The following is a 144,179-nucleotide window of genomic DNA, read 5'->3' as shown; positions in this document are numbered from 1 at the left end:
TATTCATTGCTCCATTTAGAATCTAAAATCCACAGTACTGCAGTTATATTTACGACTGGGGAAAAAATAGTAGTTTTAACGAAAAATCAGTTTTCGACAAAATTAATTTTGTTATTTGCGATCGAAGTTCAAATTATGACGCTGCCATAGTATATAAATATAAATATTACTTAAATCTTTTGAAGTTTAGAAATTAACCCAGTGACACATATATATGAGATAAACTTGAAATCTACAAAATCTACTTAAGTACAGCAGAGAGCTAGACCCGTTTTAGATTCTGAGAGGAGCGAGGAATGTATTGAATTTACTTATACAATGATGTGTGTTTTTTTTTTGTATTTTTTTTTTTTTTTTGTGTCTGTCATAACGTTTTAGAGCAGTAAAAGTGCTTTGATTCTCGACTTCAGTACCTCATTCGATCAAAAAGTAAATCTAGTTGGCACTTTGGGAGGGTCAAAAGTAAAAAATTCCTAATATTTTTCTTCGTAATAATTATTGGGATAAACAAGCTAAAAATTAAAGGAAAAAACGGGGATTTTTACGCACAATCAATTTTCGAAAAAATCTATTTTGGTTTTTGGGTTTTGTCTTTTGATGTAACTTTGAAAAAAAATGACCATCGATACATGAAATTTTCACCGAATATTTATGTAAGTATTTTATATCCACCATAAAATGTTTAAAAAATGTCGACATAAATTGAACTATTTATAGTCATATGCAATTTTCGATTATTATTAGTTTTTATTTAAATTAATATTGATAAAAATGTATTTGTTGGGTAGAAAAACTTGAAAATTTATTAAAAGGCTTCTTACATATTGTTACAATATCAGTTGGAAAATAAAAGAAATATATAGTCACAATTTTTTTTTTATAATCATTCAAAGTTTGAATTTTGATTAAATACGTTAAAATCACAAAAATTCACAAAATTATTTTAAGCTAGAAATTCATAAAAAAATTTATTTTCAAATCTAAGATAAGAAAATTTAATTCAAGATTGCTTACAAGTTCGTCAACCTTTGTCATAAAATATATATTTACCAAAAAGTCAAATTAAGTTTGATGAGCGTTTGAAATTTAAATTGTTCAACATTGTATTTTCACTATGGATTTCTCATTTAGCAACTTTCTTATGGTGTAACTCTAAAACAAATGACCGCAGATACTTGAAAATTTTCACTGAATATTTATATAGGTATTTTATATATTTGATAAGATTTTCAAAATATGTTGATTAGTTTTGATCTGTTTATTGACATTTTAATTTTTCAACTTTTTTAGTTTTTTTTTTTTTTTCTATTAATGTAAATAAAATTTTAGTAGTTAGATCAAAAAGCTTCAAAATATAATATAAGGCTTCCAGCCTATTGTTTCAATAGCAGTTAAAAAATATTAAACTAACATAGGCACAATTTTTTTTATAAGCATTTAAAGTTCAAATTTTTACTGAATACGTGAAAATTACGGCAATTTTCAAATATTCATAAAAATGTTTCTTTATAAATCTAAGATTTGAAAATTTAATTCAAGATTCTTTATAAGTTTGTTTACCTTTATCAAAAAAAAATCCAAAAATTGTTCAAAAATATTCGGACTATGATAAATTATAATAGTTAATAGTTATAATGTAAATTATTTAAGGTTTGTGGAATTGAAATTTGGGAGAAGTAACCTACCAGTATAGCTGTATAAATGTGTTACCACTGTTACCTACTTGTTTTAGTTATTCAGAATGAGTATCCAATGCTTAACAAAATTCAAAACCAGACAATGATTTTACAACAATAGAAAGCAATCAGAATACTTTATAAATTGTAAATTATAATAATAATTACTAATTAAAATAACTATGAAATTGTATAGAATTTAGTAAATCGTGTAGGTATTATTAAAAATATGTTAAACCAATACTATGAAAATTTGTCGAGACCAATTCATATTTGACTGATCTGCGTTTAAAAGATCACCCTGTACATCGATTTTACCGAATATTTTAACAATAGTCCAAGGACATTTTCCAGATGTTCTCAAGATGCAGAGACACAATATGTATATTTATTATTTATAGACGCCAATTACGGCATGTAGGTTAAGTTATAACGAACATTGCACGGAAATCATTACGACGTTTCGATATCGTTAGAATCCCGAACTATTAATAATAATGAATTGTCAACTACTAACTAGAATAAATCAATGTAGACACGAGAAAATAATTTATAAACGTCTTTTTTTTACATTATCTAAAAGCACACAATATTCTGGTTAGTAGTTTCAGTATAGTTTCTGTGTTTTATCGATGATAATTAATGATTATAATTATGTGCATGTTCATTGTTCAACACTACAGTATTACTCTAATGGTAAGATTATTATGGTACAGTACTACAGTCTACGTTTGATTTTAAATGTGCTAACAATTCAGCAAAAAAACGACTTAACAAACATTCGAATAAAAACACAAATATATTAATTCATGTACCTATTCAAAAATGTATTTGTTTAAATAATACATCGAAAATGTGTTGTACAATGGGTAATTTGTTTTGGAAAATTATGTCTTTAAAATACTAAAATAATAGTATTGCCGTCGCAAATGTCTCCTCTTCAATTATTATCAAATGAGAAAATAATTTGTACTACAAATTTCACAATATAATTTTACCACAGTATGTACCTTTACCAATAAACCGGTTTTCATTACAGAAATATGTACTCCGCCACTTAAAAATGTTCTAAAAACTTAAGAAACTTCCATATTATAACAGCGATAATTATAGTTGAATTTTTCACGTAAAAAAACATCATTCACTTACGGGTCTAATCATTTTACAACAACAGAAAAAATGTCATTAAATCAAAATCTCAGCTCTAGTTATCGGTTATTTATGTGATTTATTTGTAGACATTTGTTATTATAATTATATTACCTACGTTAAAAAATATGCATTCAGCGTTATAACATTGAGACAATTTGGTTATAAATTATATAATTATAAAATAATAAGAATAAATATTGCACGTAAATATGATGATAATTGGTAACTGATATTATTGTACTGGTTACCATATTATGCTCAAATATTTTGTATTTAAATATTGTAATATAATTTTTAATGAAGATATATTAAGAGGACGTCGTAGTCGTACTATTATAATGTGCAGTTGTCTAACAGATATGTCTTCCACACACGTTACATAACAAAGCTAAGTACCGGATTCTAACTGCACCTCATTTATAGATTTGATATTTGAAAAAATTTACAAATCATTAAATTTCTATGGTAGAAAATGAACTATGGCTGAGCAAATAGTTTTTTTTTAAAGTTAATTTAAAATTCATATTACCAACTCTCTTTTGTAATAAACATGATATGACAAAAACTCTTGCGCAGGTAATACGACGTCCTCTTAAATTATACAATATGTTTATTATAATGGCATAATGTTTATAATTTATTTCAGAATATGATTTGAATAAAAAAAATTGTGTTATACGCTGAAGTTAAACTAAATGAAAACTTTGCATTGATTTGAGAGATCTTAACCAAATCTTTGTTTTTTTACTCTAATATTATTGCCTAACAGGCATCATCATCAATCAAAGGAAGGTTTTTTACTATGTGCAGAATAAAAATGCTTGAATGAGATAATATTTGTATTGAAAATGAAATTACATTAAAATATAAATATGCAAAAAAAACGGCAATTTCGTTTTAATAACTTACCAGAAATTTTGTAGAAATATTAGTTTTCTTTTTAATAGGAAAACTTTTATCTTGTAAATATTATTAAAATAAAAATTCACAAACAGCTAAGAGTGGAAGAATATTATAATTAAAAATATGCATTAGTGTTACCTATCCGCTTACATAATTTTCGCTCTTTATGACTGCTCACTGAAAATAAAAATATTAACATATTATGCAGGTATAATGTAACTAATTAGTAAAACAAATTAAACAGACAAATTAATAAATTAGGTCTATGTAAGATTTATTCATTAATAGAGAAATGTTTAGCCTCTAATTCATATCTTCAATGGTTCACTAATTCTTGTTGATCATGAAATAAATAACATAATTTACATATAATAATAATAAAAATCGATAAATTTGTACTTAAAAAATTTAAAAAAAAAACTGTCTTATGCAACTATAGAATTTGACAATAATTACAGAGATAATTATTTGGATTTTTCTGGTAATGCACGCATCACATAATTTATTGTACCTATAACCTTAACCTGTGACAAAGAAATATTTTTTTTTAGTATCCCGGAGTACAATGTTTGAATTCTCTACAATATTATACATTTATGCCTACATTACTATTTATATTTCTAAAAATAGTATGTATAATAACAATAGCTATATACAATTAATATAATTATATGAGATTAGTAATAATATTATGTCAAAATAACTTCATTTCATATTAACTTGCAGGATAACTTAGTATGGTCAACTTAAATCTTGTATCTAACTAATTGTTGTACACTATCTTTGTATCTTCTACACATCCATTGGATTTCGAAGAAATCAAAAACTGTAAATATTATTAACTGCCTGTTATGATGATTATAAAATATTATGAAAATAAATTTTAAATGTTTAACTATAGGTAGGTAGTCACTAGTCGACTGGTCTATAATGACACTGTTTATTATACGCCAACTAGACAATTTTTAGATTTTATTTTTTTTTCTGCAAAGACGCCCGCGCGCACAGAATTCTGCTCGGTACATGCAAAATTTATATTTTGCATGGTAAGATGTATGGAGAGCAGCGATGGTGGGCTTCACCCGCCCTCCTTTCCTATTCCTTGACCACAGCGGTCGTCGGATTTTATAAACTCAACAGACAAGAAAATCCACATTTTCAATACAATACATAATATAATTTGCAGGACTTAAATCGAAATGAAATTGTTTGATTTTAATTTCAATTTCACTTATTGATAATAGTTTTTTTTTCTAATTTAAAATAATATACTATTATATTATTATAATTTAGTGAATTTCTTTTTATCGTTTACAGCATCATAAAAAAAGAAATTCAAATTCAACCGATGTATCTTAGATCAATAAAAGAAAAAAATATAAATAATAAATGTATTTTCCAGAATTATTTTAAGGCATAGACATTAATAATTAGTCCTTTTATTCATTACTCTCGAACAAAATCCGAAGGAGGGGTATATCACTCTTATTATTATTATTATTATTGAATCAATGCAGTATGACAATAAAAAAATAATTCTTTTAATAATGAGTATGTAGGTATGTACCATAATGTATTTAACCATGATAACTGCAGTTTATCGTGTACCAAGGTCGAGCGAAAACAATTAAGTATAATATAGTTTAGATTTTTTTGTTTTTAACAGCACCGTATGCACGGCTGCGAAGATGATAATAACAATAATATTCACATCGATGTAATTATTAATAATAATTATGAAAATATGTGTGCATCGTAAACACTAAACAGCTATAATAGTGAGCTGCGTTTGAATACTGTCATTAAATCACAGACTGTATTATATAATTTTAAATAGGTTACCTATTACACTAGCGCGCTGGTGCCCGCGGTTCTAAGATTAAATTTTCATACGGGTAACCATGCACATATTTTACAATTAGGTCTTAAAAGTGAATAACTCCACCCCTCCCCACCCATCCACTCTATGTATTTTTTATTTAAATATTTATGCTAAAAATCAAAATATTAGCAGTGATCATATATTATTTAATTTTCCAATAAGTGGCAAATATTGGTACCTTTCCCGTCATTATATTTCTGTAAGGTAGAATCCTAGAACCACTACTACTACTGTACACGCACTAGATAAGGAATATTCATCGTGGGATGAAACGAATTTCGTTTCACCATTTTCTCAGTTGGCAAATTGACACGGATGTAAATAATATGTATTTTTGAAACTACAAAAATAGTTTACAATATTTTATTGTCCACGAAAATTTTTTCAACCCAAAAACACATTGGGGACGAGATTAAATTATTTTATTTTCGTTTTATTACGAGTCCGCTAACTCTAGCAGCTGGTATATAGTGTAGAAATAAGTGAATTAATAGATTAATTTTAAAAAAACGCAAAATAACCGCTCTGCTGTGCACTCGATGTCAATAAATTGTCGAGTTCACTTCGACTTGTTCAGTAGGTCACCACGAATGAATGTGTTAAATTTGAATTCAAAGATACATCATTTAATATAACGATGAAAAATATATTTATAGAAATGATAATAAAAGAGATAATTCACGTATATATTTTATATGTCTACATATAACTACTTTTAACTTTTACCTCCGAAGTATAAGCGTAAATTATAGACCCCATTTACTACTAGAAACTCGATATCCAACGAATTTTGCTAGGTACTAGAAAATTTGTTATCAGACGAATAAAAATATAACATAGTTGCAACAATAATAAATTATAAATTCGCTTACAATCTAAAATATGGTTCAGAAATTGGTATTGATTTGTTGTGGTTATAGTTTCTGTATAAATACTTCTGGTGAAAACTCCTACCTATTCAAATCTAATGCATAATATTGTGCGAATCTGTAAAGGAAAGTACGTTTTAATTTTCCAGAGAGGTATATATCCACCTTACTAAATAACGTTTAACTACAATTTATAACGCGTACAGAATAATTATAGATTTCCTTTTATGTTTTAAAATTTTTTCCATAAAAGGTCACAAAACTTTGCATTCACTGGCTATTATATTACTTTGTTGGACCATCAAAGTATAATATTATTTTATGCGAAGGGATGCAGACTTTATGTATAAAGGTTTAAGTCACGTAAACATATACAAGGTGTACGGAATGATCAAACAAATTAAATCGCTTTTGTTTTAACTAATATATAAAAATGACTTTTATATCATTGTCTAATAGCATATTATGGATGAAAAATTATATTTATACCTATTTGTGTGATGTTCTTATCACTTATTTACTACCTATTTGTAATGTCCACATTCATATATTTTCGATTTTATACATTGAAACAGAAAATATTTTTCTGAGTATTTCTATACACAAGATAATCAAATTTATTTTCTGAAGAGTAGCTAATTAATAATTATTAATAATTAATAATTAGTAATTATTGCAGCGTTTGAAACCTATCGCATTAAAAATGTTATTAATTTAATGATTGGATGATTGGACTTATTTCGTTTTATTGAGTACATGCTGTAATTGCTAAAAAAATTCTTTAAAACACGCAGCTGAAATGATTAAGGTAAAAATCGAGTGAAGAGGTTATTTAAAATTTAAACTTATCAAAAATGTACCAATAAAATTTGATAATATGTTTAAAAAAATATATTAAAAATTGACAAATGTCAAATTTGTGCTAAAGAATTCATTTTATGTTAAAAATAATGAAATACTTAGAAATAATATGCAAAATTAAACTGTATTTAATTTAGACAACTGTTGCATAAAAGATGATATGTGTATCTTATTTCGAATATTCCTCAACCTCCACAGAGAAACATGTAAATTCAAGAATCATTTCGATCACTAGTTATTTCCTAGATAGTAAATATAATATAATTATGTTTAAAGTTTACAAGAGCGGAGTAGAGTGGCACGCGCAAAGGTCAACGCAAAATCTTAATCCACTACTCCACTAATTGTCTTAGCCTTAAATATTTAAAAGTCATAACTAATCAACGACCAATAATCTTTAGGAAAAATATTCTGTTTCGGAATTTGAAATCAAAATCGTATAGCCATGCGTTATTGCATTTCGATCCAAAAAAGTGTGTACAACTTATAAAACGAAAACGGTGATAAATAAAAATTCGTAAAAAACTTTTTTCTGCAATGACATTATAATATAATCTTGTGAAAATAATATCCTTAAAAATGTTAAAAAATTTCGAGAAATAATGAGTGTATACTGTATATAATATATATCATACAGAAATGAATCATCTTATATACGTATTATTATTTTATATATGTTCTGCTCATTATATATTATATATATATATACCAAAATGGAGAATGTAGAGGCCTGAGTAGTCCTTATTGTTGTTGAAAAATGTGCACATGCCATCACATGTCGTTGAAAAGTTTAAGTACATTTATATAACTGCACCCTAAGCGTTGTATAATAATATCGAAATACGCAAACATAATACTAGGTATGTAAAGGTAATGGATAAGTAGGTAATATAATATATTGTAGGTATGTATATTATTATAGTGTATTATATTCTATTATTATAATATTTCCATTATTATTACATCAATATAGAGATAAATTATCGTTTTATCTGTCGTTAATTGCAATTTCGAAGGTTATAAGTTGAAATTTGAAATTTGATTCTAAATAATTATACAATATAATATACCCGAATTAAATCGAATTTTGTGATATTTACAAATTTGACGGAGCTTGAATAATTAAAGTATAAGAATATAATGTTATTTATACTTTTTTTTGTGTGCAGATATTTTAAAGTCATCGCAATAGTTTATTATAGTCAGAATGTAATTGGGGCTTTTAGTAATAATCTTTTGTTTGCAAAAACCTAAGATCTACAAATCATAACAGTAAAAGCTGATTATTAATTCATAACAGGCAATTAATATAATTTTAATCTAATAATTAAAAAATTAAAATCATTTTTTATATCATTTTATAGGTACCTATTACATTTAATTAAATAATACATTAATTGTTTGTTAACATATACTTTTTTGTTTTAAAATTATGATACTAAATTATTAAAACGAATTACCGATATTTATTCAAGCTTATATAATTAAAAGTTTACAACAAATTGTAATTTTTCAGCCTCCATTGAGTATGAATAGTAAATCTTTTAACTAAACCTAGTAAGACTTAGCTTATCATTAATTTGTGATCGGGTTTCACAGTTTGGTAATAACATGCTATATAATATTTAAAGTGCTTCTGTTTAAAAAAAAAAAAAAAACATCGTAGCACATCAATTACGATAAAAGAGATAATAGAACAAATTAAATAAAATATAATAATTATGAACTTCAAACTATATTCTGCAGTAGAATAAATAATTTGTATAGATATCTACTGAGAATACATAGATAAAAAAAAAAGAATAAAGAAAAGATAAATGTATGAAAATGTTTATATTGCCTAATTAAAGCTAGATATTCATAATTGTGATATATTAAATTAGACATTAAATAATAATGACAGAGAGGATGACGATAATTCAACAAGAGAATATGTGGTAGGGGAGGAATGAAAAAAGTAAGGGAGTCTGAAGAGAGGGAGGTCGATAAGCAGTAGTATGTGCAGGAGGTTTTATCGTGTTGCCTCCGTTTACTCCAGACAGCCTTGCACAAGGGGGATGATTTGAGACAAAGTAAATAAAAACGAGAAGGGAGCAGGTTATAGCCGAGCCGCAAACTTGAAGACGCGACAATATAGTGCGTCGATGAAAGGGAAGTGCAATAAACTGTGGATGTGTGGTAATGGTATTGAACATAATATATATAGTAGGTAGGTATATCGTGGTGCCATGTGCGAATTGTAGCAGCGATGGCGGTGGGGAAAAAATCTAATTTGGCTTGCCAAGCTTTCCAATGTATAATATTCTTATGAGTAGGAAGGCGAGTTATATATATAATATAATACCTATGATATTTATATTGTTTAGTATTGCTTTTTATCGAAAATGATTTATTTTTTTTGTTTTACCTTCTTGATTAGTTTACTTATACTATAGTATAATTATAAAAAAGAAATATTCAAAATTCACAACGGTATAAATTCGATAAAGGTTCATCGAAATCCGAGGAATGAGTGGACGACGGTAAAAAATAATATAAACTCCATCAAATATGTAACTGAATTTTTTTGTTCAAAATTATGTACACCGCAAAATATATATAACCTACGAGATGAATATAGACTCTATATGATCAATAATAAAGATACGTCACATGCGAATATCAACCACGTACGATGATAAAGGAACCTGCTTGCACCTATATGGTACGTGCGTCAATATTGCAACATATTGAAATATTGAAACTGCACCTCCTACGTGAATTGGTACGAATAGAAAAGAAAGTTTTCTCAGATTTGTCTAATCTACCAGAAATCCTGACAATAAAGAATTTACACTCTTCCATTCCATGAACAAAAAAAATAAATAAATAAAAAGAATTTATTCGAATAATGTTTTCAAAAATATATGTACACGCATAATATGCATATCGTAACTTTTCCAAGTCGAAGCTACAAGTAATAATAAAAATAATTTCGATTTATAAGTTTAGAATACTTTATACCCCCGTTATAACCGTTTGTCTTTTTTAATTGTAGATTTTAGTTTATTATGGAAATTATTTGGTTTGTTGCGTAGTTGTATTACATTATAATACACTTAGAAACCGCGCGGGCGTTTAGCACACTCGCAGAGTATGAGCTTTCCCAAACTTGTTTTTCTTTCACTGACAAACAATAAATTTGTACAAGACATTCGAGACATTATGCTAATGCGCGTCGAGTGTGACGAAAATTACCTCGTACAAGGTGACGCGTCGAATAGATTTTATGTGTGACGTGTGAGATATATTTCCTAAAAAATATGCTCGGCGTATATCGTGTGTATATAAGCACAATATTATTATGACCACGAAGGTTTAAAACGACGGCGTTTCAAATCGAACTGACTACGTGATAATTAAAATATTATCTACATTGTTGTTTTTATAATTCTATTCTTTATACCTATTGGAAAAACTAAAAGTAGTTAGTAACAACTAAATACAATACTGTTATTTTACTCTAAAGTATATGACTTTTATTATTGTGTTAAATTCTGAACGGTGTGATAAATAAATTGCAGGTTTTACCATTATATAATATCTTGTCTGAAGACAGTAAAGTATATATTATACTGAAAATATACTTAAATCTTAAGCTTTTAAAGTAAAAAGTGTAATCTAGTTAGTACTTTGGAAGGTTAAAACTAAAAATTCCATTTTAAAATAGATATTTAAATAATTCAGTTAAAAAGTATTAAAATATTTATTTAAATACGTTTTTTTATAGGTATTAGGTATATTATAGCTAATAAGCTATAATAACTATATTTATAGTATTTAAATACAGATACAAATAGGTACGTACAAAAAATGTCGATTGTCTACATTTTTATAAAAAAAACATATTTTTCCAGTAATATGTTTGAAATGTTTGTCAAATATATTTTACCATTATCACCGATAGTAAATTTAAATAATCGTTCGTCGTTGTTTTGTCGGCAATAAGTAATTTTTGGAAAACATCAAACTAATTTAACTATTGTTTAAAAGAATTTTGTGTTTTATGTTTTTATCTAAAGCTTTTCAAATATTTATCAAGTACCTACGTATAAAGATTTTATATAAGTTATAAGTTGTTCTTCATAAATTTAAAAAACAGAGTCTTACATAAATTTTTTATGATCGTTTGAAATTCAAATTATGTAATAACTTTAATAATCACTTGTAAAATAACGAGTTTTGTTATTTTGCTGTTTGTAGGTAATTCAAAAAATATTATTCGCTGGAATATACCACTTGTCGCCATGTTGTTTATTATTATTAACATTTAACACCATAAACATTGAATCACATATTTTCATGACCATACATTTTTAGTGCATAATTTAATATACCGGTTCACAGTGCTAAAGTAATAATTTAAGTTCAAATTTATATGTTTCTGCATATTATACCTATATTCGTCAAGTTTATGAACTATGCAGCAAGTTTGTTATCTAAGGAAGTGTATGGTTAACGTGACCATACGTCCCGCTTTCGAGATAAGTGTCCCGCTGTCCCCAAAGAACCTAAAAATGTCCCGTTTTAAGAATAGTCGATATGTGGTAGGTATTAATTATTGATCACAAATCACAATCAAACATTTATACTGTATCTAGGGGCGTCATTTCAGATTTTTTTTCGGGTGTGCGAAGTTTCAAGCAGGCCATTTTGAAATTTCATCAAGCCATATAAAAATAGATATACATAAGTATATGTATATTATCCTGCATTCAATTATTTCCATACATTATAGACCGGTTATTACAATTTGATTTTAATCATATAAATAATTGTGCATTCGTGGCTCGTGCATTATTTTTGGCTTCAGCAAGGCGCAGGCCAATTGTAACATTTTAAAAGTAAGGGGTGCAACCACACACCCTGCCACCCACCAAATGACTCCCCTTACTGTATCTATACAATTAACAGTATATGACGTATACCTACATATTTTATATAAACTGTGAAACACTAAAATCCATAATTGTTGGAGGCTATTATGATTAATATAATATTCGCATTTTTCATATAAACAATTAATGTTTTTTATTCAATAAAATATTGTTATTTTACGCAAAATTATATGGTTTTCTTATTAAAATGTACAGGTGTCCCGCTTTGAAGGAAAAAAATTATGGTCACGTTATGTATGGTGTACAATATAGCACCTATTTATTGTAAAACGACTTCTGCTTTGACCTATCAAAAATACAGTATAAGCGATCTTTTACGTTTAATGCATATTATGCGCCAAGTGTTTTTTATTTATTTTTATACTTTTATAAAAAAAATTTGCTGTAGTCCAGCAATTGTCCAAATGCCAAAAGAAAATGTATAAAAGTGCTTATAAGTAACATATTCGAATATAAATATAATAGAAGAATAGAATAAATAATCATAAAAATGTAATCCATGTAAAATAGTTTTGTTTTTTAATAACGGCATCATACAGGGTACAAACTATACTCTTAATTTTAAAATCGTTAATTATTTTTTTTATCAAAAATTGAATACAAAATAAAATATAAAACTTAATGCCGCGCCCTAAATCCTCTATAATTTTTGTAATAGGTGATTTTACTCTAAGATTAATTATAAGTCGTAAAAACGATTTTAGATGAAAGTATTGTATGTATAATCTTTGTTGCGTATAGGTCATAGAGAGAAAACAAATATTGCACTGACTTCCTCTTAATTTGGTCATATATTATTTTCTATATAGGTCATTTTTTTGTCAGATAATATTTTGATATACTTACACATACGAGTAGTGTAATAAAGCCATAGTGCTATTTTTATTGTGTATGTTTATGTTTAAAAAATTGTAATTTTCATAATATTTCGATGTTGGTTGATTATTTTTACATATATTTACATTTTTAAGAGCATAATATGAAGTATAAAGAGAATAATTGCAGGTTTTTTTGTCCATAATATAAAATGTAATATAATTACGGTCGTATTTCGACTTTTCTTTTGCATTACACATATCCAAACACTATGAGGCGTCATTTCAAAATGTTTAATGGAATGAAAAAAATGTACATTATTAGCCAACCACGAAAAGAGTCAATCTCAAAATAAGTACTTTCTTCAGGTTTAAAAATTAATATTTAATATCACAAAATTTCAATACTTTATGATTTTTTCTTTTGAACTAGTGAAAAAAATAGGGATATAATGCTAATAGATTATTATATGTTTTCAATTAAAAGTGATTTAGGATAATGAAAATTCAGAAAGTCATTATTCGGGTACCTTGTATACTTAAAATCTTCAATAACAATATTTGTATACAACTTAGCAGAAATTAAATTTTTAAAAAAAGGCGGGTAAATCGTGGATGTCGTTATGCTGTACAGTAGGTTACAAGTGGGTTACTGTAATGGATTAAATTTGAATCCAATGATATTATATCATTGTTTACGAAAAACGATTCTGAGCGAAGACGGTTTATCTGTCTAGGATATATTATAGATTATTAAACATTTTCAAATCTTAGATTTAAAAAGAACATTTTTCATGAATCTCTAGTTTAAAATAATTTGCGAATTTTCGTAATTTTCGTGATTTTTACATATTATGTTGTCAAAATTCAAACTTTGAATGCTTGTAAAAAAAAATTGTGACTACGCATTTCTTTTATTTTTCAATTGCTATTGTAAAAATATTATAGGAGCCTTGTATTAAATTTTCAAATCTTAGATATAAAAGGATTTATGAATTTTCCTGATTTTTACGTATGTATTAAATTTTCAAATCTTAGATATAAAATGAAAATTGCTTATGAATTTCTAGCATAAAATAATTTACGAATTTTCATGATTTTTACGTATGTTGTAAAATTTAAAACTTTGAATGCTTGTAAAAAAAAAATTGTGACTATGAATTTATTTTATTTTTCAACTTCTATTGTTAAAATGTGTTAGAAACCTTGTATTAAATTTTTATGCTTTTCTACCGAACAAATAAATTTTTATCGATATTTATAGAAAAAAACTAAAAAAGTTGAAAAATTAAAATGTCAGTAAACAGCTCAAAACAAATCTAAATATTTTGAAAATTTTATCAAACATAGAAAATGCTTAGGTATATAAACATTCAGTGAAAATTTCAAGTATCTGCGGTCATTTGTCTTAGAGTTACACCAAAATAAGGAAATCGCTATAAGTGAAAATCCAATGTTGTAAAAATTTAAATTTCAAATGCTCATAAAAATTTAATTTGAATTTCCGGTGGACTTTTTATTTGTGATAAAGATTGAAATACTTTTAAGAAATCTTGTATTAAATTTTCAAATCTTAGATTTAAAAAGAACATTTTTTATGAATTTCTAGCTTAAAATAATTTGTGAATTTTCGTTATTTTTACGTATTTTGTCAAAATTCAAACTTTGAATGCTTATAAAAAAAAATTGTGACTATGAATTTCTTTTATTTTTCAACTGCTATAGTAACAATATGTTAAGAGCTTTGTATTAAATTTTCAAGCTTTTCAAGCTAACAAATACATTTTTTCGATATTAATTTTAAAAAAACTAATAATGATCGAACATTTCAAATGCCTATGAATAATTCAACTTATGTCGAAAAATTTTTAAAAATGCATGGTGGATAGAATATATTTATATAAACATTCGGTGAAAATTTCATGTATCTATGGTCATTTGTTTTAAAGTTACATCAAAAACAAAAATCAATTTTGTCGAAAATTATTTTTACCGTTTTTCCCTTAATTTTTAGTTTGTTTATCTTGATTATTTAGAAAAGTATTAAGAATTTTTCACTTTTGACTCCCCAAAGTACCAACTAGATTCACTTTCTGATCGAACGGGGTACTGAAGTCAAAAATCGAAGCACTTTTACCGCCCCAAAACGTGATGACAGATACAAAAAAAAACACACATCATGATAAAATCAATACATCCATCGTTCCGCTCAGAATCTAAAATGCGACTTTTATTAATTAAAAATGTCCAAAACCATAGAAATGTGATATTAATTGTATTAAAGAGCGTTTATAAATTTTAACAACAAATTTGTAACATATAGCGTAAGGGCTGGGATGCAAATGAACGCACTCTTCACTCTTGCATTCCGCAAATGACTCCACTACTATAGACAATTTATATTTAATAATAATAATAACGATTTACTCAATACCTTTTCTACATTATATTATTATAAATAACAATAGAATATTATTTTCAGTTCGGTATAGGGGCGCGTTTATCGATTGTATAACGCGCATAATATTATAATAATGCTCGTCGTATTATTATCGCCACAGTACAACTATATACTGGGTGATCCATTTAACACAACACAATCATTTTTTGAAAATATTTTTTACACGATTTAAGTCATTAAAAAAAAAATCAAAATATTATTTATTTTGTGTAGATATACCTTAGTTCGATACATAAAAATAGAATTTTGGACTTCCATAGTTTATGAGTTTGTATAATATATCTAAGTATTAAAAGCTTAGATGGTCGTGATGGTATAGAGTCGGAGTATGAGTTGCCGTAAAATATTGGTTGTAGACTCTGCACGTTAAGTTTTAAATATATAGATACTTGTATAGTAAGAGTTATAACTATAAATAAACTATTTTTGTCCGAAATTTGATTTTGACGGATCATGCGCTTCGAAATGAGAAACTAAAAACCTACGTTGATTCAACGTCGTTGAAGATTGTGGAACGATTAAGATAAACAATTTGTCGCAAATAAAATAATGAAATACTTTAAAAAAGCATTTAATGTTTTATTTATTAAATAAATTAATATTGTTTTTACGATATTCAAATCCATTTATTTCTCAATCCATATCCGGTAATCCCCAAAAGCGATTAAAAAGACAGAGAGATGTCGTGACCTGCTCACGTGAGTATATAATTCATTAGCTGTTATGAACAATTATGTAAAAAATAGAAGAAAAAAATGCAATCGCAAGTGCATGATAGTAAGCTGTGATGGGTATTCGATATTAATTATCTATTGACGAAGTCACTCATCCTGCACTGTGAGGTCTCTTCACTCTGTGTTTCCTGCGTGTATTTAAAAATTATCAATTGAGCTTATTGTTCGAAATTTTGTAACAGACTGCCTAGTAAAAAATGGTGCTGGAAAAAAATAATAATGTGTTTGCGTCTCGTCAAACGAATCACCCCGTATACAGCAGCAGTTAGGTAGGTATATCGTCGATGATCGGTACGAAAACGCGTCGCTCGTTTCATCGCGACCATCGTCAGAGCAGTCGACAGCGTTTACATGCAGCTGCGCGGCGGCGGCAGTGGCGGCGAATCTCCCCGCTCGGCAGGGTTCCCGCGACCATTGTCTCCGCCGTAGCGTTTATTGTCGCCGGCGCGATATACCGCGTCATCGATTAAATAATAAAACGTTATTATACTCAACGTCCATGATATTAAACATAGGTATATAGGCATGCTATGATATATATATATATATATATAAATATGTGGTAAATATAATTTAAAATCAATGTCGGGCACGATCGTTGTCATCATCGTCGGCGGACTCGAGCGGTCGTCCGTTACTATTAAATATTATTAATATGTAGAATAATCGGTAAAGCACGATCGAACGCACAATACAATAATTGAACATAATAATATGTAGGCTTTTTTGCAACACGATGATTGGGCATAGGATATTTTATGCGACTTCGTCACATTCACAGTATTGTCGAAATTTTGCAATTTATTATCTTCACGTATATTATCACACCAAATTTACTGATTAATTAATTTATTATAGATATATATTTTGTACCATCATTTTCACCAGAAACAATACGATTTGCTAAAATTAATAAAAAATAATAATGAGGCATTTAATATCGTATTTGTATAATGATACAAAATATCTGTATCTATGTTTGACATGGCAAAAATTATAAGTGAAATTTCCATTTACCAAATAATAATATATTAATAATCATTATATGAGAGACTTTTGACTCTTACCATAATATTTTAAATTATTGTAATCATTTAAATAAATATGTTTTGTATAATGTATTTTATGTTCAATATTGAAAATAACAACATTGCAGAGTTTTTTAGGCCCAGTCGTGTAAGTTTTCTTTTGTATTTCTATATTATCCTTTATGATACGCGCCGACAAATTTGTTCAATCGTGCCGTAAAAAAGGTGTGTTATGTTCAATTTCGTTGTAGTCAGAATAATAAAAGAATGAAAAAAACTTGCAGCAAAGGTGCAGTGCAGGACGAGTAAGTCGAATTGTCCGCTATAAGAAAATACGATTTCGGAATTAATATTATATACACCGTAAAAAAAGAATAGGGGAAAAACGATTCTTCACTGCAAGAATTTCTATTATATACATAGAAATAAAGTATGTATACATAGGCATTAACTAACCGCTTACAATAATTTGCGGAGTAGGTAAATTTCGCTCCAGAAAAAAAAGATCTGCGCAGTCATAATATTGTATTGGTATACTGCGTAAATTGCGACCACGAACATTAAACATTTTTTTTTAAATACCATGCAAAGTGACACAATATATTGGTTAAAAATATCAGGAAAAGAACAGTGTAGAATGATGGGAAAAGATACATAAATTATTATAAACAAGAAAAAATGAAAGCAAATAATAATTTACTTATAGACATTGTGCAGGAATTATTGTACATATAAACAAATTAACCATAAAATAAACCATTTACTTATAGTTACCTACTAATATTTAATTATATATTTTTTAATTGTAATTAACACAAACAGAAAAACCATATTTTCAGTCATAAGTCTGAAAACGTGAGGAAAATATTAATTTTTCAAAAAGTCCCTCGACGTAATTTACGTATAAAAACTATTTAGGCCGCTTTCATACTGCAAAATATATCCGAGACATAATGTACATAACAAATTAAAATTTGAACTCAATTTGCATTGACACACAATATATCAAAAATAAATTATTATATTCTGATTGGATAATAAATAATAATAAGTAAGTTAGGCTCGGATTTATATGCACTAATTAATCATGAAATATGTTCTTAAAAATATGAGTTTATAAAATATTGTGCACCAAAAATGGCTAAATATCAAATATGTTAAATTGATATGATACATTCTTTAATTATTCAATTATTGAATTTTATATACTATATATAAGTAATAACAATAAATTCCGAAGAAAATAGTATAAAAATCATAGTAAACCCATCATAATAAAAAGTTTAGTACTAAAAAGCTTTAGCAATAGTTCAGATTCTACATTTTCTATTCGGTTTCGAAACCTGAGTTTGCTTAATAAATAAGCAAGGGTGGAGAAGGCTTTTTCACACAAATAAATAAGTTATTATGTTGGGAATGGAATTATTGGAATCAAAACTTTCAGAGCTTTACTCGATAATTGTGGATAATCTTTTCGAACAAGCCACCAAACATTTTTTAAAAACTTTTGATAAATTTGTATTTTTAAGCTATTATTTTAGTTGATTCTATAAAAATGCTAAGATTTGGAAATGAATTGTACTTCTTTTTTGATAGGTGGGACTCCAGCACAGTTTTAACTTTTTATCGTAGCTTCAATCTTATCATCAACTTACTATGTAGAATCTACACTTAGTATCTCTAACATTGTAGAAACTTAATTGTATATAGAATTACATTATATATCTCGCCATCAGTGTAAAATAGTTAAGATAGATTTATCTCCTATAATGACTTATAAAGTTATGTTATTTATTATAAGATATATTTTATACGAAAAAATAAAAGTAAATAATCCATAAATGTATTGTAATAAAGCAATCGTGTCATGCATTGACATTCGTAAATATGTTATGTGTTTAAGCTGCCACGGACCCCTAGGGTGCCGCGGATCATAGGTTAAGAACCGCCACTCTAGAATGTGTCTGTCTAGGTATTTTGGTGGCTAATACTTTGCTTATTTTTAATGTTTTAAAAATAATTAGAAAAGTCCCCCGAATACTATAATAAGGTGACTGAATGTTTTCAAGGATCGGATCTTCCTTTCGAATTTTTTTTAAAACCAAAATATTTTCAGAGTATTGTTTCAGAAAAAATGGTATATTTTCGTTAAAATCTTGATGAAAATATCTTACTTCACGAAATTTATATTAGGTTTAAATATTTTTTGTTTGCTAAGCGATGTTAACAACAAACTAACCGTACCTATACCTGCCGTTCAATCTCTACATTGTGACAAATATACACCGAATAATCCATTTAACATAATAGATACTCATTATTTGAAAAAGTAGTCATTTTTTTTACATAATTTTTAGTCGTTGAAAAACAACTTTTTAAAATCCTTACTCTAAAGTATTGTATGTTTAGGAATGCTTTGATACATAAAAATTGAATTTCAGGCAAGTTGCGTTTGAGTTACAAATATTCAAATTTCTGATGGCTGAAATGGTTCTACAGGGGCACTTAGAAATATTTTGATCCACTTCCCACTCTTATAATTTTTAAATACGTATCGGTACCTAAATTATAATTAAAGACCGGTTCACGTGCAATAATTGTTAATTTTTATGACGTTTTCTAAGTCCTATATAGAAAATGAGCTACAAATCCAAATCAAGAGGTGCAGATTAATTTAAAGAACGTTTTATTTGCACGAAATTCCACTTTTTAGTTTTTTTGTAAAAATGTATTAATTAATATTTGTATACAAATATTTTTGCTTCATGATCTATTATATCAGTAAATTTAAAGAATTTGTGTTAATATAGAAAATGACGTTAGATCTGTCAAAAGAAATTAGATCTAGTTTGAGTACTATTATACTTATTATTATACTTGATAAATCATTTATTCGATCACATTTTTGTTCTAGTTGTTAAATTCAATTACAAAACTTAAAAATAAAATAATAATTTAAATTTAAATCATCAAATGGATGTAGTTGAAATATTGACAGAAAGACAGAAAATATAGAATGAAAATGAACAAAATTAATACTCTATGAAAAAATCAAATCAGCATATGATAAAAAATTCTGGAAACAATATTTTAAAACAATACAACGATTCAATAAATGAAAATGACGTAGATTTAAAAGAAGGTACTGCTATTATAAGCTGTTAAAACAATGCTCGATAACAATAGTGTAAATGTAGAACATGACGTGTTTGCACAATTAAAACGTATGTTAAGTGACAAAACACATAATTTTAGAGAAAAAACTTAAATATGTTCACGATAATACGACATTCTAATAAAATATTGTAGATAAGTTTAAATTTTGTATTTGTATGATATAATATTGAATAGCTAATGCCAACTAATAAATAATGATATTATAAAAAATAAATAGCAATAAAATTAAAAATACTTATTATATAAAAAGTTATTAATAAATTCCAACTACTTGTCTGAAATTTGGCTTTAATAGATTAAAATACTCGGGATTAAAAATTAAAAATGAGTGTTGTCATTCGTAAAAATAAAAATAAACTTTAATAGGTATGGTTAGGGCTGTTCGATTATTTTTTTTACCACTCGATTATTAATTTCACGTTTTAATCGATTACTTCGATTAATCGAAAATTAATTGTCATTCCAAAAATCGATTTTTAACGACAGATTAATCGATTTTTTTAATGACTAAATAATCGATTAATCGATTTTATTAATGTCTGATTAACCGATTAATCGATTAATCAATTTTTTTATTCACCGATTAATCGATTTTTTTAATGACTAATTAACCAATTTTTTTTATCATGGATAAATTGATTCCTTAACTTCTACACAATTTTAGACAAGATTTGCAGGATGACTATGACATATTGATGTAGATGTCCACTTACTTTTATAATATTATCCTTAATACATTCCGAATCGTTGAATTCAAAACTTCATATTAGTAATTAGTACAGATGTAAAATTTAAATATGTAATCAGGTAATCTATATTCTATATTATTAGTATGAATTGAGAACATATTTTAAGGATAATCTGAGTCTGAGAATATTTGTAAGTTAAACAAAGCATTTTACAGTGTATAAGAGTAAAATATATAAGAATAAACAATAACTATAACAATATAAATTATAAATTATAAATAATAATAAGTTGTGAATATTCATTGTTATCATGTAATAATTAAATAATGTATAATAATATAATTATTATTTATATTATATGTAACAGCCTCTTTTTTCCATTAAAAATCTAAAAAAATAATTTGCTTAGTACATAGGGTCTAGGCACTAGGCCCTAGGGACATCAATACATTCTGCTACTATGGCTATATTATGAGAATAATTATTAGGTACAGGAATAGCTTATCATAATAAATAAGACTGTTTTTTTTTTTCAGTCATTTTGACTTCTTTTAATTCATACATAGAAATATAGAATAGTAATAAAAAATTAAAATATAAAAATTATCTTTATAGTAATATAATAATAAATATTAATAATATTTAATATTAAATAAAAATAATTAAAACTTTCCCTTTAGTCTTTAGAGTGTAAACAAATAAATAACAATAATAATATTTTATAAATTAAAAGGAATTGGAACAAATTTTTTGTTCATCGATAAATATATGAGTTGAGAACAATGATCTTCAGTAAGTGATGCCCTCTGATCAGTAACTATGTTACCTGCACGGCTAAACACTCTCTCTGAGGCCACACTAGTGGCTTGTATACACATTAATTTATTTGCCATTACTTTCAAAAATGGAAACATTGTTCCATTTAGATGCCACCATGTAACTGGACTTTGTTCATAGTCAACTTTCGGTAGATTGAAATATCCATTTATCTCATTTTCTACTTTATCGCCAATAGATAGTTCCTGGATAGAAACAATACAAAACAGCACACATTGTAATAAATAATACATACATTATATTATTATAAAAGAATTTCCTTACCGTATAAGTAGATTCTGTCGATTGTACATCATAACTAGTATCAAAAATTGCAGAGAGCCCAGTTGATTTTAATTTTTTTGGTGGAGACTCTGAACTCAATTCTAATTTTGATACAGAATACTGCCATGTACTTATACATTCTTCTTTTAAAATTGCTTTGAATGATTCTAAATCAATTGAAGTATGTTCAATATCAATTCTGTCCAATTTGAATCGTGGATCCAAGGCAGTACACATTTTTAATGTAACATTATTCCCATAACGATTAGTGAAAACTGTCATCATTGTTTCTAGCATTTTTTTTTTCAAAACTAAGCAAACACTATTTTCTTCGGTAAGCACTTGTTCGTCAACTTCTAATATTTTTTTCAGGATCATGTTAACAACAGGTAATATAGCTGATGCTGTAACATAAGACTCGCCTGCTAAATTATCCGAAATTTTTCGAATTGGATCTAGTGTTGAAATTACTGTTTTGAGAATTTTGACTTGGTGTTCATCGATCATTCTATCTTTAAACACTCCTTTGTTGTACGTTCTTAAAAATGAAGCTAAAGGAAGTTCTTGGGATAAAACTACTTCTATGAGGTCCAATAAAGACCACCATCTAGTCTTTGAGTATGATGGAAACTTCACAGATTTTAGCCCATATCGATGTTGCTCTATAGCCATCTCCTTAACTGCCTTCCAGCTGTATGCGAAAATATTTTGTATTGCCCTAACTTTGGTAATGGAAACTTTAACTTCATCCAACTCAAATATTTTTTTGACCGCTGTGTTAAAACTGTGTCCAAAACAAGGAACATGTGGTATTTTTAGGTTGTCAACAGCTTTTAGTACATTTGCACCATAGTCTGTTGATATGGCGCCAATGCTAGCATCAACATCACAATTGTATTCTAACAATTGTAGCTGAATAGCACTTGCTAGATTGTCTCCCGTATGACTTTCAGATAGCTCTTGACAACCCAAACATATAGAAACTGTAACATAAAAGTAATGCATTAGCAATTAGTAAATTTTTAAATAATTTTAACTAAGAAATCTTTACTATTTACCTAGATTAAATTGTTTGTCCAAAAAATGGCAAGTCAATGCCAAAAAAGGCTTATTGGATACTGATGTCCAGCAATCTGTGGTTAATGACAAAAAAATAGTAGTTGATACTATATTTTGTACTATCAACTTTGTTTCTTGATAAAGATCAGGAATTCTTTTGTTGGTAAGGGTACTCCTACTAGGCAAACGGTAACTTGGATTTAAAGCACGAGTATAAGCCTTGAAACCTTCTTTTTCGACTAAATTATAGGGCATCATATCTACAGCAACAAAATATGCAAGAATTTTATCTAGCTTAAGTTTGTTGGACGGTGTCAAAGTAAATGATGTCATCACAGTCTGTTTTGTATGTAGTTTGGTTTTCTCTGTTGTAGTAGAACAATTACCAACTTCATTACAAACATTTACCAATGGTAATGAAAGTGATGAACATAAAGTTGATGTTGATGCATTTAAAATGTCAGTGTCTTGTGAAGTGGTCAAACTGAAAAGAAATATTAGTATTATAAAATATTGCAACTGTGAGGCTAAGAATGCTTAAATAAACTGCTTATAGGTAGTATGAAACAAATGTCTGTGTTAGAAATGTAATAGATTTAGTAAACATAATAAATAAATATAATTATATTATTTAATAACAAACTTTATAAACATAATATACAAATTAGTAATTACTAGGGCAGAGGACTTGTAGCATTTGCATATTAATTGTTTTGCTGCACAGTCACAAAAATAGCAGAGTATTAAACAAATACATTTCATACTTTCACAAAGCTGGTTTTAATATTGTATTGTGCATATAAATGCATATGTTGAGTTTTTTCAGTTTTTAGGGCATATTTCTTCCATTATATACTTTTAGATGCATATTTTAAATAATTTATCATATTATCAATATTTTTTCGTCGACGTTTTTATTTATTTGTTTATACAACCTCATTATATTACTCTAAATATATAAAATATTAAAATATATAGTATATAAATGACTAGTGTAGTCTTAAAAGTTATAATTTTTATTTGTTTTTATTAGAATATTATGATTTATGTTGTTATTTGGTTGGTAAAACTTTTAATAAATCTATATTAACTTAATTTAAATATGTGGTATTGAATATTGATAATGAATAGTAATTAACACTTCCATTTCAGTAAACTGATTAGAAACAGTTGTTACAACTTACAAGTGTATAAGTATAAGTTATACCATTAAATACATTACCTATTTTTTTCCTTTTGGAAATTTATCATTTTATCGACCAAATTTTGTTCACAATAATATTATCATAAGCATAAATAATAATTTTAATTAGGGCCCCTTCGTTAAAAGTGACACTGGGGCCTCAGTTAACCTAGTTGCGCCACTGTCCTCTGCCCTAGTAATTACTAATAAATAATTTTAAATGTTAAATAATATAAAATGTACATATTTGCTCTTTTTATTATATACCTATCAGATATCTATATTGTTACTCTTTTAATATAGTTTTAATAACATAAAATACATTTTCATTATTTTAATAATTTATTTGTATGTGTATTATTTATTACAATGTGTGCTGTAAGCTGTTTTGTATTCTTTCTATCTAGGAACAAAATACTTACTTGTCAAGCTCAAGCATGTCGGACGGTAGAAGTTCACAATTTTCAGTTCCTCGTTTTTGTTTATCAAGTTCATTATATTTTCCTTTGTGCGATTTTTTGATGTGGTTCCACAAATTTGTAGTGTTTGAACCCGAGTTTGAAAAACTTTTATAACACATATCACAAGTCGCCCTGTATCCACATTCAGATTTAGTGAAAACATTCCACACTAAACTCATCTTCGAAGGAAATCGAGAATAAAACAATAGTCAATAATGACTAAATGGCAAAAGTAGTAATATTTATCTTTTAACTCAATGCACGAATACCGGAATACGATTAAATATTAATACGATTTGCGAATGACAAAATCTTACAGTTATGGTTGGTTTCTTGTTAGCAGAATGCAGACGTAAGATAAGATAGACTGATAGACGCATAGCAGCCATATAAAAGTAAACACAAACACACAAAATGTAAAAAGTGCTAAAAATAGAAATTAATTCGAACCGTCAAAACACGATTAAAGATAAGATTATCTTTAATCGTGATTATAATAGGAAATTCGATTATTAGATTAATCGGAAATTCGATTATTTCGATTATTTGATTAATTGGAAATTCGATTATTTCGATTTTCGATTAATCGGAAATTCGATTATTTCGATTATTTGACGATTAATCGAATTTTATAAAAACCGTATAATAATCGATGGGAAAAAATAATAATCGTTATAATCGATTAATCGAAATAATCGAACAGCCCTAGGTATGGTAACAACGTGAATTTATTTGAAAAAAAATATTTTCAAAAACTTTTGTTTTTCGTGAAATTATATGCAGAGCGTGTCTAACGTTAAATTGTAAATCATCCAGGGGTATAATATTATATAGTTGTATACCGTATACCTGTACTGTGGTATAGACCGCATAGATACATCGTGCAAATGCTGGCGGGTACGTACCTATACTACCAATATATATGTAATTTAAACTGTGACGAGCGAAACGATTCGTTTCCGGGGCGTTCTGTCCGGTGTAAACACCCGCCGGAAAAAAGTAGCAGACGGTGGCGAGCACTTCTCCACTCATCCACTTCTCCGCCATCTCCATCATCACTACCTCCACACCAACGTTTCCGTATTAGGTGTGTTACTGACGACGACGGGTCTACGAAGGTATGACAACAATTCGTGCGGGTTAAACGAGTGGGTGGAGAAAAGAAAGCGACAGTACGCTTCGAAAAATCGGAAAATTGCGATATAGGTACCTACAAAATAACCGTTTGTATTTTTTTTTTACGTTGCCCACAGCTTCCCGATTAGCAAAGGTGCGCCGGGGCATGCCATTTAACCTGCAAAGGCAGCGTTCTTTTTTTTCCCCCCATACACCTATCCGCCGTCATTTTATAGTGATGTCAGACATTAGCCGTAGACCTATATAGATTGAGGCTTGAACAGTGCTTGTTTTGCAGGGAACGAATTATAAAAGAAATGCAAAAGTGTAAAAAAAAATGCACTTAGGTACTTGAATATTAATATTTTTTATATCGACAAGGATTTTTAGAGTTACGCATGAATATTTTTTTTAAATATGAGGGATTTCGCTGCTCCACCCTTCGAAAATATACAAACACTGCCCACGGGACACGGTTTAAATAATTATTGTTTACGAGTACGAAGTATTAGTATAAAATTATAATAATTATTATACTTATGCATACAACTCCATTAAATCAGTGAATATAAAGTACTGTGGATCGAGTATGTGTTATATTTATTTAACCTATAGTCTAAGATATGAATAAAATATATATAAAAATATAATCAACCATAATAATTATTTTGTGATAGTTCGCATATTATATAAACACAATATAACCTTACTCATTATACTAACACAATTATACACAACTATACTATATTATACTAATATGCAGAACGTTTTGCAACGATCGCGGCACATCAAACAAAAATTAAGAAATCTGTCTTCGATTATTTTATTACATTTTATTACACAAACATACAGTATAGGTATTATAAAAACCAAAATTTTGCTGGTCCGTCCATGCAGTCCAACGGACCCCCTAAAACACGCCACTGAAATAATTGGAACAAATAAAGGGCAGTAGTGACCACACTCATTTTTGTAAGGGAAGCCGACATTTTTACGACTTTTCCGCACCGCTAATAAGTAATAATATAACAATGAAAAAATGTTTTCACATATTTGACAACCAGACGATATTTATTAATTCGATAGACTTAAAAAGTAGGTTACCGATAAAAATTTGGCATTTCCATCCGATCGCAATAAATCGATATAAATATAATATATTTTATCGTTTTTGTTAAATTGGTTATCCGTCAAAAAACGTTTTATCTTAATGTGACTGAAAAATATATCTCCATTATATACAGATATATTTTACGTATTAGTACGCTGACAGACAACTTTGACATAAATGAATGCATATTAGGAGCAATAATAAGTTTTTTTGGAATTAGTCTATATAATTTTGAAAAGATCAAAAAAAAAATATTTATATAAGTACCTATGAATTGAAATTGACGATAAATGTTATTGTTTTAAAATTACCTTTATCTGCTATGTATACATGTGAAATATGTAAATTAAACATTAAATAAATACAATTCGAAGTTAAATAATGTTTTTTGCTACCCTCGGTCCGGTATATTTTGCAAATGAGAAGTTGGCAACCCTAGTCACATTAGCAGCGTTCGTGTTGTTATATATGGTGTGTATAGCATTATACTTCATCTCATCATAATGAAATAATACGCCGCTGTACCCAGTCACCCAGCCACCCACCGCCATTTTGATAGTGGTGTCGGCACCGCGAAGACGTCCCGATTTGAATTTTGGTTATACTGCAATAATTCAGTTTTCAGTCGAGCGTATTACACGAGTATACTCGGATACTCCTACTATATGGTTCTTCAGTCCGTGGTATATTTTATTATATATATATATATTTATATATTTTTCCGCCCAGAGTCTATATATAGTATATAAGACAAAGAAGCCAATTCAAAAGTGAATATTCAATATCGCGTATAGCGCGCAGTAGAATAATGGGATCTCATTTAATCGTGTCAATTTTTTCCACACGGTTCAGAAAGCGTCGTGTGCTCCCGCCGGGTGTCTATATACATGCAATAATATTATAGTCGTTGACAAAAAATCTGTTTTCACCCTGCACATGTGACCTACCCGTGCATAATATATGTGTAGGTGGTTATGCATGGCAAATCGAAAGATGTTTTCGATGTAAACTGTCCAAGCGAGAGTGTACAACGATATCCCGCCGAGTCATTATATTATAGTGATGGAGGCAGAAAAAAAATACTATAATAATGTATATATATATATATATACAGATAATCGGCGGGGGTCACTCGCCGCTCGTTTGGACGCAGTTTAAATCGAAAACATCCTTCGGCTTGTTATATATATATGCGCAATAATACACCACCTCGGGGATAGGTCACTGCATGCAGGGTAAAAAAGCAATTTTTTTGTCACCGCCTTTACATGTATACTATTTTATGGAGAAATACCCGGAGGGATCACTCGCACTGCTAGATCTACAGGGAGAATATTGTACTTCTATACTCGATAAATGTATATTATTAATTATAACGATGATAATGATGGTCAACCGTATAATATATGTATATACATAATATAACAACGCGGAAACGGTCTGAATAATTCGATTAATAAAATTGTATACACAACAGTATAATAGTATGAGCTCTACGATACATAAGTTGGACTTGATGGCATATTCTATTGTCCGCGGAGTTGCAGGAGAAATTAAATAATACCGATAAACCAATACGTTTCTCAGTGAATATGGTATTTAATCACTGCAGTTTTATAATATAATAAATACATATAATATAAAAGTATATATAATAATAGATACGCTTAAGACGTTCTAGAGAGCTGGTCCCTTAAAGAGCGTCTTAAGCGAGTTTTACTGTATATCAAATATAAGTCATGTAGGTATTATTATATTACACAGGGTGTCCCGCGAGGATTTACCCGTTGTGATATCTTACGAAATAATGGAAATATCAAAATTTTCGTTTTATAATAAGATTCATAAGGATATGAACTACAATAATTACTTCATTTTTAAATTTATTTTAATGTTTTTGTACAAAATTTAAGAAATATATTTTTTTTATTTAATTATTTCCAAAAAAATTAAAGATGGCCATTTTGTAGAGTTTATTTTTCTAAAAATATTGACGTTTCAAAATTTATTTTCATTAATTTCTTGATTTTTAATATTTTTTCTAGTTTTGAAGAAATAAAATATGATTATAAATTCATAACTATTAGAACACGGAAAATATTTGGCCGGCCGTATGGGAATGCGCGCGGCGCGGCGGGTCACATGTTTGATAACATTACGGTGTTAAATAATTCGCAATTTATCTCGAAACTAAAAAAAATATTAAAAATCAGGAAATTAATGAAATTAAAATTTTGAAACGTCTATATTTTCAGAAAAATAAACTCAACAAAATAGCTATCTTTAATTTTTTTTGAAATAATTAAATAAAAAAATATATTTTTTAACCTTTTTACCAAACCATTAAAATAAATTAAAATATGAAATAATTGTAGTTCTTATCCCTGTGAGTCTTATTACAAAACCAGAATTTCTATATCACCATTATTTCGGGAGATATCGCAATGGGTAAATCCTCACAGGACACCCTGTATTATAGCTTGTTTAGCTTATTACATGTTATAATTTTTTTTTTTTTTTTTTTTTTTTAATATGTGGGTGTGTATAGGCGTATATGACGTTTACACAGTATTACACTTTTGTCAATAATTTTTGACGAATCATCCACAGTGAACAAATTATGAGCCCTACACAAGTGTTCGTTCATCGTCCTATGTGGATGGTAACTTTTAATGTGTATATAGTATATAGGTATGTACTGTACGTACTGTGATTTCACTTCTAAAATGATCATCAAAAGTGAACCGTGTAAACCCGGTTTTACACTCGCTATTACAGTTAAAAATCAAAAAAAAAAATATAATACCTATATTATTATTAAAAAATCGTATACAAGACTATATAATTTATTATATTATATAAAACCATAAATCCCCTTCTGAGAAAACACTATATGTACATGATATGCACCTACACACGCGTATTATAATAATACACCACGTCGTGCGCACACTCGAAACGCTCTGAAACACTTTTCCCGCCGCTGCAGTCACAGCCTGCACCAATAACTACACGTCAAGTGCCTATAACCCTCATCGCTACAGACGTGTAGGCGCATATACGTACAGTGTATATTGGTTGTAAATAAGGGTGCGACGATTCCGGGAATAACACTGTTCGTTCCCGTACACCGTATACGTATATCAGGTCCCTCGCGAGGTTATTATATTCGTCGTTTCGTGTGCATATTATTATAATATTTGCACGCGGGCGGGCTGCTGCACATTGTACGTATATATATAGGTGGGCAATAATAATGCATTGCATAGCTGCTGCGCGTCGCGTTGTTGTTCGTGCACCCCGTTTTCGCTCGTTGCTCATAATACGCACAATACTGTATACTATTATTATTATTTGGTTTTATCGACCAATATATAATATGTCGTCTCGTTGGAGTGTAGTAACACGTATAAATGAATTATATTTATTCGTCATATTATTATCTCGTCACGACGAAACACCGTTTGAATTCGGCTGCAGGCTCTATATCGGACGTGATTTTCGAGTTACGGAGGTACCTATAATGTAGGTATAGGCTACGCCAGAAGTCATCAAATGACGGCGCGCGCGTTGGATGCCGCTTGTAGCCAGCAGACAAGAAAAATAAATATAAAAGCCGATAATATATTGTATGTGTTCTAATGTTGTAAACGTATCGTTTTTGATTATTGCAGGTTTCCACTGATTTTTAACGATTTTTATGGGCCACGAATTTCCAAATGTGTTATATGGCCTTTCAAACATAATAATTGGTATCCCCTCTGGGCCACGTTGATGGACAAATATATGAAAACAAAGCATCTTTTGATATAATTTATATTATATATATATGTTTATTAAATACATCAATTTTTACTTTTATATAATTTATATTATATATATATGTTTATTAGATACATCAATTTTTACTTTTAGATACTCATTATACGCATGATACTAAAATATTAATAATTTACTAGAAACTAAATACTGCATTTAAGATACACAATAATATATTATTTTTATTAAATATATAATATGTTCATACGAAAAATGGGCAAAGAACTTGAGAAATAAACGTTACTGCCTATATTTAGTCAGAAATGTGTAGGATTTTAGTACAGTATATACATATATATATTTATAGGCAATAAACTTAACAAAATACTAGGCATACCAATAAGCCTAATACCACCTGTCGCTCAGACATATAATAACCACAAGAGTAGGTACATAAAGAATGTAAAGACAAGCGAGTAGTGACGACGACCATTTTTTATCAGAAACTCGGATAACTAAAACAATTATACATCTATGTTACGTTTAAATCAGTTATAGGGACTGAAATAACATATTACTATAATACGGCATACGACATGCCATGACGAAATAGATAGGTATCATCACAGTTATAATCGTTTGTTCAATATGTGCATCAGTGCATCACTTTCACTTCCAGCACTTGTTGTAGTTTTCTAATTCTGATTGGTTGATTTTTGTCATATACATGTGAAGGTATATAGGTGAAGTAATGACATAGGATGCGACACCCATAATATCTAGTATAAGGAATGATTATTAATTCTTATAATATACTGTGATGATAAGACCTTTCTATTTTGTCATGCACGTACACCGCCATTATCTGTGTTCAATGATAATTGATATGGTTTTATTATTATTTCTCAAATGATTTGTGCTAAACATTTATACGCTGAATACACAACAATGTATATAGAAATATAATATAATAGAGATTATTTTTTTTATTTAAAAATAATAATAAATCAACGATCATTTTTATTTTATGTCTTTACACAAACAAACAAAAATAATAGATACCTACTGCAAGATACACAAAAAAGTGTTAAGATATAAGATAGAAATGTATCTAATATGTGTTCCTTATAAGATACTGCCTATTTGGCCATCACCAGGGCTCGGGACTTAAAGCATTTGTTTTTTGTTTATTTTTATGGATTGACTTAAAGTGTAGCATAATGGATGAGTATGTCATGTTATAATACGTTTAATTATGAAGTTTGAAAGTGCTTTTTTTCGCTTGTTACAGCGATTTTTCAAAAAAATGCTTATTTCCAGTTTTTCTGATTATTTTTGCTTTTTGACCAGTATTTCTACATTTTTATAATGTTTTCAACTATTATAAATATCGTTTACCTACCTACATTTCATTTTTCAGAAAACCCCTCGGAAAATCCATAACATCCTTAAAGTCTCGAAAGTGAATTTTAATTTATTTTATAATATAAAGATAAAGATTTATTTTTATTTTGTTTGATTTTTAGTTAGAATTTTTTAGTTTTTAGTTTTTTGATATTTTTGCAAAAATTTATGTTTCTTAAATGCTTATTTGAGTGCTTATAATGATGTTTTTAAGAGCCTTTTTAAGCGCCTATTTTAATGATTTTAAGTGCTATTAAGTCCCGAGCCCTGGCCATCACTATACTTAGCGTTGTATCTACTCAATTCGTTTGCAAGACAATTAATTGTTGTATTATATTTTATGTACACTGGTATGGTAAGTAGATATTTTAAACAAGATTCGTATACTTTATATAATATCATACTGCCACGAACAAAGGCAACATTTGAAGCCTCTGGAAGGGGGGGGGGGTGGTTGTTCCTCTGGCATTTTATAGCGGGGCAACGATATCGTTTGGCTCCATACAGTTTTGAGCTCTAATTCATTGAATATTGAACACATTATTTTTCTGCATAATACATTTTTGTGTAGGTAATAACTAATTACTATAACTTGTCATTTAAATATTTATGCTGTAATAACTGGTACACTTAATGTTATACTCATTAACGCATATATATAGTATCTATAACAAACTTGTTATATTTTCACTACCTAATTTAACAATTATTGTATACAAAATCTCAAGGACTGCTATATTATATATAACGTTAAGATTTAATATTGTATAGATTTGCTATTGGTAAATTTTTTTTTTTTGTGGGGGTTGGGGGTTTGAAGTATTCAAGGATATCACTTCCTTCCCATTGTTTATTTTTAAACACAATGGGTAACACAAATTTATCAGAAAAAAAAAACTCCAAGTTACTGCCATGGAGGACTGTCAATAACACTTGACGACAGGATTGACGATTGAAGATTGTGGACTTGCGTGTTTGTTTTACAATGCTGGTGTTTTTTTATGTCTGTGATTATTTTTTTTGTTAGAAGGGGAGTGATCCGATCGCTTACTCATGCTGACTCAATTCCGGCAGCAAATTCGATTTACCTATATGTGTTGCTCTTTGGAGAGATAAATACATTAAATATAAAATATGTTCGTAATAAATGCCAACTTATTTATAGTACCTATACCGAGGTAGTATTTAAGAGGAATAAAAATATTTTTTGTTAAATAATTAACTGCTGTAAGGCTTGAGCTAACATGCAGTTTTAAATAAAAATGCAATGTTTTTACTTATGCAAGATATTACGAGTACTCACCTACGCGTTTATCCGGTTTATCGTTTATGCAAAGTACACTTACATACACTTTTAAGGAATTTTTTGTGAATATATATTTATATGGGTTAAGTTGAGTGATTGTCATATTTTGTTGTATGCTTATAGATAATATTCTTGTTGATTGTAATTAGTTAATGCCCACCACTCGGACTGCGGTTAAAACAATGATTTTATATTTTTATGTAGGTATTATTAAAAAAAAATATGTTCAGCTTATGACCAGGTATGATTGCTAAATGATGATAAAGTAGTGTTGAACTTGTTGTTTTACGATAAGCAAGAATTGGCTGCGTACAGTGTAACACGTAATAATAACCACCATTCTCATTACTTTTCACAATATATATATTTTTTTATTGCCTCATTGGGATTTACGTTTGAAAATTCAATTACCTAATATTTTAATTATGAAAACGAAAATTTTCGATAATAACGATAAAATCTGATTAAATTATTCTCTGTTTTAAATTGTATTTATTCTTATACTATTTAAACTATTTTAAACTTTATATTTAAACGACGAATCCGGTAAAAACTAAAAAAATCCAATACCTACGTTTAATATGTATTTTAATTAAATTTTCATTTATTTTATTGAATATTCATAGTGGCAATATATACAACGTATACGAATACATTAGCGAATGGCAAATTTTTTTCACTTGCGCAAAATAATCAGGATATGTGCCATGTGCTGTTTTAAAAATATATCCTTAGTTCATCCTGGAAGCTTTGCAGTAGTTAAGTACAGTACACTATTGTTAAAGTATCTATTACGACACCGATGGCTTATAAATAAAAATATACGGATAGGACCAAGATAGGTATTACCGAAATTAAAATTATATTAATTAAGACGTTATAACCGCGCGTGATGTTTCCGTTTTACAAACGACCCATAACATGGCTAACTGTACGTTCACTATAATCTATTTTACTCGGTTATTTTTAATATATGAGCGAATAGTGTAATATTACTCAAGTCTAAAAGTATGAAAATTATCTAGGCCGTAGATTTTTTTTTTTTTAATTTTAACGCAAATTAATGAGTATTTTAAAATTGTAAATCGTAAATAAAATTATATATACTATTTAACATGATATTATTATTTATACTTTTTATATTTTTTCCCTATAAGACTAGACATGTTTATGGGATGGAAACCTTTTTTAGCGTTGAAATTTCAGTGCGGGGGTCCTTCACACACACAGACGCATATGTGATCTACATCGTACAATCTTCCAACTGCCCAATCATAATAGAGGGGTGATGAGAGTTTGCATTTTAAAATTATAAATTATAAATCGTTAATAAAATCATATTTTACACGATTTTTTCTACTAGACTAGACTCTATAGAAACCTCAGGCCTCAGTCTTTGTTAAGAAGATGATATCAATTATTTTCTGCGACGGTACTAAATTTAGGAGATTGTAAGTTTAAAAATTCCCACGGTTGTATATTTTTTTTGTGTGGAAATTTTAACGGAAACTAAGATTTAATTATTTGAAAAAAAAATGGAAGTCATCAGTATTATTTTTCACAAATTTAATTTGTATTTATCTGAATTTTTAAACATTCAGTTAAAACTATATTTGATTATACCTACGCAAATAGCATGTCACTAGTTTTTATTTTTATTTTATTTCAAAACCCTCATAGACAATAATTTTTATTGAGTTATTAAAAGTGGTTGATTTTTGGAATATAATCGTGTAGACACATTCGTTAAAATATTAATATGGTAAACTTGATGTTTAATTTTGATAAAGCCTATCTATTGTACTACATTTTATCAACCATACCCAATATTTCATGATGTCTATTTTAATTTTAATAATTTATGTTTTTTAAAAATATTTTCGATGATTATATTCGTTAATTATTAAGGGTGGAATTTATATGCTACCCTAAACTCTACGTTCAAGTGTTGTCGGAATCGGCGGCATTTCGCCTATAAGGCTATAAATTGCATAAAACCTGAACGATAAATTGAATTAGATACGTATAATAATGTTATAGTCGTGCACAAAGTACAACATGCGACGGAAGGATATTGAAACGAGCTGCGAAAATTTATAAAATAATTAAGCGAGAAAATGCGACGCCGATCATGACCGTGCACGCCGCCGCCGCTTTGGAGGGGAGGCGTCGAGCGCCGCGTGCGTGCAGGCGCGCTAGCGCGAACTTCCGCGCCCGTGCGCGGTCGCGGCGCGTGCGAGCGAGAAACAGATGGGCGGCGGAGCGAGGGGATCGGTGAGCGAGAGTGAGAGAGAGTGAACGGGAGACACGGCCTCGCGGTGTTCCTCAAACCGCGACTGTGTATGAATCGCGTGCGCCTCTTCTCGGCGATTATTACCGTTTTACTCTTTCGTCTATTTATTTACATTTTTTTTTTGTCTCTCCCAATAATTATCATTTCCCCCGCCGACAGACGTCCCGAATTTTACGCGATTCCGTGTGAGTAAGTTAGCCCCCCCCTCCTCCAATCGCACGGCGTTTACGACGTAGGTAAATACGCGTGGGAAAAAATTTGGGCACCCTCCCCGCCCCGCCCCGCTGCCGAAGCATTTTTTTTCCGATCGGTCGCCGCCGTGGCGCACCAGTACCACCGCACCGCCACCGCACACCGACGCGCGGCGTATGTGCGTAGTCGGCCGTCGTTCGCATCAGTACCGCAGTACACGCACACGCACACGCACTCGGCCCACTCGATGACCGCCGCGGACACCTCCACCGCCACCAGATACGGCACTACCGATATCCCCTCCACTCCCCACCAGACAACATCGTCGTGCCGACAACAACAACAACGACGACGACGCAGCGGCGGTACGTCATGTCCAGGCCGCACCGGCGCCCGTCTGCCGTGAGGGTTCGCGCGCAGTTTTTACGTCGGCCCGCGGCCGCCATGTGAGCGAAATATTTTCCTCCACGCACGCACACGCACAGGCACACTCACACACACACACATTGTTGTCGCCGCCGCCGCCGCACAATCGTCGTCGTCGTCGTCGTTTTTCGGTCGTCGCATTTCGTATCGCCGGTGCACACGACCACCGCCGCGCCGCCGATATCGTCGTTCGCCGTTCGCCGTTCGCTGTCGACGGGGCCGCTGTAGACCGAGGTAGGTTTTTATTACTATTATTATTAATTAATAATTATAATTATCTTTATTTATTTTAATTGTCGTTTTACCTCCGTGCACTCGATATTTATTACTTTATTTTTTTCGATTAGCATTTTCACATTTTTTTTTTCAAATATTATTTATAATATCCTAAAAATAGCAGGTAATTTATTCATTTTTTTTAAAAATATTTTTGTTAAATACTCTATTTTTTTTTTTTTTTTTGATCGAATCGAATTTTCAATATTTTTAGTCCGACCAGACGTTTTACCATTTTTTTTTCGCATTCTGTATTAATGATAAATTTATTTTCGTCGTCGAGTGCGCTCGTTTTCGCGCTGGTACGCGGCGCCGCCGTGCCGTGCGCATCCAGTATGTTAAAGTGCACCCAGTCATTGCAATAATAACAATAACAATCATTTGTAATTATTATCGTTATTACTGTCATCAGCCACTGCTGTCGGAGCGATTATGGTTGTTGTTATTAAATCGCGTAATTTAAAACATCACATCAACTTAAAATATTATGCTGACCAATCGCAACGCGTAAGTATCGACCGCGCGGGTCCAGCCGAACTACGATAGAAACCATTTCGCCAATCGGCTCGTTTCGCTTTCACCCCTAACACGACCGCCAGTTATTATAATAATATTATAATATTTTCTCGATGATTTAAATAACATTTTAGTTTTCCATTTCGTCGTCATCGTCGTCGGAGGGTTGTCGACGAACTGACGACGGTCTGTTTGTTTACAACAATAGTATTATTATTATTATTATTGTCGTTTTCACTTTTTCTTTCCCATCGGGTGGGGGCGGTGTATTACAGTAGCAACACACTTAAGGTATATAACAATATCTACACACACGTCCTTTCATCCCCGCCCGATGGAGGTCGTTTTCCTTATCAACGTTTGCTCTTCGCTGATTTACTGTCGTCGTCGGCGGATCAAAAAATATCCAAAATTCTATTACCTATTATTATACTTCATGAGAGTGACACTCCTATAAACGACGGTTTTTTATTTATTATAATAATATTATTATTTTCCATATAATTAATATTTGTCACAGTAAAATTCCTACTCATGGTCGAATGTTGCTTCGAATTTCCCATGGAATTTTCAGTTTAAAGCGCATAAATAGCTCACTTGGTTTTTCACTTTTTTAATCGTTCAAAAAAATATTTAATTTAATATTCACGTAAAACGTTGTAGGAGGTACCTACCAAATACCAAAGTCCCTGCTCATCGAGTTTTGCCGTACTAACATATTTTGTGTAAAAAATGTTTGTAGAAAAAATATCCTTTTAGAAATCAATAGAAATAAAGTTATTAATATCATTAATATCATATTAGGTACCTATAAATATTATGTTTTTTATTTGAATATTTAGGAAAGTGTCTTTAACTCGCATGTTTTAAATTTCAATAGGTATGTGTTGGAATGTTACAATTAAATATTATTTTTAGTGTATAGGTAATTTATAAATCGTTAAATAATAATGATTTAATTAGATATATTCATTGTAGGAGTTTTTTTTATACACTTATAATTAGGATTACTGCTAAAATATTTAATAAACCTTTTAATTTCACATTATGCTTTTAATAATTTAGAAATTGTATTTTAATTACATTTAGCACAATTTACTATTTTAACATTTTTAGGTTTTATGGATAATTTTATGTGGTTTTCAGTATTTTTATACTTACAACAGCTTAGACTTAAAGAAATACAAGTACAATTCTCAGTCCTTTCAGTCCCTAAACAAATGTTAAATTTTCAATTATTTTGACCTTTAAACTTATGATTTTCAAATCACTTAATTTAGATTTTTGATACCTTTAAATTAGTTTAACTAATCATTAATCAGTAATTTATATTTTATGTAATGACTATTTATTTTCAGATGAAAATAAGTCAATAATGGGCGGAATGGATACAGACCAATTATATTCCGTGCGCTGGAATGAATTCCACACAAGTATTATAACATCATTCAGACATTTACTCGATCAAGAAGATTTTATAGATGTTACTATCGCCTGTGATGGTCAATCATTTACTGCACATAAAGTTGTGCTCTCTGCATGTAGTCCTTACTTCAGATCTCTGCTCAAGGTATGATTTTGAAATTATATATATATTTTTAATACTTTAAGCAATAATACATTATGGATTCCTTAATATTTTAGGCAAATCCATGCCAACATCCGATTGTAATCCTTCGCGATGTTAAGAAACATGAAATGGAAGCATTATTAAGTTTCATGTACAATGGAGAAGTTCGGATTAATCAAGAACATTTACCAGAATTTTTAAAGACTGCTCGTAGCTTGCAAGTACGAGGTCTCGTTGATTTTACTAAAGAAAATCAACCGGTAAGTATTAAACTATCCACGGATGATCTTGTTGGTTGAAAATCGTTAACTGATATATTTTTATTTGATATATTAGTCTTCGTGGGGAAGTTCAAGCGTAGTTCCAGTTGATGTTATTGGAAAAAATAAAGCCAGTGATAATTTACCTAGCCCACCATATAAAAGACAACGTAACAATTCTGAACAGTTGACTACTCAACCACTGACTCCTAGTAGTAGTTATAATGCTGATAGAGATAAAGATACACCATCACTGCTCGTTCAAGCATTGGAATTGAATCAATCGCAGTCAAACCAGGTAATAAATAATACCTACTCAGCTATGTGTTTGAAATAAGTATATTATTTACTAATTCTTGCATGTATCTGAATTTAAAGAATAAAAATACAGTTGACTCATCAGTCACTGGTCATTCATCTGATGAAGAAGATAGCAATTCTGGAGATTCAGATGGCAGTCATACTGTTAATGACAATAGACGTTCAGATGGAAATCAACAAAACAATGACATTGCTAATCAACCACAAATATCTCAGGCCCAACATTCAAAACTAGAACCTGTGGATTTTTTATCAAGTAGTGGTAATAATCATGACCTACACAATACATCAATTTCGATTGAGCAACAGTCCAGGCATTCTTTTCCTACATCAATATCATCTGGAGTTTCAATTATAAGTAGCTTACAAGGTTTGTTTATTTTATAATTTTTTTACTATTGAATGAATATTAAATATACTAATTGTTTTAGGATTACCGGGTCTATTACCAGGTCCGTCAGGCATACACAACAATAGCCAAGAAAACAGCTACGGTGAGTGAATATTTATAATAAGCTTACTAACAAAAATTGCAATATGCTTTAAAAAGTCATTTGGATATACTTAATATTAGTTATTCCCAACAACCAAAAATAATATATCCATTACTTCACAAGAAAGGTTTGAATTAAAATCTAAAGTGTATGAATTATAAAAACTTAATTGTATTTTCATGTATGTCATGGAAAAAATATATACATTTACTGCCTGACATTCATGTTCTTTATTGTATGTATTGAAGATCTTAAATTGTTGAATGACATAGGTGCATATTATAAATGTTAAGTGTTTTAATTATTACACATTTGAAGGTATCATAAACATTATATTTTATATTATTATTCTGATATAGGTCATATAATATTTATAATCTCTGGTTACAGATAAATGTTTCTTTGCTGAATTTAAATTTATTGTATTCTGTAGGTATGTTACTTGAGAACTAACTCCTTTGTGTATTGACCGGAATATTATTGAACTATAAATAATTGAAAAAAGAATTATTTGCCTAGCACAAATTTGATTAGTTAGATTTTAGTTATTATATTATGGATATATTAACAAATAACTAACATGTTAATTTTATGCTTATGGCAAATTTTAAACTTCAAACAAAAATTATTCAATTTGTATTATGAATTAATTTTATTGAAACTTTCTAAGAATTTGTTTGATTGAGCTACTTTTTTATCATTTGGCAATTAAAATTATTAACTGTTTAAGTTCTATTTTTATTAGTTGAGTTTATTTTTCAATTGATGTTCCTTAAGAAATGAGGTATTTGATTCTGAATACTAATGTGGTAGGAGTATTGGATACTTGTTATGTACTTGGAGAATATATGTAGATTGTTTAAATTCTGTCCAACGATAGAAAGCGCTGTGGCTTGACTAAAATCAGTTCTTCGACACATTCCTGCTTGACACAAAGATGTCAGCTGGGGATGCACAGCATCTGATTATTTTCTCATTGGATAAGTATAGTTTTTATTCAAGGAAAAATAATTGTACAGTATTTTAAAAATAATTGAGATTTTGGATACATAAGAAATCAGAGAATCAATGATTCAAATAATATTGTGTGTGTTGCTATATATTATTTTGAGCAATCTCTTTAAATGTAAACATCTTGTTAAGTATTAAACCTACAATTTATTTTAATTCTCATCCATCTAAAGTTTTTTATTATACTTTTAAACATTAAATATTCATTTTTACTTGTTTTACAAATATAATATATATTAGGTATATTTAATTATTTATTTTACTAAAAATATATGTATACATTTATATGAAAACAAATATAAATTATTAAATCAAGATGCTAGGTGAAAAAGTGAATCTCTGTTCAATGAATCAATTCAAATTTTTGAAATATTAAGATTTAATTATTTAAGATATTGTCTTGTTACTATAACTTATGTGCAATGTAGACAATATCATTGGCCTAATTTAAAGTGCTTATAATTATAATAATTATTACTATTATTATTTATATTCATTTTCCAATGAAAATTTCTAGCAAATAAATAATTTTCATTTTTAAAACTATATGCATAACATTTAATTACTTGTTTGATTTCTCTTTATTTATTAAATAAAATATAACAGTTATTTAGCATTTTAATAATAGGATATCCAGCATAAAACGGATGTTACAATAAACTATTTTATTTTTTTAAATACTTCATCAAAAAAATACTTGTATGTTTCCATATTATACATTCTATAAAGTGAACACATTGTGTTCTCCTAATATTCCCTTTACATTGAAGTTTCAGTGTATTAATAATGATAATTTGTTTTTGAGGATCCTATGTATAAGTTATAATCAAATTAAAAATCAACTTGTGTTCATAATTTAATATTAGTTGATTCTGGTTACACATATATATGTGTATCACCAATAAGCTATTTGAGAAAAATTTTCCTCTTTGATGAATTACATTTATTTAAAAAGATAAAATTAACTTATACATCTTAGAGGTTTAAGAATAGTTTAAAATAGGACATAATAATAATAGTAAAAAAATAAAACATTACGTTGGCTAATCATAAAAAATAAAACAACATTTAATAATAGCTCTACTATGCACTGATGAATTATGAGTAATTTTACAATACTAAAAGAAGTATAATGTATAAATACATAAAGTGAATTGGCTTATTATTTTTAATTTATTAAAATATATTGGCTTCTCAGGATGATAATTTTTTTTATAAGACTTGTTAAGCCAAATATTTTATGTTTTGTTTTTTAATTTTAACTTTATCTATTACTTATTAATATCAGTTGTACATTGTAATGTATGTAATTAATTTTGAAAATATTCATTAAACATTTTTAATTGTGCATCGTAGAAATGTTTTTAGATAATGTTTGATTATATAAAACAATTTTTTCTAATACTTTTTTTTCTAATTAATATCGGTTAGTAGGAAAGTTATAACATTGATCTGAAATTGGTTCGTGCCCTATTGATTTAGTATTTAAATGTATTCTTAAAATAGATAACATTTAGTAATATATCTACAGCAACATCAGGTTATCTACCTGTAGGTTAATCCGAAATTAGCTAGTAACAAACTTCTAATAAATTGATTTTAAATCTATAGTAACTACCTATATATTTTACAAGTAATTGAAAATAAACCTCTTGAAACTAAAATGTGCAATAATATGTTTTATTTGTATTCTATTTATTGAAGATGGAATAATTTGATCACAATAATTTAAAGTTAAGATTATACATTATTTGTCGTTTTCTTTATACATATCTATTTCAATAATATATATGAGCCTATATATTATATATATATACTCTGTGTAAATTCAAACCATCAACATTTATTTCTTGACTGTAACAGAAAGAGTGTAATCAATATTTTTTTATTCCCATCTGGAATACATTTATGTTTATACCTACCGAATAAACTCGAAATTAATACTTTGATATTATTAATGACTGTTAAACATAATATTATACTATTTTATGTACGTTTGACTTTCAAATAAAACAATTTAAGACTAACGGAATACTAATCTCATTCACTGGGCTTTACTAAGTGTTTCTGCAACATTCATCAGAGTTGTTTACGACTAAATGTTTTGCTATAAAATGTTTTCGTCACTAAGACTTTAGATAAAAATAGTTAGTACTACATGCAGGCAACGTTTGTTGGTACACTTCAAAGAACTCAAAAATGTATATATCTTAAAGTTCGTGGCAATTTTCGTATATTATTTAAATAGTTTGTTTGAATATTTCTATATAACGTATTTCATACAGAATAATAATAATAATAGTACCAAATGTTTGAGCTATTATAAACGACACAAAATATTATTTTTATATACATATAATAAATGTGCTTACACTGAAATGAATAAGTTGAATTATGAATAATTTTTATAATTTATAATACCTATTACATTAATTTATTTTGAAATGATAATTATTGAAATTTTGTAACTTGTAAAGATCTGTTATATGATATTGTTGATTGTGTATTCGTGTGTTTCATTTTCGTTAGGTACCTAGTAAATTAGTATATTTCACGTTATTATGGATAAATTTCCATTTAATTTGCTCAAAATTAATAATTTATATTGTGTGTACAAATAATATAAAAAAATAAAATTGCTCGTCTTGAAAAGCACGGTGTATATTACACAATAATGATTAAAAAATAAAAATCCATTCAGTTATAAATTATTATTTAGTGTTAACTATCTGTTTAACAATTATTTGTATGTATAGTTTCTTGTGTTTGCGTTAGGTATTAAAATTGTTTAATTTGTGTATTGTATTAATTCACAGTTTCACAGTAGCGTTTTATTTTGAACAATTTAATGCGAACATTGATAAAATATTCTTGTATATTATGTTGATTATTTTACTGTCATTGAAAAACGTGTATTGTTTTATGTTTAACTACTATATGCATTTTAAATAAAATATTAGGTACATTAGTACATAGGTACTTATTACTTATAAATGAATACCATTATTGTAATTGAGGAAACTATATATTGTTGAATGTCATTCTTTTGAACTTTGATGTATACTTTACATGACGCTACACAGACATTTGATAATTCAGTTTTTAAGGGAGTCGTGACCATTTTTAATGAAACCCCTGCTAAAAAACTGAAGTATCGTAAAAAACATTCATATAAACACAGATAATATCTTTATTGTTCTTACCGTCAAGTTTAATAATAGTCTATTCACTCTAATTTTTAAACTGACGTAGCTAAACGTGATCTGCTTAGCGTAAATTTGTATATTACGCACTTCTAGACGAAGACAACAAATGTCCGTCTATCGTGCTCTTAATGTGAATTATTTCGCAAAAAATTAAAATTTGATATCTGAATAGTTTTATATTATACTCGTACTGTTGACATGGTTATATTTCTGTTGGAGTAGACACTTTTGGTGTTTAGTCTAATATATAATTTGGTCTAATTATCTGATAAATTCATCTTGGTTAAAAAGTAGGTATACAGATAATATTTCTCATTTAAATTTATTTATAAGGCATATTTTTATGTTCATACATCTAGAAATTTGGGTAATTACGTATGAATGAATTAAATGAAATGTATTCATTATTGAGCTACTCTTACGTTTTTAATTTTAAATAAAAATTTTTGTACTGCATTTTATAATTATTTTATTATGATTATGATAAAAATAAGTATTTTCTCAATTCATAACATACACACACACACACATATTTAATATACATTTATCAATATCGGTTGCTTATAAACAGTTATTTTTCGAATAAACATACGTTGAAATGGTACTTGACCAAGATTAAAATTAAAAATTAAAAGTTTTTTGTCATATTGTTTTAAATGGCTCTTGCAGCATTATTTTTAATGAATAATTCAATTATAAATTATTATATGATGCAACTAGAAAATAAACTAAAATACCATTGAAAATAACTTGGGGTCAATTTCTTTTCGTGCACTTGTATAATGTATTATGTTATGTATTTTACAAATTAACAAAAATCTGGTTGTTGATGAATTCCAGTCCCTTTAACGATTCTGCCACATTTTTGGGTTGCACATTTTAAAGAACCGTCCGGAACACATGTGCACGGCACATGGTGAGATCGTGCAATAAATTGTAAGGCATTGCTATATAAATATGGTTCATAATAAAATGACCTTAGTTTTTGGACTGTCTAATTATATGTTGGCACCGAAAAAACTAAAGACTACATAGTAATCATTCTTCATTATGTACAGTTGCAGTATACGTACTGTTGCAAATAAAATATTTATAATTTTTTAATTATGAATATATACACTAAGATAATTTTTAAATTTGTTTGATACCTACATAATTGTTGTTAATAAATTAAACAATTTAACAAAAATACATACTTTTAGTTTTAGTAATAAACCAATTATATATATGCACCTACTTAATTATTTCAAAATATAATGTAGGTAAATACGTACCTGGATACTTTAATTCAATTCTTATATTACATTTTAGACATAATAAGTTAAAAGTTAAACTATTGTTTTTATTTTATAAATCATAAATGGTGAACAATGTATTTGTTTAAAAGTTATTTCAATTAGTTTATATTATGTCATACCGAAAGTAAACGATAAATCAAATTTTAAAGGGTATCAAAAACAATTTTTGAGTTATCAATTTTTTTAAATTTCAAAAGAATAACGCAATATTATAATTCGATTTTTGTTTTCTAAAAAAATTATCAACCGTGTACCTACTGAAGTGCAACATTTCTTAGCGATTTATTTTTCCGATCACTTATTCATTTATAAATTAATGCGTCTATTTTTTACTTTAATTTGCTTTTAAACCTTAAATTTTAAATACTAGAACTAAATATTAGAAGTGTCATTATTCATTAAGTCTTAAATTAATAAGAGAGTAGAATTGCGTATGCAATAATGTGTTAAATAATGTTATTTAGCTTATGAAATTAAACGTTGAAAATTTAAACTGTCGTCGTGATTTAATGGTTTATAATTTTTGATTCAGAGGGAATTAAAATTTCACATACTAAAAAGTGTATTCAATTAAATATTACATCAAGTCATAAAATTGTATTAAATAATTGAGAGATACAATTTTTTTTTTTTTTTTGAGTTTCCGATTATTTCAAATTATTATTATAACGTTATAAAATATAATATATGTTTATATAATTTATGTCATACCTATACGGATTTATGAAAATTCAATTGTAGATATCTGTAAAATATATTGAATATTTTGTATAATGGATATAGGTAGTACCTACTTTTACTGTAACATAACTGTAATATAAGAAAATTGTAAAGAGCAAAAGGTTTTATTTAAAAGATAAATAACATAGTATTTACTTTTGAATGTAATTAAACTTTATAAATACCACTTTATTATTCCAAGTGTGTGTAAATATTAAAACAATTCAGAAATTCAATGTATATTACATTATTATAAAAAAGTTTTACTTAATTTTCGTAAGAACTGTGATTAATATAAAAGATATTTAAAGTATTTTTTCGAACAACGGAAAGAAATTCCAAGTAATTAATTAACTGATTAGTATAACGAGTAGAATTATATTTATTTCTTCAAAAGCTAATTTTTACTAACGATTAATGACTAATGATTAATTATAATTGAAAAATATATATAGTACGTTTAAAATATTTTGAATTTATTAGGAATGTAAATGTATTATGTACGAATATATATAATATATTGTACGTATTAAGGTAATAGATAGGTATAGTCTTTTAAATAAATTCTCGAGATAAATTATCACAAATATATTCTATTGGTGCAATTTGATCGCCGAGTAATGTACCTACTGATATATATATATATACAGCGGCGTAGATACGATTTTTTTCTGGGGAGGAGGTTTAAAATATATTTATGACACAAATTACAAGTTATTAGTTAAACTAAACGTCATTTTTATTTTGTTTTAAATTGGTATTAATTCCATCATCGAAAAATGCAAAAAAAAGATTACTTTAAAAATAATCAGTATCACAGAAGATAAAATACCAATATAAAAAGTTTTTTTGGGTGGTTGGGGGGGGGAAGGGGTGGTACCCCTCCCCCCGTAACTACACCACTGTATATATATTTTATATATATATATATAGAGAGAGAGTTTAGGTGTTGATGTGTAGTCAAAATGCACAATTTAGTTAATGAACCAAAGCTTGTTAATCTCTACCATGCAGAAAGCAGTGAGAATGGTGCCTGTAAATCGAAATATATTAGATGTGTGTGATACTTATGTGCCATTGAATTTAAAAATATACACTTAATACATTTGGATAAAAAGAAAATGGCTGTATTGAGATAATCAAAACAATGCTTTTTGCCAACATATACATATACATTATACAACTACGAATATGATTTCTTCCACATGCCTTAAATATTCTCCATAGTTAGTCGCGATAAATTTATGCTGGTTTAGTTTCATCCATTGGCTTGAAATTGAATCATATAACATTTAAATTTTAGTTAGTAACAGTTAGAAATTTTGTTTGATAAACTAAATCTTTTGAAGTCTAATAAGTTTTTTATAACATTTTGTGTAAAATATTAATAAAAATCCATAGTTGCGTATGATTTTTATGAATGAATAGAGGTGTACCTTATTCCTGATCATAATAATATTTTGTGAATGCTAAATTATATCATCATTATATATACGAATGAATAACATATTTAATCTTTCAATGTAAAGTTATAAATTATTAAGTATTGTTCTAGGGACCCATTTTGTAATAATTAACATCATACATGTGTATCTATAATAATGATATTATTAAATTGCTACCTATTAGTAATATTATAAATTATTTATATTTTTCCTCATCACTGAAATATTAGGTAAAACTAACTACAATTCCTACTTTATACTATGTATAAAGATTGAGAGCCACCATTTTTTCGTCTTCTTAACACATAAACAATTATATATTATAGATTATAGATTATAAATCATAGAGAATACACATAAATTGTCATTTGTTTGAATTTTTAAGGGGTCCAAAGTAAAGTGGTATATGGCCTTCAATTTTTATTTACATGGCCCACACATACAATTATTTTTGAACAAATAGATAGGTTTCATATATTTGTGGGGATATAGAAAATTGCGAGGGAACAATGTTTATCAGTTTATAGAAATGTTGCACATACAAAAATGATGACGTACCTACTAGAATATCACTAAAAAAAAAATATGTAAATAACAATTCAGTATGCTATTACTGGGTAAATATGTCTCAGAAAATCAGAATGATGCTGCAGTAAATAACCTCAATCCATTTTTCAAATTATGTGCTAAACCTTAAATTCAAAATACTCTGTATGTATAAATCTATTTTATAAAAAGGTAAAGCGCTAAACAATATAAAATCAAATCAAAAAAATGTACATCAATAATAATTTTAACCATTTTACCTGATACCTGATACCTGATAAAAATAAAATTTTAACTAGTACCTAAACAAATTTATGGTAATTAATAATAAACACATTTTACGTACACATATTAAAATTATCTACTTCTTGAGTTTTTGGCAATACATGGGGTTTGTATCACAATGGAAATACAAATTTTAAATGTCCATTAAATATTTATTTTTACATTTTCTATTAAAATTTTACAATTTTACAATTTAATAATTATTTTGATTTTTTTTCGAGCTATTTTAGAAATTTAATATGTACCTATACTCATAGCAGTTTAAAGTTTAAACGAGTATTAAAATCCTTAGAAATTTAGATGTACGTCTCCGCTCAGTATCTTTTATAATCGTAGGTAAACGATTATTTATCATTGATTAATGTATTTTGATTGTGCACGTTTTAATGGGACAATAGAACATACATTTTGGGTAAGATATATGAACGATTGCTCGTAAAACTTCATGCGATGTTGCCAAACTAGGCATAATTAAATTTAGTGGTAGTATAAAAAAAAAAATTGAAGGTAATTTAATTTTGCTTGATCTAAGAGTTTTTAATAATAATTTAGTCAAAATGCATACAGATTCAATGCAATTAAGAATAAAATAGACGAACAAATCATAAAATGCATATAAATGTGTAATTCAATTTTGTTAGTTTAGTAGCTAAACACATTTTTCTGGTGCATCTCCATTTCATCAAATTATATTTTCGTTTATTAATTCAACGATATTTAAATTCTTTTACCACGAGTAACGTTTTTTTTCTTTCGGATAAAATCACACGTACTTCGTTTACTGGTTCCATGATGATGAATGATATTATTACAGCAGATAGGTAACTCAACTACATACATATGAGTATTTGGTGGGAATTCAAAATTACGATAAAAGATGAGATAGTCAGATAAATACGACAATAATTATCTTAGAATATGTATCATCGAGTTATTAAATTTGGCAATATTGCACGATCGTGTAATCGTATTTAACACGCAGAATCGTAAACCAAAAGTGTACGCGCGCAATCGTATTCTACCCTCAATGATACACTCGAGGCTTTCAATACAGCAGAGCGACTTTCCCGGTATTTGTATTTAGTCATATAATTTTATTTGATAATTTTGGTATTTTAGAATTTTTTTACTTGTACTATTATTTGTATCGGGGATTTTTTTCGTGGCTGTTTATACAGACTGTCGTCTCACTATCCGTCTATTATTGACCTAGATTTGTAAAAACATAGGTTGATTATGTATGCATGTATTTATGTGTAATTAATTATCGATACAAATAGTTCCTTGAATAATTAATATTTAAATAAAAAATATATTAATTATATTATTTCCTATGTAGTAAACAGTTTTTAATATTATTGGTTTATTAAATTAAATTAATGATTTATTATGAACTTTCAAGTTTTATTACCTCAGCATAACCTTTGATTATAATATTGTATTACTTGAAAATAAATTATTTAATATCGTATAATTAAATTTTCAAAGGGAACTGTAAAACACTATTTTTGAAATATAGTTATGAAATATAAATATTAACTGAATAGTATTATAGAAATAATTATTTGCATTTAACTATAATAATAAATGAATGACAATAAACATTGAGCACATTATCAAGGAAATAAAAAATTGTATAGAATTTATAGTTAACGGAAAATACATAGGCATAACTATTGAAGATTATTCGTTTGAATAATTAAAGCGACTATAGTTTCAAAGTGTACCTACAATATAAATTTTTTATGAAAAATGAGATAGATTATGTTGTGTCATATAACATTTTTAACGCTTAATTCGAATAACAAACTATTGTCGAGCATTTTGCAAAATGGTCAATCTCCAGTGTATTTTTAAGCTTGAAAATTACAATCTCTATTGACAAGTATGTTTCATTCTATATGTTTTTTTCGTTTTCTGAAAATTAAGTGAACATGAATATTGTACACTTTTAAACTAGACCCCTCAATTACATGGGATTCATATCCTATATGTAGTATAATCTCTTCTGTTAAAATAGTTAATTATTTACAAATTAGCATAGTTTTACATTTATCCCTTTTCCGCCCTTAGCACCCCCTTATGGACGGGCGACTTTGGTGCCCACCTGCAGTCCTACTAACTACTTGGTATATACTCCTCTCCCGCCTTTTGCTTAAACTTTAAACGTATATATAATTGTTTGAATATTTGAGTGATTCAACTTTAAAAACATAAGTATATACAAATTTACTTTATAAATCGGACGTCTATATAGAAAAAAATTTTTATTTTTCTTACTTCGAAACCACAAAAATACTATAAATTAAATAAATACTTATATTTGTAAGATAAGTAATATTTGTCTAAAAATACTATATACTATAGAAAATAGACAGTATCATTGATACGGTGACAAAATCGGTACACGCGTGTGAGATATATTAGCCTTGAAGAGATATCAAAAAAATAATGTTATTTAAAAAAAAAAAAAAAAATGCTGTATGACACGTATATATGACACTAGACTGGTGGGGTTCCAGGGGATGGCGGTGGACCTACGATGGGATGTTACTTGAACGCCACCGAACCGAAGCCAGTGTGCACAGAATGCGGCCGGGTGTATAGCAGCGTGAGCAACTTGAAGCAGCACATAGCCAACGTCCACTCAGCCACTCCGCACTGGGAACCCTGCCCGGTGTGCGGTAAACACTTTAAGACCAGACAGTATCTGTTCAATCACCTGTTGCAAACCCACGGCATCCGGCAGCGGGGCAGCAGGATGCACATGCACTTGCCCTCAGGCGGCGGTGGTGTCGGGAGTGGTGGCGTCGGGGGTGGAAGCGGTCACCATCACCACCACAACCATCACCACCACCACCATCCTTCGCACCCATCGACGATCGCTTCGTCGTCGTCACCACTGCAGGCACACAGTCCGTCGGCCACCATTTCCTCGTGTTTTTCCAATGCCTCTAAACCGCTCATGTCACACCACGCTGACATCAAGCCCCTGTCGCACGCGTCCGTTGCCGCGGCCGCTGCAGCAGCAGCAGCCTCAGCCGCAGCCGCAGCCGCCTCTGCCGCCGCCGATCATAATGAACAGCGGCAGCAGCAGCAGCAGCAGCAGCAGCACCCCCCAAACAGTTTCGTACCACCCTTACCGTCGTCCTCGTCGGCATCCGTTTTAAACCGACTCAACAACCCCGATCTATCTTCCCAGTTCTACATGTTATCCAAATCGGCTGTTACCAGATAATATAATAGTATAATAGTTACCCGTTTCGTATATTAATTCTGTTAAAATAATAAATAATAATAATAATAGTATAGCTAAGTGTAGCCCACACTGTGTAGGCCTCGACGGCGGGCTTTCGATGGATATTATTATTATACGTGTAATATATTATGTTATACTGCTGTATACGCAGCATTTATATAGTGTGTGTATGTCGGACGACGGCGAGGTCATTGTTTATGACTTTTTTGTTTTTCTATTTTACTCGAGGTTTACTTTTATAATATTATTTTAATGATTTTTTTTCTAACCCGTCTTTCGTACTAGGCTAGGTTAGGTATATACCGCGTGTTTTATTTGGTTTGCACTCGAATCTGACGTTCAACAAACTGCGGTTCGTACCGCATAGTAGGTATATACGTAAATGCATATTATAGAATATCATAATGTTTGACATTGTTTTTATTCATTCGTATTTGCCGGAAAAACTCAAAGATGTGGGAGGGACATTGTGACGTCAACTCATCCAATTTTAGCAATAATTATTTCCTAAAATATTAATTTTTTTCAACGACTAAATAAGTGCCAATGTTGACAATTTTATAAATTAAAATTTTTTTTAAAATTATGCTGACGTTTGGAAATATCATATAATATACTTATCTAATTGTAGCATATTATATTAAGGTGTATACTATTATACTTTGCTCATCTTATTTTTGAACATGTACCCTAAAAATTACGAAATCAAAAAATGCGCATCACATGGTTATGATAATAATAATTGGTATTCACGGTGAACCACAATCAATAATTTTATAATACAAATAAATTATAAATCTAAACATTAAGCTTTTTTATAAAAGAAAATATGATTAATATTCTTCATGATTCGCCGTGTTCGTCATTAGTCATTACTTTGCCGTGTATACAAATGTGCTTATTACACAATATACATATAATATTAACATAAAAAATTATAACTAAATTCTCTTTATTCATCCTTATAACAAAATTAACTTAATATTCATTAATACAAATAAAACCTTATGTATTAATCTATCAATTTTATTTTAGTACCTATATATTTTTAGTTATTGATGAAACAGTTAAACACTGGCTACCTATACTTCCTTTTCATTCAATTAAATTGATTTTTTATATCTTCAGTGAAACAATCAACGCTTTTAAAATGACAGATAAAAAATAAAAATGATTTTCGTTAAATTATAAATTAAAACATATTTATATATATATATTATATTTATATTTTTACAATAAATATATAATAATATAATTTAATAAGGATTATTTGTATTTTATTACTATGTAAATACGACTGCGTAAATAATGTTTACTTTATATTACTATATCGTCATTTATCCTTAATTTGGTCCTTTGATTCTAGTCTTTAGTACTGTAGAAATAATTATTAAATATTAGTCGTATAATTAATATTTTAATAATTTAATTGATTATATTATTTAAAACTGTCTTCAGACAACGAAGTGCAGCTATAAAATGCATTATCATGTTTTATTACATATCTTACATTTATTTACGTTTAAAAAAATACCTACACATTTACCTTTCATGTTTTAACTATATTTTATTGGTTATTTTATTTTTAGTTTATAAAAAAGTTGCTTATTTGTTTGTTTCATGATGGAAAGTATTTTGGTAGGTAGTGGAATCTTTACAATTCTTATTAATTCATCATAAATTAATTGTACAATTGATAATAATCACCATTTTCAATAGAAGTAAAATTTATATTTATATCCAATAATATAATGTATTAATATTTTTCATTCATAGAATTTATCTCAAAACCAGTATTTACAAATTTTGATAATAGTGTTTTAATTATACACTATTTCATTGAAAAAATTAATTTTTATTTTCATAGATTACATTAACTACGTACCAAAATTACTTTACACTGTCAACTGTATTTACATTATTTTTATTTTTGTTGTTTTATTTAGATTTTTTGTTTAGTTTGTTAGTCATTATATATATTTTTTTTTTAAAGAGTAGTAATAATAACTATACCATTCATATATAAATTATATTAATTATATTATAATAAGTTAAATGCCTTATTTAGTCAATAAGATGCCAATCATAATACTTATTGTTTTTGTCTATTACCTATGTTAGTCAGGCATTTCAAAACACTAAAATATAATCAAAATGTCGGAAAATCGTTTTATTTATTTGTAATTTAGCTACTAAAACACAATTTAAGGAACTAAATTACAAATTTAGTATCGATAACGAGCTATGTTAGAACTTATTTAAATTTATTGCGTATAAAGTTGGTTAGCACTCGGCATATTTTGGCTGTTGAAAATAGAAATGTTTTCGTAAATAAAAATTTCAATTTCATAAAAATACATGCCATTATATAATTTGGAATATTTTATTTATCCGTTAAAATGTTTTAATTGCCTGATATTTAATTTGGTTTTACTGATATATACGATCAAATAATTAATTTGTACCTATGATAAAACATAACCGATTAAGGTCAGATTTTAAAGATATGGGTCATTTTCGGGTGCTATCTTTGTATAAAATTTAATATGCACTTTTATATAAACGAAGCAATACAGGTTGTTTTTTTTAATGTGGAATGGTTTGCTTCTTTTGAAATTAAACTTAGTGATCGATCTCAGTTATGTGATACCTATTACATGTTTGTTACTAAACACTATAAACAAAAAAAAAATATGGTATTGTTCCTTTCGAACTACTTGAAACTTACTTGGCTTATTAAATGTACCTATTATTTTTTTAAAGTAATATTTTCATTGTAAATATAAAAGATTTTTCTGGGAATACATATGTTTTTTTAATTTTAAAATAATTAAGCACGTTTCATTTCTCCGTTTTTGGCTACCGAATTCTTTGAATTTGTGACATACTAATACTAAACTATATAGATCCCTGTGTTTCAATTTAACACTTTTTATATCACGTGAAATTAATTTTAATCATCTGAAAGTCGTTATAGTAATAACATTCAAAAGCTTTATTATTATGGTTTCATTCATGGCTGGTTTTTTTCTTTTAAATTATTAAACACTGAAATTGCACGTAGTTCCTCCCTCAGTTGAAATTGAACAGTTTACTATGTTTTTGAAATAATAATTTAAAATATGTTATTGCGACAATCATTAAAATATTCGTTTGATTTTGATTTAGTCGTTTCTGTTTCAGTGTGCTTGTTGTGTAGATAACATACGTAATTATATAAACCTTTTCATATTATACCCATTTAAATTTGGTCGGACGGTTTCTGTATATTTGAAGATGGCGTTTTATCATTCATTCATATGCGTAGCGTTATGATTTATCTGAAGAGACTATATAGCCTATTATATGTTTCTGGTAAACAACATATATTCTAAAAATTTAACTAAAACAAATTTACGGGATGAGAACTAAACGAAAATCCTAGGGAGACTATAGAAATCCCCATTCTACGCCTATGTATTTATTTTTAACTTCTTGAATTGATTATTCATGAAACATAATAAAATATTTTAAGTAGTACATTTATGAATTGTACCCATAATAATATGTACATCAAACTCTTCATAACATTATTATGCTTACACTGAATTTCAGATTTATGTCTGTTTTTTTTTCGTTTCGTTTTGTTTTTATTTATATTTAATAGAAGACTGATCGAAAATAACACAGTTGTTTGTATAATATTTATCAATTAACTTCAAACCGTATATTGTTGCTTGTCATCAAAAAATATTACGATGATAAAACGATTCAAACTGTTTTTATTTGGTAATCGCTAACTAATATAATTCTCTACATACTGTATTGAACCCAACATTAAGAAAATAACAAACACTGTCCAAGTTACATCATTCAGTATTTTCATTGCGCATCCATCAGGGTTTTCAGTTTATTGTATATTTTGTAGGAAACAATCTATTTACTTTATCTTCGTATAAGTGTATGGGGCGGTTAAAACCATTTTTTAAAGGTAGGGGAACATGGGGCAAAGTGGGGACGCTAATGTTTGAAGGCCTGTAATTCACTTAAAAATCAATTTTTTCCTTTCAAATTTTGTTTACACAATGTTTATGTTGTTGTTATTGATTAAACATTTATTATGAAAATTTTTATTTTTATTTTTCGAAGTTGAAAAGGATGTAAAAAAAAGTACATTTTACCCCACTTTGCCCCATACCTGGGGCAAAGTGGGGACATAAAAAATAAATCATGTAAATTCTATATATTTTAATTAATTTGACAAACAAAACAAATTCTTTATAAAAAACAATAGTTAACTTGAATGTATAACTTAACATAAAAAATAATAACATAAATTGTAACTTTTTATTTTTTTACATAAACTTAAAATATTTTTAGGAACAAAAAGCTTTTCTGAATCCCATCTCTTTATTATTGTATGCCAATATTGCAGACTTCATAGATTCTTCAGACCAGGAATGTTGGTTGGTTTTTCTTTTATAATGCCTAACAGCCTAACCATTCTGAAAACGCATAATTTACATTTAAGAAAATAGATCAATGAATTAACTTACCTAGAACCTTTAATTTAATTCGATTCAAATATCTAAAGTCAAATATAGTATGCTAATCATAAAGCTCATAATATACACTTTTTAATAAAAAAAAATCATCTAAAACAAAGCACAAAATAATTTAATATGTCAATAACAAATTATACAATTTTATTATCAAGTAAATGATAACAGGCACATGAACAGTTTTTCATCGATTAATCGCAAAATAATCGATAATTAAGTTCAAAACTTTTATCACACAATCTCAGATGATCAAGGAAGCTATAAATTTAAAAATATTATCAAATTTAATCATTAAACAGATAGATATTACGATGTCCCCACTTTGCCCCGGTACCCCACTTTGCCCCATGTTCCCCTAAACAGTTTTATTTATATTCTATATTTCATCCTGCAGTTACAACCATCCATTTTGTAGATATGAAATCACTTTTAAAATCTTCATTATTATTGTCAATTTTTGTAGGAAACATTTGAACAATTAAAAAACCATTTTCTACAAGTCTCTTAGAAATCACACCAATGAATTTGAAGAATTTTTGAACATTATTGTAATCGAATCACGAGAATATTGATTTTTATTTTACCTCCAATTACCTACTTTTATTTTAAATTCATAAAAAACAAACCTTTATTTCCAACCGTCTTAAAAAATTTAAATATCGCTGTAAGCCAACTAATCATAAATGCCAAAACCCTATTTCGTATGCGTATTTTATAAAATATAGAGAAACATCAAAATATTATAATATAATGTACCTATATCAACATAATAACAAATATTTATTTTACGGTTTATTGTGCATCAAATATATTTTAATTTATACCTAACTCGTAAGTTGTAGAAATTGTATAGCAGACGTCTATCTATATAATATTAGTAATGGTTTATACGAGGTAAACATATTGCGCATTATTACTATGCATAGGTAGTATTTAACTATTTATGCGATTAGTTGATCATAATATATAAAATCATATTACTAGGTACCTATATCTTATTATTTCGTAACAGTTGTATTTTTTTTTTTACAATTATCGTGTACATCGTGTGTTATATAATAATATGTTGTTACTTGTATTAAGTACATATATATACATTTATGGTGAAATGTTCTGCTGTAATCTATACGGATACTATCGATTGTTTGTTAAAATATGGTATTTTGTAGAATCCTATGGATTTCTTTTTATTTTATATATTGAAAATATGAATATATATTACGAATAAAGTCAACATTTTACAAAAAACTATTTTTATTTATTAAAAAAAATTGCATTTGCATCCATCGCCGCATATTATTAATATCACATTTTCATGATCGGAGATAATTATGTATGTTGATTTCGTATTTAAGATAACTTACATCAGCGTTTCTCAACCAGGGGGTCGCGTAGGTCAAAAATAATAAAAAGCTGATTTACAAAATATACCTTTTTATTTAAATATTTAAGACTTTTTATTGTAAAAAAAATTAAAATAATAATTATAATTATAAAATTATCCCGATAAGGATATACATAAAAAATTAATAAACATAATAAAATAAGTAATTAGTGTGATCTTTGAATTTGTTTTACACTTAAAAGTTGCTTAATTTGTGGTTGGTAGCTGTAATGTTTTATCAGCTGATAATTCTATTAGATGGTTATGAGTTTCAACTGGTAATTTGGCAACTGCAACAATATTTTCATCAAATGGATTAAGAACCCATCTATTTGAGAAGTTAGGTTTGGAAATTTGGAAATTCTTAACGACCCGATACATAACGTTCAAAGCTTGAAGTTTGATAAGCTTAAGTTATTAGATATGGTACCTACCTATTTATAAATTGATATTTAAAATGTTATATTTCGTTTGGTTAATGATAGGATATTTTCACTGTTCAAATGTTTACCTAATATAGATGGAGGGGGGTCGTGAAGTGATTGACCATATTTTATACCTATTTTGGGGGTCGCGACACTAAAAAGGTTGAGAAACGATGACTTACATAATTACAAAAAAGGGCACCTGCAAGAGGAGGTGAGTAAAGACTAAGGACAGTATTTTTACTTATTCAGTGTTTTAGGTCAATGACCGCAATAGACTAAAAACTATAATATATTTCAGTGTAAACAACATGATACAATGCGTTACGCAATTATGCAATTATTCAATTTATGAATATTTTGTTTTGCATAAAAGTGTTGTGTTAAATTTAAGCATGATTACAAATGGTGAGAACTGATAGCGTTCCCTAAGTAGCGTATATAATATTAACGTAGTTAGGTATATAATATTATGGTTAAGTCATACCTACCTAAGCGAGCCATATGAATTTCAAATTATTTAAGTTATTTCTACTGGTTTATTTATATGAATCTAAAGTATAAAATAGTATATAATACTGTTATTATAGGCTTATTATTATATTTATTTATGTACTCGCTTATTCTTTGACCTGTATCTTTAAACGAGTACATTTTTCAGTCAGGAGATCGATCGAAATGACCCGAGTGAGGGCAACCGACCCAAGACCATGTCCCAAGTGCGGCAAGATCTATCGTTCGGCACACACACTCCGTACACATCTGGAGGACAAGCACACCGTGTGTTCTGGATATAGATGTGTTCTGTGCGGCACAGTGGCCAAATCGAGGAATTCGTTGCACTCACATATGTCACGTCAACACCGTGGTATAAGTACCAAGGACCTACCCGTGCAACCAATGCCGTCCAATTTTGATCCGGAACTGGCATCGAACCTGCTGCTGAAAGCCGGAGTCAAGGTATTTTAACTAATTATTACAATAAAATATGTTATTCGTTGTAGTTTTGAAGTGTGATTTTCTCGAAAACCGAATGGAAATTCGTAAAACCGTGAAAATCACTACAATTAGTGTTAACCGAAAATAAATCAGGTTCGAAAGATCGTATCATAATAATCATAACCATCCAAGTCCAGCCTATAGCCAGCTAAGATTTAAATGCCTTTTAAGTTAAACCTATTTCTTTAAAAAAAAAACTGTGACCATAATAATAATGATTTGAGAAAAATGTCTACCTGGACACCTTTTTTATGTTATTAAAAAAAAATGTATTAAGTATTTTAATAGCTCATGCGTTTAATAAAAATAAAAATGACACTCAGTGATGGTTTTTATCGATGAAAAATATCTTCAAGCTGTATTCTAAAATACAAACATTTTAAATTAATATTATGTTAAATTCTACATAATTTTTTTTCTCTGTATTTGTTCATTGAAACGACCTAAGGTCTTTGTCAATGCGTATCACAATAAGTGGGTAGTATAAGGAGATCATGTGAATATGTGATCTATTTATCTATGTATATATCACTATGTATATTATACTACCCCCTTCTCCAAGAGGAGACACATGTGCGGTCTTCACTCTCGGTGGAGTGGAACTTAATTCGAAACCAGATGACTCATTCGGCGACAGCACAAGAAATTGGTGATCGCGTTAAACCACGCAATTTTTTTTTTGCACTTTGCTATGAATCGAACTGATGACTCGCAGTCAATAGCGTGCAATGACCACTGCGCCACTCCGGCCTCCATTATACATAATACTTTAAAAATTATGATCATTACTTGACTAACAAGATGTTTTAAGATTTTATTTTACATTAGATACAATAATGCTTTGAAAATGAATAAAATGAAAAATATTATATTATTACAACGAAGATAAAATTTTAAAAATGTTTACCAAATTATAATATATAGCTTGCTTATTTAATAAAAATCTATCGCCCTATAATATATGACCTCTAGATCAAATGTATGTGTTATATACGATGATTAGTAGAAATGTCTACAGTGAAAAAATAAATAAAGAAAAAAAGGCATAAACAAACATTTTATATGCACTACGAAAATATTTGATTAGTTTGGTATTTACAAAAATAATGTGTGGTAACAGACAATCAACTATATAATATCGTGCAATGTAAAATGGTACATTACATTAAATTGTCTCGGATTGTATATACAGCATTTTTAGTTTAAATTCACTAACATTTTAACCATAAATTGTATTTATTATTCTAAGCTCACGTGCTATATATATATATATCCCAAAGTCCAGACAAACGATTTATATTTCAAGAAAATAATATTTTTAAATGAACAAAAATGTTTTAAGAATATTTGTTGAATAATATCAGTCGAATATTGTAATAACTAAGTTCTTCTTTTATTTTATAAAAGTAATGCTTAAAATGTTATAAATATAATTAACGAAAAATGTTCTTTGGAATCATTTGGTACTTCTCGCGCGCGGTAGGTAGGTATCAAATACATATTTTCAATTAGGTACCCATTTTTTGTTAAATGTTATTTAAAAATTATAACTATATAAATATTATTAATTTATTAATTTTAAACTTGCACAGAATTTTTGCAAAATAAAGTTATCTCAAGTATAGACGAAATGTTATTGGTATACAATATATTACATATTCTAGTGGAATTTTAATTTTAATATTATAGAAAATAAATAGATTTTTTTGATTTAATATTCAACATTATTACAATTGTAATATTCGCAATTTCATTGAGTGCTGCTGAAATTTTTATAACATTGTTGTTACGAGTTTGTTGTCTAGATAGGCGTACTAAGCACAATAGCTTTCGTGTCTCGGTATTGTATCTGTTTTATGTTGTAAGCGTTACAGGGACACTAATAAATAATAATAATAGTTATTATTTTATACGCGTTCATTGTTCGGTACAGAGAGGCCCCCTTGCACGCCGTTTTTGATCCTTACTGTTTTCGAAAAATTAAGGATGGGACACTCCTTTTTATTGCACATCCGGTTTAAACTATATACAATTTTAGGGAACGGAAACACGAGCGATGGATAAACTCTACCACGGGTCCATTTATTCGTTTCACGTACGGTATATCATTGTTTCAAAGGTTTTTTTTTATTGTTTTTACTATGACTGCTCTAAGCAATTATTACGTGCTATTATTAATTTGATCGGTTGCATCAAAAACGGCACACTTTATCGGATTATTGTCAAAAGTAAATACCGCGTACATTTTTGAATCTAATAACAGATCTAAAGATGTATTATATAAGCGTCGAAAACTTAAATCAAGTAATATATAAACAAATTTGGAAAAACACTAGTTGTTCCTTAAAATGATATATTAGAACTATTATAGAAGATAAAACTGTTAATTGTATTAACAGAGAAAATACAAAAAAGATTTTTTTCGTGACCAAAATATGATGTATAGGTAGTTAGGTAGACGCTGCTACCGCTAACACGACAAAACGAATGTTTTTTCCGTCTTTAAAATAAATTTCCCATTTTTGTTTAGATGTGTCCATTGTATGTTGTTAGTTTCATTATTACGGATAATTGTTGCAAAATTGTATTTTATTAGACACCTATACTCTAATACTTATAATACTTATAGGTATCATATAGTTAATACATAATAATTTTATAGTTTCAATATTATAGTGGTCTATATTACTCTATTATCAAAACTAAAAGTGTAAGATTAGCTAAGGTAATCTGGCATACATAAATAGGATTGATACTTAAATTTTGAATGACTAATAAAAAAAAAAAAAGATTAATATTACAATTTTAGATTGCATTTCATTTTAAATAGGTATCTATAAAAGTCATAACTTGGATTAATATTTTTATCTTTTAATTGATTGTCCAAATTACACCGCACAAATTGCAAGTTCATTGTCCGCGGTGTTTTTTGAACTAATAAGCCGTGTGTAGCCAAACCCACCAAATACATATTTTCAGAATTTTTATCCGCGATAACTGTTCAATAGTTATTATACGATTAGAGTCTCTAACCTATAATTTAGAGGTAAAAGTCAGCTTTATTGTATTAGAAAACACTGCATCACCTATTAATGTGTGTCCGATAATTTCAGGTGTCGCCGGCTGAACTACGGGCGAGGGCTTCGCCGACGGACGCGGTGACGACCAGTCACCGGCGCAGTGACGGCAAGCTGGACTTGCAGTCAGCCAACAGCAGCGTGTGCGGCGGTGACGATCCTGAGGACCTGACCGTGAACTCGTCGGGTCACCACCATCACAGCCACCACAATAACAACAATAACCATCACCACCAGCAGTACGGCAACAACAACAACAACAACAACAACAACCAACAGCGGTACAGCGACTCGCAACAACAGCAACTGTTGCAGCAGCAGCAGCACCTTCTCCACAACAGCGGCGGTGGCAAGTTTCCGACGGCCCTAGACTTGATCGACAATTACGCGCGTGCTGGAGGCGGTGGAGGCAGCGGCGGAGGCGCCCTATCGCCGTTCCTGCCGGCGTTCGCGGCTTGCGGCAAAGACCTGCCACCGGGCGACAGCAAGATCTCGCCGTACAACAACAAGGCGTTCCTGGACTCGTACCTCAAGGCGCTGGTCGAGACCAACCCGCCGCTGTTCTACGCGTCCAAGATCGCCGGCGACATGATCAAGCATGAGATCGCGCCCGACGACGCGGATTACTCGTCTGCGTCCGACGAGGACGACATTGACGAAGACGACATCGACGAGGACGTCGATGAGGACGTCGGTGACGAGGACGACGACGACCGCCGTCGTCCGCGCGGCCAAAGCGAAGGCAGCGCAGCCGCCGGTAGCGTCAACGACTCGCCGCTGCCTCTGCAGGCCGGCAAGAACTGATCGGGTACGACCGCCCCCCCCCCCCTACAATCTCGTGGCATCCACACCGCCGCCGTTCAACGGTGTGCGAGAGCGACGAAACAAAATTGTAAAAAAAATCAAAAAAAAAAAAAAATTATATAGGACTTAGGCCTTTTAGTTTCGAGTTGTATATTAAATAAACACGCGATTCGTCGTCTGCAATGCGAGAGAGACAGAGTGAGAGAGAGATAACGACAGGAGATAGTACGTATTTAAAATATTATTGTAATATTATTATAATTATTATTATTATTATTAATGCATAATATGATATAATAGCTATACAGTGTAGCTGCAGACTGTTAAGTCGTATGTATGATGAGTTCGCGGACGGAACTACCTGTACCGTAAGATCTAAAATTTATTTTTTTAAAGACATTGTGAATATATATTATACATACGTCATCGCAAATTCTCGGAGGACAATAATTTCTAATATTATTATACTTACTAAGCGAAAACTATCATGAAACACGGTATAACTTTTTTTGATTCAATGCCACACAAGACAACGTAGGTAGATCGATTTTCTGATCCGGTTTTTTTTTTTATTATTATTATTATTATTATTGATCTATTTTTTTTACGTTTTTATTTATTTACGACTAGTCATTAAATTGTTTAACAGTCCAAAATAACAGTTCAAACACGTTTGTTCCTAAATGTTTTTATCAGACTTTAAAAAAAAAAAAACTTTTTTCTTTTCGTTCGTGCCATAGTATATAATATACACCTATATATAATAGAATAATATTTACGAAACCTTTTACGGTTTGAACTCTCTCTAATATTATAGTATACCATATCATTCCTCTTCAACTACCTCAATCGTAGATATTAAAATGTGTTATTTTTGGTGACGCCAAATAATAAATCGATCATAACCTCTTATCGCAAGACTTGAATTTATTATTACATAAATATATTTTTTTTTTGGTTTTTAAATAACATGCCATATTAACTCGTTAGTTAAAAGTAGGTACCTCCTAATTATAAACCAGTATTAATAAAAACAAATTTAGTGATGCTGTAAACTTATAAAGTTTTTTGAAAAAAAGTAGCACCATTATTGAAAAAACTCATCCCCTATGAATTTTCATTTTTTGAAATTATTTATTAACTTATTTTTTTTTTCGTCTTATTAAACACAATTATTTCGTGTTGATCCTGTGTTTCAAGGATGCATTTCAATGATAAAAATTGCTAACAGTATAGCCTGATGACTTCCTCATTTCATATGTGTTCAACAACAATATAATAATATTTATATAAGATAAATGATTTCATTATGAGACTCGAAATATATACCTATGCAAACGCATCATCTTTAATTAAATAAAAAAATCGTATAATTTTATAATATTGTTCTATAGAACTTAAAATATTATGTTTTATATATACAACTTAAACAAACGATTAAATAATAATACATGTATATATTAATTTTTAATATATGCAAACAATTATAAGGCTCAATGTATATAATATCGTGTTTTATTGAATTATTATTTTTAATTATATTTTACACGTTTAAAAAAAAAAAAATAGAGTACAAATCAAAGTGCAAAATTAGTGTTAGTTTTTTTCAAGCGGTTAACAAACGATAGCCGAGTTTGAAATTAAATAAAAAATCTAAACTAATTGGGTTTCTTTTTACTACGTTATAAGTACAATTTAAATAATAATTAATAATCTTATCAAATATAGTCAATACAACTTAAAGTACAAACATAAATGTTATTTTTACTATTAAAATTATTTTAATGCGTGTTATTACTGTATACATAGTTTTTAAATGTTTTAAATAATGTATGTATCAGACATCTGAACAAAGATATTGTATTATTTTATTATTTCTTTATCTCCCTCAGTCAAACCCAAGTGCAATAATAATTTGACATAATAATATCTATATTATTTTATTGTTAACAAAAAAAAAAAAAAACAAATAAACAATTTTAAAGTTCAGCATCTTGGTTATATGAATGTTATATGTATTTCTGTATATCATTCATTTATTTTTATTTATTATTTATATTACTTTAATTTTAATTTTTTTTTTTTTTTTTTTTTTTGATTATTAATTGACACTAGTCACTGATTTCTTTCATGCCACTCATGACTCATCAAACAAAATAATAAAACAGCTTGTTGACCAATGAAGTAATATTATAAAATATTTACTTACAAACTTAAGTTATTAATATTATGTTTTTTTTTTTTTTTTTTTATTAAGGTCGTGGTCATTTTTCCTAATTAGACTGACGAAAGGAAAGACTGATGACACTTTATGTATTTTTTTATTTTTATGTCTTACATTGAAAAATCTGAAGTGCCTCGCATTATTAATTATGTTAGTAGATAGGTGGTTGGGCACAAACTGAACAAATTTTTCCATGTATACATAACCGTTTCTCATTATTATATTATATTTTTTTCATTTTAATTTACCTCAAAAATATACTATAAATAAAAGACTACCATAAATTAAAGCATATACAATTTATATATTTTAAAAACAATACGTCAAATAAGACTTATTATAAATTAAATAAAAAATAAAATAATGTGTAAACCATTTAAACTGAATAGATAAAAATTTAATAATATATTTTTAAAATCTCTAAGTTTTATTTCTATCATACACAATTAACCAAGAAGTAGGACAATGATTGATTAATATTTGAGTTATTTAATTTTTTAAACCCTCCCCATTTTTTTTTATACATAACACATTTTTGTACAGATTTATATAAACCTTCAAGATTTGATTGAAATGTAGGAAAATATTTATTCAAACCGATTACAATGTTATTATATAACGTAGACTGGTGCTTTAATAATGAATTGAAATCTATAATTATTATTAATATTATACTCAGCTCACAATGTAAAATTAAACCAAGATTTTTGTTTTAAGACTCAGTGGAATGAGTGTTTTATTTTGACATATTATGTATATACAATTTTTATTATTTTTTTGTTAATCAAAATTTAGACCCGGTAATTATTATAGTACAAACATTTTAACATTTAAGTTAGATAGTACCATATTTAATTTTAGTTATTAAGATTTGTTATGCATAAAATAATGTCAATGATTTTTTTCTTTTGTAAACCTGAATAAGTAATTATTTTTATGTTGATCAAGTGCCATATATTTGAAAATATTGTAATCATAATTCGATGAATATTAAAAGGAATAATCAAATGGAACACATGTACCTGTAATCAATGTGTCTATAAATTTTATAACTGTCATCTATTAAAGTATGAACCAATAACTTTTGATTCTAATAAATTTAATATTATGGTTTCCAAAATAAAAAAAAAAACTGTTAGAACAAGCGATCACAAGCAAACTATCACATTTATAGTTTTATTTTCATTAAAACAACTGTCAATTATCACGCTATGATATGTAAAAGATTACATCTGAGATTTGGCCGAGTTTTAAAGATTTTGCATGTCAAGTTCTCACACTTGAAACCAAATCTCTGTGAAATTAGACTTGTTGGTTCATATTTAGTGTATATTAGTATTTAAGACATACAAATTATTGTGAAACATTTATGATCACACAATGTAAAGTGCTCTTCTAAAAATAATTATTTTGTTTTTTGTTTTTTTACACGCCACCACATAATTATTAATCTTTTAAATATATTTGCTGCATTGAATATTTTGCTTTTTGAGTTGCAATATTTTTTTTTTAAAAACAGATCTGCTCTGCTCAATTTGTTAATATTGTTTATTTTTAATAATTGACTATTTTTTTCTAATTACAGTTATAATTTTTAATTGTATGGTTTCTTATAATTAATATTATTTTTTATTATTATTATTATTTTTTTTAAGGCCTTTTACTTAAAAACAAATATAATACGATTAAGGAAAACAATGTACAAACAATAATAATTTCAAAGCGGAGACCAGTAGTTATAAAATGATAATCATAATGAAATTGACAATGTTATGTTGTATTGGTTTTGTAAATTTTAATGTTAACATTTGTTTACTTGTCAATAACAGTACCAGTCAATGTTCCTAATTATTTTTATGTATTTTATTATTCGGTTTTTTTTCAACGTACAATTCGATGCTTACTGAGTTCTTGTTGTCTTATAAAAAGCCTGCTGACCACTGTTTTGTTACATTTTCTTTGTTCGAATTCCATCAGATAGAATGATCGTTGTTTCTTATTGTATGCAATTGATAACTATTGTATTTAAAAATATTGAGTTTTCTTTAACGAAAGAAACGTTCAGTGGGTAGGGGGATGGGGTTCTGATTGACACCTTTGGTTCACTTGTACACACGTGTATGTTCGTAGTGGTGGCTATTTGTTCGACTATTTTGATTGATACCATCCCTCTTTAAAAATTGTCAAAATAATTTTAACATCGGGTGATACTACCATTGGTTGTTACCTGACCCCAATGTGTAGATTTACAGGGCAATAATAAAATAACTAGGTTAACCACCATTATCACGTCTCCTCCTCACCACCATGGTCATATTTGAATAATCGCTTTGTCGTAAATGTGTATGTGTCTGTGTCTATGTGTGTGTGTGTGTGTATTTGAAATAGTTATCCAAAATAATTTTTTTGATTATTTTACTTATGAAAAAAAGAATTTAAAAAAAAAAAAACAAATAGTAAATTATTATATAGCGTGTCATGTGTTGTATAAAGTTTGAATAGCCAATAAAAAAAAATTGTTTTAGTAGTATTCCCTTACTTATTATTATTAAGAAATTTTTTAATATTACGCACACACATTATTGTTGTATACTTGTACATTACATAATATTATATTAGATACCTACGACACATACTGTCATAGTTATTTATTTAATAATTACTTTTGCATTGTACCTGTTGTATGTTACTCTCTGTTTATGCGTTCTGTGGCCGCTTTTATTGGTTTTAGCCTCATACTCACCATACCACAGTGTCAAATTTTTAAATTTGTTTGAAGTTTTTATTGAACATTGACTAAATTTTTTTATTCTATTTATTATTATTGTTTAACAAAAAACGTACCGGTCAATGCCATTTTGTTGAGCAGCAGTTTGTTTTTAAGTTAAAATTGGTAATTATATTGTTTTATTATGTCATGAAAAAAGACAAATAAAAATTGTTTTTCTAAGTGCCTTTAAATGTACTAATGTACCTGTGTGTGTGTGTTTGCGTGTTTGTGTGTGTACACTAAGTACCTACTACTTATTTAAAAAAATCAGTGCAGGTAGTGAGCACCCTTTAAACTGTTTTTTTTTCTTATTTTTATATTTTATTATTATTATCATTATTATTATTATTATTATTATTATTATTATTATTATTATTATTATTATTATTTATGTTTTAGTTCAGATCAAACTGATATAATATAATGCACAATATTATTCGCCTTTGTTCAGAAAATAATAATTATTAAAATATACAATAGATGTTAGCAAAAATCGAATTTAAATGTTGTTTGAAAATGAAATAAATATCTTCATACGCTATAATATTATTATGTAATAATTATTTATATATTATTGTCCTAGAGAGCATTATGTTTTAAAGTAACATTTTATTGTTATAAATAACGTAAAAAAAATTAAATTAAAAGAAAATGTGTGTACTTTGTGTAAAACATGTAGATAGTTAAAAAAATAGTAATGTGCAATTGATTTCAGCAGTTAATAATAATAAAACAAATTTAATTTAAATTTAAACCGACTTTTATTTATTTGTTGTTTGTCTTTTAGATATAACCATATTTGCCAAATCCATTTAGTGTTGTTTAAAATACCTAAAAAAAATTACAATGAATGCTTCAATATTTGAATAGAAAAGATATTTCAAATTGCAACAATTCGGTCGATGGTTTCGCAATATGTCCATAATTTTGAACAATCTTCTGTAATACCCCGAGAGTCTGAAAAAAAGATTTAACTTCTCCTATATCTTTTGAAACAGGATATTTATGTACATACTCAATTTCCATTGACCCATTCATCAATTATTCGATGGCTTAAATAGATAACATCTTTTCTTAAGGACTTGCATTTCAACGGTTGAAGTCTAAGATTATATTGTCTAAGCCTATCAAAAATATCTGTAAAACCTTTAACGTATACGATTATATAACCAAGGTAGATGAATGTTTTTAATCCGTTTGATTCTGAAAGTACCTAATTTATTCATAAGTCACTGAAAATTCCAAAGTTCATCTTTTAATCGTATGGCACTAGTTGGGCTATCATGAGTTTAGATAATCCCAACGTCTACATATCTACACTGTCAATGTCTACATGATCTACTATATACTTGGGATTTTAGAGGTTCTTGTATTTGTATAGCTAGAATAATCCCTTCATTTAACTCTTGGTTGGCCAACTTGTCAAATTATATAGCCGGATCTGAATAGGCTTTTGTGGTGTCTCAATACAAAATATAAAAATACCTACTATGGATTGCATCTGCCGTGAGATAGTTTTCACATTCATATTCAGTGAAATTTTGTTTGACAACAAAATACTTGAATAATCCTGGTACTAGATTTGATGCAGAGACGGAAACCACAAATACACGGTTGGAGGATCTTTAAGTATTAATTCCTTTAGTCAAAAGCTTATTAACTCCTCTTATCATACTTCATGTGATACAATAGTCAAAATGGACGATTTGAATTTCGGTATTACATAAAGTCTGTATAAAATGTTCTGTAATCCCTTTAGCTTATAAAATGGTATACCAAAACTTCATCTCTAATTGTGGATATTTTAAATAGATCTAAGTCACTTCCTGAATAGAGCCAGAATTTGATATTTTCCTGTTTTCTCCACTGCTTATATTTACGCGGAAGGTGGATTTTCTAGTGGTTATCGTGCAGTAGTATTCAAGATGATCCGGCAAATGAGATGATGGAATTTTTTGAGACTTCCGGTCAGTCACCATCTTTGGAGAGTTTGTTGAATTTTGAGTTGTGGCTGATGAATTTGAATATCATTTTGATGTAATGTCTTTTAGTTTCTTACATTTTTCCTTGGTTTAAATACAAATAATTGTATTAATAGTTGCCTATTAAGTGTTTTGAGATGTATCACCATCGTTTAGTTTGGGTTGTTTTAAAATCTAAAAGGGGCGTTAAGTAAAAAAGGTTAGGAAACACTGAATTAGATAGTAGAATAAAATAAATCGATAATTATTGGTAATACTTATACCTACCTATCATTAGTGTAATGTATTTACAGTTAGCGTTAGCATTGTGATAGATTATGAACATATTCAAATTGTTGTATTTGAATGTCACTATTATTAAAGAGTAAGAATAATAAATTTACGAGTACAAATTCTATGCAAACTATAAATAGGCATTAACTTACAAATATGGAATAGGATATTTATAAATTATAAATTACTAAAACAGGTGCTGTTTTAAATTTAAATGTTTAAAAGATATTCTGTAAGTACAAAACTAATGTATAACAAGAGATAAATGGATATCGATTTAATAATTTACTACTTCCTATGATCTACAGTTGAGTTTGACAAAAAAATTATAATAGCTCCTCTAAATTTTCCTGAATGACAGGCCTTTTTTAATTGTAGGTTAATTGGCTTTGGAGGCCAGTCATTCCTTCCCTCCCTTTTGCTGGAGCATTAGAATTTTTTAAACATGTTAACGTGTAGCAATACTTTTGTATTTAAATATGTACTTGATTTTTAAATTTAAATTAATTATTTATTAGTCTGGTGATTATTTTTTTAGAACTCAAATATTTGATATTGAAACATTATCATCAATCAATAGTTAGATATAAGTAAACATAATGGCGCCAACATTTTAAAAAAGCATTCAAGGTTCTATGTATTCACTCCCCCCTTTATTAAAAGATTATTAAGTGTCTAAAGGTTTTAATCATTCTTTGTAGTACCATCATAACTAAGATTAGGAATACTTATGATTTAATGATGTTTTCATATTATTATTCTTTTTATGTGCATGACATAGCAGACCAAGTTAAAAAATAATTTTCCATGACATTGAATTTTATTTTGAATATTTAGAGGATTAAAATAAATAAGTGTGTATTATGAAAATAATACTAAATGAGCTCTAATTTTGAAAAAAAACTAATTAATTGATAAATTTCAATAATATGCACCAATCACTGCTGCAGATAATTAACAAAGTTTTTCATCCTTTAAAAATGTTTAGTCTGATAACTAATCAATGTTAATCCACTAAAAAATAAAGTATGTAAAATTAACCAAAAATAATATTTAAATTGTTAAGACCTAGAATAGTTATTTTTAGAATTAAATCAAAAGTGAAATAATAAATAAGCAGCCATTAGGATAATGGATTACATTTTTATGCATTTTATAATATTCTATTTAATTGTTTTAAGGGCATAATTTTATATTTGTATCAATTTTTTTAGTTTCTAAGTTTTTTTTTTTTGGGGGGGGGGGAAGAAATTCATATACATCCTTACATAGTCATAACTCTAGCATAATATACATAATTAGAACATCAGTAATCAAGCTAAACAAAATCGGAGAAATAATTAACCCTGTATCAAAAAACGATAAAAATTGTACAGATACATCTAAATATTCTAAATGATCAATGACAAGATGAAAACATATTGATAAATGCTCTATACTTGAATTCTCCATCATTCAATAAGTTTTATTAAACAAAATTTTGAATTCATTTTTGTTTCCAAGAAAATAATTAATTATCAACAAAATTTGATCACAATTTTAATGGAGTGACCAGAACTTTAAACAAATTTCAATGATTGCTACGTCATTACAATAATATTTTTCTTCAGTTCACATAAAACAATTTTACCAATCATTATAAGAAAACAATCAGATGGATAGAAAAATTTGAATCTTATTTTACAATTAAACCTGTAATTTTCTTGGGGTTTAATTATATATAATGTATTATAATTTATAGATTTGTATATTTTTTGGCTTCACCTCTACTTATGGGCATTGGCTTTGTTAAAGGTAGAATAAAATTAGTACTGAAAAAAGAGAAATATCTAGAACTGGAATATCAATGCTAATACTGACATTGAAACTGCGTTAATACCTAAAAGTTTCCTTGACATTGTTTTCAAACCTACAATTTTTCTGGTTTTGAACTTCGATTTATATGTTTAACTAGATATTCCAACCTATTTTGTATAGTAGTATAATACTATAGAATATACCATAAGTTTTTTAGCTCGTCTATTTTGATGTTTGAATATTTTATTAGGGTCAACACATATTATAATATACTGAATGATTTTTAAGCATTGTGTGTTTTCTTTTGTTTCTTTTTTTCTGTTTTATCAACATTTAGGATGGTAAAAATTCTTCAATTTTCGACATCAGCTTTTTCTCTAGTAGAAAAGTGAATTTAATTTGTACTTTTGAGAGGTCGTAAAAATTTAAAATTCCCTTAGTTTTTGAAGACATCTTAAAAAAAACAACAATTTTCACACTAAACCAATATAAAAAAAAAAATTATATTTTTTTAAATGTAACTTATGTACCAATAACTGTTAATACTTGAAGTTGGGCACATAGGCACATTGGGGAGATAAAAATGTCTAGTATTTATTCTTCAAAAGTGCCAGGAAAAAAAAATAAAAAATAAAAAGAATAAATGGGAATTTTTGATATTGGTGTAACTCTATAACAAATAATTATAGACACAAAGTTTTCACTGAATGTTTACATTGGCATTTCTTATACTTGATAAAATTTTCAAAGTATTTAAAATCTTTTTAAGTTATTTATATTCAATTTTTTTAGTTTTTTTTTTTTTTATTATTATAAATGTCAATAAAATTTTGTTTGTTGTGTAAAAAAGCTTAAAAACTAAATACAATGCACCTAACTAATTTATTTTTAAGATGGTGGTTAAAATTATTAAAAATAGATAGGTAGTCACAATTTAAATTATTAGCACTTAAATTTTGAATTTTTATGTTAAAAACCACCAACATTTTCAAATTATTTTGAGTTAGAAATTCATAAATATTTATCTTATTAAGTCTAAGAATTGAAATTTGAATACAAGATTCTGTATAAGTTTGTCTACTTTTATCAAATAAAAATTTTCTACCAAAAATCAAAAAATTACATTTTTGGATTTCTCTTGTAGGTACTGATATTCTTATTTTGTTGTTATTAAAAACTAATAACTAGAAACTTGAAATTAACACCATATGTTTATTTTATCAATTCCCGGATTCCTATACTTGATAAAATAAATAACTGTTCATGATGAAATTTTGACAAAATTTATTAAATTGAATATTTACAAACTATTTAGTTTCTAAAAATTTATGAAATGTTCAACTTTTATAGCCAAAGATGGAAAATTTAAAACAATGTTTCACGTATGTAGTTAATTCTGTGACTAAAAAAAAATCTAAAAACTATACCTACAGATAAAATTTTATCAAGTGTTTTTTTAAGTTCAAATTTGGACGAAATTACATATTAAACAACCAATAATCATAATTTTAATTATATTGTTGTAATTTAAAAATATTATTTGCAGATAGTTGTAATTAAGTGTTTAAATGTGAAATATCTGACATAATAGTTATCCCCGCCATATACATATTATATATTATTATTATTATTAATATATTGTTTTACCAATGATTTATGTCAGAGATTACTAAAAATTCTTGATCTTACCATTAAAAATAAATAAATTGTAAAATGTCTGCGGGCCCAATAAAGTTCTAATTTCTACAACCACATTTATTTTGGTTGACATTTGGACTTTTAGTGACTTCTGATTTAGATAGATTCTAATAGGTGTCTGTTAAAGAGCACTTTTGGGCTTAGACTCATTTGAAGAGTTCAGTTATGTATGATCCTTAATTAATTATTTTTTTATTTTTAATCAAATTTAAAGTTATATACAACTATTAATGGAACATTTTATTTTTCATTAAAATAATACAACATAACTTTTGTTTGATTAAAACCATAAAATATTAATAATACATAAGTACAGAAAAAAAAATATACATATAAAAACTCCACAATATAATTCAAGGTTAAGGTATTTAAATATTATTTAAAAAAAAAGTATTGTAACAAATCATCTCTTAAATAAATAACAAACATTTTATACTTGTTTATAAATTAGAATATCATAATAAAATTAATATATAACTATCAAAAAGTAGGTACCTACCTCATAACAATTTTTGTAATACTTATGTAAAAATGAAATATAAAATCACAAAAATGTGAGTTTTTTTTTTTGGATAAAAACTTATATAAAAATAATTCAAAGTAACTTATAATATTTGAATCAAAACAAAAACATCAAATACTTTTATAATATATTAATATGTAAGATAATACTGGAGTAACCTTTAAAACTGTACTGATAAAAAACTTAATCTTCATAAAAGTAATTTAAAACTGTGCTGTATAAATATCAACAAATATTCTGAACATAAAAATCTTGAATTTGATAACTGAAATATTGTATTTAAATCATAGATTAAAAGAAAATACTATCTTTGAACGAAAATAGGTTCACAATTGTGTTTATTTTTCAAACTTTTGCGGCTTTGACTTATTGTATCTTGAAACACTATACTTAAGCCATCCAACTACAATTTTCTCAAATTCAAAATCTGTATTTATTTGTGGATCATAACATTTTTGCAAAATTCCTATAAATATTAAATGCATTCAAGAAATTGAGATAAAATGACCTCTGATAAATAAAAAAAAATTGCTTTACTTCTTATAATCTTAATCAAACATGTATCACGAATTGTAGTTAATTTTCCTTTTCCTCTACCAGACCATGAACATTTTGTTGCATATTCATCAGTGATAAATCTTGACAAAACACGTATTACATGATTTTTAAAAGAACTGCCACCAATTGTTTTAATATACATTTCCTATTATTAACAAGAAAGTTAAACTATTAAATTCTAAATTAATATATTTTACATAAAAACAAAAACATCTTACTAGTTTAAGCCCAAAGTCAAGTTCGTTCCCTAATATACATTCTTCTATATGTTTTAATTCATCTGGACTGTTAATTGGAAACTTTTCTAAAAACTGTGCATCTACATTTTTGGATACTGGTAAATTCATTTTAACAAAAAGTTGTTCCAAATCTTCCAATTTTGACAATACTTGGCTTAACATAAATTTTAAATTTATTCCACCATTGAAAATTCCATATAATAAGTTTTTTATCTCCAAGTCTATGTGCAAAATAAAAAATGATCAATCATAAGCAACTAACATAATATTGACTATAATTCAAGATATATTTATTTAACATAATACATAAATAATTTATGTATAAATAAAATATATATGTAACACAAACAAAGTTTAGATTTTAAGAGAAAAAAAACTATGTTTACTATTTAAATGAGTGGAATCATCATTATGAGTGTCAATTGACTCAGGAGTATCCATTATCGGCTCTTGTCCAGTTTTCATCTCTTCATTAGGCAGATTAATATTCTAAGTTAACATAGTACAAACATATTGTAAATATGTAGATTTAATTAAAAGAACAACTTCAAAATTAGTAAAATTTAAAAATGTATATCAATGAAAAGTCATTATTAGGTATTAAGGGAAACCTCTAAATCCGAACATTCTCGGTCATTGTAATTTTGTCTACTATTTGGAAGTGCCCACTTTTCATACCAACTGTTTTTAACCTTTTCACTGCCCACACTATTTAACCTCTCCAAAATATTTATTTTTTTATTTTTTTATGTTTTTATTTCATTCTATATGTTTTAACTTTTCAAATGAAAAAAACTTTTCTATATGATCTAATTATTTAAGTTTAACACAATAAAAGCCAGAATTACATAAAAGTTGTATGATTATCTACAAATGATAATATTATAAAATAAAGTAATGTAATAGTAGTTTGGAACAGTGAAAAGGATAAAGAAAGTACATTTACTATATTTACAGTCAATGAAATGTGCTTAGTGATTGATCATCACCTAGTATACAGTTTTTACAATTAGTATTTATTTAAATAGTAATAAAATAATTACTATTGATAGAGGAAAATTTGTTAGTTTATGGTTATATAACCAATTTTGTCAAAATTTGAACTTAAATTCTCTTAAAAATAAATGTAACTTTACATGCATTTTTGTTTAAGTATCTTTTTAATATTTTTTAACAGCTATTACAGCTTATGAGGAATATTGTATTTAGTTTTTTAAGCATTCTGATAGATTTAAAAAAAAAAAATTAAAATTAATGTAAAATGTTTTATACGTATAATAGGTAACTCGAAACGATCAAAATATTTTGAAAATTTAATTTTGATTAAATAATGATACAAAAGAAAAAAAAATGCTAAATGGAAATTTGTGAATAGGTGATGGGTATAATATTTTAATGAATAAAAAATTTAACTTCATTCTATTATAAAAAATTCTAGTTAACTTTTTATTTCTTATAGGTAGGAAAACTTATAATAGATTGTTGTAAATCCGACCCTCGATCTAACTTTAAAACCTTAAATACCAACTAATTCTTTTATCACTAAACACTCGTTATTTCAAAGTTTCAAGTTGTTAAAAAACCAATGTTTTTAATAAAAAATTATATTTTCAAATATTTTTTATCCTTATAATTTTAGATTCTGAACGAAGTGATGAATGTATTGATTTTACAAAGATGTGTGTTTTTTTTTTTTTTTTTGTTTTTGTGTGTACAGCATAACTAATCGAAATAATGCTTCAATTTCAAACTTTGGGGGTGGTTTCCGATGTAAAATTGAAGATCCTTGGTGCATTATAGAGGTCAAAAGTAAACATTTTCGAACAGTTTTCAAAAAAATCGAGAAAAAAAAATGACAGAAAAACTGGAATTTTTACACAAAACCAGTTTTCGACCAAATTGATTTTCAAAAAGTTTTGACTTTTTTTGAGGTATTTATAGACAACTATAATTTTCAATTTTTTTGAAAAATTTTTTTTAAGTGTTGATAAAATTTTTTTGGCCCTATAAAAAAATATTTGTAAAGTGTTGTGACTTTTAATTTACATTAACCACCTATAAGGAACCTATTAAAATATTACTTGTTTAAGTTTTTATGACTGAAAATCGTTTTTATTGACAATAATTCAAAAAATTACTAATCAAAATCAAAATTTTTTAAGCCAATACTTGAAGTTATTCAAAAAGTTCTTTTAGAAACATTTGAGGAAAATGTCATCTATTGTTATTTTTCTGTCTAACGTCACTATTTGTGATATACTCCAATTTTTGATATCAGTGTCTTTCTGATAAAAGAGTAACTATAGTTTTTGAAAGATAGTATTTTTAGATTATATTTTTTAAGATAGTAATTTTATTCCTTGTTTTATTCTAAGTTGATTGTATTTTTTTGGTTTAAGATAAAAAGTAAAACATGATAAAATGACTTTTAAAGTTATTTATAGTTAAGAATTTAGATTGTATAAAATATAATAAATATATAAATATAATTTTATATAATCTGTGGTTATGAAGCTATAAGAAATTTTGTAAAAAAATTTTAAAATACAATTCAAGGTTTCTTAAAAGTTTTTTAAGTAACAGTATTATTATTGATTTTACAATGATGTATGTTTTTTTGAAGGTCTGTCATCACATTTTGGAGGAAAAATAATGCTTTGATTTTCGACTTCAATCCCTCTTTGAAAAAGAAAATTCATATAGTTGGTACTTTGGGGATCAGAAGTAAAATATTGCAAGTAGTTTTAAAAAGTGTCAGGAAAGGGGACAAACCCCAAAATAGTAACAAAAAAAATGGGAATTTTACGCCTCATTAGTTTTTGGCAAAATCAATTTTTTTATTTTGCTGTAACTCAAAAACGAATCATTGTAAATACTAGAATATTTCACCAAATTTTTATATTAAGCTTATCTATTTACGATTAAATTTTGGATTTTTAAGTTTTTTATTTTTGAATGTCTGTGAAAAAAATTTGTCTATCAAAAATATTTTAAAATTTAATACAACAATTATAATAAGTTGTTATTATCGTAATAAAAAAATAATAAAAAAATCATTAGTCACAATGTTCTCCATAACATTTTCTTCAATTAACTGTAAGAAGAAAACTCCAGAGTCAAAATAAAAATCATTTGTGAGCGAATAAAAATATATCATAATTTAAATATAGGTACCTAGTATAATATATCCTAGACTGACAAATCATCTCTGTTCAGAATCGTTTTTCGTGTACGATAACACCTTTCATTAATTCAAATTTAACACATCTATAATATATATAGAGTGGTACCCACTTCTCTTTTTTATTCCAGGTACTTTTGAAAACTATTGGGAAGTTTTTTTACTTTAGACCCACCCGAGTAGAAAAATTCGAAGCATTTAAAATTAATACATTCATCGCTAAGCTCAGAATCTAAAACATATTAGTAACTAATATAGAACTGTTCTAGTATAGTGTAGATTTGATTTAAGTTGTTCGTAATATCAATAATTCCTTTTTTTAACAGAAGATTATTCAAGTGATACCTTTTTAATGTACTTTAAATACACTCCAATTTCATCATCTAAGCAGAGCTTTTCGATGTACAAAAATTAAACATTTATAATATTTCGTAATTTGAAATTTGAAATCAAAGTTTTTTTTAAATGTTTTAAAAAAATAATATTTTTAATTACCATCAACTAAAAGGTATTTATATTTATATAGAAAAGGTATATTAGGTTAGCACAATATAATTCAGTGTTTTTATGTGCATAAATGCATATTTATGCACATACTTTTAAACCCTAGCAATAATGAATACAAAGTTATAATCATCAACATTTAAAAAAAAAATCAATATATAAGAAAAAAAAATTATCAGGTACCTCTAATAATTGACTTGAAGAGCATGCATCAGTCAGCATATTAACATTCCTAGGTTGGGATAAGTTGCTCTTCTTAACCTTTTTTGTTGAAATCAGCGAAGTGTTTGGTAACGAAGATTCAACTAATATTACTAGGTGGTGCCAAGCTTGAATATAATCATCTTAAAAAAAAAAAAAAGTCATATTTGGTTGTAGGTACCTTATCCTATGTGCTATTTCAACTTAAAAAATAAACTATTTTCAAATATTTATTACACAGGCATTACTCAAATAGTATTAACCTAAAGCTAATTTAAAGACTTACCAAATAGTTTTTTGACTATAATTTGTATTCTAAATGTTAACCAAGTTGAATCTGGAGGGTCAGCTCTTATTGCAACTTCACTAGTCATCTTGTCCTGAGGTGGCCATTGGCAGTACATTTTGTTACTATCACCTTTTTTTACCAATAACCAATTCATAGGTATCACACAATATTCATAGGATTTTGGGAAGTAGGCACATACCCAAGACATCTAAGAAAAACGTATATTCAATTTTATGATTATTTAATAAATTATTAATTCAAAAAATCATTATTTAAAGTCATGTCAGATAATTTAACTCAAGAAATGTGTTTTATTAATTTATATTATTGGAAGATACCTATATTTTGTGTACAGGAAAGCTTTTTGTAAATCAAAGAAGTTTTATAAAGTTTAATTTGATAAACTATTACTGTCATTTGTTTTTGACAATAAATAAGCAGTTATAATAATTTATTATTATAAATTAATAATACTTTGTAGCCCGTTAAAAATCCTATCTCTTTTATGGTCCATAGTTCATACTGTGTGTTAAATTAGTTTCATGTGATGATGCTAGCAGTATATTTTTATACATAATGATAGATAGTGGTTAAAATATATTATAATCTTACAACGATATTCAATTTCGTATATCATTATGTAATTTTCTTCGTTTTTTCAAAATAATGTTGACAATTTAAATATTCAATGATATTTAGGCATAACACTTTCGAACTTAGCATATCTCTGCCCATATGTCTAATAAAATTATGTACCAAATTTTGTCGCAATCGGTCCAGCTGTTTAAGAATGTATATAGGACTAACAGATAATATATATATAACCATCACTAATAACACAGAACAATTAATAACCGTCACTAAAGCAACCATTAGTAGTATGTATTTGTATGTTCACAGCCAGCTTTTACGCGGTAAAAAAAATTGTTCAAAGGGAAATGTTCCACTCCGAGAACACAGATTTACCACGTAACACAATACGGTGATTACAATAAATTGTCCGTCTATTTGCCCCTTACACAAAAATATTTACCGCATCAACTATTTTTTATTAGATTTTCAGTTTTTTTAAATTTTTATAAAAAAAGTTTATTAAATAATTGTGTTCTTTACTTGAAATATTATTTTTATAAAATTTAGCGATATTTGATTGAAAAATTAAAAAAACAGAAAATCTAATAAAAAAATAGTTGATGCGGTAAATATTTTTGTGCAAGGGGCAAATATACGGTCAATTTTGTATAATCACCGTATTGTGTTACGCGGTAAATCAGTGTTCTCGGAGGGCACCATTTCCCATTGAACAATTTTTTTACCACGTAAAAGCTGACTGTGAACATACAAATACATACTACTACCATTTATAAATAAACAAAAATGTCCATCCTAAAAATAGCTGCTCTCGAGAGCACTTGTCTTGTTTGTTTAAATGGTTGCCTTTGACTACCAAAAAATATAAATATAATTTATTTTATTTTTTAATGGGCAGATGGCGCCACTTTAATTTTGTCACACCCTCATCATATTTCTCTAACCCAACAACTTTCTCAATTTTTTCATCCATAAGAACTGAGGTAAGAACTTTCTCCTGGCAATTACGACCCAAACAAAAAAAGAGTGATCGAAATTGGTTCAGTCATTCTCAATTGATGAATTGTTATACATTTTTGTTTCCATTTTTATATATATAGATAATATATATTTAATACAACAAGATAATAGTTTACATTTAATAATAAATAAAATGAATATCTATATGGGTAATAAGAAGTTAATGATTGGAGTAATTTAGGCATTTTTAACTAATGAACAACTGGTTATGACAAGGTATAAAACAATTTAGAACCAGAAAAATATATAAATAAAATTTTCCAATGCTTATTGTAGATAAAATTGGACATATTGGACTAGGGATCCCATATGTCCCGTATTTTATGGGATTGTCCCGTATTTGAAGGAAATGTCCTGGTGTCCCGACAAAAGTTTAAAAATAACTTTTTTGTCCCGTATTTTGGATAATCCGTCTCGTATGTACCTACCTTATTTTAAAAATTCATTTTTTTTATATCATTTGGCTTTTTAAATTTTAAATTATTGATAAACTATACTGTCTAATTCAAATGATAATAAATAAACATTGGATTATAAAAAAATCTGAAAAAAATTAAAATTATCTCTTATGATTTTTTTGTTGGTATTGGTATATTATTTTTATTATAATTTTATCAGAGGAAAGTGACCTAATATATTATGTTATAAATTAATAATGTATACAAATAAGTAAAACTAAATGTTTCTACATTATTAAAATTTTTATTTATTTTTTAATATAAATTTATCATAAGAAAGTCACCTTGATATATTTTGTTATAAATTAATAATTAATCATAATAATTTTTGTCTAAGTTCAATTTTTTGTTAAAATTTTACTAGGTATAGGAAAGTCACCATAATATATATTTTTAATTTTAATTATAATTTATATTTGTTTCTACTGTTTAATATTGTGTTTAACTTTATATTTTATAATATATTACTGAGTAAAATTAAATGTTACTTCTAGGCCAAATGGCTCAAATTTAATATGGGCATGGACCAGTTGCGCCTAAAACAAAATATGTATTGTAGGGTAAATATACCAATTGTGCGGCATACATTTATGGGTCATTGTACCAATTGCGCCTCTTATATTTTACGGTTAGTGTACCAATTGCACTTTTTATATTTTACTTAATATATTTCAAATAGAACATATTTAACAAAATAATTAACAATCACTTCTTATATCAATAAATACAAATCTGGCGAAATTAGCAGAAAATAATTTTTAAAGATTTTGTGTTATTATTATTATAAGAATGTTTAAATATGAATTATAATATTATTATGTACCTATTAATACTACCAAAAAATCATTTATGTGTTTATATATATTTTTATTATATTTATAATTACAATTTAATTTTGAATAATTGACGATCAAACGTGTTACTGATTAGTGTATCTATTAATTTACTTTTATTATATATATTTGTTTTGAATCATCATGTTATTATTATACCTGGTGGTGACCAAATTAATTATGTTATTGTAATTGCCATGTTATACTAATGATTATATTCTCCTTTCCTCGTGGTGAACAAATATGTATATTATTATGTACCTAAACTAACCAAATTATATTCTTCTAAATTGTAATGCCATGTTCAAATTAATATTTAAAAAAACTATTAGGTATTATTCTTATGGCAAGCAAAATTCAAATATCATGATTTCCAAACCATTACTCGCAAAACAATCAGTTAGTAACTCACTAATAAGTTTTCCTTAAGTAATGTAAAATCTATAGAGCGCAATTGGTATATCAACCCTAAAATGTTTTAAGCGCAATTGGTATATAAAAAGGACATATTAAGGGCAATTGGTGAACTCCCTTTAATATGTAAAATATGTTAATTGCTAACATAAGTCCCATCTCCACCTCCCTAAATTAACACCAATGCAAATGCAAATTACAAGTATTGAAGTATATAGATATGATTTTAAAAAAATTTCCCGTATTTTTAAAATATAAATCTGGGATCCCTATATTGGACAAGTCCTATATAGATTAATATCACAGAATGCTGTAGTATATTGTAGTGACGGATAATACGATGTTGTGATAAAATTTAGATGAACTTTCTTTAATATTATTATTATCACAGTATAATTACTATTAAAACTAACTATGGAAGTATTAAATAAAAATATTTAAACAAATTGACTTTCCTAACACAATGATAAGAGCAAAACAAGATAATTAATAATAATCCCATATTTTATAAATATTTATTAACCATGACTTTAAAAAAAAATGTTGTAATAGTTAATACCCATAGTCATTATTATTTTTTTTAAATGCCAAAAAGAAAATTTTAATGATCAACTGAAAAAATTATATAAATGTTTTGTTGAAGGTCGTTACATTGGCAAAGCTAAAATATATAATCTGTTTTCCAACAACTGACTTATATATTTGAAATTCATTGATGTTTAATATTTTTTCATTTTTGTCAGTCCTATGATTTAAGTTAAATTAGGTTCAGCTATGTATGATTTTAAGTTATAACACTTCCAAAAAAATAAAAAATTTAATCAATTACTTTATCAACAGCTATAGTCATTATACAGGTCATTATTAATAAATAGGGTTTGGAAGTTATAGGAACAAAAAAAAGCAAAATATGCATGAAAAAATGTGAAATAAGCAAAACTAATTTATTTATTTATTAAAAGTATGTTACTTATTTATTAATATGCACGAAAAAAATTCTAAAAACATATATTTAAAAAAATTGCATTATTTAAAACTCTTATATATATATAAAACAAAATAAAAAAATATGGCGCGTTACTGGTTGACGTTTGAGATTATATTGAATTGAAAAAATAGTTAAATAAATATATGTTCATTATTTGTGAAATACGAAATAAATATATGCTAAATAATACCAGTTAAGTTGTTTTTCACGTTATTGGCATTGTGTTATGTAACATTATTCAAGAATGAAAAGAAATTAATTTCTGTAGAAAATATTAAATATGCATACAAATATGCAAAAATCAATAAAAATCGTCAAAATATACACCTTTTCTCTAAAATTATAAAAATATGTAAAATATGCATTTTTAATTTTCAATTTTAATAAACTCAGCAATGTAAAGCTCGGATTTATAGTTTGGTCTGCTATAATTCGCAACATATAGAACAAGGAGAGAACAATATGCAACTCCTATAACCTTCAATAACATTAATTGAATTTTAATAAAAGTAATGTGTACTTCAGTTAATATAATTAACTATAATATAATATGATAGGTAAATGACAATAATCATCAGACCACATGATATTTTGTTATAATATAACAAAACATATTCTATTCTTTAATATTGTAGTATAGCTTGTTAACAGAGCTTACTACACTGGGTCTGGGTGTAACAGAAAGACCTGACAAAAAAAAAATAAATAAAAATTTTTGCTAATTTAATGTATGACAAAAATTGTTAATATTATTTAAAACGTAAATAATTTAAGAAATATCATTATGTTAGCAAATTCTCAAAAGTTATATTTTTAAAAAAAGTTATTACGTTCCAAATTAATTTAATCAAAAAAATATTGAACTTTAAAAAATTTTTAAAAATAAACTACTTGACTCAGATAAATCTTTTTACCATCAAAATTTTATAATAAGATTCACAAATAGTCTATTTTGAATTTATCCAAAAAAATTGTTATAAAATTTAATTTTTTTTTATTTTCAGTACTAAATAATAAACATAAAAATAATTGATCATACATGAAGCGCAAGGTCACTTTATGAACAATAAAAAATAAAAATATTAATTTGAACTAAAGTTATTCCAAAAGTTAAGAAAGTTAAGAAAATATGTATACTATAATAGTTATTAATATAAATAAAAACAATACATTTATTGTAGCATTAATTTATTTAATCAAATTAAAAATTATTATTTGATATCATTAAAAATCTTAAACATTTAACTATAATGACCTAACATCAATGAATAAGTTTTTAAAGTTACGATTGGTACGTTATTAGTTAATTGTAATATGATACTGGTATATTATATGTATTAAATATATTTATTTAGGTATTATATAGATATTATATATAACAGTTTTAATGAATACATACTGTTGTAGATATTTCAAATTTATATATTTGAATGAGTGAAAAAGCTAGTGTTTCATTAATAAAATTACATTTTAAAACCATACATTTGCACTTAATACTACCAAGCCGTCAGCGTTTTAATTATCATTTAAATTATTAATTGTGAAAATATCAAACTTTAAACTGCCAATAGGTTAGATAAAATAGTTCTTTTATAATACATTTATCATATAATGATTTTTACTAATTTCATATTTATTTTAGATGATAAAAGTAATTTTAGAAAGTCAGCTATTCAAGTACTTGCAAACCCTTCTAAACCAAAAATCTCACAATTTTCAAAAAACCAACAAATGGATAATCCCCATTAAAATCTTCAGTAACTCTTCATCTGGTAAATAATTAATTAATTCAAAAAGTATAAACCTATTATTCATGTTTTTAGCACATATTACTTATTATTTCTAAATAGCATAAACCTAATATTAATCACAGATACTAGAATTCTAAAACCAAAATCAAGCATAAAGCTATTGCTAATAGTATTCTATCAAAATATGATATTGCATGAACTAATCTAAATAGTATGATATTTTTAAAGATAATTATATGTTATTATGTTGTACCTATTACATGTATTGTCCCACTTTTAATATTAACATATAATTATGCACGCTAACACATTAATGTACAGTAATTTCAATACATTTTAGAATAAACTGATAAGTAACTGACTATTATCTAACTAAAAGATAATAACATAATAATATGTTCTTCTTTCTTTGGCATTTACAACTTTTTAATATTATACCTATAGAGATGAACATTTTTGGCTATTTTTAATATTCTACGTATCCAAAATATACATACTAACTTTAAACTTAAAATAATGTACACAATCAAGGAGAGAACATGAGTAATGTTCTTACCTGCAAGTTTTAATAAAAGGTAATTGTTTTAACCTAATTTTAAAATCAACAAACACAAAATAATTAGAACTGCTGAACACAGTTTAGTCCATTTGTAATTTGTATAAAAGAAACAATACATGCAGGTGTGTCATCTTTTTGAGTTCTTTGTTAAATTTTTACAACTTAGGTGTATATACAAGTTTTTTTTAAATTTATTAGTTATTTTTGCGAGCAGCATTGGAACAAATTCACTTTACCACGCCCCTCATGAATTTCTAAATTTTTTTTTTTGAAGACGTGTTTTTCAACGCTGAATTTTTGTGCGGAAACCATTATTTTGGAAGTTATAGCCTTCCAAAGTTTGCGATTTTACACTAATACGCATGCCCTCAACACCAATTGCGCTCAATTTTAATTGGACTACATTCTATATTTATATCAATATCGCTGTTTTCTAACTATCTCATTAAAACCTACTAAATTGTTAGTTAAATTATCTTAATGTATAAACGTAAATTCACAAACTTTGGAGGGCTTTAACTTCCAAAATAATGGTTTTCGCAAAAAAAAATTCAAACAATTCCTAAATCAGTATAAAAAAAACCCGTTTTTGAAAAAAATATTTATGAAATTCGTGAGGGGAGTGGTAAAGTGCATTTTAGTCGCAGCATCCAGTGTCTTATAAAGTTTAACAAATAATAACATTTCATGCAATATTATTTTATTTAATCTTCTGACTCAAATTCACACACCTTATTTTCTTGTAGTTGTTAATTATTATTAATTTTAAATTACCTACCTAATTTTTTAGTTTAATTTTTATTTCATTGTTTCTAAGAGATTGTAGTGTTGATTGATTCATGGTTTATAAAATTTTTCGATTTTTTTTTTCGCAAACCTATGTATTTTAACGAGTCTTAAACGATTGTGTAAAAATAAATTTGCGGAAACCATTAGTTTTGAAGTTATAGACCTACGTAATTCACGATTTTCGGTTTTTTACTCAGGCGCGTGACGGGATATTTTCGATTTGCGGAGCAGAGCGACTGCACCGAGGAGCAAAACGTATAATCACTATTCACTGCACATATTACGCGACATAACTTACTCTGTGATCTACTCGAGGTGGTGTTGCATAGCAAGTATAGGGATATATTTTTGTTTACATTGAAAACCATACTTTGGCACCATCATTTTTAAAACGTTAATTTACCTTAGGTTTCAAAAAAAAAAAGTAAAAATTTCGTGTGGCCACTACACTAGATTATAAACTAGTGTATAATTTCAAAGCTAATGATTTCCGCAAATTTATTTTTACACCGTCGTTTAATGCTCGTTAAAATACACGGGTTTCCGAAAAAAAAAAAAATCGAAAAATTCGAGCGGCCGCAAAACTAGACTCGTTCCTGTATTTTTTGTCACGTGCAAATCGTCGTGTATGGTACTCACCTTTTTCACATCAGTCATTTTGACCGTTCGTGCAGCAGTGGCGATCCTGATGAAACGATGAGATGAATACAACCGGATTGGAAAAGCGGAAAACCGTTTCGAACAAACGTATTTGACGTTTAATTTTAAATGACTGCGAAGACGCGGACGGAACGGTAGTACGGTACTCGATTGCCGCCACGAAAATGTGATCGTCGCGACGCGCATACACGTGGGATCGGATAGCGTTCAGCGAAAGCGATTGTGCCGGGCGGGACGGGTACTCGCGGTGCGTCGCGACGGCGGGCGGCGGTATTTTCGTGCTGTTATTCCCGAACAATTGTTATTAATAGATGTTTGCCGTCAGTATAACACTATCATAGCGCGATTCCGATATTGTTATCGTCAACACCGTTTTGAAGAGAGCGCAAAACGGTAAAAACGCGAATGATCGACTACATATTATTATCGTTTAATATATCGCAACAAATAATAAATGTGCCGCGTGCCGCGTCTCACCACTCTAATAATATTAACAATTTATTATATCCGATGAGATAAGTACAAGCGTTTGGAAATTATTGACGATGTTGTAGTGTCTAGGCTCTAGAGGCCTATATTACGATTATTACCTCGATACGATGATTTCAATCGCTAAAGATAATATTCTTTTCTTATGTGGGCAGTCCAAAGTGTGTTTATGCGTTTAGAACACTGATCAGACAATAATAATTTTCATATACTTTATTATAGTTTTGTTTTTCATAGTATTTAAAACTATCAGAATAAATCTCGTAAAATTCGTTCTTTGCCCGGGATGCGTCGCAAACTCGGTTTTTATATTAATAATTAATATCCACACAATGACGAGACAACATATTGAATTAAAAATCTCTCTTTTTTTTTGAATACATAAATTTAATATGAACAAAGTTAAAAGTAAAAATAGTAAAAAATTGCATTTAGCAATATGTACTTTCACGTAAAACACAGCAGTCAGCAGTGTACTCTTCAGCTCTATGACGGCTAAATATTTTATCAACACTATCACTATTCACTATATTGTTGTTAAATAATATTTTTTTTGTATTCTGATTTTGACATTTACGATTATCATAATTTTTACTATAATAGTATAATGATAATTGTATAAAAAAAAGTAATGCATTGAACTCAAAATTGTTATTTAAAAAAAATTCGTTATTTAGTAATTATTTAGTAATCTTCGTTGAATTGCGTTGAAATCTCCATATTATACGATACAGCTTTAACGATATTTTATAAATTTGAGATTTCTCATGATTGTTCAGTTGTATTGTGTACCTATTAAACTATTATGGTATTACCTATAATATGTTAGGAATAGTTTGGTTAAAATTATACTTCCGCGGTATCAGCGTTTATAATGTATAATATGCAGCAAGCTAGTTGGTGTCGTTTTCGTTAACGTTGGAGATTCGATAACGTTATTGTCTGTCTTTGTTTAAGAATACGTAACAGTGGTATTTGTTGTCTCCGTCTTACCAGTGCGTAATATAGCAAATCTACGCTCAGCAGAACACTTGTAGCTCCTTTAGTTTAAAAATGACAGTGAATCGACCTGTTATGAAACTATAAGAACATTATCCGTGTTTGTACGTTGGTTTTTTACGATAATTCAATTTTTAAGTGAGTTATGAGCATTTTTAATGTGCTGTATAGTATATGCTCATAACTCACTTAAAAATTGAATTATCGTAAAAACCAACGTACAAACACAGATAATGTTCTTATAGTTTCATAACAGGTCGATTCCCTGTAATTTTTAAACTAAAGGAGCTACAAGTGTTCTGCTGAGCGTAAATTTGCTATATTACGCACTGGTAAGACGGAGACAACAAATACCACTGTTACGTACTCTTAAGAGGAAGTAACCCTAGCATTTGTTATCTCTCTCTTACAAGTGCAAAATAGCAAATTTACACTCTGTAGTAGATCACCTGTAGCTCCGTTAGTTCAAAAATTAGATTAAATTGACCTCTTTTGATTTATGAAACTTGATGACAGATGGCAACAGTCTCTAAAATATCCAAATTTTCGTACTACCCACATAGTCCCAAATCAGTCAAATCAAAATTATTCCGGTGAAAGACATAAGCGCCAAAATTACATAAGAAAAAATAAAGTCGTATCGTACAAAAGCGCCAAAATCGTATCGTACGAAAGCGCCAAAATCCTAGGTACCTGTGTGCCACGGTTAATAGATGTTAAATAACAGATATTAAATTTAGAATTATATCGTTCAAAAACTCCAACGTTTAATCTTAATCGACAAATGTCGACAATTAGATTTTATATCTGATTACAATAGATTGTCACATAGACAGTGTATGAGCAGTTTTGTGTTATTAGTTTATAACACATTGTTAGTAAGTACTTCGTAAGCATTCGTGTAAGCATCATTCGTTAAAATTGATTTTACAAAAACTATTACAAATAAAGGTATTGTGTGTATTTTATATAAAGAGCAAAAATATAGATTTTTACGAGAAATGGCCAGTATCTACTTACATAAAATTTTAATTTCGGCCCAAATTATTTGTAATTTTTGCACCTTTGGCGCCTATTTCACATGTTAGGTATACAATATTATATTGGCGCTTATGTCCTACACATTTTGGCGCAAATGATAGGTCATTTTTGTGCCTTTGGCGCTTCTGTCATATAGCCAATTATTCACAGTACCAATCAATTAATGATAATATGTATTTACAATTGTATAGAATATTATTATAAAGGTTATATTATAATTTATAACACACTTAATTTTTTATACTACACAAAGTGTTTCGTACTACAAACAAATTATAGGGACTAGATGACAAGCTCGCATTGGCCGTGGTCTATGATAGTAAGGTACTAGGTAGTGGAAGATGGGGGAATGGCGGCCACCTAGCGGGAGTTCATGTATCTCCGGTAATAATATGAACCAACTATTTTACTATTGGTCACATTAGAACTATAAAGTTGTTAGCTACTATATATATATAAGTTTCAAATTTTTAAAGTTAACTATAATATTGTTTTTTCATTTTTTTTTTTAAACACAAATGACCGGCATTACTTACTCATATAGTGGGGTAATACCAGTTACACCAAAATACATGTATAAGTATAGGACAAGATATAAATTTCTAAAAATCATACAAATTATAATCAAAATATGATGTCATCAGTACAGAGATATTTATCAATATTAAGAATTCCTAAGATGCATTAGAAATTTTAATTTTTGTATTTGTACATTTTAAAAGTATAAAAAATATATCTTAAGCAAGGGCGCCCACAGGGGGGGCCAAAGGGGCCAATGCCCCTACTGGGAATATTTTAAAACTTGTTAATTTAATGCCATGCATATTAAAGACATTGTTAAAAAGCAAAAACAAAATATTATTGAAGATGTTTTACAATCATTATGTTACAATCAAGACGCATACAACTTTTATTTGATAATTAATATAAATATAATGAATTTGTAACATCTACATTAACATGTATTTAAAAAATATCAATGATGTATTGTAAACCTATACATATAAGGGACTTAATATGTGATGACATATAATGTTGATTTTTTTTCTATTTAGGTTATGCTATTTTAGAATGAAGACACTAAAAATATATTAAAATTTAAAATAATCTTTTTGATTTGGTTTTAGAATTTTGATCTTGCCCCGAGTGGGATTTTATCCTGCGGGCGTGCTTGATCTTAAGTACTAAAAAGTGAACAAACTTTTAATTTATTTCAATTAAAATACTTTTATGCATTGTTTTTTTGTATATCAGATTATATATTATTATAAACAAATATAAGCTACCTAATATGTAAAATATAGGCAGGTAAATATCATAAAAATGTACCTATGTAAGAAACATAACATAATATGTACTTTAATAATAATATAATAGTACCTAGGTAATCATTGAATAGAATAGGCATTTAAATTTCCAGTCCTTCTTCTTGGTAAAATAAACAAATTATAATGTGTAAAGCTCTTAGATAGACAAGTCTTTTCATTTAATTTAACAATTAATAATAACATTATCACTTTCATATAATAAGTAAACTTTAAATAGAATAGGCATGTATATTTCAGTTCTCCTTGGTTAAAAAAAAAAAAAATTATAATTATGTACCTATAGCTCTTAGGTAGACAAGTCGTTTCATCTAATTGAACAATTAATTAACATTATCACTTTCATTTAATCAGTAAACTTTTAATAGAATATAATATAAATTGTAATCCTCTCCAACTTAGTAAACAAAAAAACAAATAATAATATGTAAAGCTTTTAGGTAGACAAGTCTCAAATTTAACAATTAATAATAAAACAACAAATACTACCTAGTTAACACTTAGGTATGATTTAGTATACAAATATCAGGAACTTAATTATTCATTTCAGTCTTTCTTAATTCTTAAATGTCGACTACATAGGTATTCAAAATTTGACCACTATTACCCCATCACATTTGGCCGGTAATACCCCCTTCATAGTTTTTTTGAAATATGTTCATTTACTTAAAAACCATACTATTTAAGTGAATTATGATCACATAATTGCAATCCTCATAATATTAAGAGGTAAATAAAACCACTAATGTAGAAAAATAATTAATAGTCATACCTTCAGATGATTTTCAATTAAAAAAAATATTAGTTTGAAAGTGACAAAGTGTTAATAAAATTGATAACGAACTTCAGTTTATCATTTTGAGACATCTGAGATTACTGAAAATATCTGAAAATGTTGGCTATCACGCTATCATATTATTTCATGAGATATGTTACTACTTACTGACCAGTGAGTGACCGGTATTTCCCTCTGTCCGTCATTCCACCACGTTCCCATAAGTGGATTTTTTACAATTATTGTTCAATTTTGTAGCAAAGCTACGCGTGTATAAAAAAGCGTAAATTAAAAATGCTCATAACTCACTTAAAATCCAAAGTTATCGTAATTCAAATTTACATTCAAACACAAACAGCGATCTTGCCTTCAAGTTTCATAATATAATATAATTTTTAAACTAATGCGGTTAAACTTAAACGTGATCTGCTAATCGTAAATTTGGCATGTTACGCAATTATTGTAATATGAAGACAACAAAAATATGTTTGTGGCTACACAGACTGTCCTCTTAATTCACATGCGACATAGGATTTTAGACGTGTTCTTGCCAAACGTAGTACGTAGTTCACACCAATTGATCTAATGTAGCGATAAAAATTCTAAAAACAGGTTTGAATTTGTCATCAAGACTACTTGAAATTGACTTTTCGTAATATTCGAGTGTCTACCAAATTCGTAACTCCACTGATAATAATGCTTATCTACGAATATAACAAAATCGAAATTATTATATGATTACAAATTTTCATTTTTTCATTACACTTACGACTTAACTAAAGTACTAAACCTACCAACCTTTTAAAGTTTTAACTTTGAAGTGCTAACTGTTAATTATTAGCGACTAGCGTACACGTATAACGACATAATATTTTTATCTATTACGTCCGCTTTATCATGAAAATAACCGTAGAGTATAGAGGGCAAGATCACGAAGTATTTGTGGCAGATGAGTTGTATAACTATTTACAAATAGGTAACTATGAAGTGTAATATTACTGTATGTATTAGGTATATCAAATTGCATTAAACCAAAATAATGGTTGTCTGTTTTGAAAATGATGTTTTTTTGTGTAATATTGGGAATAAGGGTAAAATATATATCTTAATAATTTAATATTTAAGTATTCAACCAAGATGTACCATACAAATTTAATGTATACAAATTGTTATTTTTCTATATCAGATGAAGAACAGTTAAATAAGTTTCAAAACGAAATGTCCAAAAAACAAATACTTCTGAACTCCAAGAAACCCAGACTGGCCAGACTTCTCTTCAACAGTTGTTTAATGGGGAAACATCTGGTTGTGAGGATGAACACGATGGTAATTATTATAATGATATGTGTCCAATGAACATGTGTCATATTGTGTACATATAACTACATCATAATTTATAATATGCTATACAATAGATTTTATTTTACCATTGAATGGTATTTTATTATGTTATATTCATGTTAGGAATTACAAATTTATAAACTTGCTATTAGATTATTTTTTTAATATAAAAATAATCTGTGTATTGTACTAGATTAAAAATAAGGAAAGTTATAGGGGAAATGAAAGAGGTAATAGTAAATAGTAAAAAATATATAAGGGGAGTGTTATAAAATGGGTATATGTCATCGCTTATTATTATACTTATTTATTTATTTATTTATTACATATTATAGTCAATTCTCCAACCAAATGTAATTTATTTTAATGAGCACTTATTATTATACTATTCTGTATACTTAGAGATTAAAGTGTTGTTGTTGGGGGGGGGGGAGGGGGTGGCGCAGGAGGACTCAGACCCCTACCTCTGACGGCGGTTAAAAAGCGTCCCCTTTAATAAATTAGGATTCTATACATTAGACATTATACATAAAATTATAATATATGGAACGCTTAAAACTATTTACTATATGGAGATATTAGTCCCCTCTGGAATTTTTTCCCACTTTAACCCCTGGTTATACTTATATTCTAAATAGATAATTGCATAACTGTGTAATATGTTATTACTGGCCTATGATATGAATATACAATGATAGTCACAGAATAATTACTAAATTAAACTATTTATATTTTGTTTCTAGAACATACTGCTTATATAACAAACAATAATGGTGCCGTAGCAGTATTAGAACCAGGTAAATGAATGTTCCTATTATTTTATTGAATATATATTATACATAATACTTTACACTAATATAGTCATTAGTTTAACTAATGATTAGTATGTTCAAATTGAAATATATAATTTAAAAATTGAATTAATTTTGTCCTTTAATTTTTAGACAAATCCACTACTGAAATGGACGGAGACGAGACATTAAGTAGGCCAAGTAAGATTAGTCATTATTCATTACTGATATATTATAAATTTATAACCTATCTAATTTATGTCTGCAGATGCAGATCGATAGCCAAAAAATCATGTGCTGGTGCTTATTGATGCCTTTAAAAAAAATAAACAAATGTTTCTTTGACAATCATAAGAAAAGAAAAGGTATGAGAAAACTGTATCACAAAAAAACAAAGGAATAAAAAAGCCACTAGTTCTGGACAAAGTGCGATTCATTTTGAATTTGAAGAGGAATTTGATAAAATATACAAAGATAAACCTTCCATCGGTCCAGTGGCATTAGCAGGGAATCTTATTGTAGAAGAAAATGCAACAATTTATGATAGTAACAATAGTACCGAAGACATGCCTAAAGTTAAAAAAGAAAGAAAGACAGACTCCATAAATAGTGTGCATCTGTTCATTGAGAAAAAAGAGGAAAACCGACAAAAAAAAACACATTGAAATAATGGAACTACAAAATAAATCATTGCAGCTTCAGCAGGATGCTGTAGAAGTATAAAAATACCATGCATCAGTTCCTAACCATTTATAAAAATAATTCTACTAAATAATATTTTTCCAGTTATGTTTGTTATAAATGTTCCTACTATTACAGTATACAATTGTTAATAATATATTCATATTATACCAAATCAAAACAAATAAAGAAATATATTAAGTTAAAGAAATCATAATTTGGTCTCTTTTCATACAGGCAAACTGCGTATTTTCTATGTAACAAGCTAATTGCTCAGCAGTATTATCGTCACCAATATTAGGTTGTTGTTAGGAAATCAAATTATTCATCCATTCATCATCATCAAACTGCAAACAAATATTGTGCAGGACACAACAAACAATTATAGTTTGTGGAATCAATTCTACTTTTTTCATATCTAAATACTTCAAAAGTCTGAAACGACCTATATAATTGAAAATATAACTGTTTATTATATTGTTATTTTTAATTTTTAATTCATAATTTAATAAACCATATTCGAAGTAAGGAAATTGTCTGAAGTCTAAAAATTGTACAAAAATATGTGAGGCACAAGTGTTAGGGTTTCCAACTTTTATAATTTGTAAAACTTAAAACTGGACGTTTACTGAATACCTTTTTTTCTTTTTTTTTTTTAGTCGTAAAAAAATGTTGGAAATTTAAATGATGTTTAAATTGTTTTGAGATAATATTTAGACAAATCTATATGTCATTCCCTCGGAGATAATATTATCAATATTCTCTGTCATTTTTTAATGGGTGATTTTTCTCTAAGATTACTTAAAAACATGGAAAAAACGATTCTGCGTAATTCCTTTTTTCTATGTATTGCGCGTGGGCCAGAGAGAGAAAACAAATGGTGGGATGACATCCTCTCAAAATATAATCTTATATTGTAATAATTAATTATAGTCTATAGAATAATTGTAAATATATTTTATACATAATATAATAAGACTGATATTTAAGCAGTAAGCACACTAATTCATTAATCTAAAATGTAGATACAGAAATTATCAATTAAGATTTTACTACTCTTGGAAACTTTATTAATACTCCTAGCACCAGCTTTACTAACATACCAAACACCTATATGAACACACCTAGTGACAGCTATATTCATATATTGATGCACCTTGCACCATTCATAATTTTGATGTAAATAATATAAAAATAGGATCAACGCTAAAGTATATTTATTAAGTGCCTACCTAGTATATTCTATATGATTGTATGTAATTTATAACCATTATTTCATTATTACTGCTAAAGGTATAGTATTACAAAATAATAATAAATTTTTCTACATGCTCAAGCACATTACTGATTTTTTTTTATTTAGAGCAATTAGATTCATCAATTAGCTTAGAAGCTATTTTGAATTGTTATCGTGAATGAAATATCATTTTAGATTGTTATTTAAAGACTAACGAATAAAATAAATTGTTTTGTATTATAATAACACATTTACTCAAACAAAAACGAAACCAAAAAATATTTGTTGAAAAGTGAATGTCGGTATCTTTAGAAATGTTTTTTATTTCCTCAAGAACACAAAGAGACATATTATACTCCTTATAAAAAAATGCAAATTTAGTATCGTCTGCTAGAGAGAAGTTGTGGGACAAGTTTAATAATTTAAGAAATTAAATTAGGAAAACAAACCAAAGGTCAACTAAGGAGATAAAACCTGAAAAATATTTTATGCCCAGTGAAGATATAGTAAGTACTGTGAAATTTTTCCATCAATATATGTATTAATATTATATGTTTTATTTGGTTAAGAATTAGTTGACGATATAATATGAGTCAAACATTATCACTGTTATTAACGCAGAAGCCCACAATATTAGTAGCTTGCCTGTTTCATTGTTTCATAACAGTGTATAAAATAAATAATAATAAGTTAATAAGTGGACTGTATTTTAATTCTGTTTTAATAAAAATAAATTGAAATTCTTAATATATTGCTGACAAATATAATGACAATAAAAATGTTCACAATTAGAATAATAAAAAATAATATAATATGTTTACAATATCACAATTAATATAAAAAATAATATTCTCAGAATTGGTATAGCAATAATAATACAAAAATCTGTATATAATTCAATAATGTAACTAATGTAAGAATAACAATATTGATATATAATACATGCAATAATATAGGTAATAAAAATATAGGGTAAAAATTTAAGTATAGAAGTTGCCAATTTGGTTCATTTTTCACATAATAATAGTACCAATTACAAATTTTTACTAGACTTCTGCTAGGGATAATATAAAGTAATTTGGTAGATGCAACTACCATAAATTTAACCATATAACAATACAAAATAAATAAATAATAAATATAATATATATCAGTAAATAATAGTGATGCACCACCTACCTAGGTATGGTTATTGGTTGAGCAATGCCGGGATCCGTAGTTAAAAAATTATACAATATAAGAAAAATAGGTGTGATCCCGCACATTTGCTTCAATACCGCTAACCACACAACGACTAGACACACAGTGAGATCAAAACCCAATTATTCTAATGCCGATTAAATGCTGTGCTCTCAACAACCATGCACCAACAATAATAACAATATGTCCTAATTAGGAAAAATAAATATAAAACTTCAATAAATTTGAAAGTATGTGTGTTGACTGCTCGAAAGTTGCAGTAAAAAAAAAAACTGAATTATAAAAATTAACCCATGACTAAGAACGTAGGCCGTGTTTCTGGACAGTGGTGTGCGAACAGCTGTCGCTGCTAAGTCCCACTGCCACCAACATAATATCAAATGAAATATCATACTAATAATAGTATTCAGCGCGAACATCCATCCCACCTTGAAAGAACAGTCTTTCAAGCTCTTCCAAAAAAAAAAAAAATAACCAAAAACAAATTAATAAAAATAATACTAACAGCAACAAGTACTACTACATAAGCCCTAGTACGAACTACATATCAATACAAAATAACATTAAATAAACAATAATAAAAAATGCTGCTAGTTGACAAGACCTAAAGACGAACCACTAAGGGACAGGGGCTCCAACGTCTTGTTCATCTTCAGCTGTGGATGGAAGCGAAAGTTTGGTAACTGGGCTAGACAGGCGCGGATCTAGAACTAAAATTGAGAGGGGTCATTTACTCATATTTATGAAAAGACAAAAAGTTAATACACAGTTAAACCATAATAAAAGTATATTATTAATTAAAATAAGAACTTTATTAATAATTGTTGTTTTAATTAAATGACAAAGTTTAGTCTCCTTTGTTTTGTTTTTCTAAATCTGGAATTATTCATCAGCATTTATTGCTATATTCTTGTGAATATTAAGTAAAGCGAGACCAGTTAGGCGTTCCGTCCCCATATTTGAACAAAGCCACGTTTAAAGGCACCTGAGAGTGGAGAATGATCGCTCCGTTGTAGCTGCACTTACAAGAAGTGTTGCGAGTATTCGTAATGAAATATTAATATTCGGGTATAAATCTATGTCACGCTGTTCTATTACCTGAGGTTCTATTACTTTATTTCCACTTTGTAACCCAAAGCTGAAATTCTGACAATACTGTAGATATATGAGGTCTATGTAGAAGTTCAGTGAAGTTTTTAACTACTTCCTGTACGCCTACTAAATCAACTTCTCAGTAAACTGTTTTTGGTAAAAAATACTCCCAAACTAAATAATGGAAGCACCTCTGGAGAAAGTCGTTCATCTAAATCTACTATTATTGAATCCAAGAAATGAGTATAGGTACTTTTGCGGAATTACTCTTCTGCAGATTAACCCGGCTGATTATTTTCTTGGTGCTTCTGTCTAGGAACAATTTTTGGTAATTTGATCTCCACATCTAACTGCTCGGAAATCTCTTTTGACTCCAAAAATAATTGCTAGAAAGCAACATCACTATCTGTTCTCTTTTGCTTAAGAACTCGAATAGTGTCTTTCATTGCATCGGTTTCCCTAGACAGAGTCAATAGACAAAGTCTGAAGAAAACTGCTTAGTGACACAGTTGTACCTAAAATGTAAATTATTAATATATTAAATAAAAAGTCATCAATTTTAAAAAAAATCTAAGACATCATTCAAACATACTAATGCAATAATAAACTCAGAATTGCATAAAACATGTCAGAAACATCACTCGCGGTTTTACTGTCCTCCCAAGTTGAAATTCGGTGAAGGGCATTACACATTTTGACCAAGTTATCACCCTGAAATTGTAAGTGTCCATCATGCCTTTCAACCCAACTTGTTTCACATATTCCTTGTAGAGCCATTCCTTCAAGCCCCTCATCAAAGACTTTGTGCCGTTTTGCTGACGCATTAGCAAAAGCTATTATTTTCCTCACAGACCATAGTTGCTGAAGTATTACGACAAGCCGAAACTTTTGAAGATTTAGCTAATGAATTGTTTAAAATATGGTTGTTGCATGGAAAACGCTTAGCGTTAGTGGCTTTTTTAGAAAGTTCGTAAACTGCACCCTTAGTTTCAGAAGCCATCACAGAGCAACTATCTGTACTAATACCTACACACCATATCAAATCAATATCATATTTTAAACAAAGATCTTCTACTATACGTGACAATGCAACGCCTGTTAAATGACGCTCTGCTCTTTTGTTCTCAAAATTAATCATCTTGTAAGCATCACAAAAAGTTAAAAAAATCCTCCTTGATTACTCCATCGTAAAAATATCGAATGGAGAGACTCAGCTGCTCAGTGTGATTGATATCAGTTGTTTCATCAAATATTAATGAAAATAATTTCGATTCTTTTACTCTAGCTAAAATAGCTTCTTGAATCAAATCTCTGCATGTATCAATCAGTTCGTTGTGCACTGTTTTACTGATATACGTTGCATTGGAGTTTGCTGCTTCTAAATATTGACGCAGATTTGAGTCGCCTGACTCGAGACGAAACCTTAGAAGAGCTCTAAAATTGCCCTCTTTATTTGCTACCATACTATTTTGCTAATTTTTGTCTACATTTAGACTACTTATATTTCCGTCATCCCTATGCCCACGAAGGGTAATATTTTGGTGGCTCTATAATAAAATTGTACCGATATTTGGTCGCAAACGATATCTATTTTCTTTAACTTACGCTATTCGTTGCTTACGACTTGGTTAGCAACTTTAAGGTCAGAGTTATGGTAAGTTACAAGAAAACTTTTCCCAACTTCGACCAACATTTGGTGATATTTATTTCACTGGTGTGTTAATAGAGACCCCTTTTATCCAAGTAGGTCATCAAAAGCTTTTAAAGGTTGTTTAACAAGCCATTTAAGAGATGTATTTGTTTGACCTGAGCCTGAAGCAAATGAAGTAAAATACTTGCAATAAAGCCCCTGGTATTTGTGTGATAAAACAATCCAATGGAATTTATTGAGATGTGATCTTTGAGCGTACTTTTTGGTTTGTTTTCCGTTCTTGGTGACCACACAAAAAAGAAAATCGTAATTTATAGACAGCATCCAGTGTTGTTCAAGAAGATTAGCTTTAGAAGAATTGTCAATGCTGTTGTTCCCTATAAAAGAACCAATATCTAAAGAGTAATCAAAATTGATATGTGAGTCGTTTTTCTGTTCAGATTTAGATGAAGATAACGACACAATGAATGTTATCGCCAAACTATTTCCATGGTCAGAATTAGATACCGAAGTAGATATAGATGACTCGTTTTGTCGATTTTCAGACCCAAGTTTTGGCTTTTTACTAAATAATGTGTCGATTTTTCTTACCGACCCGCTATTTCTTTTTAATAATTCACCCTACATAATATAAAGAAAGACATTTCAAACATTTTATACTAAGATAAAATACAAATGTAAAAAAAGCGGGTAAGTAGGTACCGTTCTGCTGTACATTAGGTGCCGTGTGGATCACTATTATATATTGTAGAAGTGTTGAATTTAAATCCAATGATAGGTATCATGAATTAAAAAAGTGAATTGGCATTATAAATATAGATATATTCAGGACGTGCGGCGTTCGCCACGCCAGTGGTTGGACGGATGAAGTTAGGGACGTTTCGTTGAGTCAACCGACGATGACAACATCCTCCCATAACAACAATGTCACAAAATACGAAGAGAATAAATTACCCACATTATGCATTGCTGGGAGACGACACATAGATTTAACCAAGTTATATTCAAGTCAGGTGTTGCCGTGTTGGCGTACGTGGTCAAACTGATTCGGACAGAGACCAATGAGAGCACCGTATTCATTTTTCTATTGAGTTATGCGAAATATACAGCCTGTATGGTGATTATAAACTTCAGTCCGTAAATCACTAAACGTATATATTGTACAATTCTCGTAGCCGCCATTGTTCTGCGTGTTGTACTGTATAATTTCACGTGTTTTGCTTTGGTATTCTTGTGGTCGATCGTGTTAAACGTAAAGCTAGTTTAGCCATATCGTAGTCGTTACTTAATGTATGCCGTAACTTTATGAAGATTGCCAGATTATGCTCGTATGACGGTCAGGTCAAAGATCACTGAATCTACAGATATTTTGTTGCTAATTTTCGTCGTTCAAAAGATAAACACAGGTACTTATTATATCATGGTATATATATTATTATTTATTTATTTATTTGGCGGTTGACTGTTGCAACGGATTGGACGAAAAAATCGTAACACCCAAGTTTTCTTTGATTTTATAATGATTAATAAATGTAAAACATTTTTACATGGGTTTACAGTACCTAGGGCACCTAATTAAAAATTATTATTATCTTTTGTTCCATAGTGTTAAAAATTACAATTTTTATTATTGTACAAAAGATATTAACTTAATAAGTCCTTAACATAAAAGTGTGATCAGAGCAATACATTCTATAGTATCTTTCATGTAAAATTTGGAACAATTAATTGATGATATACTTATAAATAAAGTTTTAACCTGAAAATTTTAATCTAAAGTTAAGTCAAACTATAAAATTCGCCGGTTTTTGTTAGCTATTTATTTAATATTTCCCTTTTTAGTTTTTTCCAACCACAAGGTCAATCATCTGTATAGTATTTGTCACACATATATATATATAATATAAGGGTATTAAAAACCCATAAACTGAATTACATTGTAGATAATGGTGTTGTATTGGTATGGTACAATATGCATAATAAATAGTTAGGTAATAAAAATGTAGATTTTTATCTTTAAACAATTAATATTATATACATCTACTTTTACAGATTAACAAAATGTGGGTAGAAATGAAAACATATTCAATACAAAATGGAGAAGATATTGATGCAATATTATTGGATAATATGGATGAATCAAGCAACGCTTTTGAATTATGTAAAAATAATATCCGAACATATAACACAAACACTATAGATGGTAAGGATCAAATTTTGATCAAAGCAATCCTAACTCCACTACAAATTCAAAAAACAAACTCATCAAAAACATTATTAAAAAAAAACAATAAAATGTATCTAGTAAGTTGTACAAACATCAAAAATGAAAACGATGAATATTTCAGTTCAATAATAGATAATTTATATGAAAATGATAGAATATTTATATTCAACGGAGTTGTAATCAAACAGTTTACTGCTTCCAATCCTAACTTATTAACCGTTTTAGTTGAACCACAACACAACACTTCAGTCATCTTATTTAAATCTAATAATTCATTAGCATCGATTCCAATAATTGTAAAAAATCTTTCCCTATTAACTGGTTCTGGTGATTATTCGATTTTTGGGAAAATACAAAATATTATAAAATGTGGTGAAGTGTTTATGGCTTTGACATTACTAAGTTGCGATAAATCGATGATAAAAACTCTCAAATATTCTAATTTTTTTAGTGCTGAAGACAATCAAACAGCATCTTTGTTGAAATTTAATTTTTTTTCAGAGACTGTTGACATATTAGTTATAACTCCAAGTAATGATTTTACTTCATTGTCACTTAATCAACAAATATGTTTAAATAACGTAAAAGTGAAAAATGTAAAAGATACAGGAATATTTTTACTCTTTGTTAATGGTTATAGTGAAAATATAAAAACTATTCCAGTGGGAATTGGTTGTAACAATTCTCTTAGACCACCTACAAGAAATTTTCCAATATCAGATGAATTAAAACCAGAAGTTTGTCACTGTAAATTCAAAAAATTATCAACTGATCTTCAATTGGTTTTAAAACATAGTATTCAGGATCCAAGTAGAAAAATAATGAAAACCTCACCAAACGCCTCCTCTTTTGATTCATTTAGTTTCTTTAAAATTCAACCAAACTTATTTAACATAGAAACTCATCAGTCAAACGTTTTTCAATTTCAATTTAATATCGAAACAAATACTGTACGGGTTATAAACAATTGCAGACTTATTTATAGTGAGCCAAACCTATTTGATGACAATGAAATTGTAAGTGGATACTGCATAAAATGCTCAGCATTTGTTCAAAAAGGTTTCCTCGTGGAAACTATTGAATCTTCTAATGTTGTCTATAATTGTCCTGAATGCTCTAGTATTGTACATCTAACATTTTTTTTCATAATGCATTTTTTGTACCAACATGATGAATCAAAAGTTATACAAGTATGCTGTTTTGGTAAAAGAGCTGAACGTATTATCAAAAGAATATCAAAAAAACACATAAAACTCGAAAAATATTTATCACACCCAAAATATAGGCATCAAGTTAAAAGTTCCTTGAAATCACTTATAAGAAACAAAACTAAAGTAAACGTAAAAGTTTATTCACCACCAGTCAATAACATAAACATACTAAGCAATATGTTTATTTATTAATTATGATTTTTCCATATTATAGTTATTAGTCTATTACATATTATAATTTAATGTAAGTATGTCTGAATATTACTGTGCATGTATGTTTACATACTTCTAGGATTAAATACTATATACAATACAAACACTGAACATTAAACTAAACTATTACTTTTTCTTTGTACTTGTTTATATTATAATATTATTGTTAACAAGTCTTATATATATATTATAGGTAATATAGCCTTTATCGTATATATTAAGTCTCATAATTATATAATTTTATTATGTTGCTATACTAAGCTGATTGGTAACAATTAATAAATAAAATATGATTTTAACTTATTTAGTTAAATTAATTATATTCTTTGTTCTTTATCCTGTAAATAATTAAATGTTAATTGTATTACCTATATGATGTATGTGATTTTAATCATCAGTATTTATTTTAAGTAGTTTAAGAACATGTAATCGTCATTAATAACTTAATTATTAATTATTAATCATACAGTATTTGTGTGTTTTTAATCAATAATATTAATCGAAGCAATATGTTTATTTATTATTTATGATTTTTCCATATTATAGTTATTAGTCTATTGCATATTATAATTTAATGTAATCCTGTCTGAATATTACTGTGCATGTAAATCTGTGCTATACTTATAAGAAAAAAAATAAAAGTAAATATAATTGTTTGTCTTTCACCATGGGATAACAAAAATGTACAAATGTATTGTTACAAACACAACACTATAAATGCAATTATTATTTTTAAGTTTGTACTTGTTTGTATGATAATACTATTGTAAATAATCTATATATTATATTATAGACAATATAGCCTTAATCATGTATATGATGTCTTAATATTATATAATTTTATTAATTTGCTATACTTCTAAAAGCTGATTGGTGTTAATTTATAAATTCAAACATGATTTTTAACCTGTTTAGTTAAATATATTATTTTAATAAAATCTATTCTTTATTCTTTAATTATTATTGTAAGTACACCATAAGTAAAAAATATTATTTTAATATTTGTCTGATTTCTATTCATAATAATCATTTGAATTTTATCAATAATATTATTTAAATCATTCAATAATTTTTACTATATTAATAAATTACATTGTTGTGAATAATATTCTTTTGTAATTTTTTTTTTATCCTGTAATTTTTGTGAAATATTTAATTATTAAATATTTATTGAATATTAGTTATTTGTCTCCAGTTTATTACAATTATTTTAATTTTGGTAAAATAAATTGTTTAAAAACCGAGTAAATGGATATCGCTCTGCTATACAGTGTTTACTAAAGAGTTACCATGACGGATGGTATTAAAATTTGAATTCAATGATATAACATAATTGTACCTATATGAAATACGATTCAATTTGTCTCTCTTGTTTAATTCTTTTATATTATACTAATTATATACTGCTATAATTAAAAAAAAAAAATGTTTGTACGTATAAAATAAATTCCAAATTAATCATATCAGAGTCATTATGATCGGTTTTACTCAGTCATTTCTAGTATAATATTATAATAGTTATTAAAAATTACTAATCAGTCATTAACAACATTAATCATTAAAATTAAAGTAAAAATTGTGCTCTAGAAATTTTAAGTACCTACGAATAACATTATTAAATTACATTAATATAGTTAAAATTGTTATTCTTGGTTATTTAATATACAATATCATCAAAATTTGAACTTAAAATATCTACTTATAAAAAGGTTTTATACATTATTAACATCTAAATAATTTATAAATTTTCAATTAAATAAATTTCGTTAATTACTATAATGAAATAATTAATTAAGTAAACTTAACATGAAACGCTCATATAAAAAAAGTGCAATGTATTTTTAATATATTCAACTGTTCTTATATCAAGCGGTTCCGTGTATTAATTTTTCAAGTTTTTAGTCTTTTTTTTATTGACTTTTGTTGAATAAAAAGGAAAATTTCAATTGTCTACGATTAACTTAAGATTGACTTCTCCAATGCACACAGTTTGAATATTAAGAATCACATAATTAGATCTCCTTAAGTTCAATTGATGATTATTAGTGTCACACCAATCCTTAGTTGAATCAAGACAAATTCTTTTCTTTAAAAAATTCATCATAATTTTTAAAGTTTAAAGTAAAACTTTATCATCTGGCAACAAAAAATATAAGCGTTTAGGTTTAAGTTTAAAAGTCCATGAATATAAACGATAAATAATATTGTGCCTAGAACAGTACCTTGAGGCACCATATTCGAGTTAGGCCAACGAATCTAGGGATCCGCCGATTCTGGAAATGACGGCGAGGATGGCTGGAGACAACTTTTGCAGCAAACACTCTTTCAGAGCAGCGTTTCCAATGCCTTCGGGAAAAATACTACGCATATCCCGAAGTATCTGAGTTAGGCGACGGTTATACCTATATGCTACAAGATCGTACGAAACCGCGTCGCTTGAGGGACGATAAATTACGAAATAAGGCGATTATTTTAATTCCATCATACAGAACGTTCTCACTCAATAAATCCGAAACTGTTCGAATCTCATACTCATCTAATGCCCTGAGCACGTGGTTAACTTTTGTAAGGTCTGATTTAATTCGATAGAATTGACAAATCACTTCAGCAAGGACGAACCACTGATGCATGTAGAACGTCGCCAAAAACCAGGAAGACGGAAGTGCTCGATCGCGGGAGATAGATGATGTAAGAACAGAAACAAATACAAGCGCTGGTCATGAACATTCAGATCGGGGAATAGGTTTGACCGAGTGTTTTCTAGCGTACATATGTCCAGCAAATTATCTATATTGTATTTCGTTACTTAATTAGGGGCAAATTTCAAATGAGTAGCGAAAAAAGGTTAGGAAGAGTCACCGTTTAGATGTATCTATGCACAACAGCCAACACTCCGTTTAAAACACGTTTTAGTATGTATCAAGGCTGACCAAGTATAACGACTGTTCGTTTAAGAAACTTTAAATGAAGAAAAATAATATGACGAAAAGTCGATCAATAAAACCCAATTCATGAATAACAATCACAATAGTAATGTGGAGCCGTGGAGGTGAACGTTGCCGTGAAGGGAGGTGACGAACGAAAGAAAGGGATCAAGGAGACAAGGACGTGCGGCGTTCGCCGTGCCAGTGGTTGGACGGATGAAGTTAGGGACGTTTCGTTGAGTCAACCGACGATGACAACATCCTCCCATAACAACAATGTCACAAAATACGAAGAGAATAAATTACCCACATTATGCATTGCTGGGAGACGACACACAGATTTAACCAAGTTATATTCAAGTCAGGTGTTGCCGTGTTGGCGTACGTGGTCAAACTGATTCGGACAGAGACCAATGAGAGCACCGTATTCATTTTTCTATTGAGTTATGCGAAATATACAGCCTGTATGGTGATTATAAACTTCAGTCCGTAAATCACTAAACGTATATATTGTACAATTCTCGTAGCCGCCATTGTTCTGCGTGTTGTACTGTATAATTTCACGTGTTTTGCTTTGGTATTCTTGTGGTCGATCGTGTTAAACGTAAAGCTAGTTTAGCCATATCGTAGTCGTTACTTAATGTATGCCGTAACTTTATGAAGATTGCCAGATTATGCTCGTATGACGGTCAGGTCAAAGATCACTGAATCTACAGATATTTTGTTGCTAATTTTCGTCGTTCAAAAGATAAACACAGGTACTTATTATATCATGGTATATATATTATTATTTATTTATTTATTTGGCGGTTGACTGTTGCAACGGATTGGACGAAAAAATCGTAACACCCAAGTTTTCTTTGATTTTATAATGATTAATAAATGTAAAACATTTTTACATGGGTTTACAGTACCTAGGGCACCTAATTAAAAATTATTATTATCTTTTGTTCCATAGTGTTAAAAATTACAATTTTTATTATTGTACAAAAGATATTAACTTAATAAGTCCTTAACATAAAAGTGTGATCAGAGCAATACATTCTATAGTATCTTTCATGTAAAATTTGGAACAATTAATTGATGATATACTTATAAATAAAGTTTTAACCTGAAAATTTTAATCTAAAGTTAAGTCAAACTATAAAATTCGCCGGTTTTTGTTAGCTATTTATTTAATATTTCCCTTTTTAGTTTTTTCCAACCACAAGGTCAATCATCTGTATAGTATTTGTCACACATATATATATAATATAAGGGTATTAAAAACCCATAAACTGAATTACATTGTAGATAATGGTGTTGTATTGGTATGGTACAATATGCATAATAAATAGTTAGGTAATAAAAATGTAGATTTTTATCTTTAAACAATTAATATTATATACATCTACTTTTACAGATTAACAAAATGTGGGTAGAAATGAAAACATATTCAATACAAAATGGAGAAGATATTGATGCAATATTATTGGATAATATGGATGAATCAAGCAACGCTTTTGAATTATGTAAAAATAATATCCGAACATATAACACAAACACTATAGATGGTAAGGATCAAATTTTGATCAAAGCAATCCTAACTCCACTACAAATTCAAAAAACAAACTCATCAAAAACATTATTAAAAAAAAACAATAAAATGTATCTAGTAAGTTGTACAAACATCAAAAATGAAAACGATGAATATTTCAGTTCAATAATAGATAATTTATATGAAAATGATAGAATATTTATATTCAACGGAGTTGTAATCAAACAGTTTACTGCTTCCAATCCTAACTTATTAACCGTTTTAGTTGAACCACAACACAACACTTCAGTCATCTTATTTAAATCTAATAATTCATTAGCATCGATTCCAATAATTGTAAAAAATCTTTCCCTATTAACTGGTTCTGGTGATTATTCGATTTTTGGGAAAATACAAAATATTATAAAATGTGGTGAAGTGTTTATGGCTTTGACATTACTAAGTTGCGATAAATCGATGATAAAAACTCTCAAATATTCTAATTTTTTTAGTGCTGAAGACAATCAAACAGCATCTTTGTTGAAATTTAATTTTTTTTCAGAGACTGTTGACATATTAGTTATAACTCCAAGTAATGATTTTACTTCATTGTCACTTAATCAACAAATATGTTTAAATAACGTAAAAGTGAAAAATGTAAAAGATACAGGAATATTTTTACTCTTTGTTAATGGTTATAGTGAAAATATAAAAACTATTCCAGTGGGAATTGGTTGTAACAATTCTCTTAGACCACCTACAAGAAATTTTCCAATATCAGATGAATTAAAACCAGAAGTTTGTCACTGTAAATTCAAAAAATTATCAACTGATCTTCAATTGGTTTTAAAACATAGTATTCAGGATCCAAGTAGAAAAATAATGAAAACCTCACCAAACGCCTCCTCTTTTGATTCATTTAGTTTCTTTAAAATTCAACCAAACTTATTTAACATAGAAACTCATCAGTCAAACGTTTTTCAATTTCAATTTAATATCGAAACAAATACTGTACGGGTTATAAACAATTGCAGACTTATTTATAGTGAGCCAAACCTATTTGATGACAATGAAATTGTAAGTGGATACTGCATAAAATGCTCAGCATTTGTTCAAAAAGGTTTCCTCGTGGAAACTATTGAATCTTCTAATGTTGTCTATAATTGTCCTGAATGCTCTAGTATTGTACATCTAACATTTTTTTTCATAATGCATTTTTTGTACCAACATGATGAATCAAAAGTTATACAAGTATGCTGTTTTGGTAAAAGAGCTGAACGTATTATCAAAAGAATATCAAAAAAACACATAAAACTCGAAAAATATTTATCACACCCAAAATATAGGCATCAAGTTAAAAGTTCCTTGAAATCACTTATAAGAAACAAAACTAAAGTAAACGTAAAAGTTTATTCACCACCAGTCAATAACATAAACATACTAAGCAATATGTTTATTTATTAATTATGATTTTTCCATATTATAGTTATTAGTCTATTACATATTATAATTTAATGTAAGTATGTCTGAATATTACTGTGCATGTATGTTTACATACTTCTAGGATTAAATACTATATACAATACAAACACTGAACATTAAACTAAACTATTACTTTTTCTTTGTACTTGTTTATATTATAATATTATTGTTAACAAGTCTTATATATATATTATAGGTAATATAGCCTTTATCGTATATATTAAGTCTCATAATTATATAATTTTATTATGTTGCTATACTAAGCTGATTGGTAACAATTAATAAATAAAATATGATTTTAACTTATTTAGTTAAATTAATTATATTCTTTGTTCTTTATCCTGTAAATAATTAAATGTTAATTGTATTACCTATATGATGTATGTGATTTTAATCATCAGTATTTATTTTAAGTAGTTTAAGAACATGTAATCGTCATTAATAACTTAATTATTAATTATTAATCATACAGTATTTGTGTGTTTTTAATCAATAATATTAATCGAAGCAATATGTTTATTTATTATTTATGATTTTTCCATATTATAGTTATTAGTCTATTGCATATTATAATTTAATGTAATCCTGTCTGAATATTACTGTGCATGTAAATCTGTGCTATACTTATAAGAAAAAAAATAAAAGTAAATATAATTGTTTGTCTTTCACCATGGGATAACAAAAATGTACAAATGTATTGTTACAAACACAACACTATAAATGCAATTATTATTTTTAAGTTTGTACTTGTTTGTATGATAATACTATTGTAAATAATCTATATATTATATTATAGACAATATAGCCTTAATCATGTATATGATGTCTTAATATTATATAATTTTATTAATTTGCTATACTTCTAAAAGCTGATTGGTGTTAATTTATAAATTCAAACATGATTTTTAACCTGTTTAGTTAAATATATTATTTTAATAAAATCTATTCTTTATTCTTTAATTATTATTGTAAGTACACCATAAGTAAAAAATATTATTTTAATATTTGTCTGATTTCTATTCATAATAATCATTTGAATTTTATCAATAATATTATTTAAATCATTCAATAATTTTTACTATATTAATAAATTACATTGTTGTGAATAATATTCTTTTGTAATTTTTTTTTTATCCTGTAATTTTTGTGAAATATTTAATTATTAAATATTTATTGAATATTAGTTATTTGTCTCCAGTTTATTACAATTATTTTAATTTTGGTAAAATAAATTGTTTAAAAACCGAGTAAATGGATATCGCTCTGCTATACAGTGTTTACTAAAGAGTTACCATGACGGATGGTATTAAAATTTGAATTCAATGATATAACATAATTGTACCTATATGAAATACGATTCAATTTGTCTCTCTTGTTTAATTCTTTTATATTATACTAATTATATACTGCTATAATTAAAAAAAAAAAATGTTTGTACGTATAAAATAAATTCCAAATTAATCATATCAGAGTCATTATGATCGGTTTTACTCAGTCATTTCTAGTATAATATTATAATAGTTATTAAAAATTACTAATCAGTCATTAACAACATTAATCATTAAAATTAAAGTAAAAATTGTGCTCTAGAAATTTTAAGTACCTACGAATAACATTATTAAATTACATTAATATAGTTAAAATTGTTATTCTTGGTTATTTAATATACAATATCATCAAAATTTGAACTTAAAATATCTACTTATAAAAAGGTTTTATACATTATTAACATCTAAATAATTTATAAATTTTCAATTAAATAAATTTCGTTAATTACTATAATGAAATAATTAATTAAGTAAACTTAACATGAAACGCTCATATAAAAAAAGTGCAATGTATTTTTAATATATTCAACTGTTCTTATATCAAGCGGTTCCGTGTATTAATTTTTCAAGTTTTTAGTCTTTTTTTTATTGACTTTTGTTGAATAAAAAGGAAAATTTCAATTGTCTACGATTAACTTAAGATTGACTTCTCCAATGCACACAGTTTGAATATTAAGAATCACATAATTAGATCTCCTTAAGTTCAATTGATGATTATTAGTGTCACACCAATCCTTAGTTGAATCAAGACAAATTCTTTTCTTTAAAAAATTCATCATAATTTTTAAAGTTTAAAGTAAAACTTTATCATCTGGCAACAAAAAATATAAGCGTTTAGGTTTAAGTTTAAAAGTCCATGAATATAAACGATAAATAATATTGTGCCTAGAACAGTACCTTGAGGCACCATATTCGAGTTAGGCCAACGAATCTAGGGATCCGCCGATTCTGGAAATGACGGCGAGGATGGCTGGAGACAACTTTTGCAGCAAACACTCTTTCAGAGCAGCGTTTCCAATGCCTTCGGGAAAAATACTACGCATATCCCGAAGTATCTGAGTTAGGCGACGGTTATACCTATATGCTACAAGATCGTACGAAACCGCGTCGCTTGAGGGACGATAAATTACGAAATAAGGCGATTATTTTAATTCCATCATACAGAACGTTCTCACTCAATAAATCCGAAACTGTTCGAATCTCATACTCATCTAATGCCCTGAGCACGTGGTTAACTTTTGTAAGGTCTGATTTAATTCGATAGAATTGACAAATCACTTCAGCAAGGACGAACCACTGATGCATGTAGAACGTCGCCAAAAACCAGGAAGACGGAAGTGCTCGATCGCGGGAGATAGATGATGTAAGAACAGAAACAAATACAAGCGCTGGTCATGAACATTCAGATCGGGGAATAGATTTGACCGAGTGTTTTCTAGCGTACATATGTCCAGCAAATTATCTATATTGTATTTCGTTACTTAATTAGGGGCAAATTTCAAATGAGTAGCGAAAAAAGGTTAGGAAGAGTCACCGTTTAGATGTATCTATGCACAACAGCCAACACTCCGTTTAAAACACGTTTTAGTATGTATCAAGGCTGACCAAGTATAACGACTGTTCGTTTAAGAAACTTTAAATGAAGAAAAATAATATGACGAAAAGTCGATCAATAAAACCCAATTCATGAATAACAATCACAATAGTAATGTGGAGCCGTGGAGGTGAACGTTGCCGTGAAGGGAGGTGACGAACGAAAGAAAGGGATCAAGGAGACAAGGACGTGCGGCGTTCGCCGTGCCAGTGGTTGGACGGATGAAGTTAGGGACGTTTCGTTGAGTCAACCGACGATGACAACATCCTCCCATAACAACAATGTCACAAAATACGAAGAGAATAAATTACCCACATTATGCATTGCTGGGAGACGACACACAGATTTAACCAAGTTATATTCAAGTCAGGTGTTGCCGTGTTGGCGTACGTGGTCAAACTGATTCGGACAGAGACCAATGAGAGCACCGTATTCATTTTTCTATTGAGTTATGCGAAATATACAGCCTGTATGGTGATTATAAACTTCAGTCCGTAAATCACTAAACGTATATATTGTACAATTCTCGTAGCCGCCATTGTTCTGCGTGTTGTACTGTATAATTTCACGTGTTTTGCTTTGGTATTCTTGTGGTCGATCGTGTTAAACGTAAAGCTAGTTTAGCCATATCGTAGTCGTTACTTAATGTATGCCGTAACTTTATGAAGATTGCCAGATTATGCTCGTATGACGGTCAGGTCAAAGATCACTGAATCTACAGATATTTTGTTGCTAATTTTCGTCGTTCAAAAGATAAACACAGGTACTTATTATATCATGGTATATATATTATTATTTATTTATTTATTTGGCGGTTGACTGTTGCAACGGATTGGACGAAAAAATCGTAACACCCAAGTTTTCTTTGATTTTATAATGATTAATAAATGTAAAACATTTTTACATGGGTTTACAGTACCTAGGGCACCTAATTAAAAATTATTATTATCTTTTGTTCCATAGTGTTAAAAATTACAATTTTTATTATTGTACAAAAGATATTAACTTAATAAGTCCTTAACATAAAAGTGTGATCAGAGCAATACATTCTATAGTATCTTTCATGTAAAATTTGGAACAATTAATTGATGATATACTTATAAATAAAGTTTTAACCTGAAAATTTTAATCTAAAGTTAAGTCAAACTATAAAATTCGCCGGTTTTTGTTAGCTATTTATTTAATATTTCCCTTTTTAGTTTTTTCCAACCACAAGGTCAATCATCTGTATAGTATTTGTCACACATATATATATATAATATAAGGGTATTAAAAACCCATAAACTGAATTACATTGTAGATAATGGTGTTGTATTGGTATGGTACAATATGCATAATAAATAGTTAGGTAATAAAAATGTAGATTTTTATCTTTAAACAATTAATATTATATACATCTACTTTTACAGATTAACAAAATGTGGGTAGAAATGAAAACATATTCAATACAAAATGGAGAAGATATTGATGCAATATTATTGGATAATATGGATGAATCAAGCAACGCTTTTGAATTATGTAAAAATAATATCCGAACATATAACACAAACACTATAGATGGTAAGGATCAAATTTTGATCAAAGCAATCCTAACTCCACTACAAATTCAAAAAACAAACTCATCAAAAACATTATTAAAAAAAAACAATAAAATGTATCTAGTAAGTTGTACAAACATCAAAAATGAAAACGATGAATATTTCAGTTCAATAATAGATAATTTATATGAAAATGATAGAATATTTATATTCAACGGAGTTGTAATCAAACAGTTTACTGCTTCCAATCCTAACTTATTAACCGTTTTAGTTGAACCACAACACAACACTTCAGTCATCTTATTTAAATCTAATAATTCATTAGCATCGATTCCAATAATTGTAAAAAATCTTTCCCTATTAACTGGTTCTGGTGATTATTCGATTTTTGGGAAAATACAAAATATTATAAAATGTGGTGAAGTGTTTATGGCTTTGACATTACTAAGTTGCGATAAATCGATGATAAAAACTCTCAAATATTCTAATTTTTTTAGTGCTGAAGACAATCAAACAGCATCTTTGTTGAAATTTAATTTTTTTTCAGAGACTGTTGACATATTAGTTATAACTCCAAGTAATGATTTTACTTCATTGTCACTTAATCAACAAATATGTTTAAATAACGTAAAAGTGAAAAATGTAAAAGATACAGGAATATTTTTACTCTTTGTTAATGGTTATAGTGAAAATATAAAAACTATTCCAGTGGGAATTGGTTGTAACAATTCTCTTAGACCACCTACAAGAAATTTTCCAATATCAGATGAATTAAAACCAGAAGTTTGTCACTGTAAATTCAAAAAATTATCAACTGATCTTCAATTGGTTTTAAAACATAGTATTCAGGATCCAAGTAGAAAAATAATGAAAACCTCACCAAACGCCTCCTCTTTTGATTCATTTAGTTTCTTTAAAATTCAACCAAACTTATTTAACATAGAAACTCATCAGTCAAACGTTTTTCAATTTCAATTTAATATCGAAACAAATACTGTACGGGTTATAAACAATTGCAGACTTATTTATAGTGAGCCAAACCTATTTGATGACAATGAAATTGTAAGTGGATACTGCATAAAATGCTCAGCATTTGTTCAAAAAGGTTTCCTCGTGGAAACTATTGAATCTTCTAATGTTGTCTATAATTGTCCTGAATGCTCTAGTATTGTACATCTAACATTTTTTTTCATAATGCATTTTTTGTACCAACATGATGAATCAAAAGTTATACAAGTATGCTGTTTTGGTAAAAGAGCTGAACGTATTATCAAAAGAATATCAAAAAAACACATAAAACTCGAAAAATATTTATCACACCCAAAATATAGGCATCAAGTTAAAAGTTCCTTGAAATCACTTATAAGAAACAAAACTAAAGTAAACGTAAAAGTTTATTCACCACCAGTCAATAACATAAACATACTAAGCAATATGTTTATTTATTAATTATGATTTTTCCATATTATAGTTATTAGTCTATTACATATTATAATTTAATGTAAGTATGTCTGAATATTACTGTGCATGTATGTTTACATACTTCTAGGATTAAATACTATATACAATACAAACACTGAACATTAAACTAAACTATTACTTTTTCTTTGTACTTGTTTATATTATAATATTATTGTTAACAAGTCTTATATATATATTATAGGTAATATAGCCTTTATCGTATATATTAAGTCTCATAATTATATAATTTTATTATGTTGCTATACTAAGCTGATTGGTAACAATTAATAAATAAAATATGATTTTAACTTATTTAGTTAAATTAATTATATTCTTTGTTCTTTATCCTGTAAATAATTAAATGTTAATTGTATTACCTATATGATGTATGTGATTTTAATCATCAGTATTTATTTTAAGTAGTTTAAGAACATGTAATCGTCATTAATAACTTAATTATTAATTATTAATCATACAGTATTTGTGTGTTTTTAATCAATAATATTAATCGAAGCAATATGTTTATTTATTATTTATGATTTTTCCATATTATAGTTATTAGTCTATTGCATATTATAATTTAATGTAATCCTGTCTGAATATTACTGTGCATGTAAATCTGTGCTATACTTATAAGAAAAAAAATAAAAGTAAATATAATTGTTTGTCTTTCACCATGGGATAACAAAAATGTACAAATGTATTGTTACAAACACAACACTATAAATGCAATTATTATTTTTAAGTTTGTACTTGTTTGTATGATAATACTATTGTAAATAATCTATATATTATATTATAGACAATATAGCCTTAATCATGTATATGATGTCTTAATATTATATAATTTTATTAATTTGCTATACTTCTAAAAGCTGATTGGTGTTAATTTATAAATTCAAACATGATTTTTAACCTGTTTAGTTAAATATATTATTTTAATAAAATCTATTCTTTATTCTTTAATTATTATTGTAAGTACACCATAAGTAAAAAATATTATTTTAATATTTGTCTGATTTCTATTCATAATAATCATTTGAATTTTATCAATAATATTATTTAAATCATTCAATAATTTTTACTATATTAATAAATTACATTGTTGTGAATAATATTCTTTTGTAATTTTTTTTTTATCCTGTAATTTTTGTGAAATATTTAATTATTAAATATTTATTGAATATTAGTTATTTGTCTCCAGTTTATTACAATTATTTTAATTTTGGTAAAATAAATTGTTTAAAAACCGAGTAAATGGATATCGCTCTGCTATACAGTGTTTACTAAAGAGTTACCATGACGGATGGTATTAAAATTTGAATTCAATGATATAACATAATTGTACCTATATGAAATACGATTCAATTTGTCTCTCTTGTTTAATTCTTTTATATTATACTAATTATATACTGCTATAATTAAAAAAAAAAAATGTTTGTACGTATAAAATAAATTCCAAATTAATCATATCAGAGTCATTATGATCGGTTTTACTCAGTCATTTCTAGTATAATATTATAATAGTTATTAAAAATTACTAATCAGTCATTAACAACATTAATCATTAAAATTAAAGTAAAAATTGTGCTCTAGAAATTTTAAGTACCTACGAATAACATTATTAAATTACATTAATATAGTTAAAATTGTTATTCTTGGTTATTTAATATACAATATCATCAAAATTTGAACTTAAAATATCTACTTATAAAAAGGTTTTATACATTATTAACATCTAAATAATTTATAAATTTTCAATTAAATAAATTTCGTTAATTACTATAATGAAATAATTAATTAAGTAAACTTAACATGAAACGCTCATATAAAAAAAGTGCAATGTATTTTTAATATATTCAACTGTTCTTATATCAAGTGGTTCCGTGTGTATTAATTTTTCAAGTTTTTAGTCTTTTTTTTATTGACTTTTGTTGAATAAAAAGGAAAATTTCAATTGTCTACGATTAACTTAAGATTGACTTCTCCAATGCACACAGTTTGAATATTAAGAATCACATAATTAGATCTCCTTAAGTTCAATTGATGATTATTAGTGTCACACCAATCCTTAGTTGAATCAAGACAAATTCTTTTCTTTAAAAAATTCATCATAATTTTTAAAGTTTAAAGTAAAACTTTATCATCTGGCAACAAAAAATATAAGCGTTTAGGTTTAAGTTTAAAAGTCCATGAATATAAACGATAAATAATATTGTGCCTAGAACAGTACCTTGAGGCACCATATTCGAGTTAGGCCAACGAATCTAGGGATCCGCCGATTCTGGAAATGACGGCGAGGATGGCTGGAGACAACTTTTGCAGCAAACACTCTTTCAGAGCAGCGTTTCCAATGCCTTCGGGAAAAATACTACGCATATCCCGAAGTATCTGAGTTAGGCGACGGTTATACCTATATGCTACAAGATCGTACGAAACCGCGTCGCTTGAGGGACGATAAATTACGAAATAAGGCGATTATTTTAATTCCATCATACAGAACGTTCTCACTCAATAAATCCGAAACTGTTCGAATCTCATACTCATCTAATGCCCTGAGCACGTGGTTAACTTTTGTAAGGTCTGATTTAATTCGATAGAATTGACAAATCACTTCAGCAAGGACGAACCACTGATGCATGTAGAACGTCGCCAAAAACCAGGAAGACGGAAGTGCTCGATCGCGGGAGATAGATGATGTAAGAACAGAAACAAATACAAGCGCTGGTCATGAACATTCAGATCGGGGAATAGGTTTGACCGAGTGTTTTCTAGCGTACATATGTCCAGCAAATTATCTATATTGTATTTCGTTACTTAATTAGGGGCAAATTTCAAATGAGTAGCGAAAAAAGGTTAGGAAGAGTCACCGTTTAGATGTATCTATGCACAACAGCCAACACTCCGTTTAAAACACGTTTTAGTATGTATCAAGGCTGATCAAGTATAACGACTGTTCGTTTAAGAAACTTTAAATGAAGAAAAATAATATGACGAAAAGTCGATCAATAAAACCCAATTCATGAATAACAATCACAATAGTAATGTGGAGCCGTGGAGGTGAACGTTGCCGTGAAGGGAGGTGACGAACGAAAGAAAGGGATCAAGGAGACAAGGACGTGCGGCGTTCGCCGTGCCAGTGGTTGGACGGATGAAGTTAGGGACGTTTCGTTGAGTCAACCGACGATGACAACATCCTCCCATAACAACAATGTCACAAAATACGAAGAGAATAAATTACCCACATTATGCATTGCTGGGAGACGACACACAGATTTAACCAAGTTATATTCAAGTCAGGTGTTGCCGTGTTGGCGTACGTGGTCAAACTGATTCGGACAGAGACCAATGAGAGCACCGTATTCATTTTTCTATTGAGTTATGCGAAATATACAGCCTGTATGGTGATTATAAACTTCAGTCCGTAAATCACTAAACGTATATATTGTACAATTCTCGTAGCCGCCATTGTTCTGCGTGTTGTACTGTATAATTTCACGTGTTTTGCTTTGGTATTCTTGTGGTCGATCGTGTTAAACGTAAAGCTAGTTTAGCCATATCGTAGTCGTTACTTAATGTATGCCGTAACTTTATGAAGATTGCCAGATTATGCTCGTATGACGGTCAGGTCAAAGATCACTGAATCTACAGATATTTTGTTGCTAATTTTCGTCGTTCAAAAGATAAACACAGGTACTTATTATATCATGGTATATATATTATTATTTATTTATTTATTTGGCGGTTGACTGTTGCAACGGATTGGACGAAAAAATCGTAACACCCAAGTTTTCTTTGATTTTATAATGATTAATAAATGTAAAACATTTTTACATGGGTTTACAGTACCTAGGGCACCTAATTAAAAATTATTATTATCTTTTGTTCCATAGTGTTAAAAATTACAATTTTTATTATTGTACAAAAGATATTAACTTAATAAGTCCTTAACATAAAAGTGTGATCAGAGCAATACATTCTATAGTATCTTTCATGTAAAATTTGGAACAATTAATTGATGATATACTTATAAATAAAGTTTTAACCTGAAAATTTTAATCTAAAGTTAAGTCAAACTATAAAATTCGCCGGTTTTTGTTAGCTATTTATTTAATATTTCCCTTTTTAGTTTTTTCCAACCACAAGGTCAATCATCTGTATAGTATTTGTCACACATATATATATATAATATAAGGGTATTAAAAACCCATAAACTGAATTACATTGTAGATAATGGTGTTGTATTGGTATGGTACAATATGCATAATAAATAGTTAGGTAATAAAAATGTAGATTTTTATCTTTAAACAATTAATATTATATACATCTACTTTTACAGATTAACAAAATGTGGGTAGAAATGAAAACATATTCAATACAAAATGGAGAAGATATTGATGCAATATTATTGGATAATATGGATGAATCAAGCAACGCTTTTGAATTATGTAAAAATAATATCCGAACATATAACACAAACACTATAGATGGTAAGGATCAAATTTTGATCAAAGCAATCCTAACTCCACTACAAATTCAAAAAACAAACTCATCAAAAACATTATTAAAAAAAAACAATAAAATGTATCTAGTAAGTTGTACAAACATCAAAAATGAAAACGATGAATATTTCAGTTCAATAATAGATAATTTATATGAAAATGATAGAATATTTATATTCAACGGAGTTGTAATCAAACAGTTTACTGCTTCCAATCCTAACTTATTAACCGTTTTAGTTGAACCACAACACAACACTTCAGTCATCTTATTTAAATCTAATAATTCATTAGCATCGATTCCAATAATTGTAAAAAATCTTTCCCTATTAACTGGTTCTGGTGATTATTCGATTTTTGGGAAAATACAAAATATTATAAAATGTGGTGAAGTGTTTATGGCTTTGACATTACTAAGTTGCGATAAATCGATGATAAAAACTCTCAAATATTCTAATTTTTTTAGTGCTGAAGACAATCAAACAGCATCTTTGTTGAAATTTAATTTTTTTTCAGAGACTGTTGACATATTAGTTATAACTCCAAGTAATGATTTTACTTCATTGTCACTTAATCAACAAATATGTTTAAATAACGTAAAAGTGAAAAATGTAAAAGATACAGGAATATTTTTACTCTTTGTTAATGGTTATAGTGAAAATATAAAAACTATTCCAGTGGGAATTGGTTGTAACAATTCTCTTAGACCACCTACAAGAAATTTTCCAATATCAGATGAATTAAAACCAGAAGTTTGTCACTGTAAATTCAAAAAATTATCAACTGATCTTCAATTGGTTTTAAAACATAGTATTCAGGATCCAAGTAGAAAAATAATGAAAACCTCACCAAACGCCTCCTCTTTTGATTCATTTAGTTTCTTTAAAATTCAACCAAACTTATTTAACATAGAAACTCATCAGTCAAACGTTTTTCAATTTCAATTTAATATCGAAACAAATACTGTACGGGTTATAAACAATTGCAGACTTATTTATAGTGAGCCAAACCTATTTGATGACAATGAAATTGTAAGTGGATACTGCATAAAATGCTCAGCATTTGTTCAAAAAGGTTTCCTCGTGGAAACTATTGAATCTTCTAATGTTGTCTATAATTGTCCTGAATGCTCTAGTATTGTACATCTAACATTTTTTTTCATAATGCATTTTTTGTACCAACATGATGAATCAAAAGTTATACAAGTATGCTGTTTTGGTAAAAGAGCTGAACGTATTATCAAAAGAATATCAAAAAAACACATAAAACTCGAAAAATATTTATCACACCCAAAATATAGGCATCAAGTTAAAAGTTCCTTGAAATCACTTATAAGAAACAAAACTAAAGTAAACGTAAAAGTTTATTCACCACCAGTCAATAACATAAACATACTAAGCAATATGTTTATTTATTAATTATGATTTTTCCATATTATAGTTATTAGTCTATTACATATTATAATTTAATGTAAGTATGTCTGAATATTACTGTGCATGTATGTTTACATACTTCTAGGATTAAATACTATATACAATACAAACACTGAACATTAAACTAAACTATTACTTTTTCTTTGTACTTGTTTATATTATAATATTATTGTTAACAAGTCTTATATATATATTATAGGTAATATAGCCTTTATCGTATATATTAAGTCTCATAATTATATAATTTTATTATGTTGCTATACTAAGCTGATTGGTAACAATTAATAAATAAAATATGATTTTAACTTATTTAGTTAAATTAATTATATTCTTTGTTCTTTATCCTGTAAATAATTAAATGTTAATTGTATTACCTATATGATGTATGTGATTTTAATCATCAGTATTTATTTTAAGTAGTTTAAGAACATGTAATCGTCATTAATAACTTAATTATTAATTATTAATCATACAGTATTTGTGTGTTTTTAATCAATAATATTAATCGAAGCAATATGTTTATTTATTATTTATGATTTTTCCATATTATAGTTATTAGTCTATTGCATATTATAATTTAATGTAATCCTGTCTGAATATTACTGTGCATGTAAATCTGTGCTATACTTATAAGAAAAAAAATAAAAGTAAATATAATTGTTTGTCTTTCACCATGGGATAACAAAAATGTACAAATGTATTGTTACAAACACAACACTATAAATGCAATTATTATTTTTAAGTTTGTACTTGTTTGTATGATAATACTATTGTAAATAATCTATATATTATATTATAGACAATATAGCCTTAATCATGTATATGATGTCTTAATATTATATAATTTTATTAATTTGCTATACTTCTAAAAGCTGATTGGTGTTAATTTATAAATTCAAACATGATTTTTAACCTGTTTAGTTAAATATATTATTTTAATAAAATCTATTCTTTATTCTTTAATTATTATTGTAAGTACACCATAAGTAAAAAATATTATTTTAATATTTGTCTGATTTCTATTCATAATAATCATTTGAATTTTATCAATAATATTATTTAAATCATTCAATAATTTTTACTATATTAATAAATTACATTGTTGTGAATAATATTCTTTTGTAATTTTTTTTTTATCCTGTAATTTTTGTGAAATATTTAATTATTAAATATTTATTGAATATTAGTTATTTGTCTCCAGTTTATTACAATTATTTTAATTTTGGTAAAATAAATTGTTTAAAAACCGAGTAAATGGATATCGCTCTGCTATACAGTGTTTACTAAAGAGTTACCATGACGGATGGTATTAAAATTTGAATTCAATGATATAACATAATTGTACCTATATGAAATACGATTCAATTTGTCTCTCTTGTTTAATTCTTTTATATTATACTAATTATATACTGCTATAATTAAAAAAAAAAAATGTTTGTACGTATAAAATAAATTCCAAATTAATCATATCAGAGTCATTATGATCGGTTTTACTCAGTCATTTCTAGTATAATATTATAATAGTTATTAAAAATTACTAATCAGTCATTAACAACATTAATCATTAAAATTAAAGTAAAAATTGTGCTCTAGAAATTTTAAGTACCTACGAATAACATTATTAAATTACATTAATATAGTTAAAATTGTTATTCTTGGTTATTTAATATACAATATCATCAAAATTTGAACTTAAAATATCTACTTATAAAAAGGTTTTATACATTATTAACATCTAAATAATTTATAAATTTTCAATTAAATAAATTTCGTTAATTACTATAATGAAATAATTAATTAAGTAAACTTAACATGAAACGCTCATATAAAAAAAGTGCAATGTATTTTTAATATATTCAACTGTTCTTATATCAAGCGGTTCCGTGTATTAATTTTTCAAGTTTTTAGTCTTTTTTTTATTGACTTTTGTTGAATAAAAAGGAAAATTTCAATTGTCTACGATTAACTTAAGATTGACTTCTCCAATGCACACAGTTTGAATATTAAGAATCACATAATTAGATCTCCTTAAGTTCAATTGATGATTATTAGTGTCACACCAATCCTTAGTTGAATCAAGACAAATTCTTTTCTTTAAAAAATTCATCATAATTTTTAAAGTTTAAAGTAAAACTTTATCATCTGGCAACAAAAAATATAAGCGTTTAGGTTTAAGTTTAAAAGTCCATGAATATAAACGATAAATAATATTGTGCCTAGAACAGTACCTTGAGGCACCATATTCGAGTTAGGCCAACGAATCTAGGGATCCGCCGATTCTGGAAATGACGGCGAGGATGGCTGGAGACAACTTTTGCAGCAAACACTCTTTCAGAGCAGCGTTTCCAATGCCTTCGGGAAAAATACTACGCATATCCCGAAGTATCTGAGTTAGGCGACGGTTATACCTATATGCTACAAGATCGTACGAAACCGCGTCGCTTGAGGGACGATAAATTACGAAATAAGGCGATTATTTTAATTCCATCATACAGAACGTTCTCACTCAATAAATCCGAAACTGTTCGAATCTCATACTCATCTAATGCCCTGAGCACGTGGTTAACTTTTGTAAGGTCTGATTTAATTCGATAGAATTGACAAATCACTTCAGCAAGGACGAACCACTGATGCATGTAGAACGTCGCCAAAAACCAGGAAGACGGAAGTGCTCGATCGCGGGAGATAGATGATGTAAGAACAGAAACAAATACAAGCGCTGGTCATGAACATTCAGATCGGGGAATAGGTTTGACCGAGTGTTTTCTAGCGTACATATGTCCAGCAAATTATCTATATTGTATTTCGTTACTTAATTAGGGGCAAATTTCAAATGAGTAGCGAAAAAAGGTTAGGAAGAGTCACCGTTTAGATGTATCTATGCACAACAGCCAAAACTCCGTTTAAAACACGTTTTAGTATGTATCAAGGCTGATCAAGTATAACGACTGTTCGTTTAAGAAACTTTAAATGAAGAAAAATAATATGACGAAAAGTCGATCAATAAAACCCAATTCATGAATAACAATCACAATAGTAATGTGGAGCCGTGGAGGTGAACGTTGCCGTGAAGGGAGGTGACGAACGAAAGAAAGGGATCAAGGAGACAAGGACGTGCGGCGTTCGCCGTGCCAGTGGTTGGACGGATGAAGTTAGGGACGTTTCGTTGAGTCAACCGACGATGACAACATCCTCCCATAACAACAATGTCACAAAATACGAAGAGAATAAATTACCCACATTATGCATTGCTGGGAGACGACACACAGATTTAACCAAGTTATATTCAAGTCAGGTGTTGCCGTGTTGGCGTACGTGGTCAAACTGATTCGGACAGAGACCAATGAGAGCACCGTATTCATTTTTCTATTGAGTTATGCGAAATATACAGCCTGTATGGTGATTATAAACTTCAGTCCGTAAATCACTAAACGTATATATTGTACAATTCTCGTAGCCGCCATTGTTCTGCGTGTTGTACTGTATAATTTCACGTGTTTTGCTTTGGTATTCTTGTGGTCGATCGTGTTAAACGTAAAGCTAGTTTAGCCATATCGTAGTCGTTACTTAATGTATGCCGTAACTTTATGAAGATTGCCAGATTATGCTCGTATGACGGTCAGGTCAAAGATCACTGAATCTACAGATATTTTGTTGCTAATTTTCGTCGTTCAAAAGATAAACACAGGTACTTATTATATCATGGTATATATATTATTATTTATTTATTTGGCGGTTGACTGTTGCAACGGATTGGACGAAAAAATCGTAACACCCAAGTTTTCTTTGATTTTATAATGATTAATAAATGTAAAACATTTTTACATGGGTTTACAGTACCTAGGGCACCTAATTAAAAATTATTATTATCTTTTGTTCCATAGTGTTAAAAATTACAATTTTTATTATTGTACAAAAGATATTAACTTAATAAGTCCTTAACATAAAAGTGTGATCAGAGCAATACATTCTATAGTATCTTTCATGTAAAATTTGGAACAATTAATTGATGATATACTTATAAATAAAGTTTTAACCTGAAAATTTTAATCTAAAGTTAAGTCAAACTATAAAATTCGCCGGTTTTTGTTAGCTATTTATTTAATATTTCCCTTTTTAGTTTTTTCCAACCACAAGGTCAATCATCTGTATAGTATTTGTCACACATATATATATAATATAAGGGTATTAAAAACCCATAAACTGAATTACATTGTAGATAATGGTGTTGTATTGGTATGGTACAATATGCATAATAAATAGTTAGGTAATAAAAATGTAGATTTTTATCTTTAAACAATTAATATTATATACATCTACTTTTACAGATTAACAAAATGTGGGTAGAAATGAAAACATATTCAATACAAAATGGAGAAGATATTGATGCAATATTATTGGATAATATGGATGAATCAAGCAACGCTTTTGAATTATGTAAAAATAATATCCGAACATATAACACAAACACTATAGATGGTAAGGACATAAACATAAACATACTAAGCAATATGTTTATTTATTAATTATGATTTTTCCATATTATAGTTATTAGTCTATTACATATTATAATTTAATGTAAGTATGTCTGAATATTACTGTGCATGTATGTTTACATACTTCTAGGATTAAATACTATATACAATACAAACACTGAACATTAAACTAAACTATTACTTTTTCTTTGTACTTGTTTATATTATAATATTATTGTTAACAAGTCTTATATATATATTATAGGTAATATAGCCTTTATCGTATATATTAAGTCTCATAATTATATAATTTTATTATGTTGCTATACTAAACTGATTGGTAACAATTAATAAATAAAATATGATTTTAACTTATTTAGTTAAATTAATTATATTCTTTGTTCTTTATCCTGTAAATAATTAAATGTTAATTGTATTACCTATATGATGTATGTGATTTTAATCATCAGTATTTATTTTAAGTAGTTTAAGAACATGTAATCGTCATTAATAACTTAATTATTAATTATTAATCATACAGTATTTGTGTGTTTTTAATCAATAATATTAATCGAAGCAATATGTTTATTTATTATTTATGATTTTTTCATATTATAGTTATTAGTCTATTGCATGTTATAATTTAATGTAATTCTGTCTGAATATTACTGTGCATGTAAATCTGTGCTATACTTATGAGAAAAAAAATAAAAGTAAATATAATTGTTTGTCTTTTACCATGGGATAACAAAAATGTACAAATGTATTGTTACAAACACAACACTATAAATGCAATTATTATTTTTAAGTTTGTACTTGTTTGTATGATAATACTATTGTAAATAAACTATATATTATATTAATTACTATAATTAAAAAAAAAAAATGTTTGTACGTATAAAATAAATTCCAAATTAATCATATCAGAGTCATTATGATCGGTTTTACTCAGTCATTTCTAGTATAATATTATAATAGTTATTAAAAATTACTAATCAGTCATTAACAACATTAATCATTAAAATTAAAGTAAAAATTGTGCTCTAGAAATTTTAAGTACCTACGAATAACATTATTAAATTACATTAATATAGTTAAAATTGTTATTCTTGGTTATTTAATATACAATATCATCAAAATTTGAACTTAAAATATCTACTTATAAAAAGGTTTTATACATTATTAACATCTAAATAATTTATAAATTTTCAATTAAATAAATTTCGTTAATTACTATAATGAAATAATTAATTAAGTAAACTTAACATGAAACGCTCATATAAAAAAAGTGCAATGTATTTTTAATATATTCAACTGTTCTTATATCAAGCGGTTCCGTGTATTAATTTTTCAAGTTTTTAGTCTTTTTTTTATTGACTTTTGTTGAATAAAAAGGAAAATTTCAATTGTCTACGATTAACTTAAGATTGACTTCTCCAATGCACACAGTTTGAATATTAAGAATCACATAATTAGATCTCCTTAAGTTCAATTGATGATTATTAGTGTCACACCAATCCTTAGTTGAATCAAGACAAATTCTTTTCTTTAAAAAATTCATCATAATTTTTAAAGTTTAAAGTAAAACTTTATCATCTGGCAACAAAAAATATAAGCGTTTAGGTTTAAGTTTAAAAGTCCATGAATATAAACGATAAATAATATTGTGCCTAGAACAGTACCTTGAGGCACCATATTCGAGTTAGGCCAACGAATCTAGGGATCCGCCGATTCTGGAAATGACGGCGAGGATGGCTGGAGACAACTTTTGCAGCAAACACTCTTTCAGAGCAGCGTTTCCAATGCCTTCGGGAAAAATACTACGCATATCCCGAAGTATCTGAGTTAGGCGACGGTTATACCTATATGCTACAAGATCGTACGAAACCGCGTCGCTTGAGGGACGATAAATTACGAAATAAGGCGATTATTTTAATTCCATCATACAGAACGTTCTCACTCAATAAATCCGAAACTGTTCGAATCTCATACTCATCTAATGCCCTGAGCACGTGGTTAACTTTTGTAAGGTCTGATTTAATTCGATAGAATTGACAAATCACTTCAGCAAGGACGAACCACTGATGCATGTAGAACGTCGCCAAAAACCAGGAAGACGGAAGTGCTCGATCGCGGGAGATAGATGATGTAAGAACAGAAACAAATACAAGCGCTGGTCATGAACATTCAGATCGGGGAATAGGTTTGACCGAGTCCCAGTGTGCAAAAATCAGTTTATTAAGCGTTTATTAAATGTGGAGATCTCCACGATAAACCGTGGATATCGTATTTAGAAGTGGTTTACTTGTAAGCATAATATACATTTATTAAACATGGATTTCTAAACGTTGATTAAACTTTAAATATCTGTTTAATAACCATGTCTAATATACAGTTGATCAACATTTAATATCTATATAATAATCATGTATAAAATATGTTTAATCAACATTGAATATCTGTTTAATAACCATGTCTAATATACAGATGATCTACATTTAATATCTATATAATAACCATGTATAAAATACGTTTAATCAACATTGAATATCTGTATATTAACCATGTCTAAAATATGTTTAATCAACGTTCAATGAATTTCATAATTTATTATTGATGTCATGTCAACTATTTATATTAGTGATGGTTTTTTAGCAAGCCGTTTCATTTTTATAATATTGTGTCAAATCTTGAGTTTTGATAAGTTTTTAAATTTTGCTAAATAAAGTTGAAAAAATAATGAAAATACCTATAGTACCTTTTATCAATTATTTATTAATAACATGATAATATATAAAACAAATAAAAATAACAATTAACCAGTCTTAGGTGTAAATATTAGATAGTTTTCATCACATTAAGTTAATATTAATAACATGGTAATATTATATAAAACAAAATAAAAATAACAATTAACCAGTCTTAGGTGTAAATATTAGATAGTTTTCATCACATTAAGTTAATATTAATAACATGGTAATATTATATAAAACAAAATAAAAATAACAATTAACCAGTCTTAGGTGTAAATATTAGATAGTTTTCATCACATTAAGTTAATATTAATAACATGGTAATATATAAAAAAAAAATAAAAATAACAACTAACCAGTCTTAGGTGTAAATAATCAAATATTATATAGTTTTCATCACATAAAGTTAATATTAATAACATAATATATATATATAAAAAAAATAAATAACCAGTCTTAGGTTAAGTAATAATATAAATTAAATGATTAGTTAGCCCCACGGTTATTGGATTGACGCAGCCATAGACCCAAAAAATTCAAATAATCCACTTCTGTTGTACCTTGTAAGGAATAAACTACATCTGAAAAATGAAAAAGTAAATAATTATTATACGGTAAAATACCCGATCTTAACTTTAACCTAATAACTAATATTAGTGGACATTTTTTTCAGTATGGGCTAATTTACCACTAAAGTGGTATAGCATATCAACTAGAAATAATTGAAGAGGCCGGGTGGTTATAATGATGACAAACAATAAAAATAAAGATTACAAAGATGTAAATTCTTTATTATCATATATTATAAATATTATGTAAAATTATTTTTTTTTTAATATTGACAGTTGCATTTATTTAAGTTAGAGTATTAAGCATGACAAAAAATATTGGCAAATCAGCAAAATACGAGCTTAGGTACGGTTAGCGCATCCCACCATTCCCAACTATAGGTCATGGTTCGCTTACTTTCATTGGCCGTTAAATGATATAATTATTATTATATAATTTATTAAACATTATTGAGTATACATATATTTATTTTCTAATATAGATACAAATATATAATAAATAAAATATATCAACTCACTTTGTATTATTTGGGATATTTTATATTTTCCAAATGCTTTCTTATTCCCTTTTCCAGTAATATTAAAAGTTTCAGCTACTTTATTTGTCATCACTTTTTTTAATAAATTGTAAACAGTTTTTGAAGGTTGTTTAACGTGTCCAACTTTTAGTAGACAATTTTTCTGCGGAGAAAATATTAATTGTTTATAGAATTTTACTATTTACCTATTTCGTTAAATTAAATATTTACCATTCTACTTTCATGAAGATCGTCTACTTTGAGATTCAACTCAAACTCATCCAATTCTAAAACTGTTTCGAATGGTAGTTTAAGTGAGTCGTCATCTACATTTCCATGGTTTAATCTCAAAAGTAAACCTTGATGTTGGATTTGATTTTGTATGTCAACAATGTCTACTTTAATTTCATTTAATGTGTTTTGGATTAATTTGTACTGATCTGAAACTAATTTGTAATAATAGTTAATAAACCTGCAATATGGTGACTATATTAATTCAAATGTTGATTTAAACATTGTCGTATTTCTACTTATTAGATAAAAATATATATGAATTGAAGTATACTAGCTTAGCAGTGATTAAACATCAAACATAATATATGTACCTACCATCATTAAGTAGGTTAGTGACTTGATCAATTCCAAAAGTCGGTTGCGAATTTACTTGGCTATTAATTAAAGGAACTTCAGGTGAATCTTTCAATGTAGCTGCAAATAATAAAAATTATTACAATTCAATTACAAACTTATAAAATTCAAAAGTGTTAAACATGTATACAGTTCCCAATAATTGGGAATTATTCCTATAAAATTTAATAAAAATAAAAAAATACCTATTACTGATTGTTCTGAGGATTTGTTCTGATAATTTATATCTTCTACAAATGTGGTCAAAGAATCATTACTGTTGTGATAATTGAACATTGGAGGTGAAATATTAAAGTCATTTATCACGATCTCACTGTGTGGTGGTGTTGATTCAATAGGGACTTCAACTTTCTGAGCTGTATAAATTTTAAATAAAATAATTAAATAATCAACTTACCTACCTAAGGATTTGGAACATTAATTCAAAACTTTATTTACATACATTAATTAATAACATTACCTAATTAACACACACAAAACTTACTAGATTGATATAAAGGCATAGGTGGTAAAGTAAAAACTTCAAGGTGTTTAGTTTTCTTTTCTAATCCAACTAACAATTGATCGTCTGAACTTGAACAAAAACGTTTATTGGGGAACAGTTTTCGTTTATTTGGATCCACAAATGATTCATCAGAAGTATAGGATTTTAAATTATCATTGCCGGCTTCATATGTACCTAAAGGTATTTCATTTAATAATATATACCATTAATATATTTCATTAAAATCTTAGCTTATAGTAACCGGGGATGAGATTTTATGGTTTTGTATGTTTGTTCATTGTTTAATTTTCAGGAAATAAATATGAAAATTTTTAATTGTTACAAAAATTTTAAGTACCTTCTAATCCTCACTTTGCTTGAAATGTTTAGAAAATGTTATCATGTTACTACGTTAGGAACAAATGCACTTTACCACCCCATTTTTTTTTTTTTGAAATTTGCTTATGTTCCCTATTTAAGAACAATGGAGTAATCAGAATTTGTGGGTCGGCCTAACCTATCAAAAAATGTTCATAGGGTGGTAAAGTGCACTTTAGCCCCACGTTACATGCATGTACACTTTTACTTATTATACATTACCTATATTTGTTGATTTCATGATTTTTTATGACTTGTTATACTTTTATTTGTATTAACATATATTGATTTTTTTGAATTGATGTGTGTTAAAGGAGTGTAATAATTAGTAGCCATAAGATAAATAAAATAAACCTATATAATTATTAAGTACTATTGATGTTAGGTCAAAAATAAAAACAAAACCCAATCGTCAGTTGCTAAACAGACAGACAGTTACACCTAATATGTGTAATATTATATTATACAAATACATATAACAAGTATATACTTACGAAAAAACCGTTTTATATTACATGAAAATATGTCCCAGTTTGATGATGGTTTAACACGTTTTTTAGCAAACTTGTTGGCATTTATGCTTCCTGGCCATTTACATTTGTAAACAGATGAATCTTCGCAATAAAATATCCAACTTGTGCATACTAAAGCTAATGCATTCTTGTCTTCAGGAAAATCAACAAGAACATACTGAAAAGTGGCTAATTCCAAACTGTAGTTGGTCAGAATACTCATCCTTGTAACTTATAAAATGACAGAAAATTCCAGAAAACAAATTAAATTTGGTATTGAATTTTAGTATTTTACTGATGATTAGTGAAACGTGGAAATAAATAAATTATAAACAATTCTAGGTTAGGTTAAATCTAACCATAGAGTAACTGAGTAACCAAGTAACCAAGTAAACTGAAAACATGAAACAGATAACAAGATAACCGTTTTGTTATCTACAATCATATTATCTATGAGTGTGTGGTACTATTTGGTCTATTTGACGCCAATTTCCTATTAGAATTTAGAAGCACTATAATATAATATAATATACAAATTTAGAGAAGTATCGAACTACAGGAAAAAATGCCAAAAAAACCGTACATACCAACTCGCCTATTAGAGCGATCAAGTCAGTTACGACGACTACAAAATCAAAAAATAACCATAACCCAACATTCAAGTATAGTACCTCAGAATCATTCACAATCACCATTAGAAGAGCATATAGAATTGGAAACCAATAAAATAACATCGTCTGCTCAACTGCAAATTGAACCAAATGATATCGTAGACCCTAATAAGAATGTAGTACAATGTTTACCACCCATTTCAGTATTAAATACATATACTTTTAAAGAAAAATTAGCTCGTTTAATTATTGATGGAAATATACCACGGAATAAAGTAACTGAATTACTGCACTTATTACACAATGTTGAAGATTTCAATGAGTTAAAGAATCTACCATTAGATTCTAGAACTCTATTAAACTGTCCTAAATCTGGTAGTGCATCTATAATTCAAATGGAAAACGGTCAATATTTTCATTTGGGACTAAAAGAAGGTTTAACACACTTATTGCAACAGTATCCACACTTGCAACAATTAAATGTATTACCTGTTTGGATAGCAATAGACGGAATACCAATATTAGGTCATGAATTTTGGCCAATTATGGGAGGTCTAAAATTGGATACTGAACAAATCCTTCCATTTGTGATTGGAGTTTATTGTGGGGACAAAAAGCCAGGAAATGTCACGGAATACTTGGAACGACTAATTGAAGACATTAATCATATTTTAGATAATGGATTTGAGTTAAATAATCAAATATATAATGTCAAACTTATGGGATTTATAGCTGATGCACCTGCCAGGTATGAATTATGACTAATTATTATACTCTTACCTACACATCACAAACTTAAAAAACTATCTGGATTAAGTGTACACTTAGCAGTGGCGTATTTAAGCTAGGGCTACTGGGCCTCCAAAGTATGTTCAAGTTGGGGCACAGAATCTTTCTCATTAGATCAAACAAAATAATAAACATTTTTTTGAAAATAATTTTATTTATATTTCAAAAATAATATGTACAGCGGCAGTGTTTATTATCTTGTATAGGTTATCTAACTATAAAAGTCATCGGTTTTTCAAATGGGCAATTAGATATATTTATTATAATATAATTATTAATTTCTGTATTAAAGAGGGCTTCTGTCTCTTAAAGACCCCAGGGTCACCACATTTCTCGGCATGCCACTGACACTTGGGTATCTGTTACATTTACTTCCTTTATAATTTTAAACCGTTACCTATAAGTACATTTTTTAAATTTATAGGTCATTTTTGAAGTGTATCAAAGGACACATGGCTTATTTTGCTTGTGAAAAATGTACAGAAGAAGGATATTATACAGAGAATCGTATGTGTTTTCCTGATGGCAATGCAAATTTAAGAGACGACAAATCATTTCGTGAGAAATTGCAGCCAGAACATCATACAGGGGATACACCTTTACTATTAATACCATCTTTAGGTTTGGTTTCAAATTTTCCATTAGATTACCTACATTTATGCTGTTTAGGTAAATAATGTCAATTATTATTATATTTATTATATTATATTATTATATTATTATTTACTGTAGGTATTATGAAAAAGATAATTAGACTTTTAGTAAATGGGTCGATCAAGCAAACTGGATCATTTGGATGTGTAAGACTTCCTTCAATAAAAATTAAGGAAATAAATAAAAGGATGGAAACAATTGCACCATTTTTGAGCACAGATTTTGCTCGCATACCGTTGTCACTAAACAAATATCATGATTTTAAGGCAACTGAATTAAGGCAAATAATGTTATATACTGGGGCATTAATATTTAAAGACATTGTACCGGATCCTATCTACAAGAACTTTATTGCATTTTACTGTGCAATGCGTATACTTTCATCACCTAGAGCTACAAATAAGGATGAGAATAAATTTGCAGAGACATTAATAAGATATTTTGTTGACACTTTTGGAATTGTATATGGGACATTTTTAATTTCATACAATGTGCATTCATTACTTCACCTTCCCAATGATGTATTAAGGTATGGAGACATAAATCAATTTAATGCGTTCTGGTATGAAAATTTCTTAGGCCGATTAAAAAGGTACTTAAAATCTGGAAGATATGCAATAACTGAATTGTACAACAGAATTATTGAAGATAGGTTAGCAAGGGAAGAAAAATATTTTCCAACTAGTAACAATTTTCCAATTTTTAAAGAAATTCATAATAATGGACCACTATTCAGTGAGCTTGCAAACTGTGAACAATATAGGCAAATGAAATTTGAACATTTTACTATTCAAATAAGAAAATTAGAACAACAACATTTATATACTCATCGAGACGACTGCATAATTGTAATGGATAATGACATAAATAATTACTTTATTTTTGTTGTAGAAAATATTTTAGTTCAAAGTAATAACAAGTTCAAAACAAGTTTTATAGGAAGACGATTTCAATGCATAAATGAATTTTTTGGAAGCTCTGATGGTATTAATGTTTCATCAATTAACGTTGGTGTGTACTTATGTAACTATTTAGGAGCAATAGAACATTATATATTAGATAATATGTCTAATATACATAAAGCATGTATCGTGCCAAACGTTTCTTCAAACAATGAAAGTTATATAGTTTTTAAAATACTACATTCATAAAAATAAGTTTTATAGATTGTAAATAAAATTGTACCTACCTTTATTATTACAGCAATATTATCTTTTTCCAAAAATATTGAAAAATAAACTTGAAATCATAATAGTTTTTTGATGAAATCATTGTCGTATTTATTATACTACCTATATGAAAACAATTCACAAATGCCACAAATCTTTTGAATTGTTTTCACGTATTGTGCCATAAATAGCATATAGTTTATTTTACTTAAAACTTACAAACTGTTATTGCTAAAAAAATTAAATATTACATTTTTTGGAATCAAGATGAAAAATTCAACTCCATACAGGCTAATATTTTTTTTTTTAGATGATCGGTGATATAGAAATCCTGATAAGGATATTAAAAATATTATAGTTCACAATTTGAACACTAGGTTTTAAACAAATATTATTATAAAATATTCAACGTTGAATAACCGCTTAGTCAAAACTTATTTCCCGTTTAATTGTAAACTAAAATTATACAATTTAAACAACGCTGAATCAATGTCAAATAAACCAAACTTAAAATAAACTAAGAATCCACCGTTGATTTAGAGTTTATAAATGTATAATCCACTATAGTGCACACTGGGGTGTTTTCTAGCGTACATATGTCCAGCAAATTATCTATATTGTATTTCGTTACTTAATTAGGGGCAAATTTCAAATGAGTAGCGAAAAAAGGTTAGGAAGAGTCACCGTTTAGATGTATCTATGCACAACAGCCAAAACTCCGTTTAAAACACGTTTTAGTATGTATCAAGGCTGACCAAGTATAACGACTGTTCGTTTAAGAAACTTTAAATGAAGAAAAATAATATGACGAAAAGTCGATCAATAAAACCCAATTCATGAATAACAATCACAATAGTAATGTGGAGCCGTGGAGGTGAACGTTGCCGTGAAGGGAGGTGACGAACGAAAGAAAGGGATCAAGGAGACAAGGACGTGCGGCGTTCGCCGTGCCAGTGGTTGGACGGATGAAGTTAGGGACGTTTCGTTGAGTCAACCGACGATGACAACATCCTCCCATAACAACAATGTCACAAAATACGAAGAGAATAAATTACCCACATTATGCATTGCTGGGAGACGACACACAGATTTAACCAAGTTATATTCAAGTCAGGTGTTGCCGTGTTGGCGTACGTGGTCAAACTGATTCGGACAGAGACCAATGAGAGCACCGTATTCATTTTTCTATTGAGTTATGCGAAATATACAGCCTGTATGGTGATTATAAACTTCAGTCCGTAAATCACTAAACGTATATATTGTACAATTCTCGTAGCCGCCATTGTTCTGCGTGTTGTACTGTATAATTTCACGTGTTTTGCTTTGGTATTCTTGTGGTCGATCGTGTTAAACGTAAAGCTAGTTTAGCCATATCGTAGTCGTTACTTAATGTATGCCGTAACTTTATGAAGATTGCCAGATTATGCTCGTATGACGGTCAGGTCAAAGATCACTGAATCTACAGATATTTTGTTGCTAATTTTCGTCGTTCAAAAGATAAACACAGGTACTTATTATATCATGGTATATATATTATTATTTATTTATTTATTTGGCGGTTGACTGTTGCAACGGATTGGACGAAAAAATCGTAACACCCAAGTTTTCTTTGATTTTATAATGATTAATAAATGTAAAACATTTTTACATGGGTTTACAGTACCTAGGGCACCTAATTAAAAATTATTATTATCTTTTGTTCCATAGTGTTAAAAATTACAATTTTTATTATTGTACAAAAGATATTAACTTAATAAGTCCTTAACATAAAAGTGTGATCAGAGCAATACATTCTATAGTATCTTTCATGTAAAATTTGGAACAATTAATTGATGATATACTTATAAATAAAGTTTTAACCTGAAAATTTTAATCTAAAGTTAAGTCAAACTATAAAATTCGCCGGTTTTTGTTAGCTATTTATTTAATATTTCCCTTTTTAGTTTTTTCCAACCACAAGGTCAATCATCTGTATAGTATTTGTCACACATATATATATAATATAAGGGTATTAAAAACCCATAAACTGAATTACATTGTAGATAATGGTGTTGTATTGGTATGGTACAATATGCATAATAAATAGTTAGGTAATAAAAATGTAGATTTTTATCTTTAAACAATTAATATTATATACATCTACTTTTACAGATTAACAAAATGTGGGTAGAAATGAAAACATATTCAATACAAAATGGAGAAGATATTGATGCAATATTATTGGATAATATGGATGAATCAAGCAACGCTTTTGAATTATGTAAAAATAATATCCGAACATATAACACAAACACTATAGATGGTAAGGACATAAACATAAACATACTAAGCAATATGTTTATTTATTAATTATGATTTTTCCATATTATAGTTATTAGTCTATTACATATTATAATTTAATGTAAGTATGTCTGAATATTACTGTGCATGTATGTTTACATACTTCTAGGATTAAATACTATATACAATACAAACACTGAACATTAAACTAAACTATTACTTTTTCTTTGTACTTGTTTATATTATAATATTATTGTTAACAAGTCTTATATATATATTATAGGTAATATAGCCTTTATCGTATATATTAAGTCTCATAATTATATAATTTTATTATGTTGCTATACTAAGCTGATTGGTAACAATTAATAAATAAAATATGATTTTAACTTATTTAGTTAAATTAATTATATTCTTTGTTCTTTATCCTGTAAATAATTAAATGTTAATTGTATTACCTATATGATGTATGTGATTTTAATCATCAGTATTTATTTTAAGTAGTTTAAGAACATGTAATCGTCATTAATAACTTAATTATTAATTATTAATCATACAGTATTTGTGTGTTTTTAATCAATAATATTAATCGAAGCAATATGTTTATTTATTATTTATGATTTTTTCATATTATAGTTATTAGTCTATTGCATGTTATAATTTAATGTAATTCTGTCTGAATATTACTGTGCATGTAAATCTGTGCTATACTTATGAGAAAAAAAATAAAAGTAAATATAATTGTTTGTCTTTTACCATGGGATAACAAAAATGTACAAATGTATTGTTACAAACACAACACTATAAATGCAATTATTATTTTTAAGTTTGTACTTGTTTGTATGATAATACTATTGTAAATAAACTATATATTATATTAATTACTATAATTAAAAAAAAAAAATGTTTGTACGTATAAAATAAATTCCAAATTAATCATATCAGAGTCATTATGATCGGTTTTACTCAGTCATTTCTAGTATAATATTATAATAGTTATTAAAAATTACTAATCAGTCATTAACAACATTAATCATTAAAATTAAAGTAAAAATTGTGCTCTAGAAATTTTAAGTACCTACGAATAACATTATTAAATTACATTAATATAGTTAAAATTGTTATTCTTGGTTATTTAATATACAATATCATCAAAATTTGAACTTAAAATATCTACTTATAAAAAGGTTTTATACATTATTAACATCTAAATAATTTATAAATTTTCAATTAAATAAATTTCGTTAATTACTATAATGAAATAATTAATTAAGTAAACTTAACATGAAACGCTCATATAAAAAAAGTGCAATGTATTTTTAATATATTCAACTGTTCTTATATCAAGCGGTTCCGTGTATTAATTTTTCAAGTTTTTAGTCTTTTTTTTATTGACTTTTGTTGAATAAAAAGGAAAATTTCAATTGTCTACGATTAACTTAAGATTGACTTCTCCAATGCACACAGTTTGAATATTAAGAATCACATAATTAGATCTCCTTAAGTTCAATTGATGATTATTAGTGTCACACCAATCCTTAGTTGAATCAAGACAAATTCTTTTCTTTAAAAAATTCATCATAATTTTTAAAGTTTAAAGTAAAACTTTATCATCTGGCAACAAAAAATATAAGCGTTTAGGTTTAAGTTTAAAAGTCCATTAATATAAACGATAAATAATATTGTGCCTAGAACAGTACCTTGAGGCACCAAAAAACTATTGGTATTATTATCAATCTAAGTACCTTGAAGTCGATTTGCTGATATCAATGAAATAAATTATTAAATTAAATTAAGAGCATGGCCTCTTAATTATGCCAAAGAAATCAAGTTTATTAATTAAAAACTTATGTTTCACATTGTTGAACGCTTTTTGTAATTCAAGAAAGATGCCAAAACTTTGAATTTTTTTATCCAAATTGATATGAATAAAGTATGAAGTTCAAAATAATAGATCTGTAGTTGTCACATTAGAATGAAGACCATGTTATTTGGTGAAAAAAAATTAATGTTTAAATAGAAATGTCATTATAGTCTTCCTTTTATAAATGTTTAGAGATAAATTATAGTTAATATAATGGGCCTGTAGTCACTACTAAGTTTTTTCACCACATGATTTAAAAAGAGACAATTGTATCTTTATATATTGAAGGATATTTACCAGAAGGAAATATTTAAAATAATAGATAAGGTTATTGAATTTGTCCAACTGTTTTTTTTTTCTGTAAGAATAAAATTTTAATGGTTTTTAAAATAAGAAGAATTTTCGTATTAAATTAGACATTTCAAGAGGATTAAGATAAATAGAATCATTAATATGGACATTTTTATCTCATTCATTTAAAATTTCAGATTTGTTAGTTAAAGGAATATTTGTAACACTACTGTTTAGACTGTTTATCGAAGGTTCTTTTTTCTGTGTACAATATGATCCATCATTTATTAATTTGCTGATGGTTTTCATTTTGTTTTTAGAAAGAAAAAAATTAAATTACTTTATTATAAATAACGAGCATTTTTAATAAATTATAGATCCAATAAATTTCTATATTAGATACAAAGTTGTTTAAGTTTTTTTTTTATAAAGTTGTTGAGTATTTTCAATTGAGATGAAAGACCATTGATGATTCAGATTTTGATTTTATTAGTTTTTTTTTTTTAATTTGAGGTTTGAAGTAGGAGCAATTTTACTAGCACAGGTCCACATCATTATCAATGAGTAAACTCTGCCAAACAAATGAAGAATTGTTAAATATATTGAAATTAATGATTTTTTTTTGTATTAAAATTAGTGATTTTTATATAATCCTTAATATTGTCAATAGAATTTTTTTTAATAAAGAAATATGTTCCGATTTGATATTTATGGATTATGGAAAAAATGGTTCAATTACTATTATAATAAAATATGAATTGTAAATATATTTGGATTTTTCATAATTAGAACATAATTTGTTTGTTGACCCTTTGCTTATCAATGAGACTTTCAATTCAGTCATTGTAGACATATTTAATAAGGAATAAAATATCATACTAATTTAATTTATGGCAATTTATAAATTGCACGCCCATAGATGAGATATCACTGTATACCTAATTTTTGTTGAATTAATATCTACCATTTTTATAAAAATAACTACTACCTACATAAACGTCCACTGCTAACAATCAATTTGATGTTAATATTAGGTATCGTAAATATCAAATGAAACAATGTGTATCATTAAAATAATGAAATAAGATAAAATGTGTGTTTATTATTTAAGTATATTTTTGCTGACTAATAATCTCTTTGGTCCTTTGTAACAAAACTATGTATTTAATTTGTTTTGCTATCAAAACATGTATGAATTTCTTTTGTATTTTTCACACTTTTCGGCTCGGTACCAAATTCTAGAACTTCTGTTATGAATTTTTGTTTTAACAATCGACTAACCAAACGCTAGAACACTAAGATTCAAATTTTTCTTGACACAAATAACAAATGAATAACAATACAATTGTTTTTGGAAAGATAGAATACATATACATGTAACACATTTAAGCGTTTTAATATGCAAGTCTTAACCACTAACATTTATAGTAATGAAAAAAACTATAAGTGAATAGTTTGATCATAATTTTATACCATGAAGAGTGACTGCTGGTGTAATCTGATAGTATACCTTTAGTTATGAAAATTTAATTTAGAAGGAGAGTTTCATTTTTTTATGTATATGCAATACATTTTTTTTGGAATTTTAAATTTTTACTAATATTTATAACATTTTTTTTTTGCATATTTGACTTTTTTCATAAATATTCTACACATTTTTAGTAAAGAAAAATTCTTTTTCACTTAAATAGTCTATGAGCCAAAAAAAATATTTTTCAGTAAAATAAAGTATTTAAATATTTAATTGATAATATTTATTTATGGAAAATACTATGTTTCTAATTTATAAATAAGTTCTAATTATTTTTAGTTTTTTTTGTTTAATGTAAATAATTTTCTTTTTGTTCAGTCAAGATTATAATACAAGATGCACTCTAAAACTTAGCTTTAACAAAATTAAACTTTTTTGATATTGGATATCTACCATTAAATATGAAAAGTATTAATTTTTTTAGATAATATTATGTTAAATTTAAAGGAAATATTATTTATTTAATTTTAATACTTGAATGAAATTTTATTAAATTATTATAATTACATAATTACATTACTTATAATAATAAAAATAGATGTGTGCATCGTAATAAATGTATATTGAATATAATATTATTTTGAATATTACCCGAATATTCAATAATTAAATGTTATACCACTTATCAAAAGAAAGTTCTAAATTTTCTATAAAATAATGAATTATTTTTGGAAAGTACACAATTCAAAGATATTATGAAGTAGATATTTTACCTCTATAAATAAAATTTATTTATAAAATTACTGGGGAAAAGACTAAAAAATTTAGGATTATCATGAAACCGAATATTTTCTTTTAAACTTTACATTAAAAAAATATTTGGAATACAAAATAATATTTATGTAACATTTCTTGTGCTTGCATTTTATCCTATATTTCCAGTAAGATTTTAAAAATGAATAATGTTCTTAGATATGGTATTTGGGAAAGTAATTAAAATAAAAATAAAATATTATGAAATGTTACATATTACATAATACAATAATTTAATCAAAACATTAAATAATCTCTTTATTTTTTTTTATATATATGTAGATATATAATACAATGTATGTATTTTAAAATTTAGATTGACAAGTCCTCTAAAAGCATCATCCTTGTTTTTTTCTAGCAAATTAATTTACAACTAAGTCGATATCTATATGTTTGTCTGTATGAACATTTATAATAGAGCTAAGCCATTCAACCTAGGCTCAGTCATGGACCATGGTGATGCGCATGTAATTTTTTAGTCTCCTGAAATTCGAGAATGACCTCTCGGTAGTTGCTGTCGATACTGGGAGCGTATAACGTAAGAGGATTTTGATATTTGGAAAAAATTCTTCACAGTATGGGAGAAATGTAACAGCAGTATGAGGAAATTTGTTTCTATTTTATTCCAATTGGCATTTCAAAGATTTATTTCTGCTTTTAATATTAATTCTGAGCTTGAATGTAAATCTTGGGCATAGAACATTCCAGCTTTTACTATAGCCTCAGAGCTGTATGCATCTTTGTAGATTGGAATGAGCCCTTCAAGTGGAATAATTTTAGAAAATTTATCACTGAATCTAGATTTTAATTCTTCAATAATGTGGTCCATAAAAGGTATAAAAATTGATATTTTAAACCACTGATAACTGTGTACGAACATGGTGCAGGCGAAATCACGGTAAGCCCTACGAACAAGTGTACCTCAAAATGCTACGCCATCACCACGGCCCACGGGAGGCCGTACAAAAAATTATACCTTTCTAATTTTCAATAATTTATAATTAATAATACGCGGGACGGTGGGTGCTTCAGCGCCCTAAGCATCCCCCCTAAATTCGCCCCTGGATGCAAAGGAATTGGGAATTTCGAAAAGGGCTCATATCTGAAAATTAAAATTTTTTAGGAAACACAAAAAAACTGATTGTCTTTTTAATTTTGTTTTTATTGAACCAATTTTTTTTCTCTAAAATTACAGCCTATTATTTAATGTTAAGCTCTTGTAATATATTATTCTTGAAGTGAAACATTATTGGAAAAGTGATTCATTAAGTTTTCTGAAATCTATTTTGGTAAAAATTCGAGATGGGCCCTTTTCAAAATTCCCAATTCTAATATTATGTTAATGAGCCAAATCGTAATAAATAATTTGGAAGATCAAATGTCAAATTCAAGAGAAATCTTGCTATTAGCGCTTGAATAATAAAATTATCCTATTGCTATTGTCGTGCACTATCTCGGCTATATAGTATTATCTATGTATTAAATTGTACGTGTGATAATTTTGTATTACGAGTCAGTCGCGCATCGAAAGTTGTACCGAGCACAGCCAGCGACCATACAACTTCGAGTTAAAATAAAGACATACATCATACTGTAGTCAACGTAAATAATTTTCAATCTTATTTTTATTTAAAGATATGTTTCTATCGATCAAACACTTACCAATCGCACTTTGATCAAACAGTACGCAAAGGTTCCGGTGGTAAATTTATCGTAAAAAAAGGCGGGTAAGTCGTGTATGTCGCTCTGCTGTACAGTAGGTTACAAGTGAGTTACTGTAATGGATGGAATTAAATTTGAATTCAATGATATTATATCATTGTATACGAAAAACGATTCTGAGCGAAGACGGTTTATCTGTCTAGGATATATTATAGATTATTAAAAATTTTTCAAATCTTAGTTTTAAAAAGAAAAATTTTTATGAATTTCTAGTTTGAAATAATTTGCGAATTTTCGTGATTTTTATATATGTTGTCAAAATTCAAACTTTGAATGCTTGTAAAAAAAAAATTGTGACTACGCATTTCTTTTATTTTTCAATTTTTATTGTAAAAATATATTATGAGCCTTGTATTAAATTTTCAAATCTTAGATATAAAAAGAAAATTTTTTATGAATTTCTAGCTTAAAATAATTTCTGTATTTTCGTGATTTTTACATAATATGTTGTCAAAACTCAAACTTTGAATGCTTAAAAAAAAAATTGTGACTATGTATTCCTTTTATTTTGCAACTGCTATTGTAAAAATATGTTAGGAGCCTTGTATTCAATTTTCAAATCTTAGAATTAAAAAGGAAAACTTTTATGAATTTCTATCTAAGATAATTTGAATATTGCCGTAATTTTTACGTATTTAGTCAAAACTTGAACTTTAAATGCTTATAAAAAAAAAATTGTGACTATATATTTCTTTTATTTTTCAATTGCTATTGTAAAAATATATAATGAGCCTTGTATTAAATTTTCAAATCTTAGATATAAAAGGAACATTTTTTATGAATTTCTAGCATAAAA

General features: G+C 27.6%; 9 protein-coding genes and 1 long non-coding RNA gene across 13 annotated transcripts; 7 read left to right on the top strand and 3 right to left on the bottom strand.

The window, feature by feature from the left end:
- Positions 1 to 21,903: 21,903 nt before the first annotated feature.
- LOC149061252 (E3 SUMO-protein ligase ZBED1-like) lies at positions 21,904 to 25,167 on the bottom strand. Its single transcript, XM_089230901.1, has 4 exons — positions 24,950 to 25,167; positions 23,344 to 23,828; positions 22,286 to 23,268; positions 21,904 to 22,206 (listed from the first exon to the last, which is right to left on the bottom strand). The coding sequence occupies exons 1-4, from the start codon at positions 25,165 to 25,167 to the stop codon at positions 21,904 to 21,906; spliced, it is 1,989 nt and encodes a 662-aa protein (XP_089087027.1).
- Positions 25,168 to 36,377: 11,210 nt separating this feature from the next.
- LOC107169527 (protein abrupt-like) lies at positions 36,378 to 68,780 on the top strand. Of its 3 annotated transcripts, none has more exons than XM_089218156.1 (8): positions 36,382 to 36,829; positions 38,746 to 38,957; positions 39,032 to 39,217; positions 39,294 to 39,515; positions 39,596 to 39,908; positions 39,970 to 40,032; positions 58,814 to 59,112; positions 62,265 to 68,780. In XM_089218156.1, the coding sequence occupies exons 2-8, from the start codon at positions 38,763 to 38,765 to the stop codon at positions 63,030 to 63,032; spliced, it is 2,046 nt and encodes a 681-aa protein (XP_089074282.1). In that variant the 5' UTR covers positions 36,382 to 36,829; positions 38,746 to 38,762; the 3' UTR covers positions 63,033 to 68,780. The 3 variants fall into 3 exon arrangements, with proteins under 3 accessions (XP_089074284.1, XP_089074282.1, XP_089074283.1); XM_089218157.1 differs by lacking the exon at positions 36,382 to 36,829 and adding an exon at positions 37,227 to 37,378; XM_089218158.1 differs by lacking the exons at positions 58,814 to 59,112; positions 62,265 to 68,780 and adding an exon at positions 51,066 to 57,577 and having other exon boundaries at positions 36,378 to 36,829.
- A 5,215-nt stretch (positions 68,781 to 73,995) lies between these two features.
- LOC107169528 (uncharacterized) lies at positions 73,996 to 87,570 on the bottom strand. The gene is made up of 7 exons (XM_089218155.1): positions 87,314 to 87,570; positions 79,269 to 79,479; positions 78,965 to 79,125; positions 75,483 to 75,585; positions 75,076 to 75,317; positions 74,837 to 75,002; positions 73,996 to 74,765 (listed from the first exon to the last, which is right to left on the bottom strand). The coding sequence occupies exons 1-7, from the start codon at positions 87,518 to 87,520 to the stop codon at positions 74,638 to 74,640; spliced, it is 1,218 nt and encodes a 405-aa protein (XP_089074281.1). The 5' UTR covers positions 87,521 to 87,570; the 3' UTR covers positions 73,996 to 74,637.
- A 1,919-nt stretch (positions 87,571 to 89,489) lies between these two features.
- On the top strand, positions 89,490 to 94,107 carry LOC149061251 (uncharacterized). Of its 2 annotated transcripts, none has more exons than XR_016189961.1 (3): positions 89,490 to 89,773; positions 93,150 to 93,289; positions 94,048 to 94,107. It is a non-coding gene; the product is annotated as an uncharacterized LOC149061251 (long non-coding RNA). The 2 variants fall into 2 exon arrangements; XR_016189960.1 differs by lacking the exon at positions 89,490 to 89,773 and adding an exon at positions 92,088 to 92,939.
- Positions 94,108 to 102,017: 7,910 nt separating this feature from the next.
- On the top strand, positions 102,018 to 103,586 carry LOC149061250 (uncharacterized). The gene has a single exon (XM_089230900.1). It carries the CDS (start codon positions 102,018 to 102,020, stop codon positions 103,584 to 103,586), a length of 1,569 nt encoding a protein of 522 aa, XP_089087026.1.
- Positions 103,587 to 107,942: 4,356 nt separating this feature from the next.
- LOC149061249 (uncharacterized) lies at positions 107,943 to 109,511 on the top strand. Its single transcript, XM_089230899.1, has one exon. The coding sequence runs from the start codon at positions 107,943 to 107,945 to the stop codon at positions 109,509 to 109,511; it is 1,569 nt and encodes a 522-aa protein (XP_089087025.1).
- A 4,358-nt stretch (positions 109,512 to 113,869) lies between these two features.
- Positions 113,870 to 115,438, top strand: LOC149061248 (uncharacterized). Its single transcript, XM_089230898.1, has one exon. It carries the CDS (start codon positions 113,870 to 113,872, stop codon positions 115,436 to 115,438), a length of 1,569 nt encoding a protein of 522 aa, XP_089087024.1.
- A 4,360-nt stretch (positions 115,439 to 119,798) lies between these two features.
- LOC149061247 (uncharacterized) lies at positions 119,799 to 121,367 on the top strand. Its single transcript, XM_089230897.1, has one exon. The coding sequence runs from the start codon at positions 119,799 to 119,801 to the stop codon at positions 121,365 to 121,367; it is 1,569 nt and encodes a 522-aa protein (XP_089087023.1).
- Positions 121,368 to 129,051: 7,684 nt separating this feature from the next.
- Positions 129,052 to 131,942, bottom strand: LOC149061246 (uncharacterized). The gene is made up of 7 exons (XM_089215847.1): positions 131,702 to 131,942; positions 130,830 to 131,024; positions 130,531 to 130,701; positions 130,307 to 130,405; positions 129,929 to 130,143; positions 129,698 to 129,860; positions 129,052 to 129,191 (listed from the first exon to the last, which is right to left on the bottom strand). Exons 1-7 carry the CDS (start codon positions 131,940 to 131,942, stop codon positions 129,097 to 129,099), a joined length of 1,179 nt encoding a protein of 392 aa, XP_089071973.1. The 3' UTR covers positions 129,052 to 129,096.
- Positions 131,943 to 132,284: 342 nt separating this feature from the next.
- On the top strand, positions 132,285 to 135,041 carry LOC149061245 (uncharacterized). Its single transcript, XM_089215846.1, has 3 exons — positions 132,285 to 133,078; positions 133,544 to 133,788; positions 133,852 to 135,041. The coding sequence occupies exons 1-3, from the start codon at positions 132,285 to 132,287 to the stop codon at positions 134,922 to 134,924; spliced, it is 2,112 nt and encodes a 703-aa protein (XP_089071972.1). The 3' UTR covers positions 134,925 to 135,041.
- The last annotated feature ends 9,138 nt before the right edge of the window (positions 135,042 to 144,179 follow it).

The sequence above is a fragment of the Diuraphis noxia genome, unplaced genomic scaffold, assembly GCF_037042655.1.
Source record: "Diuraphis noxia isolate RWA-SAM2 unplaced genomic scaffold, SU_Dnox_SAM2 contig0001, whole genome shotgun sequence".
Taxonomy (NCBI): domain Eukaryota; kingdom Metazoa; phylum Arthropoda; class Insecta; order Hemiptera; family Aphididae; genus Diuraphis; species Diuraphis noxia.
Note: the sequence above shows the minus strand (reverse complement) of the source record. Positions and strands in the feature narration are given on the sequence as shown.

Coding starts and splice junctions, on each gene's coding strand:
- LOC149061252 (XM_089230901.1), bottom strand. CDS start 25,167: ATGAGTTTAGTGTGGAATGTTTTCACTAAATCTGAATGTGGATACAGG. Junction 23,829..24,949: donor GACATGCTTGAGCTTGACAA/GTAAGTATTTTG, acceptor ATTTCTTTTCAG/TTTGACCACTTCACAAGACA. Junction 22,207..22,285: donor CGACAGAATCTACTTATACG/GTAAGGAAATTC, acceptor GTTTCTATCCAG/GAACTATCTATTGGCGATAA.
- LOC107169527 (XM_089218156.1), top strand. CDS start 38,763: ATGGGCGGAATGGATACAGACCAATTATATTCCGTGCGCTGGAATGAA. Junction 38,958..39,031: donor ACTTCAGATCTCTGCTCAAG/GTATGATTTTGA, acceptor TTAATATTTTAG/GCAAATCCATGCCAACATCC. Junction 40,033..58,813: donor TAGCCAAGAAAACAGCTACG/GTGAGTGAATAT, acceptor TACATTTTTCAG/TCAGGAGATCGATCGAAATG.
- LOC107169528 (XM_089218155.1), bottom strand. CDS start 87,520: ATGCGCGTCGCGACGATCACATTTTCGTGGCGGCAATCGAGTACCGTA. Junction 75,318..75,482: donor TGATTCCACTCATTTAAATA/GTAAACATAGTT, acceptor TTTTGCACATAG/ACTTGGAGATAAAAAACTTA. Junction 74,766..74,836: donor TTTGATTAAGATTATAAGAA/GTAAAGCAATTT, acceptor TAATATTTATAG/GAATTTTGCAAAAATGTTAT.
- LOC149061250 (XM_089230900.1), top strand. CDS start 102,018: ATGTGGGTAGAAATGAAAACATATTCAATACAAAATGGAGAAGATATT.
- LOC149061249 (XM_089230899.1), top strand. CDS start 107,943: ATGTGGGTAGAAATGAAAACATATTCAATACAAAATGGAGAAGATATT.
- LOC149061248 (XM_089230898.1), top strand. CDS start 113,870: ATGTGGGTAGAAATGAAAACATATTCAATACAAAATGGAGAAGATATT.
- LOC149061247 (XM_089230897.1), top strand. CDS start 119,799: ATGTGGGTAGAAATGAAAACATATTCAATACAAAATGGAGAAGATATT.
- LOC149061246 (XM_089215847.1), bottom strand. CDS start 131,942: ATGAGTATTCTGACCAACTACAGTTTGGAATTAGCCACTTTTCAGTAT. Junction 130,702..130,829: donor TATGCCTTTATATCAATCTA/GTAAGTTTTGTG, acceptor AAATTTATACAG/CTCAGAAAGTTGAAGTCCCT. Junction 129,861..129,928: donor ATCTTCATGAAAGTAGAATG/GTAAATATTTAA, acceptor TTTTCTCCGCAG/AAAAATTGTCTACTAAAAGT.
- LOC149061245 (XM_089215846.1), top strand. CDS start 132,285: ATGCCAAAAAAACCGTACATACCAACTCGCCTATTAGAGCGATCAAGT. Junction 133,079..133,543: donor ATAGCTGATGCACCTGCCAG/GTATGAATTATG, acceptor TTAAATTTATAG/GTCATTTTTGAAGTGTATCA. Junction 133,789..133,851: donor CCTACATTTATGCTGTTTAG/GTAAATAATGTC, acceptor TATTTACTGTAG/GTATTATGAAAAAGATAATT.